Source organism: Schistocerca americana, chromosome 2 (assembly GCF_021461395.2).
Source record: "Schistocerca americana isolate TAMUIC-IGC-003095 chromosome 2, iqSchAmer2.1, whole genome shotgun sequence".
NCBI classification, from domain to species: Eukaryota; Metazoa; Arthropoda; class Insecta; order Orthoptera; family Acrididae; genus Schistocerca; species Schistocerca americana.
Window position 1 is genome coordinate 1023957072 of NC_060120.1, and position 144179 is coordinate 1024101250.

The 144179-nt window shown below is 44.3% G+C and overlaps 1 protein-coding gene and 1 pseudogene across 2 annotated transcripts; one reads left to right on the forward strand and one right to left on the reverse strand.

Annotated features, from left to right (window-relative positions):
• Window positions 1-8525: 8525 nt before the first annotated feature.
• Window positions 8526-8643, reverse strand: LOC124597059 (annotated as a pseudogene).
• Window positions 8644-10434: 1791 nt separating this feature from the next.
• Window positions 10435-99290, forward strand: LOC124595770 (farnesol dehydrogenase-like). 2 transcript variants are annotated; one of them, XM_047134652.1, is made up of 6 exons: window positions 10435-10589; window positions 19588-19750; window positions 24071-24200; window positions 51907-52036; window positions 61394-61537; window positions 99172-99290. In XM_047134652.1, exons 1-6 carry the CDS (start codon window positions 10458-10460, stop codon window positions 99259-99261), a joined length of 789 nt encoding a protein of 262 aa, XP_046990608.1. In that variant the 5' UTR covers window positions 10435-10457; the 3' UTR covers window positions 99262-99290. The 2 variants fall into 2 exon arrangements, with proteins under 2 accessions (XP_046990608.1, XP_046990609.1); XM_047134653.1 differs by lacking the exon at window positions 99172-99290 and adding an exon at window positions 80443-80618.
• Window positions 99291-144179: the final 44889 nt, after the last annotated feature.

The following is a 144179-nucleotide window of genomic DNA, read 5'->3' on the forward strand; positions in this document are numbered from 1 at the left end:
CAACCTTGATTCTCCTCGTAACCTCCGCATATGGAAAAGTTCTCTTCTGAAAATTGGACCCACCACGCAGCAGCAGCAGCAGCCGTCAAGGGAAACCGCAACAATGCTCGCCATGCTGCCCCCCCCCCCTCACCCTGTGGAGGCCCAGCCGTCGCCGCACTGTGCACGTTGATGGCTGTACTGCTGCAAAAAGGCATCTCTTTGAGAAAATTGGACGAGCACGTCACATATTTTATCTCTACTATCAAAATTGAAACGCAGTTTCTATATCCGTACAAGGAAAAATTACGCTGTGCGTTTCTCAGACTGTAGAAGACGATTCAGAAGCGGCTGGTCCCGGCGGTCCTCCCTCGGGCATATGTGTCTGTCTGTGTGTGTGTGTGTGTGTGTGTGTGTGTGTGTGTGTGTGTGTCCTTAGGATAATTTAGGTTAAGTAGTGTGTAAGTTTAGGGACTGATGACCTTAGCCGTTAAGTCCCATAAGATTTCACACACATTTGAACATTTGAACGATTCAGAAAAGACTAGCGAGCGAGGTGGCGTAGTGGTAGCACACTGGACTCGCATTCGGGAGGACGACGGTTCAATCCCGCGTCCGTCCATCCTGATTTAGGTTTTCCGTGATTTCCCTAAATCGCTCCAGGCAAATGCTGGGATGGTTCCTTTGAAAGGGCACGGCCGAATTCCTCCTCGTCTCCGACGAGACCGATGACCTCGATGCTTGGTCTCTTCCCCCAAACAACCCCAAGCCAACCCAGAGAAGACTTCGTAACACTTAAATTTGTTCATCTTGAAGGCAGACGGCTTCTCAAACAAGATCGCATTTGTAAAATCTTTGTTTTCCGAGACTGGAGACCATAAATAGGGTTAATCATTATCTGATCTGTGAATAGTGTACATAAAGTGTAAAGCAAATTACATTATGAAAATAGCGTGCAATGTCATAAATGTAATACACAGAGTAATTTATTAACCGTCATCGAATTATGTGTAATAAAACCTCAAGTGCCCAATCGGAACCATAGATGTAGCCCGTATCTTACGTAGTGCTTCTTACATCAATTATCCGGCTGTCACGTCAAAGTTAAAAATGGCTCTGAGCACTTTGCAACTTACCTAAGTTCTAGGCTACTGATGTCCTTAGAACTAATTGAACCTAACTAAATGTCGGAGGTCATCACATACATCCATGCACGAGGCAGGATTCGAACCTGCGACCGTAGCGGTCGCTCGGCTCCAGACTGTAGCGTCTAGAACCGCACGGCCACTCCAGCCGGCGTCAAAGTTAAATACCAGTGTCTAGAATACAGGGCTGTTCAAAAAGAAGTATCCTGTTTCAAATGTCTATTGCTTCCAAACTACAAAAGGTAGGGCTCACACTGAATGCATTAACGTTGAAATTTAATGTGTGCACCATATGCTACACGACAAATATCAATTTGTTATGCATTCACTCTTTCTAGGAACGTTGGAATCGTGTTTCTATCTTTCGTAGTTTTATTGGTTCCAGATTTCAATGTTTAAAACGAACAAAATCCTGTATGTTTCGCCATGTGCGTCCACCCCATATTGCAAGCCACAGAGTACATCACTCATATAGGATCGCCCCTGAACTGACGCGCGGCAACAGTAACTAGTGTACATACTGACAGTTAGTTGTGTATTCATGTCAAAATTGTGTATTTATGAATACACAAATTTAGTAAAATAGTGGTAACTAGCCTTTACCTGCTACTACAATTTTGTAGCTGTATGCCAAATGATTTTTAGACACACAAAGAGCATAAGTAATCATATCGAAGCAAATCACTGAGTCGCAAGAAACGCCCTTTAGTCGAGTTTACTGCCCAGTTCGGGCGTGCGGCCTTCGTTTCTCGCAGCAGCAGCGGCAGCCGGCTTGACATCGCGTTCGTTGATGACACGTTGTCTGTATTCTGCCTGCGGAGTATTCTGGCTCTGTACCTCATTGCTGTTCTCTATTTGGCAAAACGTGTTCCGTACTTACCAAGGAATGCAGCGTGAATGTCCTACGTAACTCCGTTGTATTTAAAAAAATTAGACCTGGTACTGGAGCAGATGTAACAACGTAAAGTGCTAAAGTACACTCGTGTAACTGAATGTGTAATAATTACCGAATTATTTGTAGCCATGAACTAAGCTACGTCATACTGCCGAATGTTGATCCAGGGTTCATTACAGAAAGCATTTTAATTGCTTCTAAGCAGCTCTCCATGCTACTCTATCCTGTGCAAACTTCTTCATCTCCCAGTACGTACTGCAACCTAAATCCGTCTGAAACTGCTTAGTGTATTCATCTCTTGGTCTCCCTCTACGATTTTTACCCTCCACCCTGCCCTCCAATACTAAATTGGTGATCCCTTGATGCCTCAGAATATGTCCTACCAACCGACCGGTTCTTCTACTCAAGTTATTCCACAAACTCCTCTTCTCCCCAATCCTATTCAATACCTCCTCATTAGTTATGTGATCTACCCATCTAATCTTCAGCATTCTTCTGTAGCATCACATTTCGAAAGCTTCTATTCCCTTCTTGTCCAAACTGTTTATCGACCATGTTTCACTTCCATACATGGCTACACTCCATACAAATACTTTCAGAAACGACTTCCAGACACTTAAATCTATACTTGAAGTTAACAAATTTCTCTTCTTCAGAAACGCTCTCCTTGCCATTGCCAGTCTACATTTTATATCCTCTCTACTTCGACCATCATCGGTTATTTTGCTCCCCAAATAGATTAGCAAAACTCCCTTACTACTTTAAGCGTCTCATTTCCTAATTCCCTCAGCATTACCCGACTTAATTCGACTACATTCCAATATCCTCGTTTTGCTTTTGTTGATGTTCATCTTATATCCTCCTTTCAAGACACTATCCACTCCGTTCAGCTGCACTTCCAAGTCCATTGACAGAATTACAATGTCATCGGTGAACCTCAGAGACAGCAAAGTTTTTATTTCTTCTCCATGGATTTTAATACCTACTCCGAATTTTTCTTTTGTTTCCTTTACTGCTTGCTCAATATACAGATTGAACAACATCGGGGAGAGGCTACAACCCTGTCTTACTCCCTTCCCAACCACTGCTTCCCTTTCATGTCCCTCGACTCTTATAACTGCCATCTGGTTTCTTTACAAATTGTAAATAGCCTTTCGCTCCCTGTATTTTACCCCTGCCACCTTTAGAAGTTGAAAGAGAGTATTCCAGTCAACATTGTCAAAAGCTTTCTCTAAGTCTACAAATGCTAGAAACGTAGGTTTGCCTTTCCTTAAAATTTTCTTCTATGATAAGTCGTAAGGTCAGTATTGCCTCATGTGTTCCAGTGTTTCTACGGAATCCAAACTGATCTTCCCCGAGGTCGGCTTCTACCAGTTTTTCCATTCGTCTGTAAATAATTCGCGTTAGTTTAATAAGTCACAGATGCAAAATACTGACAGTTCGGTAATTTTCACATCTGTCAACGCCTGCTTTCTTTGGGATTGGAATTATTATATTCTTCTTGAAGTCTGAGGGTATTTCGCCTGTCTCATACATCTTGCTAACCAGATGGTATAGTTTTGTCAGGACTGGCTCTCCCAAGGCTGTCAGTAGTTCTAATGGAATGTTGTCTGCTCCCGAAGCCTTGTTTCGACTTAGGTCTTTCAGTGCTCTGTCAAACGCTTCACTCAGTATGATATCTCCCATTTCATCTTCATCTACATCCTCTTCCATTTCTATAACATTGCACTCTAGTACATCGCCCTTGTATAGACCCTCTATATACTTCTTCCACCTTTCTGCTTTCCTTTCATTGCTTAGAAGTGGGTTTCCATCTGAGCTCTTGACATTCATACAAGTGGTCCTCTTATCTCCCAAGGTCTCTTTAATTTTCCTGTAGGCAGTATCTATCTTACCCCTCGTCAGATAAGCCTCTACATCCTTACATTTGTCCTCTAGCCATCCCTGCTTAGCCATTTTGCACTTCCTGTCGATCTCATTTTAGAGACGTTTGTATTCCTTTTTGACTGCTTCATTTACTGCATTTTATATTTTCTCCTTTCATCAATTAAATTCAATATTTCTTCTGTTATCCAAGGATTTCTACTAGCCCTCGTCTTTTTACCTACTTGATCCTCTGCTGCCGTCACTACTTCATCCCTCACAGCTACCCATTCTTCTTCTACTGTATTTCTTTCCCCCATTCCTGTCAATTGTTCCCTTATGCTCTCCCTGAAACTCTCTACAACCTCTGGTTCTTTCAGTTTATCCAGGTCCTATCTCCTTAAATTCCCACCTTTTTGCAGTTTCTTCAGTTTTAATCTACAGGTCATAACCAATAGATTGTGGTCAGAGTCCACATCTGCTCCTGGAAATGTCTTAGATTATATAATGGTAAGACACAATTTAAAACCTGGTTTCTAAATCTCTATCTGAAACCTGTCAGTATCTCCAGGCTTCTTCCATGTATACAACCTTCTTTTATGATTTTTGAACCAAGTGTTAGCTATGATTAAGTTGTGCTCTGTGCAAAATTCCACCAGGCGGCGTCCTCTTTCATTTCTTAATCCCAATCAATATTCACCTACTACATTTCCTTCTCTTCCTCATCCTACTACCGAATTCCAGTCACCCTTGACTATTAAATTTTCGTCTCCCTTCAGTATCTGAATAATTTCTTTTATCTCATCATACATTTCCTCAATTTCTTCGTCATCTGCAGAGCTAGTAGGCACATAGGCTTGTACTACTGTCGTTGGCGTGGGCTTCGTGTCTATCTTGGCCACAACAATGCGTTCGCTGTGCTGTTTGTAGTAGCTTACCCGCATTCCTATTGCTTTATTCATTATTAAACCTACTCCTGCATTACCCGTATTTGATTTTGTATTTATAACCTTGTATTCACCTGACCAAAAGTCTTGTTCCTCCTGCCACCGAACTTCACTAATTCCCACTATATCCAACTTTAACCTATCCATTTCCCTTTTTAAATTTTCTAATCTACCTGCCCGATTAAGGGATCTCATATTCCACGCTCCGATCCGTAGAACGCCAGTTTTCTTTCTCCTAATCACGACGTCCTCCTGAGTAGTCCCTGCCCGGAGATCTGAATGGGGGACTATTTTACCTCCGGAATATTTTACCCAAGAGGACGCCATCATCATTTATCCATACAGTAAATCTGCATGCCCGCGGGAAAAAATTACGGCTGTAGTTTCCCTTGCTTTCAGCCGTTCGCAGTACCAGCACAGCAAGGCAGTTTTGGTTAGTGTTACAAGGCCAGATCAGCCAATCATCCAGACTGTTGCCCCTGCAACTACTGAAAAGGCTGCTGCCCCTCTTCAGAAACCATACGTTTGTCTGGCCACTCAACGGATACCCCTCCGTTGTGGTCGCACCTACGGTACGGCTATCTGTATCGCTGAGGCACGCAAGCCTCCCCACCAACGGCAAGGTCTATGGTTGATGGGGGGAGGACGAGACGTATACTGACATATATGGCAAAAAATGGTAAACGTAAGTTGCGTCGATGAATTGATAGTTGCTCAGTTTGGTAACATTTCTATCAAGAAAAATTAACTCGATTATACATGGTTTCTCCATTAACTGCCGAGGGAGCCCTAACATCGGAAGAAACAACATGTTAAGACTGCAGCCCACTAGTATCTGTGGTTGTATATTGATTGTATATAGATTGAAATACAAGTCGAAATAATCATATTTTTATTGTATATCAGTTACCACATTTTATTGAAATTACATATTTACAAGGGGCGCTCACTAAGCAATGCAACACATTTTTCTCGGCCAATTTCAGTTTAAAAAACGCAGAATTTGTTGTGGGACATCGTAGAATATTCTCGCTTCAGCTCCCATGCTTTCATGGAATTCTGATAGGTGACGGCCCTATACGTAGCCTTCAAAATGGCGTCTATTGCAGAGGTGCCTTCCAAGAGAGAGCTGCCATTGAGTTCCTACGGGAGGAAAACCAGAGCATCACAATAGCCGTAGCCGCTTGCAGAATATCTACAGAGACCTGGCAGTGAACAAAAGCACTGTGAGTCGTCATCGTAACAAGACCGCGCAAAGCTGTCCAGCTTCCCGGGCACAGCTTACGTGCTGTAACATTGGAACGTGTTTTAAAGGCACATTTATGGGAAGGGCTTGGATATGTAGCAAAAACGTAGGTATAGGTTCAGAATATTAATATGTTATGTTATTCTTTATTTATTAGTATACGCGGTTGTATCGACCGTGACGTGCAACCGTTAAAACATTAGAATAATTACGCAGTGCAGTTGGCATGCAGAGAAGACGGCAACTTTTATTTATTTATTTATTTTTTTCTTCTTCTTCTTCTTCTTCTTCTTCTGGAAGACGTCCTGATCGGACGCATATCTGCCATCGCTGCATATAATTATTCGACACACCACCATTATTATATGTATTGAGACGCAATCTCACTAGGCGTACTCCTAGTTGCACACAGCAACAGAAATACTAAATTAAATAACACAGACACTGACATTATAAGATTTTGTGAGTACAGTGATATAATTTGTAACACGGAACCTTTAGCGTTGCCGAGACGCCGTTTAAATTGAACAATATCTTGCAATATAAATGAATCACAAGATTGAATAATTCCCAAGCTTTGGTTCGTACTGGACCTTTGATTCTTTATCGGACTTCGTACATTAAATAATTTCTGACACGGTAAAACTTACGATGAACGAACCTTACGCAAAAAGCCATTGTCAAGCGCAAAAAGTGTGTATAAACTAATCACATAATATGAAGATAGTAACTGCTTCGAACGAACAGATACCATTGATGACATGCACCTTCTCTAGAAAGAAATGATAACTAATCGAAACTCTCAGCTGCCAACAGGTGGTGTTGATTTGGGGACAGCTGAAAATGTGTGCGACGAACGGAACATTACGAATGTAGGTTGTGGACAGTTGGGAATGTGGGTCTCACGGGAAGTGTGCAAGAGATAAGTCCCTGCAGTCGCGCTATCCTGTGTGCCCTCGGTGGCTCAGATGGATAGAGCGTCTGCCATGTAAGCAGTAGATCCAGAGTTCGAGTCACGATCGGGGCACACATTTTCAGCTGTCCCCATTGAGGTATATCCGGCAACACCTGTTGGCAGCTGAGGGTTTCCATTAATTATGATTTGGTCACATAGTATTATTAAGATTTATTATTACTTATCTGTTGTCCGATTCCTCTCGCCGTGGTTTTCCCTGTCTGGTTTGTGAATATCAAAGTGTGGAGACTTTCATTCGAGGAGATCGACGGATCATATTCAAAGTGTTGCCGTTCAAATGGACGCCCCTAGTGGTAGTACTGACACACTCGTCCACCAGCTGAGTTTCTCGCAGCCTAACAAATGGCCACAAAGAGCAACGACGAACCATCTGTGCTGAATTGCTTGCGCCTTACCAGGCTGATCGTGTAAATTGCTTGTGGAACATCCTCACAGGCGATGAAACATAGTTTCATTACTTCGAACTGCAAGGAAAACGGCAACCTATAGAATGGCGTGACACCGTCTTCTCTCTGAAGAAAAAGTTCAAAGCCGCACGCTCAGTAGGTAAAGCCTTGGCGTCGGTCGCTTGGGACTGCATCAAACGGAATAACCCCTTCAAGCATGCAGTGCCTTGTGCTATCCTCTGGAAATTGAAGAATCGACTTCAGTATTTTTGTCGGCACGAATATGAAAACGAACGTTTTTTCCATGATCTTCCTCATCACCCTACGCCTTCAGATTTCCATGTTTTTGCCCAATGAAGGATGTACTCTGCGGGAAGCAGTACGTGCATGATCGGGATGGCGAGCATTAGTGTGGTTCCATGAGGAAATACAGGCCATACCAGTAAGGTGGTGTAAGGCGGTCGCATTGTACAGAAATTATGTTTCTTTTCTTCTAGAAAATATTGTAGCTTCCTCCTGCTACAAAAATTTTATGGATTATTATTACATGTATTATTATCAATAAAATAATTGTAATAGAGTTTCTATATTATAGTTGTAACGTGCTTTACATTTACGCACACTATTGACAAAGTTATGTTATGAAAAATAGTGTACAGTTGAAATTATGGTAACTCAGTTCACCGAAACGGATTATTGAAAATAAAGGTTTTATAAGTGCGCTTTCTTCTGAGAAGCTGTCTGCACTACAGAGCGGAATTTGTCAGACAGGATATAAAACGCAGATACTAATGAACCTCTTTTTGAGAAAAGGTTTTGTTGCCAGTCTACCTCGGCCACCGTCAGTTATTTCGCTGCCCAAACAACAAAACTCACCTCCTACTCTTCAAGGTCTCATTTCCTAATCTGACTTCACCTACTCAATATGGCCCACCGTGTCATCCTCAGATGAGGAAGCGGGTAGGAGCGACGTGTGGTCAGCACACTGCTCTTGCGGTGGTTATGATGGTTTTCTTTCACCGGAGCCGTTAACATACGGTCGAGTAGCTCCTCAATTGGCATCACGAGGCTGAGTGCACCCCGAAAAATGGCAACAGCGCATGGCAGCCCGGATGGTCACCCATCCAAGTATCGGCCACGCCCGACAGCGCTTAACTGCGGTGATCTAACGGGAACTGGTGTATCCACTGCGGCTAGGCCGTTGCCACCATATTTAAGTACGTCATAATTATTTTATGATACTTTTCGTGCGTTGTAATCAATCTACATTGTTACATTTACATTTAGGTCGTGGAATGTATCTCATTTACGAAGAGACTTCAAAAATTAAGTGGCACATTACTGTGGCAACAAAGTAAGTTTATTTTTCATCCATCTACGTCATTTTGAAGGTTTCGCAGTATAGTATAGTGTCAACATAGTCGCAGAGCATCCCTAAATGTCGGTCGGAACGTCCCGCCATTCGTTCAAGTAATTAACAGCAGAAATCCGCTTCTTGGGCGAGGAGCCATTCGACAACTGCTTGGTGAACGTCCTCATTGTCGGAAAATCTACGACTGCCGAGACACAGAACCAATCTGCAGGCAGTCGCGGAACTGACAGAGGAGGAAGACCATCGACATCGACCAGTGACAACACTCACGCCTTTGTGACATTTCGTTGCTGCTGGTGGCGACATCGTATATTGCCAGAATTTCAGACTACGTGCACAGTGATTCCTTGAGCACTTAATCCTACCTACGTCTCCACTCTTTAAAACTAGACAGGCATCACATGCAACTATCATCACAACAGTTGAGGACACGTACTGTTTTTGGACAATATTATATACGGTGATTGTGTAGCTCTCATTTATATTTTGTGTTTTCCAATGCACACATTTTTTTCAGGAGTTCACGATTGCCTAGGTACTTCAAAGTCGGTTTTATAATATCTAAATGAGCATGTGGCACTGTACACAGCATCATCGGTTTCTTCACTAATTTTCTTCTTCGATGAACTCTGTGACTTTGTCGAAAATTGTTACAAATGCTGCTCTTAAGAGTGAAGAACACTTGTCGAATTTCACGTGTAGAAGGTACAGGAAATTTAAACATTTCCTCACTTTTTTAAAATAATTTTGCAACCCATTTCGGATAAAACAGGTTGTTATATGCAAAAATAAAAACTGTAATACGTTTGTAATATATATTCTTAAAAAAACACGTTGTAAACGAAGGAGCAAGCAAAGTTAATCTTTCTTACGGCATTCTATGCTCATCTGCAGTTCGTTACGAACAAACGTTTTTAAAACATATTTCTAACCAGAATTATTTATGAACAACATCACAAAGTTTCAATATATAATCAATGTAATAAATTACGCAATTAAACAAAATGGGACTTATCGCAATTTTGCCCTACATCTGCCCTTACGACATTTTTCTCACATGAATACTACTGTCCCTCGTATTTTAACACTGGAGTGCGTTTGTTGTTGTTGCACCATTTCACTCGCACACTGTGATGAACCTGTTATTCGTTCCGGAGGAGAGCAGTATCAGCAGTAAACCCGGAATAGGTAGTCTCTTCTGACACTGCGAGAATTTTGTTGCGCAATGGTGTTTAGAGTGTGGCAACATGAGTAACTTACTTTTTGAAACAGCCTCGTATTTTCCAAGTTGCCACCGAGGTTGCCGGCTATAGTCAGATGGACTGAAACTGGTATGAAATAAAGGTCTGTTTAGCAGCAGCCCAAGGTGTTCTACGGAAATGACATTCTTTAAAAATCTGTCGGAAACATCGTTCCGATATTCATAAATGTTTGCAAGTATAGGGTGTCGAAATGTCAGATCCCAGTAGAATAGGAAACAACTCGGCTGCAACCGGACGAAGTTCGTCATGCTGAGCATGCAGAATTTAATCTAAATACCGAGAGAGAACAAGGGCAGCTATCGTTATCGTGTTTACGCATGCGACTGGGTCACGGCGGGAAGGCCCTCAGCGGCCGCAGCGGACGGCAGAGGTCTGCAGGCATCAGCATGGAGCGGTACGTCGGCCGCGTTGCCATGGTGACGGGCGCCAGCTCCGGCATAGGGGCCGCCGTGGCGCGCGCGCTGCTGCAGCGCGGGGTCACCGTCGTGGGGGTCGACCTGCGACCCGACAGGATGAAGGTGCGTGCGCCCGTAGCGGACTCAGTACTGCTGACCGATCACTGTATTTCAAGTAGGTTCAAAGCAACTCGAACGTGCTCTTCACAGACAACAACAACGAGTTATCTGAAGGAATAAGAAGTCGTTGTGGTAGCGTATTTCCTCAGGAGCGCCAGAGGTGTCAGTCTCGGGCCCGGCATTATTCTCTTTCTATGTGAATGGCATAACATTAACGAAAGGACTCAACTGACGAAATTCAGTTTTAGCGAGGTTTTCAGTGTTAGAAGGTAACCGATATCGAAATTCAGAACTAATTCGTTAATATGCCGTACAACAACTGCTTGTGACTTCTTTGCGTTTAGTTTGAGGTTTTGAGTCCACCCTATCAGCTGGTTTTTTAAAAAAACAGGTCAAGTTTTTTGTAGGTCTTAGTAAGACGAAGGCACAGCATTAGATTCTAGAAGGAAACAGTTAGAAACACGTGCTCTGCAGCTTCGCACACGAGCTATACCTTGACGTCTACCGCAGACGTCCAGCTGTGTACAAAAACAAGAATCGAACTGGCGGAAACAGAGTCTGTGCGAACCTCTTAAGCCGGCCGGTGTGTCCGTGCGGTTCTAGGCGCTTCAGTCTGGAACCGCGTGACCACTACGGTCGCAGGTTCGAATCCTGCCTCGGGCATGGATGTGTGTGATGTCCATAGGTTAGTTAGGTTTAAGTAGTTCTAAGTCCTAGGGGACTGATTACCTCAGATGTTAAGTCCCATACTGCTCAGAGCCATTTGAACCATTTTTTTTTTTTTTTTACCCGAACTCAACTGGCTTACAACTGGGGAGATACTACAGGAGGGGATATATCGACAAGCATTGCTAGCGCCGGTCACGGTCAGGCTAAGCAGCAACTCAGTGACAGTAGTAAATTAAATTAACGTAGTGAGGTGGAAGTACGTTAAAAACAGAACTTGAATGCACCTCGTATTTTACACCCTAAGGCCTCCGATTTTCTTTCTAATTAACTACTCACCCGAAAGCGATGAAACTGGCGTTACTTCTCGACGTAATCGCCCTGCAGACGTACACATTTTTTTCCATGGCAGCGGCGAAGTCTTCTTTAGGAGTCTGTTTTGACCACTGGAAAATCGCTGAGGCAATAGCAGCACGGCTGGTGAATGTGCGGCCACGGAGAGTGTCTTTCATTGTTGGAAAAAGCCAAAAGTCACTAGGAGCCAGGTCAGGTGAGTAGGGAGCATGAGGAAGCACTTCAAAGTTGTTATCTCGAAGAAACTGTTGCGTAACGTTAGCTCGATGTGCGGGTGCGTTGTCTTGGTGAAACAGCACACACGCAGCCCTTCCCAGACGTTTTTGTTGCAGTGCAGGAAGGAATTTGTTCTTCAAGACATTTTCGTAGAATGCCCCTGTTACCGTAGTGCCCTTTGGAACGCAATGGGTAAGGATTACGCCCTCGTTGTCCCAGAACATGGACCCCATCATTTTTTCAGCACTGGCGGTTACCCGAAATTTTTTTGGTGGTGGTGAATCTGTGTGCTTCCATTGAGCTGACTGGCGCTTCGTTTCTGGATTGAAAAATGGCATCCACGTCTCATCCATTGTCACAACCGACGAAAAGAAAGTCCCATTCATGCTGTCATTGCGCATCAACATTGCTTGGCAAAATGCCACACGGGCAGCCATGTGGTCGTCTGTCAGCATTTGTGGCACCCACCTGGATGACACTTTTCGCATTTTCAGGTCGTCGTGCAGGATTGTGTGCACAGAACCCACAGAAATGCCAACTCTGGAGGCGATCTGTTCAACAGTCATTCGGCGATCCCCAAAACAATTCTCTCCACTTTCTCGATCATGTCGTCAAACCGGCTTGTGCGAGCCCGAGAATGTTTCAGTTTGTTGTCACACAATGTTCTGCCTTCATTAAACTGTCACACCCACGAACACACTTTCAACACATCCATAACTCCATCACCACATGTCTCCTTCAACCGTCGATGAATTTCAATTGGTTTCACACCACACAAATGCAGAAAACGAATGATTGCACGCTGTTCAAGTAAGGAAAACGTCGCCATTTTAAGTATTTAAAACAGTTCTCATTCTCGCCACTGGCGGTAAAATTCCATCTGCCGTACGGTGCTGCCATCTCTCGGACGTATTGACAATCAACGTGGCCTCTTTTTAAAGCAATGCGTATGTTTCTATCTCTTTCCAGTCTGGAGAAAAAAAAATCGGAGGCCTTAGAACTTGAATGCACCTTGTACATGATGGCGGGAACACGGGCCATGCACAGCTCAGTCTGCATATATACATTGCATATTTTTGTAGTTTTTATACTAAACCAAGATGTAATTACAGTAAGCGAGGTGGTTGGTATTGTTTCTTTATCACATTCTTTTTTATATTGGGTTTGATTTCAGCCACTGCACATCATAAATCGTGCTCAAAGGGCAATCGGTCCCTTGCTTTTGTTTACATTTCCATCTTAGTCGAGAATCCGCTGTCCTGCTTGTATGATGTGGCGATTGGAAATAGTATTCTTAAGCCTTTTTGTGGTAGCAATAGAGACTCGTCACCATGCTATCCCCAAAATGTTGCTACTTCTGTTTTAGAGAAATCTATTTTCAGTTTGTTGATTTGACGTGCCCCAAGAAGTTCTTCTTTGGCATGGACTTCATTTTCGTTGAATGGAGGAACATTTACAGGCAATGGTCATAAAACCCACGCACTTACTTATCATCAGTAACAACTCTTTCATTAACTATTTATCTGAACCGGAGAACCGATAAGTGCTGACCTGTTCCATGTGTGACTGAGCATTTTTCACTGTTGGTGTCGAACATTACTATCAGTTCTGGAAACTCTGAAATGTGTTTAACTTTGGCAACTTCATCAACACAGGGCTAGTTTTCTTCGCAGATTGGAACTTCATCTAGTGGTGTCAAAGTATTCACCATATTTCCTTGCAAGCCGAGGTTAATCTTATTGATTTCTACCACGAGACCCGCAAGATAAGTCACGTTTAAAATAAATGTATTATCCGTTATTCTGAAATGGAACTATTCTCCTTTTCCCTGTAATTGCCCTTTCCAGGCACAAAGCAATTTATTGTCAACCTCCGAGTGCGGTTGCAACTTCTTCCACACAGATGCACTATGGCTATCACGTGTCAAGAAGGCGCATTAAGGGATATTCAAACTTCTTTGCTACACTATCTCCGATATCGTTCACAAACTCAAAAATTCTGAACGAGTGTTACATCTTAACTGTCTGAGCGAGTTCATTCAAGAAATCAGTGGATGTATTTTCACCGCCAGAGTATGACTGCTTAAAATGCGATGTTCAGTCACTGCATTATTCACAATTTCTTTTACCAGTGTGTGGAATTCAGAGGTAACGCCCAACATGGAAGACGCTGCGTATGTGCCTACACCTACCAACGTCAACCAACGCATCTCATTTTTCTCAACAAAATTCCCCACTGATTGGACATAACTGCACGCGGAAAAAACGTTTTACAGTGATTCGGAGAACAAGTATTCTTATTTGAACACAGAGAAGCAGCTGAGATAAATCGACCGACTTTGCATCTTGTTCTAATTGCAGTGCGAGTAGCTGACTATGGATATTTTGGAAACGGTACTGAACTAAATAACAAAATTATGTATTCGATACGACTTCTCATTGTGTTGGGTAAAACGTAAATAAAGTATTTCTTTCTAACATGATGATCTCCTCGACCTAGCTTCAGTGCGCCTAGTAAGCAAGGCTTGATGAGATCATCTCCTGTTGTATGAGATTTCTTGGTTTTAGCCATTCAAAGAACGATTCATTTCCAGTTAAGTGCTTCTGGGACAGTGTTTCGCAACTTTAGCGGAACTGGGATAGTCAGAGTCAATATTGCAGAACATTGTCAATGCAAACATGAATCATCGATAACAGGCAAGTGAACATCGCACTGCACAGCCATGCAGTATACAATGTGGCAAGCCACAACATCCCACAGATTGCATTACCCGCATCCGTGTTTAGGGAGAGAGCGGGAGGGACAGCAAAGAAATGCAACAACTTGTAGCTCTTTAGAGAGAAAACGGAGAATAGTGAGACCCTAACGATATTAATTATGGTTCTAGAGTTGACTGATAATTGGTCGCATATGGTGTCGGCTGCAAAATCGATGAACAGAAGAACATGCAAACTTCGATGACAATCACTGCATTTTGCACTCCAGTGCATACATCAAAGCTATTGCCAGAATCTCTTTGTTAGGTATTGCAGTTGTATCTGAACCACGAATAACGGACAGGAACTGTACAACGTCTGTCGTGTTGTGGCCTGGCAAGACAGCCAAGCCACTATGAGTTAGCCGTTAGGCACGCGTTTAAGCTCACGCAGGCTGCCGTGAGGTCTGGAACAGGTAAAGTAATTGAGACTAGCAAATAAAGTACGTAGCTGCTGGAATACTTAACTTTAATCCATAATTGGTGACCATCGCTCTTGACAGTACATGTTTTACAGCATCAATAGTAACTGGTAATGGCGCCTTGCTAGGTCGTAGCAAATGACGTAGCTGAAGGCTATGCTAACTATCGTCTCGGCAAATGAGAGCGTCTGTAGTCAGTGAACCATCGCTAGCAAAGTCGGCTGTACAACTGGGGCGAGTGCTAGGAAGTCTCTCTAGACCTGCCGTGTGGCGGCGCTCGGTCTGCAATCACTGATAGTGGCGACACGCGGGTCCGACGTATACTACCGGACCGCGGCCGATTTAAAGGCTACCACCTAGCAAGTGTGGTGTCTGGTGGTGACACCACATGTCGTAAGTCCTAAAATGTTCGAACGGTCCATTACTGCCATCAAGTGGTACACTCGAAATATTTTTTTCTGCCTTACGTTGCACTACTTTCTAATACTGGTGTCACCCGCTGACGATAGCTTTTCTCTCTTTTGTAAACGACGGTACAATCCCATAAATGCAATGTCGACTTGCTCCCGCTGTGACCTTGCATGCCCTCCTACTTGAATCACTATGTTCGCTGCAGTTCAGCGCACGGCGCACTCCCATCCGAAGTTGGCACACGCAAATGCTCTGCTTCCTCTGATGTACCGACAACAGGTGGGACATGTTCGGCACGGGGCAATCAGTGTGTATGCACCTTGACGTGTTCAGATTTTATTTGTTTGGACAGTTTGAAATTATGCGTACGACTGCTAAACGATAAACGAATCTCTGATACCGCTTTCTCCCCAGCAGTCTTGTACGCTCATATATTCACACACAGCAATGTATAGCCTGAAGTGCGCCAGCCGAAAAGTACCAGCATTTCTCGTAAACGTTGGTGCATTTGTGAGCTTCGCAAAGAAGGAAACAGACATGGACACAACTTTCTTGACCTCTTAATAATGGATGATGGAATAGGATTCAGTAATTCCTTACAGATGACTATCGATGTTTTCGAAAGACCACTGAACATTTTTGGGGGATGCGATTGGAAAGAGAGATTTTCTACTCCCAGTTTCTCCTTCCCTCAGATTAGAAATTACAGTTTCCACTCACAACACTGGCTTCTGTCAAAAAAAACGCTTTAGACCAAAAGTAGACGGTCCTTACACGTTTGGATGCTCTCACCGTGAATATTATGTTAAAACAGTCGTCTAGCTCGTGATGCTACTACAAAGTTCCAGCGTACTTGTAACCCTAAGGAAACCGTAAACATTAGGTAACTTAAATTAACGTTTGTGTTCTAGTTTATTAGCACTGTTTCATTGTCTTTCTCCTGTGGATGGTATCTGGAGCACCTCCCTGTAGAACCCAGCAGAAATCAGCATAATTGACTACAGCCATGTTGGCTGCATGCTATGGTTCCATGAGAAAAATGAGCTCATCGAGCGTTCCGACTAGGACATCACTCAATGCACCGCATTCCTCAGGGCACACATCGAGGTAGGAATAAAGGAAGGGCATCTTCAGGGTCACGTTGCCGCCAGTGACCTCATAAGCAAAAATGAGTTCACCCAAAAGGTCTCTGCTGTACTTCGGAAACAGGTGAACCGAAACTTACAATGATCAATGGCATGAGGATGCAGAAGGCAACTGAAACCATTGTAACGTCCCCTTAGAAAAATTAATGAATTACTGTGCTGGTAAAGCCCTTGCCCAGCTGTTTGAAAATCAGACATTTCTCTCTTAACTTATTCTGATCATCACTAAACTGACACAAAATATTTTTAGCGCAACGCAATCTTTCAGTAATCCCTACAAAAGAATGGCCCTGACTAACAATAACCTATACCTTTCATGAATCACTTACCTCACACAATTCTTCGTTACTCGAACTACTGCAATACAGCGAGCGCCAATACTGCCAGCTAAATACAAGATTCTAACCACTGAAGGCACTAACTGTGGTGTCACCGCCAGACACCACACTTGCTAGGTGGTAGCCTTTAAATCGGCCGCGGTCCATTAGTATACGCCGGACCCGCGTGTCGCCACTGTCAGTGATTGCAGACCGAGCGCCACCACATGGCAGGTCTAGAGAGTCGTCCTAGCACTCGCCCCAGTTGTGCAGCCGACGTCCATAGCAATGGTTCACTGACAAATTACGCTCTCATTTGCCGAGACGATAGTTAGCATAGCCTTCAGCTACGTCATTTGCTACGACCTAGCAAGGCGCCATTACCAGTTATATTGAGCTTATTATAAAACCTGTACCGTCAAGAGCGATGTACACCAATTATGGATTAAAGTTAAGTATTACATCATCTACGTACTTTATTTGCAATTCTCAAGACATTGTCCTGTTCCAGACCTCACGCCAGTCTGCGTGTAATTAAACGCGTGCATTTCGGCCTCCTCTAGCAACACGGTGTTGGCTCTTCTGCCAACACTACACTAACTACCGGTAGGCATAGTCAACAAATGAAAGATTTTGATAGAGAACAAACAATGTATTTACCTTAATAATGTGGAAAAGTCATCATATACATATCAATTCATGACGTACAGTCTTACAAACTCACTGTCTCTGATGGACACACGTCCAGATCATCCGCTCTCAAAACTTCGCCACCTCTCTCCCCACATCCACCACTGCTGGCGGCTCACCTCCAACTGCGCAACACTACGCGCTGTTCACATCCAACTGCCCAACACTACAATAGCGAATATTACAACAATGCCAACCAGCCACTGACTGCATACAACACAGCCAGTGATTTTCACACAGAGCGCTACGTGGCGTTACCAATATAAAAACCTAAACAGCCTACTTACACCACTGTATTAAAGACGCACAACGTGCACCCACAGGACATGAGGCCTGTAATTGAATAAGTGTCATGATGATTTCTCCATTGACAGAAGATTCTGGGATAGTCCCCCATTCGGATCTCCGGGAGGGGACTGATAAGGGGAAGGTGACCATGAGAAAAAGATTGAATAATCAACGAAAAGATAACATTCTAGGAGTCATGACGTGGAATGTGGAAGCTTGAACGGGGTAGAGAAGCTAGAAAATCGTAAAAGGGAAACGTAATGGCTCAATTTAGATATAGTAGTGGTTAGTGAAGTGAAATCGAAAGAAGACAAGGATTTCTGGTCAGATGAGTATAGGGCAATATTGACAGCAGCAGGAAATTGTATAACGTGAGTAGGATTCGTTATGAAAGGGCAGAAAGTGTGTTACCGTGAACAGCTCAGTTACAGGGTTGTTCGGTTCAGAGTCGCCTGCATACCAACACAGACAACAATGTTACAGGTGTAACTCCAACGTCGCAAGCTCACGATGAAGACAGGGAGAAAGTATATGGCGATATTCACAGTGTAATGAAAGGAGATGAAAAGCTAATAGTCATGGGGACTTGAATGCAGTTCTGGGGGAAGGAGTAGCGGAAATGATTACATGAAAACATGGGCTGGTTACAAGGAATGAGAAAGTAGAAAGACTAATTGAGTTCTGTAATAAATTTTAGCAAGTAATAGCGAATCCTCAGTTCAAGAATCACAAGAGGAAGAGGTACACTTGGAAAAGGCCGGGTGATATGGGAAGATTTCAGTTAGACCTGGAGAAGAATCCAGTAAGCAGATTCAGAAGGATGTAGGTTGCAGTAGTTACTCAGAGGTGAAGAGGCTTGCACAGGATACAATGGCATGGAGAGCTGCATCAAATCAGTCTTTGCACTGAAGACCACAACAACATCAACAACTCGTTACCGACTGGTGTTCTGAGTAAGACGGTGTAATATATTGACGTATTAAGAACTATTTACTTACGTTTATCGTGTAGTTTTCTTTTAAAATTGCAACCTTAATAGAATTATCAGCTGAACAGTTACGTTACCTAATGATTGTTGTGAATAGTGCTGTGTTTGTCTGAATTTAAATTACACAACGTATTTTCTGTTCGATCAATAATTGTTTTAACTGAAATTTAATAGTACTTAGCAACCGTTGGTTTGGGTAATTGCCATTTTTCGGCGTAGTACATGTTCTAATGGGATTTTCAACGATGAAAGCAATTGTTCTATGGAAAACGCAATTGTAATTTGCTGAGATGTGAACGTTTCTTGAAAATAAAACTGTTTTCTTTAATGCGTATGTCACTCAATCAATAGTTTCCATCCTTTTCTAATTTTCGGGTCCCGATGCTTCTGCACAATATGTACATTTCAGTCAGGTCGAGTTACTAAATTTGTTCTCTTGAACATTAAATATAGACATTCCGCATTTCATTCAATATTCGGCCCTATTTTATCGCGACCTTTGTACGTTGTGTGCGTGGCGCAATATAGACTGCGCTCAAACTGCTATGTCGCCAACTGCGTTTTTGCTCTCTTATCTTCTCTACCACGCTCACTGTGCTAGCTACAGTCGAAAAGTAAATTGTACAGTACATTTTCGTGGTCTACAGTCGTACTGTTACAGGCTCTCAAGCACTCATTGTCTCAATTTTTAGACGTTTCTTAAGAATAAATCTTCTCATAGTAACAGCAATATGTTTCTCTTTCCCTAGGAATGGCAACTGAAAAATTCCACCAGCCAACTGCATCCAATGTATGGAGATGTCACTGACGAGGAAAGCCTACTTACTGTATTCAAATGGATTTCTGATAACCTGGGAGGCGTCGACATTCTCATCAACAGCGCGGGATTATTCCGCAATCCTCTCTTGACTTGTAAGTGACTAATACTGTCTATTAGTATACGAAGTAGATATATGCGATGGTCAGAAACAGCTTGAAAAGTTTGTAAGGGTGTTGCAGGTTAGGTTGTGCTGAGAAAGAGTTGTTAAACAAATTTGATATGTTGCGCCGTTTCCGATTTAATTGGCACTGACATTAGCTAATCAGGTCGTTGGACACGCAAATTCAGACAATTTCACCCGCTAAAATGCGGTAATGCACACATACCTGTGGATCCATGAGTTACCACTTGTTGCAATGGTCATTACCATTTAAAATGTGCATTTTTCGGTACGGATAAATTTAAGCTGGGTGAGTAAAAGCTTCGTTTGTTTGGTTTGAGGAAACCAAACGAAGAACACGTTTCGCAATACTGTCCCTGGCAGGCTACTTAAATTTCCGCGCGCAGCGACCTTGCTTGCTGACTTCAATACTATTTTATTGGGACTTTTTATTTTAACAATTTTATTCGCAGCACAGCCCGCCCTGCGACAACATTGCAAGCTTTTCAGACTCTTCCTGACCACCCCGTTTAAGTTAGGCTGAATTTTTTTGTAACTTACCAATTCACTACTCAGTTGTCCATCCCGGTAGCTGCGTCGTCATCGTGGCGGATTGCCGAGCGAAGGCGCCTGGGTTCAATTACCAGCCATGTTGGAAATTTTCACTGCTCTGGGACTGTGTGTTGTGTTGTCGTTACGTTCGTGTCGTCATAATTGACATTCCACTTTTGAGATGAGTGTATGGGCTGGTCCCGAAAGCCGATAATAATAAAAAGAAAACTCAGATGTTACGGAAATCGGAGGACGCCGAAACCTTCCCGTCTTCTCTATATCTCTTTTGTTACTCAACCTTCCCTTCTACAATAACCTATGAAACTTTCCCTTAGGATTTCTATCTCTTGCTTAATAATAACAAATGAAATCTTCCCTTTGAAATTTATTCTCTTTCTTAATCTTCGCATACAAATTTAATTGCTGCTTATTGAAAGTGATTTTCTGATTATTTCGACGAAACATAGAATGTGTCGTCGTCATGGCCCTCAGTCGTTACCTGCAATAACCCAAAACTGTTCCTTACCTTTTTTACTGTTACTGGATCGCCATCTGACTGCTACATCGAACTGCGACATGAATATACTTACTGTTTTACTATACTCTATTAGCTGCTGGTGGGCTTTCATAATAAGTGGCTGTATTTATTACCAAAGCTGACATTATTCTTTAATAGCAAACCTGACGTTATTCTTTAATTAATTTAACTATGAATTACGTAACTTCAGTCAAACGTTTTCTTGACAACAATAAAATTTTGCAAAGTTTTACGTTGATGGTTTTTTGGATGGATTATAACCAGAAATGCAATATTTCTGGCAAAAATTAATTATATTCTTAATGAAATGATTTTACAAACGTTCAAATGGGACTTATTTCTTACAATAATCTTACAACTAGCATTGCGCAAACGTACCTTCAGCAGTATTGAGTTTCTCAAAAAAAAAAAAAAAAAAAAAAAAAAAAAAAAAAAAAAAAAAAAGTTACATAATATTAGTTCCTCTTATGACAATAGTTAGCTTATGTCTCTGTACATCCGTTTATAATCTCTTGTAAATCATAGCTTGTGGCTGGCAGGGACACCGCTACTCTTAACCTCTCGCTTCAGACCTGCTACCGACTCGCTTCACATCTCGCTTACTACTGACTTCCTACGAACGCTAAAGTGCGATCTCTCCCACCAACAACGCTTTCTGTTGCAGACAGTCCCTGCTACCATTACAAAATGTATCAGTGCGCGGTCTTTCCGGCCCTTTTCTTAAAATGTATCCATACGCTGTCTCTCCCGCCCTTTTTAAAATTATATCTACGTGCGGTCTCTTGCCAACAAAACTTTGGTGCAGACATTTCCTGCTACCACAATTATTTCCAACATGACATATATTAATTATTCCTACTTAAACCTATTAATAAAATATAAACATCTTTCATAAATTGTGGTTTGACAATAGACAATAGAAATATACACGTCTTACAATGTGTAGGTTATCGCATGCTCAAAGTTGTCTGACAGAGATGAAAACCAAATAGGAGGAACATTTAAATCTCTTTTCAGCTCAATCATTTGGTTTTGCTAGTGAGCTCAAAATGAGGTGCCACTTCTTAACAATCTGTTAAGAGTGTGACGGAGATACTCTTAGCTTCTCTGTAAGAGACAATAGAAGTGATGTAAGCTTCGGTCGTAGACCCAGTGCGCTGATTTATCTTTCACTACCAGTGTGACAGTGGCCTCGTTCGTGAGCGGCTGCGCTGCTTGTACCTCTTCCAAGCAGCTGCCAATAATGAGTCGACAACCTCTGACCACAGCCTAAGACAATTAGTCTGATGCACAGTGGCACCGACATCGGTGGATTCCACCAATGACCGACATCGGCCGCAACACGCCAATCTTTTCTAGTCAGTAAACCAATACGTGAGGTCACAATACAACCGACTTCATCGCGCAAAGGTGTGGACTTAGGACGTCGGCCGAATTTCACAGATTGTTGTCTTAATACACGAAATATGGACTGTGAGAAACTCGTAAGTTTCGTCCGGGAAAGAAAGTGTTTGTGCCATCCTGACAATAAAAAATGTGAACGGGATGTAGCTCGACTGGAAATCACAAGTAGAGAAAACCTATATCGGAAGTTGTGACCGTAAATTATCGGGGGCAAAATGCTCCTATCGGAGCACAAAAGACGAATATGCCCTTGTTTAAAAGACTATGGCTCAAAAGTGATTATCAGATGAGATAATTCCACCTTCCTCAGCACCTTTAAAAATTCCCACAAATTATGGCACACGGTTTTTAAAAAGGAACTAATCTGATACCCTTGCAAGAAACCCGAACTGTAATTGATGTACAGCGATGGGCTAGTGAGTGTGAGACAGTCATATCCATCCACTCCCGGTTGCCCATTCTCACTCACTCTTTCAGACCAACTAATTGTGTCAGAGAGACACAACGAGATAATGACAGTACTGGCAGGGCAGAAGGAAGACAGTGACAGTAACAGAGAGCAGTAAGGAGACTTCCTCAATCATCCTTCTCACTGCCGCTACCTCTTTTCACCGTCACTTCTCTGAGCACTATGGGACTTAACTTCTGAGGTCATCAGTCCCCTAGAAAGTAGAACTACTTAAACCTAACTAACCTAAGGATATCACACATATCCATGCCCGAGGCAGGATTCGAACCTGCGACCGTAGCGGTCGCACGGTTCCAGACTGTAGCACCTAGAACCGCTCGGCCACCACGGACGGCTCTCTTTCACTAGGTCACTGTTAAAGACTCTTTCATCATCACTGGCTGTCACCGACTTCCACTTTCTCTGTCTCTCCATTCCTCGTCCACTGCACTGTCTCTTTCACTCTTTTGGCAGCGTTTTTCTATCACGGTCAACTGTGCTCCACTGCCACTGTCTCTCTCTATATCTCACATTCCCATCATCTCCTTCGTTCTTTCAATACAACAATCACTACCGCCAAATTTTCTTTCCCACCGCCAATGTCTTCTCTCAGCATAAACAAGCGCGAGTATGTTCGAATGCCAAAATTTTTGGGAAATGTTTTGAAAGTGCTGAGGAAAGTAACGTACCAACAGCCCCGTTCTGTCTATTTAACGGAGCATATTCCTTTTTTGTGCCACAATAGCAGCATTTTTCTTTTCCCTCCCACAGCAGGGCGTGTCACTCATACGAAAAGAACTTCATAGGATAGTAAAAGTTTGATTGTTTACTTACGTGAAATTGAAAAAAAAAAAAAAAAAAAACGCAAAACAAATTTAGCACCTAAAACCAAATTTTATGCACACAAAAAGTTTGCATCTGCTTCAGAACTCCTCTTAACATGGCAGAAACACTTTACAGCATATTTCTCTGTGCCGCATCACTCTACAAACTATCTTTCGCCGCACACCGAAATTTACGTGCGTATTTTACTTGTTCAGGTAGGATACCTCGGAAACGGATAATGATATCAAGAAAAATTTTCGAGGTTGTTCGAGAACTGAATCTGAGGAATATATCGTTCAAATTTCAGCAATTTGTTGCGCATGGTCGTCTTGGAATCCGTGGCTTTTTGTGGGGTGAAAATGGTAAGAAAATTTGTTGGATTTTCTAAGCATCTGAAGGTCTCATTACGGTGGTTATTGCAATCTTGCTGGTACTTAAGCTTTTCGAAAAAGTTTCTGCGACCCTAAACTGTAAATATGTTCGCATGCGTGTTTTTAAGGATTCTTTTGATGCAGTTTCGATTTCACTATTTACACTGCCAACAGCTGCTCCAACGTCGGAAATAAAAAAGACGCTGGACGTGAACGTGCTGGGTCTGAGCATCTGCACCAGGGAGGCCGTGCAGGACATGCTGAGCAGGGGTGTCGACGACGGCTTCATTGTGCACATAGGCAGGTACGAGAACGCTGATTTTTACACAACTGTGAACAAACAACATTACTTCACGACACCAACATTGGACTTCGTTTGTAGTATTTCTCAGCCTCCGCTCACACAAATAGTATCACGACCGGTTTCTACGTCTCAACAAATCATAGTGAGACGTTTTGCCGTGAGTTGGTGACGTTTTGCCCCGCTCATCAGGTGGCGCCAAAGCTGCAAGTGTTTTTCGCACAGAAGCCAGCGGGTGCGCGAATTTAAAAGGCCATTCGCACTGGCCGTTGCGGCACCGTCACGTCGTGGTGTATTCACGCTGTCCGTCACGTCAAGTCAATTCAGTTCAGGTCACGTGATCTCAACCTGCACGGGTATCCTCAGCTGTTTCCTCGCGGGAACTGCCGTCTTCGCAAAATGATTCTCAGCTGTCTTTACGCAAGAAGTGCATATAAGTGAATCGCCTCAATGTAACACCCGGGAATGTTATGTATCTTATTCTGGAGTGTGCTTGGCTGTTCAAGTCACTGAACACGCTCCTTTTTTTTTTCTCCTCCTTCCGTTTTGAGAACTGCGCAATGTCGAGCTAGAGTTCCGCTATTTTATGTGTTTTTGTAATATATGTCTGCAGCGTGATTAAATTATTCTTTTAATCCCACTGTAAGAACCTATTGTTCACACACACACACACACACACACACACACACACACAACACCTCTGCGCTACTTTACTCGGATCCTTTTTAACTAAATTCTCAGGTTACGTTTTTGCGGTTACTGTACTCATTTCTAATACAAATATTAAGGAAAGCAGAAAAGATTTTTTAACTGTGATCCAGTAAAAATGGTGTTTCGGCACAGTGGTGGGAGCCTACTGAAATAGCTACACAAATGTATTATCTACATCTACGTCTATACTCCGCTAGCCATCAAGCGGTGTGTGGCGCGAATTGTGCCCTCCGCCAAAGTCATATTTCCCCCCTCTGTTACACTCGTGGATCGCGGGAGGGGAAAACGACTGTCTGTACGCCTCAGTACGAGCTGTTATTTCCCTTATCTTTGAATGGTGATCATTGCGCGATTTGAAAGTTGGTGGTAATAATATATGCTCTACATCGTAGGTGAAGATCGGATTTCGGAATTTAGTGAGCAGCTTCTTCCGTTTAGTGCGCCCGTCTTTCTGCAGGTGTGTCCCACTTCAAACTTTCTATGAGATTTCTAACGCTCTCGCAATGGCTAAATGTACCAGTCACGAATCTTGCCGCTCTTCTTTGGACCTTCTCAATCTCGTGAATCAGACCCAACTGGTAAGGGTCCCATACAGACGAACAATATTCCAAGACTGAACGAACTAAAGTATTGAAAGCTGTTTCCTTTGTTGAAGGACTACAACACTTCAGGATTATGCCAATAAACCGCAATCTAGAGTTCGCCTTGCCTGTTACTTGTATAATCTGATCATTACATTTGTGATCATTTCGAATAATCACACACAGATACCTGACGGACGTTACCGCTTCCAAAGACTGGACATTGATTTTGTACTCGTACATTAATGGGGGTTTTCGCCTTGTTATACGCAGTAGGTTACACTTACTTATATTGAGAGATAACTGCCAGTCATTACACCACGCATTTATTTTCTGCATATCCTCGTTGATGTGTTCACAACTTTCGTGTGATACTACTTTCCTGCAGACTACAGCATAATCGGCAAACAGTCTAATGCCGCAGTCAATACCATCAACCATATCGTTTATGTAAGTCGTAAAAACAGCTGACCTATTACGCTGCCATGTGCCACACCTTAAGTTACGCTTGTTTCTGTTGAAGTCACCACGTTCAGGACGGCATATTGCTCCCTGTCTGTTAGAAAACTTTCTATCCAACCGCATATGTCATCGTATAGACAGTAAGCACGGACGTTTTGTAGCAAGCGACAGTGCGGAACTGAGTCGAACGCCTTTCGAAAGTCGATAAATATGGCTCTAGAGACCGGCTCACAGGTTGATGCCTGTTGTATATCATGCACAAAGAGGGCCAGCTGTGTCTTCCATGACCGCTGTTTCCTAAAACCGTGCTGGTTTCTGCAGATGAGCTACTCAGAGTCTAGAAAGGTCATTATGTCTGAACACAAAATATGTTCCAAGATTCTACCACAAATCGATGTCAGTGAAATTGGTCACTAATTATGTGAATGCGAATTTCTACCCTTTTTATAGATTGCTATGACCTGGGCCTTCTTCCACTCCCGTCGAACTTTCTGCTGTTCCAATGATCTCTGATAGATGATGGATAAGAATGGTGCTATATTTGTAGCATGTTGTTCTTGTTGTTGTTGTTGTGGTCTTCAGTCCCGAGACTGGTTTGATGCAGCTCTCCATGTTACTCTATCCTGAGCAAAGTTTCTTCATCCACCAGTACGTACTGCAGCCTACATCCCTCTGAATCTGCTTAGTGTATTCATATCTTGGTCTCCCTCTACGAATTTTACCCTCCACGCTGCCCTCCAATACTAAATTGGTGATCCCTCGATGTCTCAGAATATGTCCTACCAACCATCTTCTAGTCAAGTTGTGCCACAAGCTCCTCTTCTCCCCAATTCTATTCAATACCTCCCCATTAGTTATGTGGTCTACCCATCTAATCTTCAGCATTCTTCTGTAGCACCACATTTCGAAAGCTTCTATTCTCTTCTTGTCTAAACTATTTATCGTCCACATTTCACTTCCTTACATGGCTACACTCCATACAAATACTTTCAGAAACGACTTCCTGACACTTAAATCTACACTCGATGTTAACAAATTTTTCTTCTTCAGAAATGCTTTCCTTGCCTTTGCCAGTCTACATTTTATATCCTCTCTACTTCGACCATCATCAGTTATTTTGCTCCCCAAATAGCAAAACTCCTTTACTACTTTAAGCCTCTCATTTCCTAATCTAATCCCCTCAGCATCACCCGACTTAATTCGACTGCATTCCATTATCCTCGTTTTGCTTTTGTTGATGTTCATCTTATATCCTCCTTTCAAGACACTGTCCATTCCGTTCAACTGCTCTTCCAAGTCCTTTGCTGTCTCTGACAGAATTGCAATGTCATCGGCGAACCTCAAAAGAAAATTTCGCAGTACGTATTAAAATCCATGGAGAAGAAATAAAAACTTTGTTTCCTTCACTGCTTGCTCAATATACAGATTGAATAATATCGGGGAGAGGCTACAACCCTGTCTCACTCCTTTCCCAACCACTGCTTCCCTTTCATGTCCCTCGACTCTTCTAACTGCCATCTGCTTTCTGTATAAATGGTAAATAGCCTTTCGCTCCCTGTATTTTACCCCTGCCACCTTCAGAATTTGAAAGAGAGTATTCCAGTCAACATTGTCAAAAGCTTTCTTTAAGTCTACAAATGCTAGAAACGTAGGTTTGCCTTTCCTTAATCTTTCTTCTAAGATAAGTCGAAGGGTCAGTATTGCCTCACGTGTTCCAACATTTCTACGGAATCCAAACTGATCTCCCCGAGGTCGGCTTCTACCAGTTTTTCCATTCGTCTGTAAATAATTCGCGTTAGTATTTTCAGCTGTGACGTAAAAATTACCGAACTATCAGTTTAATTCATCTGTCAACGCCTGCTTTCTTTGGGACTGGAATTATTATATTCTTCTTGAAGTCTGAGGGTATTACGCCTGTCTCATACATCTTGCTCACCAGATGGTAGAGTTTTGTCAGGACTGGCTCTCCCAAGGCTGTCAGTAGTTCTAATGGAATGTTGTCTACTCCCGGTGCCTTGTTTCGACTTAGGTCTTTCAGTGCTCTGTCAAACTCTTCATGCAGTATCATATCTCCCATTTCATCTTCATCTACATCCTCTTCCATTTCCATAATATTGTGCTCAAGAACATTGTTCTTGTGTAGACCCTCTATATGCTCCTTCCACCTTTCTGCTTTCCCTTCTTTGCTTAGAACCACTTGCATGAATATGAAGAGCTCAGATGGAAACATAGTTCTCTGTTCTCAAAGGTCTCTTTAATTTTCCTGTAGGCAGTATCTATCTTACCCCTAGTGAGATAAGCCTCTGCATCCTTACGTTTGTCCTCTAGACATCCCTGCTTAGCCATTTTGCACTTCCTGTCGATCTCATTTTTGAGACGTTTTTATTCCTTTTTTTCTGCTTCATTTACTGCATTTTTATATTTTCTCCTTTCATCAATTAAATTCAATATTTATTGTCTTACGCAAGGAGTACTACTAGCCCTCGTCTTTTTACCTACTTGATCCTCTGCTGCCTTCACTACTTCATCCCTCAGATCTACCCATTCTTCTTCTACTGTATTTCTTTCCCCCATTCTTGTCAATTGTTCCCTTATGCTCGCCCTGAAACTCTGTACAACCTCTGGTTTAGTCAGTTTATCCATTTCCCATCTCCTTAAAATTCCACCTTTTTGCTGTTTCTTCAGTTATAATCTACAGTTCGTAACCAATAGATTGTGGTCAGAGTCCACATCTGCCCCTGGAAATGTCTTACAATTTAAACCTGGTTCCTAAATCTCTGTCTTACCATTATATAATCTATCTGAAATCTGCCAGTATCTCCAGGGTTCTTCCATGTATACAACCTTCTTTCATGATTCTTGATCCATGTGTTAGCTATGATTGATTTATGCTCTGCGCATAATCCAGGGCGGCTTACTCTTTCATTTCTTAGCCCCAATCCATAATCACCTACTATGTTTCCTTTCCTCTCTTTTCCTACTCTCTAATTCCAGTCACACATGACTAATACATTTTCGTCTCCCTTCACTATCTGAATAATTTCTTTAATTTCATCATACATTTCTTCAATTTCTTCTTCATCTGCAGAGCTAGTTGGCATATAAACTTGTACTACTGTAGTAGGCGTGGACTTCGTGTCTATCTTGGCCACAATAATGCGTTCACTATGCTGTTTGTAGTAGCTTACTCGCACTCCTATTTTTTTATTCACTATTAAACCTACTCCTGCATTACCCCTATTTGATTTGGTCAGGCGAATACAGGATTATAAATACAAAATGTCTTGTTCCTCCCGCCACCGAACTTCACTAATTCTCACTACAGCTAACTTTAACCTATCCATTTCCCTTTTCAAATTTTCTAATCTACCTACCCGATTAAGGGATCTGACATTCCGCGCTCCGACCCGTAGAACGCGTTTTCTTTCTCCTGATACCGTCACCCTGAGTAATCTCCGCCCTGAGATCCGAATGAGGGACTATTTTACCTCTGGAATATTTTACCCAAGAGGACGCCATCATCGTTTAACCATACAGTAAAGAAACATGCCCTCGGCAAAAATTATGGCTGTAGTTTCCCCTTGCTTTCAGCAGTTCGCAGTACCAGCACAGCAAGGCCGTTTTGGTTAGTGTTACAAGGCCAGGTCAATCATCCAGACTGTTGCCCCTGCAACTACTGAAAAGGCTGCTGCCCCTCTTTAGGAACCACGCGTCTGTCTGGCCTCTCAACAGATACCCCTCCGTTGTGGTTGCACCTACGGTACGGTTATATCTGCATCGCTGAGGCATGCGAGCCTCCCCACAAACGGCAAGGTCCATGGTTCACGGGGGGATTTGTAGCCTAGTCAACATAAAATCTTACCGGGATACCATCTGGGCCAGATGCCTTCGTGGCGTGTAAGGATCTTAACTGTTTTACAAAACCAGATACTCTAAACTCTATGTCAGACATCCTTTCGTTTGTTCGATAATTGAAAGGAGGAATGGTACAGCAGTCCTCTACCGTACACGAGTTTTTGAAAGCTAGGTTTAGAATTTCGGTCTTCTGTTTATCATCATCAGTTACATTACCCATACTGTCAGCAAGAGAAGGTATTGAATTATTTGCAGCGTTCATAGATTTTACTCACGACCAAAATATTTAGGGTTTTATTTAGAATCTGCAGATAAAATATTGCTTTAAAATTCGTTAAAAGAATCTCTCATTGTCCTTCTGACAGCTGTTTCCATTTCGCATAATTTCTGTTTGTCAGCGGGGCGGTGACTACGTTTAAAAACGACTGTGCATAATTTTATGCTTTCTCAGCAACTTCCTGATATGTTTGTTGTACCAAGGTGGATCCTTTCCCTCCCCTATACTTCTGCTAGGCACATACTTCTCTAGCGCATGGTGGACAATACCTTTAAATTCCGACCAAAAATGCTCAATATCTTTGTGTCCCGCGGTGAATGCTTGGAGCTGACTATGAAGATATTCATTAATGACGCTTTTATTTGCTTTCCCAAACAAGAAAACTCTACGCTGTTTCTTAGGTGTTTTTGCTACTTTCACTGACATTAGCGACCATAATGTCGTTGTGGCTTCTATACCTTCTTCTAGATTAACTTCCTCAAAGAGACCAGATCTGTTTGTCGCCAAGATATCTAATATGTTCCCATCTCGAGTTGGTTTTCTAACCAATTGCTCAAGGTTGAATGTTGAGAGCGCCCCTAGAATAACCTCACACGAGTCTTTGCTTCCGCCCCCTGTGATAAACGTGTAAGTCAGTGGATGCCAGATTAAAGTCTCCACCTATAACTAATGGATAATTTGGATATTTACTATGTACTCAAGACTTTCCCTGAAACGTTCTGCGACGTTTGTTGCGGACGCTGTTGGTCTATAAAAACAACATAATACAAAGGTCGATCTTAGTCTGATTGACAGCTTTATCCAGACTATTTTACTGTCCGACCCAGTATCGATCTCAACTGCGTTTAAACAGCTTTTAACTGCAATGAACACACCACCTCCCATAGCATCAGTTCTATCCTTTCTAAACATTGTCCAATTTCACTGCTTTTTATGTCTGGCTTCAACCAGCTTTCGGTACCTAATACAATATTGGCATTGCTACTGTTTATTTCGGAGATTAACTCGGGGATCTTGCTAACATGAGATTAAGCATATTTAAATCCTTTGGAATGACCTGTTTAGGCGAACTAACAATTTTTACAGTTGCCACACCCACATCAGTGACATGAACTGGTAGTTTTTCAGGCCAGCTGTTTGTTTCCCGTTGGGAGGAACCTAATCTTTAAAAAAAAACCATGTGCACGCCACAAGTACTGTGCTACCCATGTAGCTGCTTCTTGTGTGTAGAGTAGCCCTGATCTATCGAGGGGCGTCCTACAACATTCCACCCCACAGCGTAGGTGGATCCGTCACAGAGTCGACGCAGCCTCTGGTTTGGAGTCGAGTGGAGAATCTAAACCAGAGGACCCCAGTCCATCCTGGGTACGATGCTGCAGATCGTCGGCTTGGCTTCCACTCCTCGAGAGATGGAGGCCGCCTTCACCAATTTAGCCAGCCGTCGAAAGGGCCCAAGGATTTCCTCGGAACCCCGATGACAGGCATCGTTGGTGCCGATATGTGCAACAATCTGCAGCTGGGTGCATCCCGCACGCTCGATAGCCGCCGCAAGAGCCTCTTCGACATCACAGACAAGGCCCCCCAGCAAGCACACCGAGTGAATGTTGGACTTCTTCCCCGCCCTAGCCGCTATGTTCCTGAGAGGCTCCATGACCTGCCTAACATTGGAGCTCCCAATAACTAACAAACCCCTTCCCCCCGTGCCTGTCTGGACCTTCTTGAAGGAGCGGCCACTATCCTGGCAGAAGGTGCACCCTGATCCGGCTCAACCTCCCCCCCCCTCCCCCGCAGCATCAGATAGCACACTGAATCTATTAGCAAAGTGCTTGGGATTTGGCAGGAGCCTGCATCCCCCACGCAGCCTTCGCCTTGAGGCTCGAGATCTCGACACAGTCTGCCCCCCACACTGAGGTGAGAGTGGGCCGGCTGGCTCAGTTGCACCCGAGGTCGGCTCAGTGACAGAGCTGTGACATCCCCCCTGCACCTCTAGTACAGTAGAGGCTGCCCCAGGCACTCCATCCCCACCGCACCTCAAGGTGGCACTCTGGAGCTTGTTGACTGTGCCCAACAAAGCTTCCAGCTGCGTTTGGACTGTGACCAACTCCTCCTGCATCCGTACACAACAGACACAGTCCCTATCCTTCTAGTTAATAACTGATTTACTATAAAAGACTACTCTCTAGTTGGCAGAATGGAACTCAATAATGAAAATAAAAATTTATGGTAGAAGATAGATCTGGTGCTTATTTTCCTACTAGGGGCTATTTAGAGAATACGAAAGAATAAGACAGTGACCTACAGTAAAATGGTAGGGGCTATCTAGTGAATATTATAAACGAATTAAACAGTGACCTACGGTAAGCTGCACCTAGTGATTATCCCACGTATTTGTAATTTAAACAAGAGTTTAGGTACACGCGAAAGTGACCTAATAAAACTATAAAACTGCTACCTTCAATGTATCGAGTCTAAATGACACTAATAATCGCAAATATTGTGTATTGTGCACTGAATTAGTTGATAATCCTGCGTATTTAACGTCGGTTAAGAATATAAACAAACGTTTGCGTACAACCGGAACTGTTCTAAACAGAAACTTCGCTTATCTTATTCAGACGCAAATAAAAACTGAAGCCTTTAATTTGTCACGTGTATCTGACACTAATGCACGTAAATACTATAGAATAGACAGCAAAAACGATCAATTACTAGCTAAATTACTTATTTTGTAACACAGCGAGCGAAAAGATCTCGTAGCCGGCGTCAGGGCTGCTAGTCACTCCTAACCCGTGGTATCAGTGCATTCAGTGGGTTGGACAATAGTGCGTACAATGTTCAGTTAATAGATTCGCGTCATCTGATGATGTCTTACAAAGAGTACGAAACCGGTCATGATGCTGTTTGGCTGAATCGGGGATAAGAAACACAACAAAATTATTTCGTTACAGGACACCTGCTGTATTTTAATGCCTAGTCTGTGATGCCAATGCCGCGCGGGATTAGCCGAGCGGTCTTGGGCGCTGCAGTCATGGACTTTGCGGCTGATTCCGGCGGAGGTTCGAGTCCCCCCTCGTGTCTGCTTTTGTCCTTAGGATAGTTTAGGTTAAGTAGTGTGTAAGCTTAGGGACTGGTAACTGCTAAGGTCAAGTCCCGTAAGATTTCACAAACATTTCCACATTTTTTTCTGTGATGCCAATACCATTACTTTTGCCTTTGCCTTCACCATTACCAGTACTATTACCAATGAAACGGAACTCGCGAACTGGCACACTGTTGGCCTTATCCTAATCCCAGTTTCGTTCTTCAGTAATTTACATGTTAGTCTGACTTAATGTAAACTTTTCAAATAATAGAGGGAGAAGAAGGATTACGGTAGGAGTGCCTGCGAATGTACATGATTTTTGTCATTACTATCGCGTGCACAAGTTATAGAAGGGCAGTGCATTGGCGGAGCTATCATTTGTACTCAGGCGATTCATGAAGAGAGATTTCCGACGTGATTATGTCCACACGACGAGTATTAACACTCTCTGAACGTGGAATAGTAGTTGGAACTATCACAGGGGTCGTTCTATTTCGGAAATCGTTAGGGAATTCAGTATTCCGTGCTCCACAGTGTCAAGAGTGTGCCGAGAATACCAGATTTCAGGCGTTACTTCGCACTACGGGCAGCGCAGTGGCCGACGCCCTTCACTTAAAGACAGAGCGCTGAGGCCTTTACAGAGTTGTTAGTGCTAAGAGACATGCAAGACTGCCTGATATAACAGCGGAAATCGATGTGAGATTTACCACTAACGCGTTCGTGGGTGCAATGCGACAAAAACTGGCGTCATTGGCTATGGCACCACACAACGGACGTTGAGTGCCTTTGCTAACAGCACGTCATCGCCTGCAGCATATCTCCTGGGCTCATGACCGTATGTGTTGGATCCTAAACGACTGGAAAATCGTGGCTTGAAGATATGAGTCCCAATTTCAGTCGGTAAGAGCTGATGGCAGGGTTCGAGTGTGGTGCAGGCCCCACGAAGCCATGGACCTAAGTTCTGAACAAGGAACAATATAAGCCGGTGGTGGCTTCATTCCATTTACACAGAGCCCACGCCTTCATGGTCTACGTCCTCCGGTCGAACTGAACCGATTATTGACTGGAAATGGCTGTGTTCGGCTACTTGGAGACCATCTGCAGCCATTCATGGACTTCATGTTCCCAAAAAACGATGTAAATTTTATCGATGACAATGCGCCATGTCATCGGACCACAATTGTTCGTGACTGGTTTGAAGGACAATTTGGACAATTCGAGAGAATGGTTCGGCCACCCATATCGGCCGACATTAATCCCATCGGATATTTATGGGACGTAATTGAGAGGTCAGTTCGTGCACAAAATCCTGCAGCGGAAAGACTTCCGTAATTGTGGGCGGTTACAGGGGCAGCATGACTCAATATTTCTGCACTTCCAACGATTTGTTGAATGCATGTCACGTCGATTTGCTGCACTACGCCGGGCAAAATGTGGCCCGTCACGACATTGGGAGGTATCCACGACTTCTGTCGGCTCAGTGTATCTTTACGAGGGTTGGAACTTAAATAGTGGCAACTATTTATTCACAACCGGTACAAAAGAGTTACAGGTTTGCACCTGTTACTGTCCTTCAAAGTAGTCACCGGCGTTGTGTAGAACCCGTTGCCAGCGAAGTGGAAGGCATAGTATACAGTTAGCAGAGCCTGTTCTGTTGATGGTGCGAATGTAGCGGTCTGAAGTTATGGTGATTCTCGTGTACGACTGTGATGGTTTTATCCTAACGCATTAAGTTCCTCCACGGCAGACCGTCAATGCACAGTATTACTGTTCGTTTTTGGAGCATCAAGAGCTTTTCGAAAGAAGCGGAGACACTTTCTGCGCAACCCACCCAACATTTAGCACGACAATGTGCGGGTACATACTGTGCAAGTTGTGGCTGTTATGTTCGATCTGTGGGACTGGGAAGTACTGTACCATCCACCATACTCCCCGGACTTAAGTCTTTGTGACTTTGATTTGATTCCGAAGATGAAGTAACCACTTCGTGGCATTCGGTTCAGAACTGTTCCAGCGATTCGACAGGCAGTAGACCGCTCCATTCGCACCATCAACAGAACAGGCTATCCTAACGGTATACTGCGCCTTCCACATCGCTGACAACGGGTTCTACACGCTGGTGGCTACTTTGAATCACAGTAACAGGTGCAGACATGTAACTCTTTTTTATCGGTTGTGAATAAATAGTTGCCACTATTTAAGTTCCGCCCCTCGTATTTTCACAAGAAATTGAATGAATAAATATGACTAAAGATTTTGTTACGCCTCATTTTACGTACTTCAGAGAGACAAAATGATAGTTTAGTTTAGTTTTGTTTTAGGTCAGAAAAACTAAGGTCTTACGCACCCACGTGAGAAACTTACAGCACTAACAAGACAAAGGAGTTAAAAGCGACTAGACGTTAAGCCCAATTGACGGAAGGAAAGACAGCTAGAAAACAGCGACTCTCTCTTGGACGAAAAGATCATGAAATACGCCGTTGAGACAACAGAGATCCCGAAGTAAAGATATTTCGCCGTATTACTACAATGGATAAAAAGTAAAACGCGGTCGACAACCCGAGCGTCGTTCGCTAAACGGCATTAACCCGGGCAGCAAACGTACAGTAGAACGTAAGTGGGAAAGCAATGGGCTTTCGGTCAGCAAATGATGGACCGTCAAAGAATGAGCGCAGTGAGTACGAAATGGTAAGGGAACACTACTTAATAAATAGCGATGCCTAAAAAGACAGTGCCCAATGCGCAACGTAGTAAAAATGATCTCAAAGCGAATGAGTCAAGAGGTCATCCAACCCGATGGGAGAGGCTTGTTACCCTGAAGGAAGGACCAGTGGTGATGCCAAAGGGCCACCAATTGCTGACAGCCTGGTAATTCTTCCATTCGCTTCGATGGTCTTTGTGTTGCCTTCTGCGGTAGGAAGGCTGCAGCTTTGATAGCAGCATCAGTCGCCTCCTTTCGCGTCAAATTATTTGACCAGGAACCCACATATATACATCACGGTGGCTCCATCAAGAGTGAGCACGTGGAAGCTTTCCTGGACCCGTTGCACTGAGGGATGGACGGTACAGCAGAGAGGTTCTGAAGAGCACTAAGAGCAGATGACTCAATTGAAATGCGGGTGTTGCCGGATGTACTGCGTGGCGTGATACAGGGCGAAGAGCTCTGCTGTAAATACTGAGCAGTGTTCCAGATACCAATACGGAAAAAAGTCGGCACCAGTGACGAAGGCACAGCTGACACCACGATCAGTCCGAGAGCCATCAGTGTACACGAAAGTACTATCGCTAAGTTCCGTGCGAAGGTAGAGAAACTTACAGCGACAGATCGAATCTGGAGCAGTGTCCTTACGAAGCGAAGAAGGCCAATGTGAACACGGGCTGTGGCACGAAGTCTAGGTGGTGAAGGATTCACAGCCATCGATAAGGTGGCACGTAGAGTGAAGTTAAGCTACCGGAGCAATAGCCAAAAGCGAACAAGTGTCCGCATGTGAACCATTCAACGAAACATCATCGATATGAGCTTCCGGAGCCGAAGGACAACTCGTGTACCCTTGATGACTACACGACACAAAGCTTTACGCCTCGCCTGGGCCCATCAACACCGACATTGGAAACATGTTGCCTGGTCAGACGAGTCTCGTTTCAGTCATCAACAGTCCAAATTGTATCGAGCGCATGGACGTGTACGGGTACAGAGACAACCTAATGAATCTACGAACCCTGCTTGCCAGCAGGGCACTTTTCAAGATGGTGCAGTCTCTGTAAAGGTGTAGGGCGTGTGCCATTGGAGTGAACCCCCCTGCGGGTTCGGGGGTAAGAATAGGCCCGCGGTATTCCTGCCTGTCGTAAGAGGCGACTAAAAGGAGTCTCAAACGTTTCGGTCTTCTGTGATGGTCCCCTCTTGGGTTTGACCTCCTTTTTTTCCAAATTTTCGTTGTTAGTGCGTGCCATTTGGGGAAGGACACCTTACGTGGTGTTTTTCTATTGGTCCATCATGCTCCACCATCTTGCATGTTACCTATTGTCGTGTGGGGGGGAGTACGCCCAACATCTTCTGGGTTGTCTCCACCTCGTCTTGTGCGCACTCTTCTTCTTCGCGCCCACGACAACTGTGGACCCTTTCAACACCTAAAATCCAGCATTGTAGCCAGTCCGTTGTGGTGGGGTCGTCATGTACCCTCTTGGTGGTAGCCCCCTGACCACGCAGGGATCGCACTACAGATGCCAGAGCTGTTTCCTCCCCATGCATGCCAAGGAGTATGTGCGCATCTTGTCTGGGGCACGGGGACTCCGGGCAACGGGATATCGGCCAGGTACCCATTGCTTTGGCTGGGTGGCGCCCTTGGGGAGAGCCCTCGATCGGAGTAGGTGGCATCTGGGCGGATGTGGCGCAATGAAGCGCAATAAATCACACCAAGCTGGTGGTCGCACGGCCACCAGCGTCTCTAAGCGAGGTAGAGTAGACTTTGATGCTGCGCAATATGACCCTCAGTCGTTCCCCTCGTTGGCTGCGCCATGGGAGGGACGCCGATCTAGTGCCAAGCGGGAGCCTTACGTACCGCAATACCTTGTCTGCAGCAGGACTGATGGTGACTCCTTTCTTACGACGAAGCCTCTGTTTTTTGTGGAACACCTGGAGGATAAGTTTGGGGAAGTGGCGGGGTTGTCTAAAATGAGGAATGGGTCCATCCTCCTCAAGACGTCCTCCCCAGCCCAGTCACGAGTGTTGCTCTTGTGTGATAAGCTGGGTGACGTCCCTGTTACCGTCACTCCCCACAGTAGCTTAAATATGGTCCAGGGGATTATTTACCATCGTGACCTCTTGTTACAATCCGATGACGAGCTGAGAGCCGACTTGGAACGACGTGGTGTACATTTTGTCCGTCGTGTACATAGAGGACCCAAGACTAACAGGGTGGCCACCGGTGCCTTTATCTTGGCCTTCGAGGGTGATGTCTTGCCCGAGAAGGTCAAGGTGATGGTTTACCATTGCGACGTTAACCCATACGTCCCTTCCCCGATGCAGTGCTTCCAGTGCTGGAAGTTTGGGCATATGTCCTCCCGTTGCCCATCCAGCGCTACATGTCGAGATTGCGGACGCCCCTCTCATCCCAATTCTCCATGTGCGCCTCCGCCTGTATGTGTCAACTGTGGGGAACTCCACTCTCCATGCTCGCCGGATTGCCCCGTTCTTCATAAGGAGCGGAAGATCATGGAATTTAAGACTCTGGACCGGCTTACTTATCGAGAGGCAAAATTGAAATATGAAAGGTTGTATCCTGCTTCCATTCGAACATCTTATGCTGCAGCCACGTTATCGTCGCCCACGCTAGCGACGGTTGTCACCTCATCTGTGCCACCTTCAATGGGCCCTCGGGGCCGTGTATCTCTGTCTGCCCCCCTCGTGCCTGGGGGCAAGCCTTCCTCTGTTGCGCCCTTAACAGTTGGGGGCAAACCCTCTTCTGTCGCCCCCCCCACGCTTACTTCGGGAGTGACATCTGCTCCACAACCGGGAGGCTCGATCCCTCCCCCTCCTTCTCCACCGGCGTTGCCTCCGCCGGTTCCTCTCTCGTGGAAGGGGTCCCTCGGGGCTCTCCCTTCCTCCGTTTCTTCTCCTACCCAGCCGGATGTCAGCCAGTGGCTGAAGGTTCCGCCACCAGCTGGTCGTAGGGCTTCTGCGTCGTCGTCAGCTTCCGACGCTCCTTCAGAGAAGCTCTCCCAGCCCTCTCACCCTAAGGGCCGACGTGAGAAGAAGGAACGGCATGTGTCCAAGAAGAAGGACGTTCCGGCGGTTTCAGCACCGCTTGCTGTACATAGTCCTGGCTCCGGGGATGAGGTGGAGATCCTCGCCTCTGCCGCGGATCTCGCCCTCACGGAACCCTTGGGGGCCTCTCCTATGGACTCAGATGACTCTCCCCCGGTGGCGGCAGTTGGCTCTGAGGCGCTGTCTGCCTCTTAGTCGCATTCACGCCCTCCCAGTCCCTTCCTGCTTCCATTCTCCAGTGGAACTGTGGCGGTTATTTCCGCCACCTGCCTGAGCTCCGGATGCTTCCGAGTGTTTCCCCTGTTCTCTGCATTGCTCTGCAGGAAACTTGGTTTCCGGTAATGCGGACCCCCGCCCTTTGCGGTTATCAGGGATACTATAAGAACCGCGCTGCCTGTCAACGAGCGTCAGGTGGGGTTTGCCTATTTGTTCACCACTCTGTCTGTAGCTTGCCAGTACCCCTTCTGACGTCTTTAGAGGCAGTCGCTGCCAGGGTTGAGCTCTCGCCGGCTATTATTGTTTGCTCTGTTCACATTCGTCCAGATGGGGAGCTCCCCCAACATGTCTTGGCTGCACTGCTGGCTCAACTCCCGCCACCTTTGCTGCTTCTGGGCGATTTCAATGCCCACAACCCTCTCTGGGGTGGGACTGTCTCCGATGACCGCGGTCGGACCGTGGAGCATGTGTTGGCTCAGGACGACCTTAGCCTCTTGAACACCGGTGCTCCCACGCATTTGAGTGCGGCCCATGGCTTGTTCTCGGCCATCGATCTCTCTATTTGCAGCCCTGGACTTGTCCCATCCCTCCACTGGAGAGTGCATCCTGACCTGTGTGGTAGTGACCATTTTCCCATCTATTTGTCACTGCCCCAGTGTCGTTCTTCTGGGCGCCTGCCCCGCTGGGCTCTCCACAGGGCTGACTGGCCGGCTTTTACTTCCGCTGCAACCATTGAGTCTCCCCCACAGGGTGACATTGACGAGGTGGTCCGTGTTATAACCACGTCCTTCATTTCAGCGGCCGAGGCTGCCATCCCCCGTTCTTCTGGCCTCCCTCGGAGGAAGGGTGTACCCTGGTGGTCACCGGAGATTGCTGAGGCTATTCGCGAGCGTCGGTGGCCTCTCCAGCGTCATAGGCGGCACCCGTCTTTCGAGACCCTCATCGCCTTTAAGAGGCTCCGTGCCTTGGCCCGTCGTCTTATTGCACGGCGTAAGCAGGAGTGCTGAGAGAGGTATGTCTCATCCTTGGGCTCCCATGTCTCCCCCTCGCTCGTGTGGTCCCGGATCCGGCGGATTTATGGATACCAGACCCCTATGGGTGTCCCTGGGCTCTCCTTGGACGGCGCTGTCTGCACGGACGCTGCCGCCATTGCTGAACGGCTTGCCGCGCACTTTGCTAAGAGCTCTGCGACTGCATCTTATCCCCCCGCCTTTCGCTCTCTAAAGGAGCGAGCCGAGCGGACGCCGTTCTCATTCCACACGCGTCGTTCTGAAAAATACAATGCTCCTTTCAGCGAGAGGGAATTCCTCGCTGCCCTCGCCGATTGTCCTGATACAGCACCAGGACCAGACTGCATCCACGCGTAGATGCTGAAGCATCTTTCCAGGGACTGCCAGAGACGTATTCTCGCGATATTTAAGCGCATTTGGAGTGAAGGCGTGTTCCCGTCGCAATGGCGAGAGGGTGTTATTGTCCCCATCTTGAAGCCCGGTGCGGACCCACTGGCGGTGGACAGCTATCGTCCCATTACCCTCACCAACGTTTTGTGCAAATTGCTCGAACGTATGGTGGGGCGGCGTTTGTGTTGGGTCCTTGAGTCGCGTGGTCTCCTCGCTCCATCCCAGGGTGGCTTCCGTCGGGGCCGGTCTGCAGCGGACAATTTGGTGCGGCTGTAATCTGCTGTCCGCACGGCCTTTGCCCGACGTCAGCATCTCGTTGCTGTATTTTTTGATCTGCGGAAGGCGTATGACACCACATGAAGGCATCACATCCTTGCTACGTTACATGACTGGGGTCTTCATGGTCAGCTCCCGGCTTTTCTTCAAACCTTTTTATTGCGTCACTCTTTCTGGGTGCAAGTGGGTGCCGCCTCTAGTTCATCTTATATGCAGGAAAATGGGGTCCCGCAGGGCTCGGTGTTGAGTGTCTCCTTATTTCTCGTGGCCATTAATGGTCTGGCTGCAGCCGTGGGGTCTTCGGTGTCTCCTTCTTTGTATGCCGACGACTTCTGCATCTCATTTAGCTCCACGACTACAGGAGTCGCCGAACGCAGGCTGCAAGTAGCCGTTCGCAAGGCAGCATCATGGGCTCTGACTAACGGTTTTCAGTTCTCTGCAGCCAAGACTCGAGTTATGCACTTCTGCAGGCGTCGGACGGTCCACCCTCATCCTGACCTTTACCTCGACGGCCACCTGCTTGAAGTGGTGGACACTTGCCGCTTCTTAGGACTCGTGTTTGATGCCCGGCTCACATGGGTTCCTCATCTTACTCAGCTGAAGCAAAAATGCTGGCGGCACTTCAACGCCCTCCGCTGCCTTAGCCACACGACTTGGGGTGCAGATCGCTGCACACTGCTGTGATTGTACAGAGCCCTTGTGCAGTCCCGGCTTGATTATGGGAGCCTGGCCTATGGGTCTGCATCACCCTCAGTGTTGAAGTTGTTAGACCCCATACACCACTGTGGGGTTCGGCTTGCAACTGGCGCTTTCCGTACGAGCCCCGTGGATAGTATACTGGTGGAGGCCGGGGTTCCCCCGCTGCGGATTCGCCGCCATCGACTGCTCGCCGACTATCCTGTCCACGTGCATTGCTCGCTTGGCCATCCCAATCATCGCCTGCTTTTCCCTGCCGTGGTCCTCCATCTGCCCGAACGGCGACCTAGGTCTGGGCTTTCCATAGCTGTCCGCGTCCAGTCCCTGCTGTCGGAACTGGACTCATTCCCTCTTCTGCCTCCCTTCCGTGTCCGTGCACCTACGCCTCCCTGGTGTTTGCCCCAGCCGTCCGTCCGTCTGGACTTGGCACAGGGACCCAAGGACTCGGTTCCGCCTGTGGCCCTCCGTCGCCGTTTTCTTGCGCTCCTCGCCTTATTTCCAGGCTGTGAGCCTGTCTACACAGATGGTTCCCTGGTTGATGGTCGCACTGCCTACACTTTTGCTCACGCTGCCCATGTTGAACAGTGCTCCTTGCCGGCTGGCTGCAGTATTTTTACTGCAGAGCTGGTGGCCATATTGCGCGCTCTTGAGCATATGCTTTCCTGCTCAGGTACGTCCATCGTCATCTGCAGTGACTCCCTGAGCAGCCTCCAGGCCATCGACCGCTGCTATCCCTCTTCTCCTCTGGTGTCCTCTATTCGGGAGTCTGTTTCCACCATTACCCGCTCTGGTCGATCGGTGGTGTTTCTTTGGACGCCAGGTCATGTTGGCATCCCGGGGAACGAACGTGTTGACAGGCTGGCCAAAGGGGCGATCGACGCCCCAGCTTTGGAGATCGGCCTTACAGCTCGCGATCAGCAGCTGGTGTTGCGCCGTAAGGTGCTTGGAATGTGGTCTGTTGAGTGGCGTGGCATGACAGCCCCGAATAAACTGCGGGCTGTCAAGGAGACGACCGATGTGTGGCGCTCCTCCCTGCGGCCTTCTCACAGGGACTCTGTAATCTTGTGTCGGCTGCGCATCGGCCATACCTACCTGACGCACGGACTTCTTTTGCATCAGGAGGATCCCCCTCTGCGTCGGTGTGGGTCCCGGCTGACGGTCGCCTACATTTTATTGGAGTGTCCCCAACTGCGCACCCTCCGGCAGTCTTTTAATCTCCCGGGCACTTTGCCTTTGATTTTATGCGACGATGCCTCCATGGCTGACAATGTTTTACATTTTATCTGTGGTAGTCCTTTTTATGGTTCCATTTAGGGGGGTCCTGCACCTTTCCCTTTCTGTGTCTTTTGTCCTCGCATGTCTCAATATTTGTTGCTGTTTTGGTGTGTCGTCGGATGGTTGACTCTTTCCCTTTTTTTTGTTCTTGTGGTCAGTCAACCGGCCTCCGGCCATCTTCTTTTCTTTCTATTTCTTTCTGTCTGGTGTTCGTCTGTACTCTTCTTTTGTGTAGTGTTCGTTGCCTAATTTGTGTTCTTTAGCGCCTGGGGGGGGGGGGGGAGGGAGTCTCCTTCCCCTTGGGGATTTATCTGCCCCGCGACTTTGTCTCGCCTGTTTTTGGAATGGGGGACTGATGACCTTAGCTGTTTAGTCCCCCTTAAACATCCCAACAATCACCACCACCATTGGAGTGATATGAGATCCCTGATAAGTCTAGATACAACTCTGGAATCAGGTGGTCAGACAGGATCGCCTGTCATTCATGTCCACTGTGCATTCCGACTGACTTGGGCAATTCCAGCAGGACAATGTAGCAATTCTGGACGTGTGGGGTGTCACAGAGTGGCTCCAGGAACACTTCTGAGTTTAAGAACTTCCGCTGGTAAGCAAACACTCCACACAAGAACATTTTTCAGCATATTTGGGATGCCCCTTGCAAAGTAGTACTCCACCCCCTCGAACTCGTACGGATTTATGGACAGCCCTGCAAGGTTCATGGTGTCAGTTCAGCACCACTTTAGACAATCCGTGCACTTCTGCGTGCTCGTGGGGGCCCTACACGGTATTAGGCGTGTGTACCAGTTTTGTATTTTTTTCCACGTCCTAACAGGCCCTGAAATGCTGCTCTCAGGGCTCAGTATTCGTTCGCTTTTAAGTAGGCTGTTTAGGTTTTCTTATTGGTAACGCCACGTGGCGCTCTGTATGAAAATCACCAGCTGTGCTGTGTGCAGTCTGTGGCTAGTTTGCATTGTTGTCTGCCATTGTAGTGTTGGGCAGCTGGATGTTAACAGTGCATAGCGTTCGGCAGTCGGAGGTGAGCCGCCAGCAGTGGTGGATGTGGGGAGAGAGATGGCGGAGTTTTGAAATTTATAAGACTGGATGTCATGAACTGTTATATATATTATGACTATTAAGGTAAACACATTGTTTGTTCTCTATTAAAATCTTTCATTTGCTAACGATGCCTATCAGTAGTTAGAGCCTTCCGTAGTTTGAATCTTTTATTTAGCTGGCAGTAGTGGTGCTCGCTGTATTGCAGTAGTTCGAGTAAGGAAGATTTTTGTGAGGTAAGTGATTTGAGAAAGGTATAGGTTATTGTTAGTAAGGGCCATTCTTTTGTAGGGATTATTGAAAGTCAGATTGCGTTGCGCTAAAAAATATTCTGTGTCAGTTTAAGCACAGTCATGTATAATTGTTCAAAGGGGACGTTTCACCCTGAGTACAGGTTTGGCGACCCCTGAGCTGCGGACTGGTAAACGTTGTCAGTCCTTTGTCTCCGTGTGCTCTGGGTATGTTTCATCAAGCATCACGCGGCGCCACAATAGAACTTTGTGTGTCACAGGGAACTGGGATTGTCGCTTGACTGCCCAGATCATGAAGATGGGACAAACCTCTACAATAATAAAAAAAACCTCAGTCTCAAGCTGCGCTGTGCACCGATGAGATGCATGGCCTGTTAAGGTGGAGCAGTCATTGATGGGCAACCTCTGGGGAACCTCCCACACCTCAGTTGTATAATGCTTACCTAGGGACATGGGGCTCTGTTTAGGTGACTTATTTCCCTAGCTGCTCGTGGGACTAACCAAATAACAACGCTCATGTAGCCCATCCCCACACACTGTGGTTACATAGTATTTGTCACTGAATAATAACAGAATGCATGCTGCTGGTGAGAATGTGTTTTTGAATGTGAAGCGACAAGAGGGCAGCTTAGAGAAGGTATCGCTTTTTTATATTCAGAAAGGTTTAGAGGGCATTGCAGTCACTATGAAATCGGTGAACTGGTTGCGTTAGGGATACGCTGTTAATTGTAACAGCTAGTTTCCAATAAGTCAGCATCCTCCGGTAAGATAAGTACCTCGGGGAATATGCCACAGAAACGGAGTTACAAAACACCTTGAACTAAAACGAAGGTGTTGAGACCTGTAGTGATCTACGTTCCCAAGGAGTTATTGGGAGATGAGTGGGCTCAGGAAGCAATCGTTGATAGGCTAAATATACTGAATAGAATGGATGGAAGTCTCATAAAATCTGATTCCTTCATCTCACTTTCAACAGCAAGCATATTGAGACAGATTTCGTTTGCCTGAGTGTCAGAATGTAAGATGGTGTGCCCAAAGCACTAAGTGTGGAACCACTTGGGCCACTTGTGTCCATCCATGATGGAGTTGGTTACTGCTCCCCTCTGAAGTGTGTAAATTGCTCTGGGGCCACTTTGTGTGGAGTAGCAACATCAGTGTCTTCCTTGAAGAAAGAAAAAAACAGGAGTAAAACATTGAAACGCATCCCATATGCTGACCGCAAGAAAATCTACAAGGGCATTTAGCCTCCCTCATACACTACGTCTTTTACTTCAGCCATTAAAAATTCTCTTTCAACAGCAAAAGCTTGTTCACAGACAGAGGTTGCCAGTGTCAGCATTAATACCTGCGTTTGTCAGTGTATGAAACAACTGCAGCTTGATATAAAGCCCTTAGTTCTCCTGTGAATCTCAGATAAAGCAATCCGAGACAGGTGGGCAATTCTCTGATGGTATGAATGCTGTTCGATAGCAGATAACCTCCCAGCCTTTAGATTTACGTGAGCGAAGGCTCAACGCGTAATGGAGGAGAGGAAGGAAAGGTCACGGCAATCGTTCCTAGACTCGATCAACCGTTCCACTTGTTCTACAGAAGTATGCTTACTGGGAATCCTCCAGATGGCTTCACAGAGTTGTTCACCAATAGCAGCAGTGTTGAAACATGTGTGTCTCCAAACAACGCCCAGACACTTTCCTAAGAGGATGCAGAGCCTTTTGCAGAACTACAGCCACTGCCAGCCAGGATCCGGTTTTTCACTGCTATCGTGCTACCGTACAAGTTGTACTGTTCAGAACTGTTGGATCTGAAATCAAACTACACTTTATCCATGTCAGAGGGGGAATCTGCAGGCGATATCACGAGGTTCGGAAAGTGCCGTCACGGCCAAACCCAGAACAACATGGTTCGACACTTGTCATTCGAGTGATACCTTTCCTCATACCAGGAAAGGATCACACATGTCCCAATAGTTACCGGAGCGTCATCTCAACAAGCCCTGGAGTGCATGGTTAACCGTCACGTAGTCTAGTTGTTTGAGAATGGCTGAGGAGTTTTCTGGTCTCTGTGTTAACTCTGGAGATTTCGGTCCACTGTCATGGTTACCACACCTGTGGGACTGAAAGCCAGAATCCAGAAAGCACTAAATATTGTGAAGTGCCTTAGTCACAGGTCTTCTGGAGCAGACAGGGCACGTCTGCTCCAGTTTTACATGGCTTTTGTGCGTTCATGGCTAGACTTTGGATGCACAGTGTATGGGATCAGCGAGATCTCCTTATATGAAGATTACTGATGCTGTTCACCATGAGTGGATTAGGCTGGCCGCAGGTGCTAACAGGACTAGCTCCATACCCAGTTTCTGTGCTGAGGATGGGGTACCACCACTCACCATCTGGCAACAGTTCCTCTTGGAGCTGCGAGTAACATAGGCCTGATGCACCGACTTCTCCTGCGTATTATACTGCTACTTGTCCACCTCTGGATCGCCTTTTCTCCAATCGTCGACAAGCAATCATGCTAATTGGGATCTGCGTGCAGCACGTGCTGGAGTCGATTTGTATGGGGTATATACAACCCCAAACCTAGGGTCTTAATCGCCTGTCGCCATGGTTACTGCAGTGGCTCAGAGTAATTTTAGATTTGGTGAAGTACAGGAGAAACTGCACTTCTGCTTCTGTCTTCAATGCGATATCTTGTGAAATTTTAAATGAGGGTCCCAACTATGTCTTTACAGATGGGTCTCAACAGGGGGATTGCGTTGGTCACTTATTTTCCCGGACTGTCTCCTCGAGGTCTGACTGCCTCGAGAATTATATGCGATCTTGCGGGCACTGGAGTAGATGAGACGTTCTTGAAGTGCTAATTTCCGTAGCTGTTCCGATTCTCTGAGTGTTTGTTACTTCATTCTCTACAATTGTACCCAGCCGATAAAGTAGCCCAGAATATCAGGACAGCCTCCTCCAACTACAACGGATGGGGAAGGTGGTGTCTTTCTGCTGGGTGCTATAATGCATGAGTATTGCAGGGAACGAAAGGGCGAATCTGGCAACCAAGGAGGCGTGTTGTGATCCTAAGTTAGTTCAAAGTGCCATTCCACTACATGCTAAAACCTAGCTGCTGTGGTACAGAGTCTTGCGTCACTGAAAGTATGAATAGCTGGAAGCTCCGTCTAGCAAAGCCCACAACGCGCCTGTGGCGCACCTTTTTTAAGCCACAAAGACGGGATGAGGCCCTCCTCGCACGTATTTGCATTGGTCACAGCGCTATGACGTATGACGTCTTGCTCCGGCCGGAAGAGACTCCAATGTATGGTGCTTGTGGTGGACTGATTACTGTACAGGGTGTCCCAAAAAGAATGACCAGATTTTAACTTGTAATAATATTGAGACAAATGTCACTAGGTAACTCAAACAGCGCTAGATGTAATCGGCATGGTCTAGAGTTTCAGAAAAAAATCCGCTAGATGTCGCTACGAGCGCTGACCTGGAGCGTGCAGCCTGTCTCGCGCAATATGGCGTCCGCGCAACAGAAGGCGTATTATCTTATTGAATTTAGTCGTACTCAATCAGTGATCGCAGTTCAGCAGGCGTTTCATATTCGATTTCGTGCTAAAGCACCATCACCAAAGAACATTCGACGTTTGTCGAACAGTTTGAAGAAACAGGGTGCCTCTGTAAAGGTAAAAGTCCTGGCCGGCCACGAGTTCCTGAACAAACAGTGGATGAAATCCGCCGAGCATTTGAGCGGAGTCCCCGCAAGTCTACGCGTCGTGCTAGCCGAGAACTTGCGTTACCTCGCATAACAGTGTGGCGTGTGTTACGGCGTCGTTTGACCCACAAAACATGCTGATTGCAACTGGTACAAGCTCTTCGAGATACTGACAAAATGAAGCGAGTGGACTTTAGCAATGCTATTCTAGAGGACATGGAAGATGACACTTTTATGTCACGATTGGTATTATGTAATGAGGCAACTTTCCATATTAGCGGTAAGGTTCTCTATCATAATGTGCGTATATGGGGGCTAGAAAATCCTCATGAATCAATTGGACACAAAGGGGTTCACCAAAAGTGAATGTTTTTCGTGCTGTTTCGCAAAGCAAGGTTTATGGGCCCTACTTTTCTATTTTGCAATGCTACATAACTGGTTGTTCCCACAACATGACGCTGACAATTTCATCTGTCAGCAAGACGGAGTACCAACGCACTGGCACAAAAACGTGTGCAGTTTCCTCAATGCCAACGTACCCCAATGTTGGATAGGGCGTACAGGTCTACGAGACCAGGCTTTACACTCTTGGTCTCCTAGGTCCCCTGACTTAACACTATGCTTAACATACCCCCACAGGAAGAAATCACAATGTGTTTACGTTCCTCCCTTACCTCGTGACATTGTAAGATTGTAAGGTGTCTTCTGTCACTGATGAACTAAAAACCAGCTGCTGTAGCTTCACTCATTCCGGGATGAATTCGTCTATCGGCTAGATGTCGTCTGTGCAGCCAGTGGAGGTCATACTGAACATTTATGATGGGTTTTTATAAGCTTCTCTTTTCTGAGTACTTTAGTATGCAATTTGTTGGTGTTAAGCCCTTCTTCCTAATAAATAATTCTATTTAAAATCGGTTCATTCTTTTTGGGACACCCTGTACATCCTATTTTATTATGACTGTTTTAGTTTCCGACCAGAGGGCAGCGGCAGGTTTGCCAATAGATCGCCCTCTATTTTAAGTAATATTCAAATGAATGTGGTGAGAGTCTCAAGATTCTCTAATGTCCAACTTGCTTCCTAAAATTTTAGGGAGATGATTGTAAAGTGTTTACATGTTGACTAAAGCACAGGGAAAAATAAATTGGATGAGTCAATGTTTTTTATTTTTTATTTTTAGCTCTTCCATGATATTAACACTGGTTTAGTCTCAAATGTAGTACCTTTCAGACTTTGTCCATTTTCTTAAAGCGTGTGAGATGGGTGATTGTATGAGTGAATTAATTCGAGTGAGGTGTGAGTGAGTGCTTGTAATTTTATACGCTTCCTCTTTGCTGTGTGATACACACCTAACAAACTTTCGTGACATATCTGGGGGCAACGGAAACCCAGTACTGCTCGAAAGTAGTGTACGTTAGAATGCTGCACAGCAGCAAATCAGCTAAAGAAAACGTTGGCCCAGTGTAATGCAATGAATAGCAACTACGATCAGCACACCATAGTTTAAGTAATTGTGTTCCGCCAAGTGCAATGCGGAGACACACGGTTACAAAATAAAACTTCAATAATTTACTGATTGATATATCAGAGACTAGCATTTAAAAACTGTATTACGAACCTACCTTTTATCTATGACAACGATCCCTAAAAAAATTCATTTCTTATATTAAAAAACTAGGAGTCCATGGCAGAGTGCCGCGCGGTTTGAGACGCCATGTCACGGACTGCGCGGTCCGTCCCGCCGGAGGTTCGAGTTCTCCCTCGGGCATGGGTGTGTGTGTGTTGTTCTTAGCATAAGTTAGTTTAAGTAGTGTGTATGTCTAGGGACCGATGACCTCAGAGTTTGCCATGTTCAAAAGTGTGAATTCCTAAGGGACCAGAGTTAAGATTTATAGACTGGCCGCCCCATTATCATTTCATTAACGTATTACAAGCCATGTGGAAAGATAATATTGCTTATCTCGTCTGGACAATCAAACAAAGCGACTCAGATCAATAAAGTAGAACTGTACTGAAAATGTGCGTTTTATAAATTCATCATAAATTACGCACGAGCCAGGTATGCAGTGGTAACATTACCTGAGCCGGCCGCTGTTCGCAGGTTCGAATCCTGTCTTGGGCATGGACGTGTGTGATGTGCTTAAACCTAACTAACCTAAGTAGTAATAAGTCTAGGAGTCTGATGACCTGAGATGTTAAGTTCCATAGTGCTTAGAGCCATTTGAACCATTTGAATAGTAGCTGATTATCTTCACACTTCTGAAAGCAATCTTTACAAAACTGTATTTCCAGAAAATCAACGTCCTCTGCATTTGCATCTCTGTGTTCTGCTAATTATTCCTAGACTGCTCAGCAGCGTGATCGGTACGAGATTCGAATGCTCTATAGGCAGCGACAACAATACTGACAACCAAACACCATTTTACTTGTACTGGAACCTCTGTGGCGTAACATGTCTACCATTAAAAGCTTCTGTCTGAAAAAGTATCCGGCGTACAAGTACGACACCATCGAATAAAAAGAGGGACATCACTTTCATCACACACCAAAAACAAGCTAGAAACCTTACGGAATCAACCAGCATATTTGTTCCTCCTACGTTCATCTGGTGAAAACACCACGAAGGTAAAATTAGAGAATAGTTCTTCCATACGATTGAAACAGAAAAATGGGAAAGTAGCAGTACCGTCCGCCAAACACCATGAGATGGGATGAGATGTTCCGCCTTATGCAAGACGCCTTGTGTGGTGTCCTGCATAAGGAGGAACTTCTCATCCCATTTTCTTAGCAAGCACGGAGACGACAAGAAGAACTGCACCACAAGATGATTACCATGAGATGGCTCGTGAAGTGTAGGTGCAGATATAGAGCGCAGGCCATTCTTTTTCTGTTGGCAATTTTTTCCGTTTGTGGGTGACCTTGTGTTTCAAAGGATCCGGAGGTGAGGGGGCGAAGTAGGAACAGAACACTTTGGCAGCCATCTCGCACACTGACAGCCGCTTTTAAGGTTTGCACTCGTTAACAACCGCAACATTAGCCAAAATTGTTCGGCAATCAATGGACTGTTACACGAGTATAGATTGTCAATCAAATCCTGATTTTCACACAGCACTTCGCTGTAGATAATGGCATCGCTTGCAAAAAGTCTGAGCTCACTACGTGTATTAATGATATCTGCCATGTTATCAGCAGACAGAATTAACAGCCTCAATACGTTGCCCTGGATCACGCGTGAAATTACTTGTACAACCTGCCGATGGTTCCTTCCCAATCAAAATAACAATCTATGATCTCCCTACCAAGCAATCCTCAATCCACTCACACATTTTGCTTGATACCCCATATGGTTATGTTTTTGTTAATAAGCGTTTTTGTGGTATTGAGTGAAATGCTTCTGGCTTTCAGTGGGCCACGTGAGGAAAGTGAAATAGACTTCAGAGTTCAGACTTAAAACACTAAGAGTATACAACAGATGCATGTCAAGAATTTCGGACGGTAATTTTGTGGAATACTTATCTCACCCTTCCTGTAGACAGGTCGTACGTGTGATTTCTTAAAACTATTGGACACAGTTCCTCATTTGAGTGATCCACAATATACAATAATTGAAAGACATGATGGTTCATCTGCAAATTCTTTGTAGAATTTGGAAGGGATTACAACAGGCCCTGAGATAATATTAAGTTTTACCGATTTCAGTTGCTTGCCAGCACAAGTGACGGTAATATCTATTTCATTCATACTTGCAATGGTGCGAATTAGACTGGGGCATTACTTCTGGGATTTCCTTAATAAAGCAAAATTTGAAAACTTTCTGCTTTTCCTTTCTTACCTTCAGTTTCGGCTCCTACGTCCACCATCAGTGTCTGGAGAGTAACTTTGGTACCACTGACATCTAAAGCTCAGTGCACTCTGATCACATTTACAAGCTAAGGTTCTGCTGAGTTACTCATTGAACGCTTCACACATTATCCTTTTGAGAGCGAAATGCTTGCCATTCGGGACTGTCAATCCATGCCCCTATGCTTTGTTTTATATCTACTGTGTTATTTGCGTCTGGTGAATGTTTCTATATGACTATTAAAAGGTATATATGTCTCTGTTTATTAGCCTCGCGTCCCATGTGCCAGTAAATGACTCTGGGAACTCGATATACTTTGCTAGCAAGGTGGCTGTGAAGGCACTGCTCGAAGGATTGAGAAAGGACTTGGTTGCAAGGAAAAGCAACATACGAGTTGGAGTGAGTATAGTTCAGTACTGCACACTATAAATACTAGAGTTTACAAGAAGTGTATGACTTACCTTTTTTGCCTTCTTATTTTTAATGAATAGATCTATATTTTTGAGGTCAGCTGATGTAGACTTTTCTAAAGGTATCAATACCTTCCTTTAGCGCCTTTTAATGATATGCAATACGTTAAACATTATAACAGAACGCTCCCTTTTTGGCTTGCCACGTGCTCATAGGATCACGTTAGGAAAGCCATTAAACACAAACTTCACTTTCACGTTTATATTAACGATATAATTCAAACAGTTTCAATGTTTCGAAGTTCGAGGTTTACCTAGGGGAAAGTTCCAGCAATGGGGTAATTGACAAGAACACCTTAGTACCCCGTTACATTCCAGAACATTGAATTTTTATACACTTAGTAGTGCCACCTTAATAGATGTACAGAGTATAATAATGCCAGTGTATAAAATTAAGAAAACCACGCCAATGTATATTAGGTATCATTAAATGACATGCCTTTTTATTGTTTACAAAACTGTTTCCATCACACATTTTATGTGCAGCCACCTGCGTTTAAACTGAAACAGCTTCAGTTTATTTATTGCAGTTTGTGATCAACACTGTGAGTCAAAAATCAAATAAAACAGTGCACTTACGATCTTCAAAAGGCGGCCGTTGTGGCCGAGCGGTTCTAGGCGCTTCAGTCTGGAACCGCGCGACCGCTACGGTCGCAGGTTTGAATCCTGCCTCGCGCATAGATGTGTGTGATGTCCTTAGGTTAGTTAGGTTTAAGTAGTTCTAAGTTCTAGGGGACTGATGACCTCAGATCTTAAGTCCCATAGTCCTCAGAGCCATTCGAACCATTTTGAATCTTCAAAATGAAATCGCATTCGGGAGTACAATGGTTCAAACCTGCGTCCGGACATCCTGATTTAAGTTAGCCGTAATTTCCCTAAATCGCTTCAGACAAATGTCGGGATGGTTCCTTCGAAAGGGCACGGCCGACTTCCTTCCCTAATCCGATGGGACCGATGGCCTCAGTGTTAGGTTGGTTGATTTGGGAGAGGGAACCAATTAAAATGGATTATATGATCAGTGGTGTACTGTTGTTTTGTTCAAATGACAGTTTAACACTTCCTGCTGATTGTTATTATCCTTTTCTCATGAATATTCTTCCAACACTCACAACTGTGAAAAATTTAGGAAACATTCATTTTGTTATCATCGTTTTCATCATCAGGATTGTTGTCAGTCTTGCTGTCTGTGGTTTTTTTCTTTGATCATCTGTCTATTGCTGATAGTAGATATATTTGAAAATTATAGTCAGTAAACACAGGATATTTACACATCTGTTGCAAATATTGCAAATTATGTTATTTTGAAAATTATTTTCTTTTTTGTGCCATATATCTTTCTCACATATTTTGAACATCTGTTATCAACATTGCAAAAGCAAGACGGTAAAGACACCTTGATTACATTTTACAAAACCATTGCACTATTTATCACATTTAAATAGATGTGCAATGTGAAACACCAAAATTCATCAACATGTTTTGGGCCAAATAACAGAAAATGTTAATGTGGCCTATAGCATTGCTATAATTAAATATTTCCTCAGAGGTACTTCTTTGAGAAGCCATTATTTTTTTTAAGTTAAAAATTGGTAGATCAATTTTTTGCTTACACACTTTGTGGATAGAATACACCACACCACAAACTACCTTTGCAGATGATCAGCTTTAAAAAGTGTACTCTCTGTCACTAGCTAATTTAACAAATTTTAAATTTGGTAAATGTTTATCTACTGAGTACTACTAATAAATTACCCTTTTTCCTTAGCCACAAGTTCGCAACTTCCTTCTCTTGTCTATTTCTAAATATCAACACCTAGAAGTACAAAGATAATTATAAAAAACGTTTTTTTTCTATTTCCAGAGAGAAAAGATTGAGCTTTGCAATTTCTGTTAGAAACAAGTTTTCAGTTTTTCTCTGTCAGGGATAATTTAACAAAAATGGGCAAATACTAGTATATAAATGTAAACTTATTTTTCGGACTTCATTTAATTTAAATGCTTCATGCTGTTATTTCTTGATCGAAATCAATCTTATGAGGAAAGCCTAGGAAGGTAATGCCCCAGGCTGTATTCAGAAAAAGCATTCACTTTCTAGCATATATTTTAGAGGGAAGTATACAGACAATCAATACAAATGTGCGAACACAATATTACACATCTATTTTTTTTCTCTTGTGTGGAATGTCTTTCCTGTCTCTAGTGATACTCCTGTAATATTCAGCCAGAATTGTAGGCATCTACTTTTGTTAGGGCATCCTTATGGAATGTTTCTACATTTTGGCCCGATTTATCGCTGCAACTCTCTGTGAAGAAGTCTGCGAGAGTCCAAGAAATGTACTTGTAATGACATGTTGCAGCCGTTATCTTAATAAGCGTTCATCATTTGATGGACTACGTTCTAGTAATTGCACCTACTCTTCCAAGAATGTTACATGACACTTTCCTAAAACTTTGAAGCAGAAACATGAGCATGGCAATCAGGCATGTTTCATAATTTCCATCTAGCTGAAGTTTCTGATCCGAGTATTTACAAATACACCTGTTATTCTCACTCTTGAAAGATGAAGAAATTGTTCAACAAGATATGCAAATCCTCTGCCAGTTTGACCCATCACTTTGGCAAACTGTTTAATTAATCCGAGTTTGACGTGAAGAATTGTGAGGAGGATAGCTTTGGGAGCTACCAGACTTTCGAAAGAGGGTGGAAAAAACGTTAGTCGTTAGCTTCATTAAGGCCACTTTTTTCTTTATGTAGTCACGTTTTCTGTCACCACTATCCTACTCACACAGAAAACCAGCGTATTGTGTCTACATTTATTTCATTCCAAACAACAATTACTTAAGAATCGTTGCAAATCTTTTATTTATGCTCACTGTATTTATTTAACTTGTCAATATTTGCTAAAGTTTCGTAACTTTCTTCAGCCAGACTGCTGGCGTGTGCAATTCGAACTATGGGCATTTTATTCCCATTGTGGAGCAATACACCCTTCGAGACATTTTCGACGTGTCTATAAACAGTCTCAACAACTCCTGTGGGCTGTATTTGAAGTCGAGTGCTTTCATTAAGCCTGCAACATCGTTGAAATACATCAGCACTCTCCCCCCCCCCCCCCCCCCCCATGTCCTGGTGTAGTAGGAAATAAGCGAATTTATTCGGAGAACACATTTTTATGTTGCTACTTTGAACGTTGAACCAAACAGTACTGCCTTTTGTTTACTTACCCCTATGCCATGCACTAAATCATACGCATCTACCTGTGTCAGTGTGGCGTTGAAGTACTACATCTGCCCTGGTACAGAGGACCCTATCTTTCAGGAAATGTTATATCCTCATTTCCATCCAGTTCGCTGTCACCAGTGATTTGTTCATCTGAAAACCTTTAAGAGGTTGGTACAGGACTTCGTGCAGAAGGTAGGTCCGATAATCAACGTACTTTTTTCATTTCACGGTTGTTACTGCCAGAATATTCATTACACAGAAATAACAATCTGAGATATAGTCTTTTGATGTTATGTTCTCCGTACCATAGGTGCAGCAACTAACATACCTTTCCCTTTTTCCTTTCTGCCAGTTAATAATTTACGACGAAAGGTCGTGTAATATACGCAAGGTGTCGTAGGAGGAATGGGCAGTTTTCACGAATATGACAGCTCCGATTATTCGAACAAGAAATTATGGTAAACATGGCTTCTAAAGTGAACACCTTAAGAGTTACGAACTCTTTTTCACAATTGCTACTCTGAAGCAGTGTGCAGTTTAGTGCCTATTTCTTGCAAATGTGAGGTCTTCACAAATGTAATAGGAATTGTCATGAACATGTGGACCACAGCGCCGACGAGACATTTCGTGGGTAATCAATATACTAACGTATTTATCATTTAACTCACGCAATATAAAACATTCCTATTTACTCTATTACTCCTCAGTAAATTACTTGTCATTTCTTGTATTCCAAAAAAAATAAAAAATAAAAAAACGGCACTTATCACTTCAAACACAGTATCACTTGAGACTTCTTGACAGTGTCTAGGAGGTTAGGTCTGATGAAATTCGTATTTATGAGGGTACACAATAGCAATTGGAGTACGGACATGCGAATATCAAAACCATTGTTATAAATGCCGAAATTAATATTGCCAACTATTATTTACAAAATGTTTCTCTATTTACCACAAATAATGGCTTTCTTATTATATATTACTGGAAAACTATCCCTGATTGTATTTCTGGGATAAAAGTGTTTTCAGATCTAAATTGCTGATCTAAATTTCTTGTAGAATCAGACTTTCACAAATTTTCTAGAACAGTTCTCACTTATGTTATATATTTTGATTTCTATAAAATGTAACTATTCCTTATTTCGTGGAAACGTTTTCTTTCCGTAATTTGATTAAACTCTCTTAGTTACAGGCAGTCGCATTTTATTTACGAACTATTTAATCCAAATTAGCCCTATGTTATTTGTCACAGTACTTGGCTAAATCGTGATCATCATTAGAGATGAATACCTTTTTGCTTTCTAATGGTAGTAATCAGTTTGGTAAAAATAGAAAATCAGGCAGCACTGAACTGACTTTTATTTTAAATATGTGTAGTACTTAGTTTCTATTCTGATGAAACACATTTTTTCTTCATTATATAGTTATGAATCTGCTGAAAAGAACTTACAGAAGTAATCATATGAGTGAGTAATCAGAATGATTAAAAACCAGAAAACGTAAAGCAGCTCAAATTACAATTTTGTACTGTCGCTTCATAGACGTCATGTCTTTCTTTAGAGGATGCATATAATCTTTTTCCAAGAAGCTAGACATACATCTTCAGGTAAAACCTTTTTTACATGTGTCATGTCCCATTCTATACTCGAAACGAACCGGAAGACAATAGTTACTTATTTACATTAAGTAAAATTGAATAACAAAGATTGCTAAGAAATGGTGCGAAGGAAGAACGCTGTAATTTACAGTAGGATTCACATAGACGAAATTAACACAATGCTTACATCACAAACTGTGAGGTACACAACTGTTTAAGAGCATCACAGCACATGTATCACAAGTTGATGATAGGCAAGAACAACTTGCTTATCTTACAGTATGCTTCTGTGGGGTGGAAACTTCTTACAAGAAACATGAATTGAACACATCAACATATTTTTCTATTTTCAATTTTTGGTTCTAGTTTTACAGATAAACAAATCGACAAAGTTGCTTAAGCACATAAAAAAGTTTCTTTTCAAATTTAAAATCTCACCAGTGAGTTTGAAGTTTCATATTCACTATAAATGTCACTAAATAGACATTAGTGGACTTCTGGTTCACTCAGTATGTAACTAACAAAATTTCAGATGGTGATGAAGGATATTTTCTGAATATTGTCACTGGTGGTTGTAGCTAAAACAAATCGAATATTCAAGAGAGATGTAGGGAATTCAGTTTATTTTTTGACTTGTAGTTACACTTTGATACCTGGAGACATTCTCATCTACTTGTATCTTCATTTCTACATGACCTAAATATTTTTCCATTCTTATTGTTAATAAGGAAGGTACAATACTTGAGTGGACTTGTGGACTCCCAGTGGCCGTATTTCGTTACGTATACATTTATATCTGTAAAAACGTATTCGTTACGTCCGTTTTGTTGAAAGCAGCAACATTTGTTGTGTGTGATTGATTAACAATGCACAAGACAAAACTGAAGAAACAGTGCATGAGCGTATTGCAGGTTCACAGTGTGCCCACTGAACTCTATAAACCCACAGTAGTCCCATGGGCTGTTCGATCAAACATTTTGTGTTTACTGTCCTGTACAGCTCTGCTGTATTTTATAGGAATGCCTACTCTGTGTGTGACACTGCTACAATCTCATCTCAGGGTCGTCCACTAGAAGAAAAACACACACACACACACACACACACACACACACACACACACACACACACACACAATTTGATCAGGTACACAGAGATTCGTTTTGTTCTTTTTTCCCAGCAGCTTTACACGTTTCTCCTAGAGGTTCCGTTAATTATTATTTTTATGTATAGTAGACGTGGTATTTGATATCCATTCATGGGATATTATGTTCTTATTTCGGTAGTCACATTTTGGTAAACAGACCTCTGTTTAAATCTGAATGGAAAAATGTATAGGTCTACAAGGTATTTTCCGCATTTTCTTTCACTCTTAGTCTATCTGTTTTACTGAAAGTAAATTTACGGAAGCAACAACATATTGTAATGTATTTCAAAATTATTCGTACATAGCAATTCCATACTATGCATTGCAATAATTCTTTTACTAATTTTTACAAGAAACAGGTGGACCTCTCACTTCTCGAAAACATCCAGAAGGTTTTACAGGTGCACACTGCAGTGTGTTTTTTTGTTTTTTTGTTTTGTTTTTCATAAACTTTCTTCAGTCGGTCCCCGCCAAGAAAAGTTACTGTCACTACAGGTTCAGTTAGTTTATCGTCATAACTTCAAATGTCAGCTTTCAGCTTTTAAATTGCACATCAGTTGTTTTGAAACTGTCACGTATACTTTTTCACCTCGCTCTCTTGAAATTGCTATCAACCATGATTCTGACAAAAATCAGTATATTTTAAGACTTACACAACCAGCACAAATACAGATCTGATTATAGTGTGGATATTAGACGTAATTTGATTTGTTCCAAATAGTTTAGACAGTTGCCTTACAATTAGTTTATGGAACATCGAACTAACACGGTAAGGTCCTCCGTCGAAATAATCGTGGCACAGTGAGGTAAAAGTTACCATAAACTGGCGCCTTGATGTAAATTAGTAAGCATCACTTTCTTATTTTGAAGAACTCGACAGTGTCAAGAATGTGAAAAGCGTTTTCAGCTTACAGTGCAACCTTTGTCTAGATCGCGAATTTATAAAATGGTATGACTATGATTGTTAGCACAATCGAAGCTATTCTGACCTAAAATGTACAGAAAAAATATTGTTCATATGAAGTTCAGTTCAAGTCAGGAAGAGGACCATCGCGAGGTGTTTTACAGCGTTAGGAGAAAACTGAACAATTACGCTCCTCCTTTATTACTAACTCAAGTCTCCCTCATATCCCACACCTTCTCCACTCTCAACAACATCCAACGGAACAACAACAGGAATTATTATACTTTTAATCATTGAATTAAGGTTATCAGACGTCCTCATTTTCCGAGGTCGGTCCTCAAATTTAATTCTCCGTACTCAGTCTTTGTCCTCATCAGTTCTAAAGTAACTAAGAAAGTGAGGATATTTATTATCTTCAATTTTTGAAATTTCTAGAATAAGTTAAATAGAAAGAAAATGCTACATATTTTAAACTACAGCTCAACTGAATATACCACTGCAACGAAATTCAACATAAATATAGTTATTAGTCCATTTTCTTCCAAAAAATAAAATAAAGGTGTGGAACTACGTATTTTCTGTTGTGAATGAATTTCTCCTTCAATTTAGAAACTATGCTATAATCGCAGGAGATATGCTAAAGCATCAACTGTCTTGAGGACAATTGTGGTTTTATTTCGTTTCTGTTTTACTTGATATTTATTCCTCATTATACAAATATTTCATTTTTTCAGCTCCCACTTTCTTGCGATTACGTAAATAAATGACGTCTTGTTTCCCTATTCTGTTGACAGTAGTTTAACTTTTATTAGCTGCCCTGGTGGTGTAGTCCTCTGAGCTGGCTTCTGATCATTCGCACCCTGAGATGGGTGCTGGTTTGAAAACCTGTGAGGCATGGGTGTGTTTGTCAAAATGCATTGGCTCTTTTCCTTCATGGAGTCAGTGGCCCTAAAATAGGAATGGGTGGTAGCTTATAGCCCTTGAGTTGCTCACGGTGGTCCTCATTCGACTTTTTTTACATAAAACGTTCACATGTTCAAGCAAAGTTACTGGACTTGGGAAAAAAATCTGAAGCCAAAAATCTACTGTACAGAGGAAGGAATATTCCTTCTACAGAATCCCATTGAAATGTCAGAAACAAAGCTACATCTTTATTTCATACTATGTGCTGGCCTCTATGCGTAAATTTAAGATTTATCTGAAGTAATACTCTGAATGATAATACTTTATTGTTACGTTCTACGTATTTCACATGACAAGTAACATCTATCTTCATCCTACATTTACTGGACAATCATAATACCGTCGATAACTTTTTCGCTAATCTTCGGCTTTACCATATTTAACTGAATTAATTTTTTCCGCCCTTCGGCGCCACTAAAATTTTGGGGCCTTAGGCGGCCACCCTAGTCTTGCCTAATGACAGAAACGGCCTAGGCCAGGAAATCACGAAATAATTTGTCAAATAAAATGCAGAATACAGAAGAGCAGAAAGATTACGTTGTGCCGCCGACTAAATTCATTGCAGCCACTAGTGACCGCTGCATTGAAGCGCTCTGTCTTGTTGTTGATGCCAGCTGTCGACGTTCTTTTTTCCATCTAATACTGTTCCTCTTGTATAATGGCTCAAATGGCTGTGAGCAATATGGGACTTAACTTCTGAGGTCATCAGTCCCCTAGAACGAAGAACTACTTAAACCTAACTAACCTAAGGACATCACACACATCTATGCCCGAGGCAGGATTCGAACCTGTGACCGTAGCAGTCACGCTGTTGCAGACTGTAGCGCCTGGAACCGCTCGGCAACCGCGGCCGGCCCTTTCGTATACCTCACACTTTATTAAGTTGCGAAATTATTTGTTAAACTAAGAGCACCTTTAATCATTAATTAACAGCCTGCTCATTAAGAATTATTATTTTATCGTGTTATATACTCTCCCCAAATTACGTGATTTTCGGCTGGGGAACTCTTTTACTACAATAAGCTAACTGGCAAATTTTCTTTCATGTCGGCTACGATATGTTGTTTGACCCTTTTTTCCTGTTTATATCTACTTCCAATACGTGCAATATAACTTGTTATGACCTACACCTTTTTTATCTATTCCAGATCTGAAAGTGATTGCTTGCACAATCGAAAGCTGTCATAATTTATAAACCCGCGTTCTCGACAAATAAATGTTGCCCATTTCACGGCGAAACGTTTGTGCCGCTTTTCTGTAAATATATTACTGTTTACCAAGACTCTTATTTGGAAATAAAACACAGGCCCTACTGCAGCAAAGCCTTGAAATCAGCTTACATTCAACGAAACGAAGCGTTGACGTTATTTATCCGTCAAAACTTGGATCTTATCACCTTTGTTGTTCGAATTACTTACCCTAGTTGAAGTTACTCACGCATTCATTTATCCAACAGCAAGTGTCTCCCGGACCCGTGAGGACGGAGCTCTTTAACCCGCTGATTGGTCTACCAGACGACTTTTGGGAGAGCCAGTTTCTTGAACCAGAGGACATCGCAGACGCCATCATCTTCATGCTCTCACAGCACCCACGCACACAGGTGAGTCCCTGTCCTGTACAACCAGTTTGAGGCAGGAACAGAAATGTGTCACAGGAGAAAATACTATTAGGCAACAGATATGGCAAAAATATGTTGCAACACAAATTAGCAGCAATTTACAATGCTTCATTTTTAGAAGTTATACTATACTTACATGGATTCACATTAATGTGAACACCGCCAACGTTCGTGTCAACGTGCAATAACTACTCACAGAGGCAGCACTAGCAATGGAGGGTATATATAGGACGTATTGGAGGAATGCGCTGAACATAGCAGTGGCTGTAATGCGGAAATGGAGCGATTTATCTGACGTTCGAAAGGGCATGATTGTTGGCTTCAGGGGCGTGTGTGGAATTATTTCCGAAACGGCTACGTTTATAAACTGTTCGCATGCCGCTTTGGTCAAACTGTGCACGGACAAATGGCGCTATCCGAAACTGGCGCCGAGGCACTTGTATTCACCCCTGTCATCTATGGCCCGCGGTGCACAACGACTGCGGAGATGTGAACAGGTAAGAAGAGGAGCACCGTTGAGTAACTGACTGCCCAGATGAACCAAGAGGCTACCAACAGTATCACCTCAACGACCACTCAGCGAACGTTTCTGCATAGGATCCTCCACAGCAGGCAGCTAAGTTCATGCACTGGTGCTGACTGTTGTTCATCACCGATGAAGGCTGGAATTTGCACTTCATTACCACAGCTGGACGTCCACTGAGTAGCGACAGGTGGCCTTTTCAGATGTATCACGTTTTATACCGCATTGGACAGAGAGTCTTTGGCGTGTATGGCGTAAAAAGTTCGAAAGCAAAGCGGCCAGGTCGGCTTGGGAAGCATTATGATCTGATGAATGTTTTCGTGGCATTCCCTGGGTGTTATTGTCATTCAGGAATGCATGTACCCTTTGGGACCATGTCCACCCCTAAAAGCAGTTTGTTTTTCTAAGCACAGTGGCATCTACCAGCAGGACAATGCAACGTATCACAGAACTCGCAATGTATGTGCATGGTTAGAATACCACCAGGATGAATTTATCGTACTCCCTGACCACAAAACTCCTCAGTCCCAAATATTCTCGATCGGGTTTGGATCTATCTCGATCGGGCGGTTCGTGCCATGGATCCTCAACCGAGAACCCTAACGTAGCTGGCCTCCGCACTGGGATCAGGATGGCTTCACATCCCTGTCAGTATCTTCTAGAACATGAATATCTCTCTTCAAACATGTCTTGCAATGGTCTGCAGTGTAATAGGTGGTTATTCAAGCGTCTGACGGTGGTCACATTAATGTGAATCGACAGTGTAGTAGTCAGTACCGGTGGCTGCAGTGGCCATGCCATTCGCCTATCTGGTTGCTAGACTCCAGGGCATCGTCTATCGGAGCCAGCCACAAGCGAGAAACCCCTACTCTTGCTGAACATAGCAGCGTGCTTATTTACACTGCCAGACCACAAACAGCAAGCTGCCAATCTGTGTGCACACCAAACAACAGCAACAAAGAGATGTGTTGACGCTAGAACCTAGCGGGCTTTGCCGGCCGAAGTGGCCGTGCGGTTAAAGGCGCTGCAGTCTGGAACCGCAAGACCGCTACGGGCGCAGGTTTGAATCCTGCCTCGGGGATGGATGTTTGTGATGTCCTTAGAACTAGTTAAACCTAACTAACCTAAGTTCTAGGGGACTAATAACCTCAGCAGTTGAGTCCCATAGTGCTCAGAGCCATTTGAACCATTTGACCCTAGCGGGCTTCAGGAGGGGCACCAACATAACTCGCCAGCAGCATTCGCACCTGACCGTGTCCCTACAAGCACGATACTAAGTTGTGCCCACATCTCATGTTTCACATCAGGGAAATCTTTCTACAGGATTAATTACGATGATGCGCGACTACTAGCTGGTGGCAGGTATTCCTAAGAAATGTTATCTATCCCTTCAGCATTTTATCGCAGGCTTTTCAAAGCACTGTTAGAATCTCTAATACTGGATCCCTTACGTCTTCCATATCCACTTTCATTTCTTTTTCTGACATGTCATTACACAAGTCCTCCCCCCCGCCGCCCCCTCCCCCCCCCCCCCCCGTAGAGACATTCAACGTTTTCTTTCCACCTATCCCACCTGCCTCCCGCCTCCCGCGATTAACAGTAGAATTCCTCTTGCACTCTTAAAGTTTACACTTCTGCTTTTAGTTTCACCAGAAGTTGTTTAGACTGTCCTTCATCGAGGTGCACTCCTTCTGCAAACCATTTCTTTTGACATGAAAACGTCTATTCGCTCGTGAAACGAGCTCACCTGAGTGACAAAATATCGTCGCCTTTGTATATGCATTATTCGTCTCGTAGGTGGTAGAGATTCACACATCAAAAAAAGTTTTTAATCGACTCGGTTCCGAGAGTTCCGGAACCGGTACAGAAAATTCGAATAGAGATCATCATAAACATAATTCCCCCCCTTTTTATTGCTCATGAAAACTAGTTCAGAGGGCTCTGAGCCCTATGGGACTTTAAATCTAACAAGGGAACTGATGACCTCAGATGTTAATAGTTCTAAGGACATCACAAACATCCATTCCCGAGGCAGAATTCGAACCTGCGACCAGACTGAAGCGCCTAGAACCGCTCGGCCTTAAAAGCCGGCTGCTCATAGAAACCACCCATTGCATGTTGCACCACCATACAGCGAGATCTTCAGAAGTGGTGGTCCACATTGCTGTACACATCGGTATCTCTAATACCCAGTAGCACGTCGTCTTGCATTGATGCATGCCTGTATTCGTCGTAGCATACTATCCACAATTTCATCAAGCAACTAACTATTGGTCCAGATTGTCCCACTCTTCAACGGCGATTCGGCGTAGGTTCCTCAGTGTGATTGGCGGGTCACGCCGTCCATAAACAGCCCTTTTCAATCTATCCCAGGCATGTTCGATAGCGTTCATATCTGGAGAACACGCTCTCCACTCTAGCCGAGCGATGTCGTTATCCTGAAGTAATTCATTCACAAGATGTGCACGATGGGGGCGCGAATTGTCGTCCATGAAGACGAATGCCTTGCCAATACGCTGGTTGCACTATCAGTTGGAGGATGGCGTTCGCGTATCGTACAGCCGTTACGGCACTTTCCATGACCACCAGCGGCGAATGTCGGTCCCCACATAATGCCACCCCGAAACAGCAGGAAATCTCCACCTTGCTGCACTCGCTGGACAGTGCGTCTAAGGGGTTGGGCCTGACCAGGTTGCCTCCAAACACGCCTCCGACGATTGTCTGGCTGATGGTATATGCCACACTAATCGGTGAAGAGAACATGGTGGCAATCCTGAGCGGTCCATTCCGCATGTTGCTGGGCCCATCTGCAACTACGACACCATGCAGCGCGGTACAAAGATGGATCTCGCCTTGGACGTCGGAAGTGAAAAAAAATGGTGGCTCTGAGCACTATGATGACCATAGCTGTTAAGTCCCAGTCCCCTAGAACTTAGAACTACTTAAACCTAACTAACCTAAGGACAATACACACCACCCAGTCATCACGAGGCAGAGAAAATCCCTGACCCCGCCCGGATTCGAACCCGGGACCCCGTGCTCGGGAAGCGAGAACGCTACCGCGAGACCACGAGCTGCGGACTCGGAAGTGAAGTTGCGCATCATGCAGCCTACTGCGCACAGTTTGAGTCATAACACGATGTCCTGTGGCTGCACAAAAAGCATTATTCAACATAGTGGCGTTGCTGTCAGGGTTCCTACGGGTCATAATCCGTAGGTAGCCGTCATCCACTGCAGTAGTAGCCTTTGGGCGGCCTGAGCGAGGCATGTCATCGACAGTTCCTGTCTCTCTCCTCCATGTCCGAACAACATCGCTTTGGTACACTCCGAGACGCCTGGAGATTTCCCTTGTTGAGAGCCTTTCCTGGCACAAAGTAACAATGCGGACGCGATCGAACTGCAGTATTGACCGCCGAGGCGTGGTTTAACTACAGACAACAGGAGAAGTGTACCTCCTTCCTGGTGGAATGACTAAGTGATCGACTGTCGGATCCTCTCCGTCTAATATTCGCTTCTCGTACACGGTTGTTTACATCTGTACGCGGCTTTCGTGATAACCACAGTCAACGTCTCTTTGACTGTTCAGAGATATTGTATGACAGTCCATCTTCAGGAGTTCTGGGAACCGGGGTGATGCAAAACTTTTTTTGATGTGTGTATAATCACAACGCATAGATTATGTACAGGGTGTTTCAAAAATGACCGGTATATTTGAAACGGTAATAAAAACTAAACGAGCAGCGATAGAAATACACCGTTTGTTGCAATATGCTTGGGACAACAGTACATTTTCAGGCAGACAAACTCTCGAAATTACAGTAGTTACAATTGTCACCAACAGTTGGCGCTGCGGTCTGGGAAACTCTATAGTACGATATTTTCCACATATCCACCATGCGTAGCAATAATATGGCGTAGTCTCTGAATGAAATTACCCGAAACCTTTGACAACGTGTCTGGCGGAATGGCTTCACATGCAGATGAGATGTACTGCTTCAGCTGTTCAATTGTTTCTGGATTCTGGCGGTACACCTTGTCTTTCAAGTGTCCCCACAGAAGGAAGTCACAGAGGTTGATGTCTGGCGAATAGGGAGGCCAATCCACGCCACCTCCTGTATGTTTCGGATAGCCCAAAGCAATCACACGATCATCGAAATATTCATTCAGGAAATTAAAGACGTCGGCCGTGCGATGTGGCCGGGCACCATCTTGCGTAAACCACGAGGTGTTCGCAGTGTCGTCTAAGGCAGTTTGTACCGCCACAAATCCACGAAGAATGTCCAGATAGCGTGATGCAGTAATCGTTTCGGATCTGCAAAATGGGCCAATGATTCCTTTGGAAGAAATCGCGGCCCAGACCAGTACTTTTTGAGGATGCAGGGACGATGAGACTGTAACATGGGGCTTTTCAGTTCCCCATATGCGCCAGTTCTGTTTATTGACGAAGCCGTCCAAGTAAAAATAAGCTTCGTCAGTAAACCAAATGCTGCCCACATGCATATCGCCGTCATCAATCCTGTGCACTATATCGTTAGCGAATGTCTCTCGTGCGGCGCTGAGGGGTTGCCGCATTTGAATTTTGTATGGATAGAGGTGTAAACTCTGGCGCATGAGACGATACGTGGACGTTGGCTTCATTTGGACCGCAGCTGCAACACGGCGAACGGAAACCCGAGGCCGCTGTTGGATCACCTGCTGCACTAGCTGCGCGTTGCCCTCTGTGGTTGCCATACGCGGTCGCCCTACCTTTCCAGCACGTTCATCCGTCACGTTCCCAGTCCGTTGAAATTTTTCAAACAGATCCTTTATTGTATCGCTTCTCGGTCCTTCGGTTACATTAAACCTCCGTTGGAAACTTCGTCTTGTTGCAACAACACTGTTTTCTAGGCGGTGGAATTCCAACACCAGAAAAATCCTCTGTTCTAAGGAATAAACTATGTTGTCGACAGCACACTTGCACGTTGTGAACAGCACACGCTTACAGCAGAAAGACTACGTACAGAATGGCGCACCCACAGACTGCGTTGTCTTCTATATCTTTCACATCACTTGCAGCGCCATCTGTTGTTGAAAATTGTAACTACTGTAATTTCGAAAGTTTGTCCGCCTGAAAATGTACTGTTGTCCCAAGCATATTGCAACAAACGGAGTATTTCTATTGCTGCTCGTTTAGTTTTTATCGCCGTTTCAAATATACCGGTCATTTTTGAAACACCCTGTATGTATGTCTATCTATCGCGCAATATTTCTTTTGCCTGTGATGTCATCGTACCATTGTAAGCGCATGTGTGTTATTAGGAATTACCGTTCTTTAAACTGCTAAAACAATGTGAAACTGAAACCCATATCCACGCTACGCCAATCTGAGCGTCATCATGAAGAGCCTGTAGAGTCAAAATCCAAAGTGAGACTATAAAAATATGCTCTGGAATGCTCGGTATGGAATTGAGTTACAACATAATAAAAGATACCGTCTTATATGACTCGCACTTTCTATAATTTCAAGTATGTTTGCAAGTCAGACGAATGCTCGCGTTGAAAGGAATCCCAAAAGCCTTAAAATTCCACTGACGTGAGACTGCGAGAGGTACGGCAGCTTAGAAAAGGAAATGAAAAAATGGCGCCAAGTGGTATGTAACTGACCACAGGGCATACGGCGGCCAGTGACACTCCAAACTTATGATTTATCTTATCTGTAACCACTACACTTCTCTGTGTGAACTTTTGTATTAAAGAGGTTGATAGTTAAATTATGTTTTAATGTGAAACCCTTGCGAGCTTATCCCGACGTTTTCGTGAAATATCTACGGCGCAGACCCGAACTGAACACACACAATTTTTTTTGGCTTTCTCCACATTTTTCCTGCAGGCATTTCGCCTCGGATCTCCTTCACATATTTCATTATAAGTGGCTTTTATTGCTGAATTCCTGTATTTTGCTAAATATTTGTGTAATCCCTTATCTCGTAGGTAAACTGAAGTATTTGTTCTGTGAAGTGGCTGTTCTTCGAGAGGGGAGTATATTTATTTATTCGGTGTTAGTAAAAATACGCGTGAATTTGTGTGGTCCAACATGCAAAAATTGTTATATGATTGATGTTGTGGTTGGCAGGAGAGCCAACACCGGGTTACTAGAGGAAGCCGAAAGGCACGCGTTTTAGCTCACGCAGGCTGGCGTGAGGTCTGGAACAGGACAAGGAAATTAGAATTTAAAAAAACGGACGTAGCTGGTGGAATACTTAACTTTAATCCGTTAATGAAGAACGTCGGTCTTGACGGTACATTATTACAGTATCAATAGTAACTGGTAATGGCGCCTTGCTAGGTCGTAGCAAATGACATAGCTGAAGGCTATGCTAACTATTGTCTCGGCAAATGAGAGCGTACTTTGTCAGTGAACCATTGCTAGCAAAGTCGGTTGTACAACTGGGGCGAGTGCCAGGAAGTCTCTCTAGACCTGCCATGTGGCGGCGCTTGGTCTGCAATCACTGATAGTGGCGACACGCGGGTCCGACGTATACTAACGGACCGCCCCCGATTTAAAGGCTACCACCTAGCAAGTGTGGTGTCTGGCGGTGGCACCACAATTTACTTCCAAGAATATTGCACGAGACTGAAAATATAACAGTATTATAATTAGCATCGCCGTATTTGTACATTACGAGTATGGACTCAAATATTGAAGCTATTGTGGACCCACTCAAGAATACTCGTCTTACACCGAGAGCCAGGATTCGACTACCACAGCCTGAATATGATGGTAAACTGAAAAGTAAAATCTTAAAACTAAAGTTGGTGTCCCCTGCGGCTCATCGCTGTGAAACAATGTTTGTTAAATGTTAAAGCGGGCGATCTCTGCGCTTCCGCTATGATTTCGCTACTTAAATCGATGTGTAAGGGCGTCCGTTGAAGCAGCGGCTGCTAAAATTGTGGAGCTGTAAACGTCTTAAAAAATTAATTCAGTGCAAGGAACATGACAGAAAACTCACTGCACATCGAAATAAGTCACGTATAAACTTAAACGTATTATATTAAAAAGGTTAAGAGCATAAATGCTTACATTACTTTCGTACTACGAGATGTCTGCTTGTTAACACCAGAAACAAGAATAGAAAGACGAAGAGAAGAACAATGTAGGAGCGCTCTTCTCCCGTAATAATATCATGGAGGTTACTACATAAATAATTTTACTCCTTGATACTACGATTAACTTTAATACTTACTATAAAACAAGGATATTTTACGCCGCCTATGCGGCCGGTGAAACACATAAGATTCGTGTACATTTATTCCGTCGTGAGATAGTCTTCTTGTTCCAAGTTTTTTCGACTTAAATGTCTTTACGGTACAAATGTCGCTGGGACGGCACATCTGTTACCTATGGTTTCTTCGCTGTTACCCCCGTTGTACCTATTTACTCTGTTAATATTCAGTGATTGCCCTCTTTGACTGCCTATTGTAGTATTCGTTACCAAAATATCTTCACCCAATATAGCCTCAAACGCATCTCTTCACTTCTTAGTACTTCTGTATCCTACCTTCCCCCACATTAATTTTTCCAAACTAGTCTACTCTTCATCACTGTTAAATTGTGATCCGTGTTTCTATGTACTCCTAGGAACGCCTTACAATCCAAAATCTGATGCTCCGATCTCTGTGTGGCCATGATTATAAATTGCAAGAGGAAGAGGTATACTTGGGAAAGACACTCAGGCACGGGAATATTCCAGCCAAATGTAAACAGTGTATTCATTGTAACTAGCTAAAATTAGTTTAAAAAAAAATTAGCCTCTCTCTCTTGTCTCAGTTACAGGATCATATGGGCTCGACAGTAACAATATGTCTACTGTTCCTTCTGCTCCTACAATGTTGCAGCCACCCATGAATGTTAAATATTTTAGTAGTAGTAGTAGTAGTAGTAGTAGTAGTAGTAGCTTTATTTATCTGTATATTTCTTTTTACAAGGATATAGGACATATCAAAGTATTTACACGTGTAGACCAATTTAAAATAAACTAATTGGTATACACATATATTTACAGACTTCTAGTTAGAGACAATCATTAGACTTACTCCTGGTATACAATACATTATTTTACAAATAACTTATTAAATAATGTAATGCCACACTGTTCACTCAAATCTCACTATTGGCTCCATAATGAGTGAGATGTTGAGCTCAGAAAGAGGAATTGTGCTATGCATAGCCGGGGGGTAAGTGTTTTTTTCCTTCTTTTTTCCTTTCTAGAAATAAAATGAAGGTGTTATGTCGAATGTTGAATGTTTTATAATCATTATTATTATTATTATTTACTTATTTGTATAGCATTTTTTTTATCAAACCCCTACTCTGTTTTATCTAAGTAATCCTTCAATGTATAAAATGTATTGCATAACAGATACTTTTTAGCTGCCTTTTTAAATAAGTGTCTTTTTGCAATGTCTTTAATCTCTTTTGGTAGTTTATTGTACAGTTTTATTCCTTGGTAGAAAATTCTGTTTTAAGTTTTATGTTTATCTTTTGTTGGTAAATATAAGGGTGAGTCTGTCCATGACCATGCAACAAGAGATAGAGCTGTTTGTGCAGTAATTGCCAATGTTATTTTTGATGTGTACAACCGACTGGGAATTGTAACTGCTTCATGTGAATACATTTACCAGTGTTTAGAACAGGTCTTTACAATGAGCTCGACTAGTATTTTTGGTTATTATTCTTATGGCTCTTTTCGGGAGTTTGAAAATTGCGCATTTGTTCCCCCAAAAAAGTTAGTTATGGCAGTGTACATATCATTAACATGTAACTAAAAGACACTGCATGTTACACACTGATGATAGAATGTCATCAGCATGTTATACTCTTAGAATCCTATTTGCAAGTACCATTGTGTGTTCACACCACTTCAACTGAGAATCAATATTTATTCCTAGAAATTTTGCATTCGTTACACACTCTATAGAGTCTGGATTTAATTTAACGTTGAAAATAAAGAAAACTAATGCCACGAATTTCAGTTTGAAGAGGAAAAATGACAGTGTCCGTGTTTGCTAATTGACCAATCAAACTTCCTTGAGAACTTCATTTGCTTTCTCGGCAAAGAGTTCTCTTGTTTTGTCTGTGACTATAATATTGCTGTCATCAGCGAAGAGAATTTTTCACCATGAGTAACACTACTGGGAAAATCATTGATGCATATCAAGAACAGTATTGGTCCTAATATGCTACCTGGCGGAACCCCTATATTAATGTATTTTTGTTCTGATAAGTGTTTTACTAAATATTAGATCAATTTGAAGTATATGCTATCTTTGCTTTCTATCCCCTAGGTATGATTCAAACCAGTCATTAGCTACCTCTCTTATTCGTAATGCTTTCAATTTATTTAACAGAATCTTGTGGTCGACTGTATCAAACGCCTCCGAAAGATCAAAAAATATGCCTGTGACACACTCATCTTTATCAAGAGCATCAAGTACACCCTTTATGAATTCTATTATGCCTGATTCCGTATTTTTGCCACTTTGGAAACCAAACTGTGATTGGTTTAAAAGATTGTCTTTATTCAGATAATTAATTTTCTCTCATAATTGCATCCATTATTTTTGAGAATGCTGACTGCAGGGAAATGGGCTGGTAATTGTCAGTGTCTTCTGCATTACCTTTTTTGGGGTGAGGGCACGAAATTTGAAACACAGTATGTAAAGGCAGATGAAATCTAGTTCATCTTCTGCTTTTGAGGTTGGCATATACACATGAAGAGAGGGATATTGTTGTCGGTGATGGTAAGTTGTCGATTCTAAAGAAAACAACCGTATCACTGAACTTTTGAGAGTACCTCATTCTCTGCCCTTCTTTCATATTGTCGGATAATTCTACTCTTGTTACAGCATTTTCTGCTGTGGTTGATAATAACCTATACACTTCTAACCAGAAATCCTTATCCTCTTTCCGTTTCACTTCACTCATCCCCGCTATATTTATGCCTTTTAGGGGCAGTTTCCCACCCCAAGGGTAAGACTGTGCTCCGAAACACTATACGATCCTTCACCCTTTTCAACAGGTGCTTTTCAGTACAAGGAATCAGCCTAATTCTGCCAGTCTTCGGCCGCCGCTGTTGATTCTGGCAACTGCTAAAATTCTGAATAAAAATCAAGTCCGTGATCCAGGACTTCTTGGCAATTAGTAAAAGACGCTTCCCATAGACCATCGCGAGAGATAGTTGCACGTCGACTTTTCTAGTCATGCACAAATACGTGAACGGATTGTTTAATATTAATCAACATCTGTCAGTTTCTGAAAACCTTAGAATGACAATGTTACTAAAGTTCATAGAAACTGACAGTGTCACACGTTTAATCGTTTTCCACATAATTACAATGAACGTGTTACTGATTTCCATGTCAAAATTATCAGAAGGGCTAATTTACTATGACCTTTTGAGTTAACAGCAATTTCTTTTTGTCTTAATTCTTCTGACTGGCACAGGAGAGGATATATGTGGTGGGCGGCATCAAACCAATATTTTCAGATCAGAGTAGCACTTCCTCTACAATCTCTGAGGACGTAGACTGGAAGACAGTTACTTGCTGGATGTATGCCAGTTTTTACCCTCTCGAGCTCCCTCTAGTACCATGGAGGCTAGTCCCTGATGTCTTAACAGATGTCCTATCATCCTGCCTCGTCAGTGTTTCCCATATAATCCTTTACTCGGCGCTTTTTTGGAGAATCATCTTAGTCCTTACCTTATGAGTAGACATAATTTTCTACATTCTTCTGCAGCACCGCATCTCAAATGCTTCGATTCTCTTCTGTTCCGGTTTTCTCACAGTCTGTGTTTCACTACCATACAATGCTGTGCTCCAAAGGTAAATTCTAAGAAATTTCTTCCTCAAATTAATGCCCATGCGTGGTACTAGTACTCTTGGACATAAAAAGCAGCGTAGAACCATCGAAAAGAGCATTCCTGGCCTAGTTGCTCCGTCAGTCATGGGTTTTTTGCTGCCTGGGTAGCAGAATTCCTTAACGTCGTCTATTTTCTGATCCCCAAATGCGCTGTTAAGTTTCTCACAGTTCTCATTTCTGTACTTCTCATTACTTTGGTGTTTCTTCGATTTACTCTTGGTCCATGGTCTTAAGTCGTTACTCAACAGATTCTCTAATTCTTCTTCATTTTCATACAAGATAAAATTATTATCAGCGAATCTTGTCATTGGTATCGTTTCACCTGAATTTTAATCCTGCACTTGGGAACAAAAGAAATAGCTATCATTGCTTCTTCGATCTATAGGCTGAACAATAGGGGCAAAATATTACATCCGTGCGTTACACTCGTTTTTAATCCGAGTATTTCATTCTTGATCTCCTACTCTGGTGTTCCCCCTTTGAACCACTAGAAGAACAGATAATACGTAATATGTACAAGAACAGATAGGTTGTTAGATTCGGTATTAATACTATATACGAACACAAGCATCCCGGAAATAACTTGGAAAAGTAGGCTGTCCATGTGGAGTCCTACATACATAGATAAACTAATTCACCTTGAGTCTGGCAGGGGGCAACGAAAGTTATTAATGATAACTATTTCACCTCTATGGACATTTACCTTAACGGAATGCACCTTACTTTCGGGATGAGCAGCTTTTATAGGTTGTTTTTACTATCTTCACTGTCTGATCAGTTAATCCAACATCCTGTTCCTCCAAAACAGGCTACATTCTGTTGTGACCAGGCAAAAGTACTTTCGTCTGGCCACCATTGGTTGGTTGGTTGATTGGTTGGTCCCTTCACCTGAACCAAAGAGCGAGGTCAACGGTCCCGTCGGATTAGGGAAGGAAGTCGACTATGCCCTTTCAAACCAGCCCTCCCAGCATTTGCCTGAAGTGATTTCCCTAAATCACGGAAAACCTAAATCAGTATGACTGTATGGGGGTTTGAACCGTCGTCCTCCCGAATACGAGTCCAGTGTGCTACCACTGTGCCACCTCGCTTGGTCCACAACTGTGGGTTCTTTGATTTGTCTGGGAGCAGGCTCATTGTACTACAACACATGACATCCAATTATGCAATAAAGTGAACTGATATAACACGTTTGACACACTTCGTTATTACAGAAGTACTGCATGAGTCTAAACTGTCATAGACTGCCAAAGCATCACACAATGCTAATTCATCTGAAACTCCATAGTCTCGGATAAACGAGTAGTTGATGTTGACTGCTGTAGCTGAAATCTCGAATTGGCGCAGAGATCTTATTTGCTCTACACTATACTGACCTCGGCGTAAGGGCGCAGCTTTTGCTAAGAGGGAGTCGTGGTTTTCTGGAGCACCTCACACATGTTGTTGAACCCTCCCTAACGTCTGTGGCAGTGCTTTAACACACCCAGTCACAGAGTTGACAAGGTGAATCAATGTGCGGTATCGTTCCACAGCAATCACTGGAACACTCCCCGAATCTATGGTAATACAGGACTGGCTGTACAGAACACCAGCCAGATCATTACCCTCGGGTCATTACAGGTTTTGCGTGCCCAAGGTTTCAGATACACTCACCAGTTTACCAAACAATCGTTGATTCGGGATGGGTAGTTATATCACTGACACTCATAATCAAGAACCCACTCATATTTAAATATGTCCTGACACCAACAGTGCGTCAGCATCCTCCCTTGCTTTGAGAGTGGAACAGAATTTTATGGCTAATACGGATTGAGCTTACTGTCTGGCTCAAAACCTGCCAGCTTTCAACTTTTAATGACGGCTCATCTCCTTCATTATCAGGACTGTAATTTAATGGTTCGAGTTAGTGTGTTTCAACGTTGTTTGTGCGTAACGTCTATCAGTGCAACAACACATTTAAATTAACAGTCCATAACAGTTTATGGGCTTCAGTGTCTTCCACCACCAGTGTCTTATATGACAATCGTCTTACAGACGATTTGCACACAGGCTGGTGTACTGCACAGAGATTACTCCATAGATACAGATTACTTGTAAAACTTCCACGTAAGCTTTATAGGTACAGCACTTGGAAAAACTGGTGATCACAGCAAATGTGTGAAGCTCTCTTTCAAAGTATTGTTGCAGACATAGAACTGAAGGTGCAGTGCTCATGTCACTGAACTCGAAGTTTGCATGAGATTGGAGTCACGCTAAATGCAACAATTTTGTTGTTTGTGATTTCTATAAGTGGAATAAGGCGAACGCTGGACTAGTTCCATAGAAAAGGATGTTTGTAAATGCCTTCTTCATCCTTTGCCAGTGTGAGTGTACTCTGCATTTTTAACCCTGCTTTTGCACGGACAGGATTACATGCTATATTCCTTTTACTCTTCGGAAAGAAAATTTGACCACTCTAGATTTTACGTTTTACAAAGATCTGCACTGTAGTCACCCCTTCCAAATCTGGGTTCGCTTGCCAGTTAAAGCAGTGTCCAAAAGGTAGTGAGCTCTATGGGCAATTAGCGAGCCTTACAGGTTGTACTCCATCGAAGATTATGTGGATAACATCACCTGCTTCATCCATCACGTCAGCAATACAACCGTGGCAAAGTCTTTAGAGATGGTTCAGGAGACAGGCTGCAGAACATAAGATCTTATTCGAAAAGGCAACATTCTGATGGGCACTACTCAGAGTTTGACTTCGACAATTATCATCTGTATTCTGCATGTGTACAATAGTCTTGTGCACAAAACATCATGCTCTATCTAATTCATTGTTTTCTTCCAATGATCCTACTACACAACACATTTGCAGACAGTTATGTTCCTAAACACACCAAAATAAATTTCCCTTACCTTGTAGTATTTTGCCACGTGATTTGAGCGTTAGTGACTTTGCATTCAGTTTAGTCAGTTTGCACTTCATGAAAGATTAATCTAGTGACAGGGGTTCATCGACTACAGTTTTCCCAGATGGAACCATGTTCCCTCAAGTTCTACCACGCATTGCTCAAGGTCAACTTCAGGATGATGCTTATACAGGAAATATAACCATAGATTGGACATTTTCCCCATATAGATACATACTTTCCCAGCATCACTTTGCCCCAACTTCATGACGAAATATTAACATCGCCGAACGTAGCAATTGTACATCTCCCACTCGACATAACCTATAATGGGAAAGATGTAACTTTTCCAGTCTCACCATTGGCGTCTGAGCGCCCACCTCCAACAAAAATGTCTATTCCCTACCCATTTGTACCCTAATCAACCGACATTCCGGCTCCTATAACGCTGACGAACTCAGAATTTGCACCAGCCCTTTCCTGACTTTTCCTTCCGTCTTCATTGTACGTAACCTAAACTTTGGCTTATTCTTTCAAGGGCAACTTGGTCATCTGGAAAAGCGCTCCATCTGTCCAAAATCCCAGCTTCGCAGCTATCAACAGGTTATCTATAAATGCCAGTATATTCTCCCCTGCCTTATCCGAAAAAGTCTTAAATAATCCACTGCTAATTTAACCTAAGGTGGGAGCCATCAAACTGCACTAGACCTTTTCCTCTCTTATAGCATCTATTCGCTTATGCAGTTCAGTGTTATATGGTCTAAACCGAACTACTTACTTGAATAAGGATTGTACAGCTAGCTTGTTGGTAACAACCTTTGTTCTTGCCTCAGTCATTGTGAAGCCTCTATCCCGTACTAGAAAAACAACAGCAGAAAGAAAAAAACAAAATGGAAGTAATAAGCGTATAACTAACCATATTACTACAATAATACTCCTAGTCCATGCATCAAATCATCAGCCATCTGGACTCATGACACTGACTAGCATGATTACTTAACAGCAGTGTGTTGAACATGTCACTGGGGCTGATCCAGTTCAGAGTGCACTAAGACACAACAGATTACATTTCACACACGTCACTCCACACATACCTGCATAGATCTCTGACTCAGCTCGACATCCTCATCTATATTAACAAATCTAATCATAAAACATAACTGCCCGACGTTGTGGTATCTAACATCCACACAAAACCAACACGAAAGAACAAAGAGGATGTACAGCATAAAGAACACAGTTGAGTGAGTGTCGTGGCTGTTCTGATGGCTGTCGACATCGTCCCAAACCACTTGGCCACTTCTTCTTCCAGTCCCCACAGTCAGGCACTTCTGACGCCAGTTGCAGCACTATGGGTCAGTGTAGCAGCTGCAATTTATTAACGTACTATAGTTGTGAAGACGCAGCACGTTCATTAGCACGGCATCAAATTCATGGAGCTACGTGGATGTCCGCTGCAATCACAGTGTGGTTCTCAGTAATATGTTTACAGTGTGTAAGGCACAGTGTGGTGACTGCACAAAACAGCATTAAAATTAGTCAGCAGCTGGGGGCGGACATAAGCCCTGGAGTATGGACAGGATGCTTGACCTCAGGTGGGAGAGGTCTTCAAAGGCCCCAGCAGGCCAGTAGCAGTGGCAATGCTGCGGAGTCATGTCGCTAGCTCTCTGACGAATAAAGAACCACAGTGTCAGGCCCTGAGGGTAGGTGACTGGCATGCAGCTCCAAAAAGAAGTGAGTTATGTTGGCTGATGCAGATGCACAGCTCTGCACAGGAGGCACTCGAGCGTCCAAATGTGAGCCATGGATCTGCACCAAATACGATGGTAGTGTCCTGCAGTGCAAGCCTGTAGTAGGAGTATGGTTTTGCACAGGGCAAGTGGCAGCTTGGCAGCTAGTCTTTATCAGCCATGAACTGTAGACTCCCAGATAGGCAGCTGAGGTCAGTAGAAGTCAGGCAGCAGAAGAATCTGCAGCTAAAAGGCACCATTTTACTCCCAATGACATCAGAGCTAGGTGCAGTCAGTGTAACGAACTTGGCGTCTAGTAGCAGTTTCTAGATGACTCCCCACAAGTTGATAGCTGTCGCCACCTGCTGACAACTTCGAGATATGTTCTATGACAGAAACTACATAACGAAAATGGGAAGATTGTAAGAGTGGTTTGATCCACTGCTATTCTGTCAAGGCATCGATCCACGTCGCTTAGACGAAGGAAGTTGCCCAGTGCCAGGCATGGTTATATGATAATAGAGGTTGCTATTGCTGCAGTCTGATTTCGTACTGCTGCTGTTCAGTCGCATGCACCCCTGGCAGTGATCATCAAACCGATATACGCAGATAATTTCTTGCCATCTAAGGCCTCGGCAGCTACTCTTCCTCTATCAGCAGGCCCACTTGTAGATTCTTGCAAAAGTATACCTTTCTGGCTTCATCTACCTATGGCTTCTTGTGCCAGGCCATAGCTTTATTGGCAGCTGAAAACTTGTTACAGTTTTGGGTTGCTGAATCACAGTATCTTTATTTTTTGCTAACTCAGCTACAACTTGCCTCTCGAATAGTAATAACTTGCTCTGAAAGTGCAATAAATTACGACTATTTTCCTCCTCAACAACCCCAAATATTGTGGGGTGGGGCAATGATAGTTTCGGTTCAACTTGCCTCAAACTATATAATTTTCCGTGGAACAGTGACAAGTTGTTACATTCGATCCCCTCCCCTCTCTCTCTGTCTGTCTCTCTCTCTCTGTGTTTCTCTGTCTGTCTGTCTGTCTCTCTGTCTGTCTGGCTCTCTGTCTGTCTGGCTCTCTGTCTCATTTATTGTACTGCTTTATCACGAAATTTCATCTCAATGTTTGTGGCAATGATGGGGCAAGTGTTTGCACCAACTGTCCACAGTAACACAATCTTTACCCTACCTTCGATTCACAACGAATCCTACTCCAGTTATACCATTTTCTGCTGCTGTTGATGTTCTTCTCACAGTCACCTGCCCCTTGCCAGGTAACTCCTGAAGATCCGAATGGAGGACTATCCTCGATTCTTTTGCCAATGGAGAGATCATCATCACACTTTTCAGTTACAGGCAAGATGTCTTGTGGATAGACGTTATGTATATTTCATTCAGTGGTTTTCATTGCCTCCTGCATCCTCATGCCACCTTTAGGGGCAGTTCCCTACCACAAGGACAAGAATGTGCCCTGAACGTCGGTCCGCTCCTCCGCCCTCTTTGACAAAGCCATTGGCTAAATGAGGGTGACTTCTTATGCTGGAAGTCTTCAGTCAATAATACTGATGATTTTTATTTAAAATTGAAGTAGTAGCGGGACCGATGATGTTTTGATTACTAGTCAAAGACGCTACCCCTATATCACGGTACTCAACGTTACAGTCCGCTATTCTGCAGAGATGTCGCTCCAGTTGTGGTTTCCTTATGAAGCACTGTCCAATACCATTTCACAGAACGGAGACCACAGGGCAGGCCGGGCGGCTGACAACACACACTGTCCCTCCCCTCACATCAACAGTCACACTGCCGATATCAACAAGCCGCAGACAAAATAATGGCTCTGAGCACTATGGGACTTAACTTCTGAGGTCATCAGTCCCCTAGAACGTATGTTTAAGTAGTTCTAAATAACCTAAAGACATCACACACATCCATACCCGAGCCAGGATTTGAGACTGCGACCGTAGCGGTCGCGCGGTTCCAGACTGTAGCGCCTAGAACCACTCGGCCACTCCGGCCGGCAAGCCGCAGACAGCCAAGGTCCCTACACCGCACTCGCTCTTCCTAGTCCAGGCGACTCTCCACTTCAAGGCCTTCACTACCGCTTAAATACCCGTTCAACAGGCACCGTCGCCTAGGAACCGTAATTTTTCGTTCCAGCAGAAGTGGTCAGGTGGCACCAGTAACAAGTCACAAGGATTGTTGGCGGACAGCACAATTTCTGTATTCCTGGAGATGATAAAATACCAGGACGACCGAGCGAGATGGTGCACTGGCTAGCACACTGGACTCGCATTCGGAAGGACGATCGTTGAATCCCACGTCAGGCCATCCTGATTTAGGTTTTCCGTGATTTCCCTAAAACGCTCCAGACAAATGCTGGGATGGTTCTTCTGACAGGGCCCGGCGGACTTCCTTCCCCATCCTTTCCTAATCTGATGAGACAGATGACATCGCTGTTTGGACTCTTCCCCCCAAATCAACCCAATCGCAACGCAACCTGGACGAGCACCTGACAGATGGAAAAACTTCACTGAGGAATACAACATTCTCTGTTGGATATGAAAAACCTGAATGCTCATAGTTAAAAGAATTTGGAGCCATGGTTTCTCCAACAGAAAAACCTAATGTACTCTATTTCATTCGCTAAGTTACTCTGAACTTGAGATACCAGAGTGCCTGATTCAGAAATGTCCTGAATTAACGAAAATAAAATACGCGAGCGATAAATTCTCTAGTATAATTATGCAGGTTATCTTGCTGGCAGATATTTGGCAAGTATTGACGTTATCATAATTCCAAGATTTAGAAGAATGAGGATGTAACTGCCTAATTGTGTAATGTTACAGGTGTACGACATCGTCATCCGACCGACTGGAAGTGACTTCAGACCTTAGAGTTCAGCGAGGCATCAACAGCGGCTCACTTTCAGTAGCGCGACCATTTACGATGTCGGCAAGAGGTGTTTCTGTGAAATTTGTATTGTAGTTATTTTAAATAAAGTTGTTTCAGCGTTTTATCTGAAGTTAGTCTTGGTTTGCTGTGAACACGTAGGGTCTGTCCCGATTAACAAAGGGCTAAAACGATCGCCCGGCTACTGGGTCACCATTTCACAGTAGCAGGTAAGAAACGTCTTACAGCATTAGAAACGCAGTTCCTTGACGGACCACTGAAGTCAAGCAACGTTGTGCCCGGTTAGCACTTGGATGAATGATCATCTCAGTACACTGGATGCCTCTAGCACAAGGACACGCAGTTTATCGCAGAAAGTCAGGCATTAATCCCTATCACTGCTCGATATGTACACTACTGGCCATTAAAATTCCTACACCAAGAAGAAATGCAGATGATAAACGGGTATTCATTGGACAAATATATTATACTAGAACTAACATGTGACTACATTTTCACGCAATTTGGGTGCATAGATCCTGAGAACTCAGTACCCAGTACAACCACCTCTGGCCGCAATAACGGCCTTGATACGCCTGGTCATTGAGTCAAACAGAGCTTGGATGGCGTGTACAGGTACAGCTGCCCATGCAGCTTCAACACGATACCACAGTTCATCAAGAGTAGTGACTGGCGTATTGTGACGAGCCAGTTGCTCGGCCACCATTGACCAGACGTTTTCAATTGGTGAGATATCTGGAGAATGTGCTGGCCAGGGCAGCAGTCGAACGTTTTCTGTATCCAGAAAGGCCTGTACAGGACCTGCAACAAGCGGTCGTGCATCATCCTGCTGAAATGTAGGGTTTCACAGGGATCTAATGAAGGATAGAGCCACGGGTCGTAACACATCTGAAATGTAACGTCCACTATTCAAAGTGCCGTCAATGCGAACAAGAGGTGGCCGAGACGTGTAAACAGTGGCACCTCATACCATCACGCCGGGTGATACACCAGTATGGCGATGACGAATACACGTTTCCAATGTGCCTTCATCGCGATGTCGCCAAACACGGATGCGACCATCATGATGCTGTAAACAGAAGCTGCATTCATCCGAAAAAATGACGTTTTGCAATTTGTGCACCCAGGTTCGTCGTTGAGTTCACCAACGCAGGCGCTCTGTGATGCAGCTCTGTGATGCAGCGTCAAGGGTAACCGCAGCCATGGTCTTCCAGCTGATAGTTCGACGACGATTGCAGCAGCATGGACTGTTCAGGCAGATGGTTGGGGACGTTTGCAAGACAACATCATCTGTTGACTCAGGGATCTAGACGTGGCTGCACGATCCGTTACAGCCGTGCAGATAAGATGCCTGTCATCTCGACTGCTAGTGATACGAGGCCGTTGGGATCCAGCACGGCGTTCCGTATTTCCCTCCTGAACTCACCGATTCCATATTTTGCTAACGTTCATTGGATCTCGACCAACGCGAGCAGCAGTGTCGCGATACGATAAACCGCAATCGCGATAGGCTACAATCCGACCTTTATCAAAGTCGGAAACGTGACGGCACGCATTTCTGGTCCTTATACGAGGCATCACAACAACGTTTCACCAGGCAACGCCGGTCCACTGCTGTTTGTGTGTGAGAAATCGATTGGAAACTTTTCTCATGTCAGCACGTTGTAGGTGTCACCGCCGGCGCCAACTTCGTGTGAATGCTCTAAAAAGCTAATCATTTGCATATCACAGCATCTTCTTCCTGTCGGTTAAATTTCGCGTCTGTAGCACGTCATCTTCGTGGTGTAGCAGTTTTAATGGGCAGTAGTGTATGTTCTCACCAATGCGGCAGCTCTATCGAGAGGGAGTAACTGTGTCCACCAGGACTGGTCTCCCACACTCATGTCGTTCTGTTCTGCAAACTACTACTGCACGATCGCTGACATATCTCTTCTCGTTTGGCCTTCCTCTGCACCACCCTAAACCCTATCAAAAACGTATGGGCAGAGACGAAACGGACCATCGAGAAAACCCACCTGACCTCGAGCGAAGAACCTGTCATGACCTTTGGAATGTCACTGTAGCTTCATGGGTTGAGGCGGCAGCATATGAGTGTTTTATTACCCACACACCGCACAGGCTCCCTCACTCGCAGAATGCAGACTGGCATCGAAGTGGAAGGCCACTGAACAGGATATTAAGTGGTAAGGAACCTACAAGCTGCTTTGTTTTGTGAGCCGAAAATGTCGTAATAAGGACCGTGAGGGTGAACCTTTTTTTTTTAAAGAAAAAAAAAAAGGAAAAAGCAGGAAAGCGCGGACACAGTCAGCTTGAGCTGGAGCTGGGTGGACACAAGGTGGGCAAGGGTCGAATTCCGAGGCTTTGTCACGATGCGTCTTCCCCCTTCCCCTTAACCCCCTTTCATCCCTCTATTAATGTAGTGACCCTACGCATCGTGCTGACCACTTTTTATAAGCGTTATTTTTTATTGAAAAATTGCAGCTAGTTGCTCAAAAAGGAAAGAAATAACATCAGATTTTTAATGCTACATGATTTCTGCCACAAAAAAAATCATTTCCTTCTTGCCCTGCAATAATTTTTATTTAATTTTTATAAATTAAACAAAAAACAAGACAATTTAGGTGACAAAAATAAAATAAACTCTCTAACAATAAACCTGAAAAGGGACCATGACGACAATACCAAGAAAACCAGTTAGCTCAACAACTGTTTTTATCTTTTTGTTTGTTTGCTTGTTTGTCAAGCGTGCCAAAAACAAGGTGACAAGAGCGAAACATTCGAACAGAAAAGTGATTCTGCAGTTCATCCAACTCCCTAGTGATCAGATACCAGGTACAGCACATTCGCAAAAGGCTCATGATAGCGTGCATCCTTTGCCATGTCGAATGGGCCATAATCATATACTGGTGAAAGATACAAGGGTCCGGGTCATACCCGCTCCCCGCCACGTAATGAACATAATACCGGACAAGCCACATAACAGTATTGTTCTGCGTTCGGGGAAAGAAAATTGAATCGGGACACAGAGGAATCTCACTGACGATTGCCGCTTCCGTCGTCCTGGCAAGAAAGGCCAATTGTTGGTGGAGCCAACTCCAATGTCTGCGTCTGCAGGCGACCAAGGATGACATAACGTATCCGTTTCATGAGAATGATTGCATCGGCCCATCTCACTGAGCTCAATGCGAGAAAGTCGAACGTTGGTGGGGATAAGGTTATGATCGACTTGGTATGACGAGGATGCCACTTGCATCGGAAAAACAGGCAGGCTGACATTGGGTCAAACAGGCTTCCAATCTGTCTCTGGCGATAGGGTCTCCACAGAGGAAGTATGGAAACGTCCAGAGACATAACAGATGTCTGACATAGAGATCCTACTGGGAAAGAATATCAACTCCCACATAACAACATCAAGAAAACATTCACTAATAGGCCTTAATTTATTATTTATCTTACCAAAACCTATTCGAGAGGTAAAGCTCACTGGTCGGAGACAGGCAAAAAGGCGAGCTATAACTGATTGGCGGACGTGAGGACACGTTAAAACAGTGCCTCGAAGGAATAAAGCAGAAGCCTTGACCATAATATCAGGGAACCAAAAACCTCCATCAGCCAGCGTCTCGCCATAACCCCATAGCGCACCCGAAAATTTGATTTTCGCATCGCAGAAAGGGAAAAAATTTGGGAAACTTACGTTTTGAGCATTTTCTTGCCAAGGTCCGAACCCTATGAAGTAACGAGGGGTAGTGACGCTGGCGTTTAAAGATCGCTCCTTGAATCCTGCCAGGGACGCACTTCCAGTTTAATGCAACCATTTTCATCGGACAACGATGAACTGTAGCACCCAACGACCGATGGCGGGAGATCACCACAGCTCATGGAATCTCAACCGCTTCAAATACACAGAAGACCGAGTAACTGGTACTTCTGGTTGTTAACCTGCGCTCCTGTAAACGACAAAATGCATCCAACACGTCTCTGAGCATCGGTATGTCGTCAAGAGTACGAAGAAACACCACGACGACATCGTCATAAACGCGACCGATGAACCATTCTCGTAACAACGACCAGCCACCCAGTCGAGCAGCTATGGACTGCAGTAAAGATTCCGGAAATAGCGCGAATGAGAACTGGCCTGCAGGACACCTCGACACACATCTATGGGAGGGGAGTAAGACGAACATTCAAGTCAATAAACACCTGAATACCGATTTAGGGAGATCATTAAAACCACCAGCTGTCAACATTCGCATGTTTAAAATCAATAAAAAGTAAAGCTTCCGACTCAGGAACACTAGAAGCAATCGAGATACGATCACGACATTGAACAACGGGAGTCAACAGAGTGCGACCCGGGAGACAACTACAAACATAAAAAACAGTTTTGCATCATCCCTGTCCCCAGAACTCCTGTAGACAGACGTTGACTGTGGATATTGTATCACAGACACAGTCCCTTTTACTGTTCAGAGATGTCACTAAACCCGCCCAAAGATGTAAACAACCACGCATGAGTAGCGCCTATTAGACGACGGGGTCTCAAAAAATGGTTCAAATGGCTCTGAGCACTATGGGACTTAACATCTATGGTCATCAGTCCCCTAAAACTTAGAACTACTTAAACCTAACTAACCTAATGACATCACACAACACCCAGTCATCACGAGGCAGAGAAAATCCATGACCCCGCCGGGAATCGAACCCGGGAACCCGGGCGCAGGAAGCGAGAACGCTACCGCACGACCACGAGCTGCGGACAGACGACGGGGTCTGACAGCCTATCAATTCCAATCATTCGACCAGGAAGGAGTTACACGGCTCGTGTTGTCTGTAGTTCAACCATGCCTAGACGGTCGATACCGTGGTTCGGTCGCGTCCGCATTGTTACTTTGTACCAGAAAGGGCTCTCAACAAGGGAAGTGTCCAGGCGTCTCGGAGTGAACCAAAGCGATGTTGTGCGGACATGGAGGAGATACAGAGAGACAGGAACTGTCGATGACATGTCTCGTTCAGGCCCACCAAGAGCTACTACTGCTGTGAATGACCGCTACCTACGGATTATGGCTCAGGGGAACCCTGACAGCAACGCCACCATGTTGAATGATGCTTTTCGTGCAGCCACAGGGCGTCGTGTTACGACTCAAAATGTGTGCAATAGGCTGCATGATGCGCAACTTCACTCCCGATGGCCATGGCGAGGTCCATCTTTGCAACCACGACACCATGCAGCGCGGTACAGATGGGCCAAACAACATGCCGAATGGACCGCTCAGGATTGGCATCACGTTCCCTTCTCCGATGAGTGTCGCATATGCCTTCAAACAGACAATCGTCAGAAACGTGTTTGGAGGCAATCCCTTCTGGCTAAACGCCTTAGACACGACATTGCAGCAAGATGGAGGTCCCCTGATGTTTTGGGGGGTCGACGTACGCCGCTGGTGGTCATGGAAGGCGCTGTAACGGCTCTACGACACGTGAATGCCATCCTCCGACCGATGGTGCAACATATCGTCAGCATATGGGTAGGCATTCGTCTTCATGGACGGCAATTCGCACCCCCATCGTGCACATCTTGCGAATTACTTCCTTTGGGATAACTACATCGCTCGACTAGAGTGGCCAGCATGTTCTCCAAACATCAACCCTATCGAACATGCCTGGGATAGATTGTAAAGGGCTGTTTATGGACGACGCGACCCACCAACCACTCTGAGGTATCTACGCAGAATCGCTGTTGAGGAATGGGACAATCTGGACCAACAGTGCCTTGATGAACTTGTGGATAGTATGCCACGACGAATACAGGCCTGCATCAATGCAAGAGGACGTGCTACTGGGTATTACAGCTACCGGTATGTACAGTAATCTGGAGCACCACCTCTGAAGGTCTCGCTGTATGGTGGTGCAACATGCAATGTGTGGTTTTCATGAGCAATAAAAAGGGCTGAAATGATGTTTATGTTGAACTCTATTCCAATTTTCTGTACATGTTCGAGAACTCTCGGCACCGAGGTGATGCAAAACTTTTTTGATGGTGTATGATAATGTGAGACAATGCCAGCAGGCGAAACCGACAAGCAGCTATTTATCTCACGCGCTATGATTTTATAATCAAAATTGGGTAGCGTTATCGGTCGGACCCTCATCCACGGAGAGACGTCCCATCCTTTTGGGAATTAAAACAATTTTTCCGAGCTTAGATGTTATCGTATGTCCTAACAGATGCCAAAACCGAACATAAAATTCTTTGGAAAGCCCATCCTAATCCGGTGATATGCGGAAAGCAGAGCGAACTACAGTGTCAGATAACTCATCGCGGTGAAAAGCTGCGAAAACTTCCTCATGGAATGCTGCCATAACAACACTATCAAAGAGGGAAGTAAAATCAGGTGGGATGATCACACACGTTGGTCTACACAGAACGAATGGTACTGAGACACGTCCTTTGAGATCGCGTTCAAAGCCGAATTACATGATACAGAGACGCCAGCTCATCTCGGAGAATCGATCCCAAACGATGACCGCCTAATTGTAGTCTTTTAATTTCTTTGTGGTGGCCAGATAAGTTGAGAAGCTAGTTCTCTTCTTTTACATTCCTAACTCTGTCCAGGACGTATCCGCTTTTTTGTTCTATGATGGGGCATTTTTCATTTTAGTTCCTATATTTTACTTTATCATTATTATGACATTAGATCACTATAGCTTGGCAACCGATGTAGATTTTTGTTGACTTGGGCAACGACTGATCTGGCTTAAGTTTTTTGTATTGTCAATCGAACTATTGTGTTTATACCGTGGAAATGGATAAAACTCTCACAAACAAACAGGACGACCATTAATTACATGTATTTGCCTATCTTCCTACAAAATTTTAAAAGATTTGCAAAAGTCTGAATCATATAAGTGGCGCGTGTACAAAAACTCACAAAGCGGTGATTTTTGCAGGTAAAATCCGAATGAAGCTAGATTTTTGAGCAAATTTGCCATTTTATTGTAAGAATTTATTTTATAGTGTTTCCAGTCCGGAACCACGCGACTGCTATGGTCGCAGGTTCGAATTCTGCCTCGGGCATGGGTCTGTGTGACGTCCTTGGGTTAGTTAGGTTTAAGTAGTTCTAGGGGACTGATGACCTCAAATGTTCACTCCCATATTGCTCAGAGAAATTTGAACCACTTTTTTTATAATGTTTTCGCGTAATCAGTCCACATAAGAATAATTTTTGTATGTTATGTTTAGCTTGACTTTAAAGCATTGTATCTCGACGACGGATAAAGATTATTGAATATGAAGATTATTGGAATAAAACATTTTCGTTTTCAGCTTATCTATTTATTTACCAAACCACAAAATTTATCCAGATTCGTACTAGTTTAAAGCGTAGAAGTACCACACTCCAAAAATCTCCCAGAAAAAACGTTTTTTCATTTAAAATCCAAATGAGCCAAGTTTTTCTTTCTTTTTTTTTCTTTTTTTTTCATAACGGTGAAAACGTATCTTCGTCCGAGGTTCGATACACCTGTAGATCATATGTAAACCATCAGTCTCGTCTAGTCCGGAATTATATAAGGGTGACTGTTTATGCACGTAGAATCCGAACGGTGCGCTTACAAATGGTGTCATTTGAAGAGCATTGATTTCAGCCCCGTTAACATCTTCTTCAAAAGAGCACAATTTGCCTAGGCACTAGCTCTGCTTCGTCGTTCAAACCTTGCTTAATATACTTGAAACATCCCCTTAGAAAAATTAATGAATTGCTGTGCTGATAAACCTCTTACGTTATTTGATTTTCAAACAGCTGAGCAGAACTGAACGTCCTCAGACATTTCTCTCTTTAGTGTTGATCAGAATAAGTAAACTGACACACAATATTTTTAGTGCAACGCACTCTGACTTTCAATAATCCCTACAAAAGAATGGCCCTGACTAACAGTAACCTATACCTTTCATGAATCACTTACCTCACAAAAATCTTCATTACTCGAACTACTGCAATACAGCGAGCGCCAATACTGCCAGCTAAATTAAAGATTCTAACTACTGAAGGCACTAACTACTGATAGGCACAGTTAGCAAATAAAACATTTTGATAGAGAACAAACAATGTATTTACCTTAATAGTGTTTAAAAGTCATTATATATATATATCATCAGTTCATGATATACAGTATTACAAATTTACTCTTTCTGATGGACACACGTCCAGATCGTCCGCTCTCAAAATTCTGCCATCTCTCTCCCCACATCCACCACTGCTGGCGGCTCACCTCCAACTGCGCAACGCTACGCGCTGTTCACATCCAACTGCCAAACACTACAATAGCAAAAATTCCAACAATGCAAACCAGCCACAGACTGTATGAAAATCACTGACTGTGCTGTGTGCAGAGCGCTACGTGGCGTTACCAACATAAAAACCTAAACAGCCTACTTACATACTGTAACATAGCTACAGTAAGACAGCGGCACCCAGAGAAGTGGCGCAGTGGTTAGCACACTGGACTCGCATTCGGTAGGACGACTGTTCAAACTCGTGTCCGGCCATCGTGATAGGTTTCCCGTAATTTCGCTCAATCGCTTCAAGCAAATGCCGGAATGGTTCCTTTGAAAGGGATCGCCGGTTTCCTTCCTCGTACTCCAATGGAACAGACGACGTCCGTGTTTGGTTCCCTCCCCAAAATCAATCAACCAAAGAAGACAGCTGTTCGAATGGCCACAACCGGGACCTTGTCCAGACCAAACCAAAATCATATTGCCCCACCTTCCTAGCTCAAATAGGAACCGAGCACCAAGACCCTCCCCTCCCAAAAGTACTACTTCCTGCGCGGTCATTTGAAACAAAGTTGTTACAGGGTTACCAGGTAAATGTAATTCCATTGGATTGGAAGTCTGACCTACCAAAAAATCCTCAGAATATACCACAATAGGCAAAATTTGTTTCTACTTGTACTTCTACTCCTTGCGTCTTAAAACTTTTTACTGTAAAACAGGTACAAGTGTGTCCCATGTATTAGGGTCACTACAGTCTCTAACTGCACTAGAACTATAGACAGATTAACTGACTGTAATGAAAAAATATCTTGTGTTACGATGCTAACACCATTTAACTTTGGCGTTTGCTTCGGCAAGCACTTGTACCACGTGCACTCTCAGCCCCTCAATTATCTCTTACACCGTGTATATTGTCTCTTAATTTATTAGCACTCTATGCTGGTGCCATCATAACATAGCTATGATACCTGGTATATGATTCAGCTGTGCAGCAGAGTGGTAAGTGTAACTTTCTGTTCGAAAAATTCCGGAAAATTCGTAATTGTGTGCCAACTTTGTGATGGAGTGAAGGGCGGTTGGAATCTGTGCAAACGCCTGTGTTCTATGTGTAACTGCCGGAAGTTACATCCTTGTATATCTGTTAGTTATTGTTCAGTGCTGTATTGAGTAGAACATTGTGTCGCATAACTTGCGAACTTCGAGATGGCAGAACTACAGGAGCAATGCGTCTGCATTAAATTTTGCGTAAAACTCGAGAAAACCTTTACAGAGACACACAAAATGAATCAGGAAGCCTACGGTGATGAGTGCTTAATTGTTACGAATGGTTCACACGAATTAAAAATGGCCGGACGGAAGTTAAAGATGACACTCGTTCAGGAAGCCCTTCGACATCTACCAACGATGGTCACGTCAGGAACGTCAACGAAATTGTGCTTGCCAAACGAAGACTGACTGTCCGAGAGATTGCAGAAGAACGTAACATTTCAGATGCGTGTTGTTATAAAATTCTGAAACAACATCTTGTAATGCATCGTGTTGCTACCAATTTCGTCCCACAGCTCATGCGTCAACATCAGAAATACCTCTTCCTCGCAATCTGTGGAGAGTTTTAGGATCGCGAAAATGAGAGCCCGATGGCCCTTAAGGGAATCATAGCTGGTGATGAGACATGGCTCTATGACCATTGGTCTCAACATCATAATCAGTCTTCACAGTGGCTCGGGAAAGGTTCTCCAAGGCCAAAAAAAGGTCATCAGGTCAAATGTCAAAGCCATGCTGATAATTTTCTTTGACTTTCAAGGATCAGTTCATCTTAAATTCGTGCCACAGGGACTAACTGTTAAGCGACGTTACGGTAGAGACGTCTTGCGACGCATGCAAGAAAATTGAGAAGGAAACGGCCTGAAATGTGGCGAGAGACGATTTGTGGCTCTTGCATCACGATAAAGCACCCGCAATTTCATCCCTGATGGTGCGTGACAGTTGCACAGAAAATGAAATCACTGTTCTGCCTCATCCTACGTACTCTCCAGACGTGGGCCCTGCGGACTATTTTTTATTTCCAAAGCTGAAATCCCCATTGAAGGGATAAAGATTTGCAACGACAGACGAGATTACAGAAAATTCCCAGATGGTGCTTCGCACGATCCAGCAAGACCAAAATGGTACTAAAATAGAGGATGACAAACTAAAGGCCGAAATACTAAATGTGTTTTTCCAAAGCTCTTTCACAGAGAAAGACTGCACTGTACTTCCCTCTCTAGATTGTCGCACAAATGACAAAATGCTAAATATAGAAATAAACGGCAGAGGTATAGAGAAACAATTAAAATCGCTCAAAAGAGGAAAGGCCGCTGGACCTGATGGGATACCAGTTCGATTTTACACAGAGTACGCGAAGGAACTTGCCCCCCTTCTTGCAGCGGTGTACCGTAGGTCTCTAGAAGAGCGTAGCGTTCCAAAGGATTGGAGAAGGGCACAGGTCATCCCCCTTTTCAAGAAGGGACGTCGAACGGATGTGCAGAACTATAGACCTATATCTCTATACTCGAACGTTCCAAAATTCTACAACTGATCGACGTCAATGACTTTTCTGGAGGCTAGAAATGTACTCTGTAGGAATCAGCATGGGTTTCGAAAAAGACGATCGCGTGAAACCCAGCTCGCGCTATCCGTCCACGAGACTCGGAGGGCCATAGACACGGGTTCCCAGGTAAATGCCGTTCCGATACAGTTCCCAACAGCCGTTTAATGAACAAAGTAAGAGCATATGGATTATAAGACCAATTGTGTGATTGGATTGAAGGGTTCCTAGATAACAGAACGCAGCATGTCATTCTCAATGGAGAGAAGTCTTCCGAAGTAAGAGTGATTTCAGGTGTGCCTCAGGGGAATGTCGTAGGACTGCTGCTATTCACAATATGCATCGGAAGTTCACTGAGGCTTTTTGTGGATGATGCTGTGGTATATCGAGAGGTTGTAACAATGGAAAATTGTACTGAAATGCAGGAGGATCTGCAACGAATTGAGGCGTGGTGGAGGGAATGGCAATTGAATCTCAAGGTAGACAAGTGTAATGTGCTGCGAATACACAGAAAGAAAGATCCTTTATCATTTAGCTACAATATAGCAGGTCAGCAACTGGAAGCAGTTAATTCCATAAATTATCTGGGAATATGCATTAGGAGTGATTTAAACTGGAATGATCAAATAAGGTTGATCGTCGGTAAAGCAGATGCCAGACTGAGATTCACTGGAAGAATCCTAAGTAAATGCAATCCGAAAACAAAGGAAGTAGGTTACAGTACGCTTGTTCGCCCACTGCTTGAATACTGCTCAGCAGTGTGGGATCCGCACCAGATAGGGTTGATAGAAGAGATAGAGAAGATCCAACGGAGAGCAGCGCGCTTCGTTACAGGATCATTTAGTAATCGCGAAAGCGTTACGGAGATGATAGATAAAATCCAGTGGAAGACTTTGCAGGAGAGACGCTCAGTAGCTCGGTACGGGCTTTTGTTGAAGTTTCGAGAACATACCTTCACCGAGGAGTCAAGCAGTATATTGCTCCCTCTTACGTACATCTCGCGAAGAGACCATGAGGATAAAATCAGAGAGATTAGAGCCCACACAGATGCATAACGACAATCTTTCTTTCCACGAACAATACGAGACTGGAATAGAAGGGAGAACCGATAGGGATACTCAAAGTACTCTCCGCCACACACCGTCAGGTGGCTTGCGGAGTATGGGTGTAGATGTAGATGTAGAAGAGGCGTACCAAGGCTGCTGCCGGAAGTGGAAAAGACATTAGGAGAGTTGTTATCAGTCGTGGAGAAGGCTATTTTGGAGACCACGCACAATAACTAATAGGTAAGGGCAGAAAATTTTGTAGGCAAAATTCCGAATTTTTTTGAACAGATCTCGTATGTGAGTCAGCCGCAAAGCCGGAAGGAACTTATTGATAGTAATCATAGGTTATACAATTGTTTCGTCACTTCCCTGCCGCACCGTGAACTTTCACAGTGAGGCGGCAGTAACGCCTGAAATTTCTAATAGCTATATAAACAGTAGATAGCGTGTACAAAGCTCAGCTCGGTGCCCTGTAACGTCTAACCGGCCACAGGAACGCAGTGGAAGGCAGTACGAAGTGACAACCGCGGTAGCTCAAGCCCCATCCGTCACATATGCGGTAAGGGTGCTCATTTTTTTGTTGTTGTTACCGCTCTCTGAATTTATGCTCCGTAAATCTCGGACGTGGCAGAGAGTACGTTTCATCACACAGTATACTAAGACTTGATGGATGGAACTTGAAGAGATTCATTTCATATAGTATTTCATCAGAAAAGAAATGCAACTAGTCTCTAGACGATGAGACTACTTTCGCAACATTAGCTTCAAGATGTTTTTCGACTTCGATTTGCGTCCTTACGCTGTGATAGTTTTTGAGAAAACGTGTGACAACGGACGGATACTTTACTACATGCAAATGGCAGAACTGTTTCTTTTCACTTCTCAAAATATTTCCTCAGTTTATAGAAAGCCTGAGCACTATACCTCCAGAAACGTCTCAGTTGAGCTGGTGAGTCCGTAGATGGTGTAAGGGGCCAACAATATAACTGGCCACGCTTTTCCACCCGAGTTTTGCGATAATTAAGCCAATCCGTCCTTGAACTGACTTAGATGGGAAGAATTCCTGCGCGGTGGCTCACTGTTATCTGGAGACTCTCTCATAGTTTTACGTCCCCTTGCAGAGCCGTAACAGCGCCGTCGAATTCTGAAACTGCAAAAAAATGGCTCTGAGCACTATGGGACTTAACTTCTAAGGTCATCAGTCCCCTAGAACTTAGAACTACTTAAACCTAACTAACCTAAGGACGCCCTGTTTGGGAAATGCTGGGGTGGTTCCCAATCTCTGCCACAGAAAACACGATAACGAAACAGCTACAGTACGACAAGGAAAAAAAAAACTTTTTGCACGATTTGCAGACGGTTGGCGTACGTTACTTTCGTCCTGGAAATTTCACTGAACTATGCAGCTACTCCGTATCCTAGGTATAAAAGAGTGTGTCTAATTGAAACTTACATCCACACTGGTAAAATGTCGAAGATGAAAGTGGTCCCACTGCGAAAGGAATACGTTGTAAAACTACTGTTTAGAAAGTCACTGTACGCACTCCGTACCCTACTGTTTGTCTAAGTGTCTATTGTTATAAACATTGATCGCCAGTACACAGCTACACCTGCATGTACACGATTACTCTGCACATTGCACTTAAGTGTTGGCAGAAGATGCATAGTACCACTTTCACAATATTTATCACGTTGTGAAGGTGAATACCTAAACCTTTCCGTGCGAGATCTGGTTTCTCTTATTTTATCATGGTTGTCACCTTTATCTGTATAGGTGGTAGTGAACAAAATATTTTGCCCTTCAGGATGGAAATTTAGCAACCAAAAATTTTTGACTGGATCTCATTGCAACGGAAAGGTGATTTCGAACCAGACTCGCATATCCTATCTTTGACACTCTCATCCCCATTAGGTGATAATACAAAACGAGCCGCCCTTCTGTTAACTTTGCCGGTATCCCTCGTCAGCGCTACATGGTAAGGATCCCATACGGCGCAGCAGTACACTAGAAAAGGACGGACAAACATGGTTCGAGTGTTAACCGTGGAATTGCCCCAACCTGCGGGGTGCACGTTCCTAACACTCTTGGTTGTTCTCCGGTATCGAGAATAGGAATTGGTTGTTGAGGAGTTACTGTAGTTTTCTACAAAGAACCGTACACCAGTGTTTTCAGTACTTTCTGCCTCTGCCTCTTCCTTGGTGCAACCTCCCGTAATGCAAAAAGCCATACCGCGCTAATAGTCGTATCTGCAATTACCCTTTCAAATTATTTGCACCAGTGTTCATGACTGGAACTGTCCATGAGGAGTTTGATTACAGAGTACTGATACTTACAAAGATGATGTATTTCCTGAGCCTCATGAATTCCTTTCGGAGATGTATATAACAATGATTCGTCTTTGTCAAGTAATAAATCTATTGTTGATTTTTGAATCTTTCGGTATTCTAAGGCACCGCTAAGCCACATGTAATCATCACCCCTCCACCTCACACTGTATTCTATCACCCTGATACACGCAACACCCAGAAAATTTGAGAGAGGTCAAAATAATTAAAAACGAGTTAGTATATTCCCACTCACATTTCGTTTACGTGCCATCTTTCTGATTCCAGACATGCCGGTTGAGAAGTCAACCTTCATCATCCGAGGTACCGGCTGCTCATAATAAATGTTGAAATTACGTCGATGTATGGGCTGTTTTTGGAATATGAAGCGATATTAATGGCTGACAGGCATGCACATCGTTGCTGTTGACGGATACAGTTATGTAAGTCTGGATATCATCTCCTAATAACCGCATCCGAAGTGGGGTTATTATTATCGAAGTATTAGTAACTTCGATTGCACCAGTCTTTCAGCAGTTGATGTGATGGTGATTTTGTTTTGGTCACCCACCAGCTGTTAACCGATAGTAATCAACTAATTGTGAAGATGGAAATCTGAATGAAGTGGTTTAATGTAGGTAGCATAAGATGTTGGGTACCTTCGTTCATTCATAAGTTAATTTGGTTTGTGTCGTTTTATTCATTGGGAGATGATTAGTATTCAGTGCATTGTTGTCTAATTTTTTGTCCATAGCATTAAGCCTGTACGAAATCAAGTAAGTTTTTGCAGCAATCAAATTTTTTATTTCAAAACAGCATGAATGGTGTCGTGGACAAGTGTCAGCAAAGCAAGCTAATTCTCGCTATCTTTTTTATATTTCTGAGCATTATTTGAGTAGCTTCTTGATTTCATTTTGGCTGGAAAAACTTTTTCTCAGTGTACAGCTACAATAGCAGGGATGTCAGAAGTGTTGCTAACGAGTAAATTTTGTGCTCAGCATGCATTGCTTGCAAATATTACTAGCTGTTTGCCTGTGTGTGGCCATACGTAGTTCTATTCTTTGATTGTATCAAATCTGGACTGCGCAGAAGGTGGGTGTTGATCCGATTATCCTAGGTATTCAGACACATGTAAATAATAGGTGACTAGCAGGAAACAAAGATTCTCTCCGTTACAGTCATGTCAACGGCTGGCGGGAGTGTTTGAAAACAGCGCCAACAATCTGAGGTGCGTCATTGTAACAAACCTGAGTGATGCCTATGAAGAAAGCAAATGAGTTGTGACCGTTGTATTTCTGTTACAATGGAAAGTGCAACGAAAAAAGTGCGCCCCAAGATATTGGTGAAATCTCGGACATAATGGACTTCTGCAAGTGAGCAACGGGTGTAACTCTGAGCAATTATAAAATACAGCTCTTGTGGCTTACTGAATGTGTAAATCCCATGCGCCAGCTGTTGTGGCCGAGCGGTTCTAGGCGCTTCAGTCTAGAACCGCGCGGCCGCTACGGTCGCAGGTTCGAATTCTGCCTCGGGCATGGATGTGTGTGATGTCCTTAGGTTGGTTAGGTTTAAGTAGTTCTAAGTTCTAGGGGACTGATGACCTCGGATGTTAAGTCCCATAATGCTCAGAGGCATTTGGTAAAGGGACACAGCGTGGGATTTCAAATTCAAAGGAGCTGAAAAGAGAGTGTTGGGCGTGAAATTAAGGAAAAACATAGACGACATAGTTGATGTAATTCCAAAGGAATACAAGGAAAAGTAAGCGGTGCTTAGCAAATATGCTGCTGCAAAAAATTAGTACATTTAGAAAAACGATGTTGAGTTTGATTCGATGACTGCATATGCTACCTTGGGAGTAGTAAGTGTATTGATAATGGTTTCAACGTACCACACCAACACGTAGCGTAGTGGCATAGCTAGCAGAGCGCCATGTGTGTCTACCCTTTAATAGCCAACGCTCACAGCCAGATGGCTTAGAGCAGGGCCGCACAAACACGGAAAACCGCACGCGTGCAAAGCGAGGTGCAGCGAGTGCCTGCACAGTGCATCGGTTCAACTCGGCATACTTCGCCTCAACTCGGCTTGCTAGGTGAGGCCGACGCTGTGCGCTGCCAGACGGCTTAGTTGACATTGGAATACGTAAGCGCAAGACAATTACCGGAATAATGGAACCATCTGCTCCAAAATAAGGGAAAATTGCCGAAAGTCAATTTAAACCGGAATGGGAACTCTCCTACTTTTTTTTTGTGCGCTGTGGCGATAAAGCCAAATGTCTAATCTGCGGTACACTAATTACGTGTGTCAGAAAATCGTCTATTGAAAGGCACTACAGCAAATTGCATTCAGAAAAGTATAGCGATATAACAGGGGATGCCAGAGAGGAAGAATTACGGAAGTTGCGAACTCTTGCAGAAGAGAACACTCTATCTACAAACGAGGTTTGTTGCAAGTACTATAGCATTTATATTTTGGTTAAAGGTCATGCGAAACGAAATAACATTTGTTTAGATTCCTTAGTTTTCGTTTTCGCATAAATTATTTCTAACATATCTTTTTTTTCTCTCTACTTTAGGGTGAAGAAGATGAGGGATGTTGCGAAAGGACTCTCAGAGCTAGTTACAAAGTTGCTCTACGTTTAGCAAGAGCTGGGAGGCCATTTATGGACGGGCCATTAATAAAAAAACATTATGGTGGACGTAGTAGGGACAATGAATCCCACATTAGCTCCCGCGTACAGCAGAATACCACTTTTCAGAATGACAATACATCGGAGAATCAACGACATTGCTGAGAATTTGCATGGACAACTGACAGCCAAAATTGAAAACTTTCTAGCGTACTCCATCGCACTTGATGAGTCCACGGATATTAACGACACGGCTCTGTAGCTATATTTTTGCGTGGCGTGGACGACGACCTACATGTAACGGAAGAGCTCGTGGATATGATTCCGTTGAAGGACACTGTTACAGGGGCGGATATTTTAGCAGCTGTTGAAATGGCACCTGAAGGAATAGGATTCCCTAGGAAAAGCCGTTTTCCGTAACCACAGACGGGGCACCAGCAATGTGCGGTAAAGCAAAAGGGTTTATTGGCCTACTGCGGAAAAAATGTAACAAGCCGAATTTACCTTCCGTTCATTCTTTTACACACCAAAAGGCTCTTTGTGCGAAAGTTATCGGTCTTCAAGATGTGATGAAGGTAGTGGTGCGTATCGTGAACTACATTCGTTCTCATGGACTCACTCATCGTCAATTCAAAGAATTTTTGATTTCCTTTGAAGAGCAGTATCCAGAATTTCCCTACCACGCTGAGGTGCGCTGGCTGAGCAAAGGGAAAGTGATTGCCTCCAAAAACTGAGCCACAGTGTGGCGTAGTCGAAAAATTCGGGAAAAGGACTTCCGGAGCCACTTTTTCATGACCCTGAATGGGTAGCTTATTTAGGATTTTTAGCAGACATTATGGCTCTCCTAAATGATTTAAGTCTGAAACTCCAAAAAGAAAACAATCTCATCAACGATATGATCAGCAAAATAAACGCTTTCCAGTATAAACTGAAGCTCCTCAAAAAAAATACGCAACACTTTCCTGAACTAGGTAAGCGAGAGATATAAATTGCACCTTTATTAAAACAGCCTGATTTTTATAACCGCTCTAATCAAAACGGTACTATGATTTTGTTTGAGAGCATCTGTGCAGGAAGGAGCGCGCTTTGAAAAATACGTCGAGGTGTTACAATCCCTTGAAAATGCGTTTAACGACCGATTCCAGGTAATGTGCCGGTATATGTGTGGTTTCACCGCCAGACACCACACTTGCTAGGTGGTAGCCTTTAAATCGGCCGCGGTCAGTTAGTATACGTCGGACCCGCGTGTCGCCACTGTCAGTGATTGCAGACCGAGCGCCACCACACGGCAGGTCTAGAGAGACTTACTAGCACTCGCCCCAGTTGTACAGCCGACGTTCATAGCAATGGTTCACTGACAAATACGCTCTCATTTGCCGAGACGATAGTTAGCATAGTCTTCAGCTACGTCATTTGCTACGACCTAGCAAGGCGCCATTACCAGTTTATATATACTTTTGTATCATCAAGAGCGATGTTCTCCAATTATGTATTAAAGCTAAGTATTACAAGATTTTTCGTACTTTATTACAATTCTCAAGACATTGTCCTGTTCCAGACCTCGCGCCAGCCTGCGTGAGCTTAAGCGCGTGCCTTTCGGCTTCCTCTCATAGTGACTTGGCTGTCTTGCCAAATCACAACAATATGACATACAGCTAAATAAAGGAGATTGCGTTACATATGCAAGTGTAACATTACATTAAAACCAATAGCACACATTACATGTTTATTAAAATCTATAGCATTTTAGTACTTCGAAACAACGGCTTAAATTACTTTCATTTATTAACATTGGCTTTGTTATTGTTTGAGGAAATTACCTACCAGCAGCCAGTTCTCGATGTTTTTGTGAAACCTTTTTCGATGAATATTGAAAGTGCGCCTTCAGATTTACATTTCTAACTGATTGATTTGCAAAGCGATGTTCACCGAAAGTGTGGTGTCACCGCCAGACACCACACTTGCTAGGTGGTAGTTTTAAATCGGCCGCGGTCCATTTAGTACATGTCGGACCCGCGTGTCGCCACTGTGTGATCGCAGACCGAGCGCCACCACAAGGCAGGTCTCGAGATACGGACTAGCTCTCGCCCCAGTTGTACGGACGACATAGCTAGCGACTACACTGACGAAGCCTCGCTCATTTGCAGAGCAGACAGTTAGAATAGCCTTCAGCTAAGTCCATGGCTACGACCTAGCAAGGCGCCATTAGTAACATTGCATGTATCTATGGAGTCTCACTTATATCGTCAATAGCGATGTACCAAGGATGGATTAAAGTTAAGTATTCCAGAAGCTACGTACTTTTCTTTATAGCATTCATTACGTATCCTGTTACAGACCTATCTCTTGCCTGCGTGAACTAAACGCGTGCCTTTCGGCTACTTCCGTGGCGTGGCTGTCTTGCTACGCCACAACAGAAAGGATGTGTTTTAAAATACAAAAGGTTTGCTCCAATTCTACCAGAATTTGCCGAAGGAAGAATTTCCCAAGTTACACAGAGAAGCAGCGAAGATTATTTCTATGTTTGGTTCCACTTGTGTATGTGAAAGGTTTTTTTTCTGTTTTGTCTTGTACAAAAACAAGATTGCGTGCGAGTATTTCTAATTGTAATTTAAAAAATTCTCTCAGAATTGTTGTCAGCCAATCTCTTGTTCCAGATCTTAGTAGCATAATTGCAAATAAAATAAAGAGCACATAGGAAGATACATTTGTGTTGAAACTAAATTTAAAATTGTTACCATTACAGTTATTGTATAAATTCTTTTGTACCGGTACACCAAACTAAGCTCTCCACCTAGTGTACATTAGTATTTGGCAATGACGAAGACAACCGGGTAAGAGCTTTGAAACAGCTTGAGTCGCTCGCGCCGCCTGTCTCGACCTAAGGAGGTGAGAGGCAGCGCTGTTGCGCGAAGCCGAGGAGTGGGGGGTCTGCACCGTCCTCAACATAGCGCAGCCGTCTTCTGCACTCGGCATTGTGCGATGGACCGGTGCATGCACCTTGTGCGGCCCTGGCTTAGAGTGATGCAGACGCGGCGAGGCCGAGCGGTTCTAGGCGCTTCAGTATGGAAACGCGAGACCGCTACGGTCGCAGGTTCGAATCCTGCCTCGGGCATGGATGTGTGTGATGTCCTTAGGTTAGTTAGGTTTAAATAGTTCTAAGGGACTGATGACCTCAGATGTTAAGTCCCATAGTGCTCAGAGCCATTTGAACCATTTTCGATGCAGACGTGTGAAGCAAACAGGGAACCAAGTCCCAGAATACACTCGTGCTTCCTGCGGCTAACTGAACAACTTTTAGAGGGGTCAAATTGTAGCCTACCGAGTGGCGGGATGGTCTTTCCGGAGAATTGCCACACAAGCTTGACGTGCTGTGCCAATTTTGCAATGACGCTGTTATCAGTGGTCACGTGAACATTCTCACATCTACAGACAATGCCAAGGATAGTCACACAGCACAGACGCCCACCATGCTCATCGTATTGAAAGGACAGCAGTGGCAGATCGTACAGTCACCACAGTAAGAACTCTTGTGGACCAGTTATTAGCACTGGGATTAAGGGCATGCACATCTACGGCCCGTCTTCCACTCGTGCCACAGCATTGTACGACTCAACTTGCTTCCAGAGGATCACATGGAAGATGGAATGGCGCGCCGTGGGCTTCGGTGCTGGAAGCAGATTCTGCCTGCATGCGAGTGATGGTCGTTTGAGCATACAACACAGACCTCGTGAACGCTGTCTCACTGACTGGATTCGGCCAAGACACACTGGCCGCACCCCAGGGCTTATGGTCTAGTCTGTGATAAGCTATAACTTTCGTTCTGAAGCTTTTGGCACATAAACTACAGAAAATACCAAATAAACCGTCTGTGACATTTCCATGAAAATGCTCTGGTGTTATAAAGAATGGAAAATGACATTTCAGGCGAACAGCATTGAAAACTGCAGTATTTATCAATGTTTTTCTTTTTTTTAATTGTGAAAATTCACAGTTAGTTGATTTTGTCTACGCAAAAGTTGATTCATTGTTGTGCTTCTTGTGGTGTTCCGTATAGAGTCTGGTTCAACGCGGCTTTCCTACCTAATCTATGCTGTGTGAGCTTCTTCATCTGTGAGTAATTGGTGTTTCTAGAGGGGACACTCACTACCACTCAGCACGTGCAGAATGTTGCTAGATCCGTTCTTTTGCCGTTCTTGCCAAAAGAGCGTGATGTGTTCAAACAGGATAATGCTCACCCATATACTGCCCATGAACGCTCCGCAAGACGTGCTTGAACTCCCCTGGCCACCATGAACTCTGGACTTGTCTCCAACCAAGCATGTATGGGGCAAGATGGGACGAGCAGTGAGTCGTGCACTCATCAACCAACAACTATTGTAGAACTACGTGAACAGGTCGAGCAGGCAAAACGCATCGCTCGGAAGTATTCGGCATCAATAAGATTGAATGGATGCCAGAGACAGCGCCTGCATTCTCGCCCATGGAAGGTACACTACTTACCAATTTCAGCATGTGTCAATACCTGGTACCTCATAACCACTAGTGGTATTGATCTGTAAATGTAATAATTTCATGTAATAGCTATGCACTGTTGCAACAATAAATCTTGAGTGAATTGGAAACCTCTATAAGGGTGTAACAATTTTTTCCGGCAGTGTAACACTGGAAATTTAATATGTTTCAGAGAACTGAACGCACCAACACAGTAGCCCTTTCCAATATGTGGCATGTTGCACAAGCCCTACCCACTGATAGAAAACATGTAGCACAAATAAAAAATACATAGGATGGTTCATTTGAACAAGCATTTTGTTTCATTGATGAGACGACGAAATCACCTGCAGAAGGTGGTCTAAGTTTAATAGATTGTGAGACAAAATGTGCAACCTTTGCCGTGAAGAATGTAATAAATACGCTGAAAGTTTCTGTAAGTGGGTTGGATTCACTGAAGACTGCAGGGGGTATCACAGCAGAAAATACACAAGCTACACACGCTAGCAACTATTCTCAGACCCTACAAACCGCAACATATGTATTATTCCCAGTGAAAGATATTTTATGAAAAAGCCAGTTATTTTAAACATTCAGGAAAACTCCTTGCCAGATTAAATATAAAGGTTGAAACGGGAAGACCTTATGGATAGAACTCATCGACAAATACATTGGCTCACACACACCCTTAGTGGCGTAAATGTTTATAAATGATCTAACCTGAGATCATTACGTCGCCACAAAATGAAACTGGCAAGTCACCCTAGCGCCAGCACTGCAGTACGGTTAACACACCCATACACAAAGCAGTTAATTGCCATAAAGTTACGTACCTGTGTGAGTGAGTAAAGACTAAATCAGTGAGATTACTGTCAGTGAGTGTTAATGAAATTAACACAAAACAAGCAATGTGTAAGGACATCAAAGCATTTCCAGAACTCAAGACAAGAACGTGGTTTATACTGTAATATTAAGTCTCAAAAGAAGAAATTAACGTTTTTAGGCTGGTAATATTAAACTCGTTGTTAGCGAACTAGTGTGTGTAGTGTCTCTGTTTGTATGTCTGTGAAGGACAACATTAATTTCCAAAACGGCGTCAGCTACTCCCAGAGCGTACGTAATTTCGTACACGTACAAAAGTAAATTTCGTCGTGTAGAAGCAGCTGCCGACTCCAACGCTCGCCGTTAAAATTCTTGAAGTGGAAGAGAAAGAAAACTTCTGTAGGATCTTCTCGAATTGGGGGACTGCCATTCGCATTTGGTCATTCGATGATTGCTAAAACGAACTCATTTCACTCCCAGACAGAGGAAACTTTCTCTAAGGTTTCGACCGTGTTATTGAAGCAGGTTCTCCAGCAAACATCGACCACCAAATGTTCGAAGTCCTATACAAGCTTGTCGTACATTATTTTTGATCAAAAGATTCTTTGATGAACTATAAATACTTGAAATTATCTTTGAAATGCATCAGACTGTGTTATGGCTGTTACTAAACTCCACATTAACTTTACTTATCGCTCGCGAATCTCAAAAACACAAATTATACAATATGACGGCTACAAAGTCCGGTCACATACCGATTTTCTTACTTTTTTTTCTCTCGCCATGGAGCAACGCTAAGTCAGGGAATAAATGTTTCGCTCGCGCAGGTGAATTGCGCCGCCTCGTGGTATATATTAACTTTGAACCAACAATTACTGGATGTTGGGCAACCGCTCTAAGGGCGCTAGGGATTCCAAGTTGAGTTGCTCAACTGCCACGCGGAAATAATTGGAAACCACTGATTCCATACGTGGTGAATGAGTGTAAAATATACTAAGGAATATTACACTGATGGAAGAGTGTTCATTTCTGATGCAATGATTATAATAAACATTGAATTCAGGAAATGTTCTTGGCAATTAGATCTGTAATAAAAGTTATTATAGCAGTTAATACACTTCATTCTCTTCTGTTGGTGGGATCTCTAACAGGATCAGTCTGTTGGCCTTGCGGCAGCTGGAGGTGAGCCTAGTGTTACGGCAGTTAGCCGCCTCAGTTGTACCAAAGAGAGGAAGTATTCTCCATCTCACTCCACTCGATCTATCAGCAAGGTGCATGATTTCCCTGAGTTAAGGAATGCCAACTGTGGATTACCCGATCTCTCCCCCCCCCCCCCCCAATCACCCTCCCTCTATCTGCGTATCTGTCCACACTAAACAGTGATTCCCCAACCATAAGCAGTTACGATATACGTGAGGTGTCTGGTGGTGCGGGAGTGGCGACGATATTCTATCCCCGGTTTGCTGTCCTTCATTGTAAGCCATCCTGAGCTTACGCCGTGCGGGCGGGCATTATCTTGCTGAAATGTGAGTTTCTACTGCTTGTCATCGTGCTTTCCAAACTTTACTTGGCCATCAAGGTCGCCGCATAGCTCGCCAGTTGAGAGCAATATGGGCAGAGCCCTCCAACCAGCTCATAATTTTGATGGTTATATTTCCATATTCTGTCCAACTGGCACGTTAAACCATCAGGAGAATAGCTAAAAACTTTGTCAATCAATGCTAAATCAGAGTATCTGGTCGCATAAGGGCCAGTTGTGGATCAACCCGTTATTGACTTCTCTTGAATAAATCTTTCAATTTTTCTGAAATTGTAATCATTTGTTTGTATGTACATTACATCTACTGATTTCTTCCCATTCGGATAATTCTTTCGTTGTGCGTTTCTTTTTTATCTGTAGAATGTAGAAGCTTTTAAATTGTGATACAGAAGAATGCTGAAGGTGGGATGGGTGAATCCACTGACTAATGAAGAAGTACTGATCGAAATGCGCAGAAAACAAATTTACGGAACATATTCACTGAAAGAAGGTATCAGTTCGGAGATATTCCGAGGCATCAAAGAATTGTCAGTTTGGTACTGGTGCGGTTTGTGAATAGTACAAAAAAGGAGACAAAGGCTTGAGTACCATATGTCAGTTGAAATGATTGCAGGCTGCAGTAGTCACACAGAGATGAGCAGGCTCCCACAGGTTAGGCTAACGTGCAGAAAACAGTCTTTGTGCTAAGTACAATAACAACAGGAAATGTAGCACAAAAATATGCTGATCCCAGAGCGTGTTCAATATATGTGTATGTGTCAGTAATTTGTGCATTTTATCTGCATTTGCAGGAGACGTTCCATCTCAGATAGTAACCACGTTTTGGCACGTTATGCCAAATATTAGCTGTGAATTGTTACCCTGCCGACACTGACGTGAACCCAGCTAATCATCGGAAACTAGAACCAGCTGTTTAAAAATCTGAATTGCCGTCTTACAAATTATCCAATAATTAACGTTTTTAGGGTTGTTGGTGAACAAGCTGTCAGCCATATCATAAGCCTTACCTCAGAAAGGAAGAAAGTCCAGTAGATTGTATTCGACGGATGAAATAAATTCATCGATTACCTGCGAAATTTTTCCTTGGAAGAAGACTAAATTTTGTACGTTACCTCTTACTACATTTCTGGATCATCGTTTATGGTATGGATTTTGAATGCTGTATTATTTTGAATGCTTAACTGAAAGTTTGGTTGTGTACAAAAAAAATGACGCACACTATTTAACAAAAGGTTGTTTATTCTTTAAAGCATTTCCGCTAATACAACAGTAAAATAGCATTACTATTCTTACCCTAGCACATCTACACAAACGTTAGCAGATGGCAGCAGGACCTTGCTTTGTCTTAGAACGGAGTGCCAGTTGGTAATACAATTATATCGTGCACCTGCAACAGGAATTGAGAATGGTGTTAAGAGCTTGCAAATGATTAATAATTACACCTTTCTATTCGTTTACAGAATACATTGCCCTTCTGACATGAGGCGTCGCCTCACTGCCAGTTTCACAAAATGCGAACATAACACAGAGGCTATAAGGAAACATTGCATGACAGAGAGAAAAACTAAAAAAAAAAAAACTATGACTGTCAGTAAAATCCACTCAAGAAGCCATTTTTCTCTCCACGTGTTTTCTCGTAATCGGGTGTATTCACAACCCCATGCTCTTAGTAGCCCTTCGTCCACAGAAAATCACTTACCTTACAGACGAATCATTGTACGAACCATGCATAGCCACAAGCAGAAATGTTGTTGCATACAGTATGGACGACAGAGAGTTTTCGAAGACTATTACAATCAAACAGGAAAGACAAAAATTTGTCTGGTACCGCCGAGTATTACAGTGGCGAAGTAGTCGGCTACCAGGTCATCATGCTGAATAGATGGTTTCCAACATACACCACGATATTTGGTAATAGTTTTCCGTCCGATGCACCTCCACATTCACAAAGATATTACTCTAACTGCGACTAACGCCTAACAACGCTCTAAGGAAGAGCGGTTCGGCTGTCTTAAGGCACGAGACAATTTCAGACATTCAAGGTCTCACAAATGACAGACACAGAAATGAGATTTTTCACAATGGTAGTCTACGATTTGCAGATGCAGACACTTGTGTTACAGCATAACGGAATTCGTACATCAAGTTCTTCCTCTTTCTCTAGTTTTCCGTGTGGCGGTGATACTATCTTCTGGGAGCGATGGAACAGATAGATTTACATGGAGAGCATTTTGAAAGCTGAAGAAGCCTCGCATACCACATTCTTTCGGTTCAGGGGGTTTTAGAGAGTGGGCTGTCTTCATTCCCTAAGACTAAGTTCTTATCCGCTGTGCTTAAATATTTCGAGGTAGTCACCCCCAGGCAGGGGGACCAACATTTGATCATGGTTTTAAGGGAGATGACTAACATCTGGACACGATTTTATGGGAGGTTCAAGCGAGATTTAGTGGCAATAAATTTCAACTGCACAGCTGCACCACATTTTCTTGGAACCGGTGACAATCGAGATCTAAATATTTAAAAACTGAAACACTTCGCTTGTATTTACTGTGTTGTGTCATACAGTATCATATTTTGGAGTAATTCCACAAACAAAGAGAAAGTCTTTAGAGAACAAAACTGTGAATAGATGCTGTTCTTGAACTTACACCAAGAGTATTATTACAAAGAACTGGATATAGTCACTACTGCTTCTGAGTATATTTATTCCTTAACGGCGTTTGCTGTAAGTAATATGTTCATTTTTCCAACCAACAGCTCAGCACACAGTTACAGTACTAGGAATAAAAACAATCGACATAAAGACTTGACACAACTTATTTTGATCCCAAAAGGGGTCCAGTATTCAGGAACACATACTTTTAGATGGTGCCAGCCCCTATTAACAGCTTAGTTTGAGACAAACCAATTTTTGATCACAGTTTGGAAAGATTTTTTTGGTGGCCATCTCCTTCCACCCCACAGAAGCATTACCTAACAGAAACTGTTAGACCAATTTAGGTAAACATTCACATTAGATTTAGTTAATTTTTAGATTATTTGGTTCCTATAGTCGACTAGTTTGGTAGTTTTGTGAATGACCAATATATTAAAAGTGCATATTTATCTTTCCTTCTGACGTATTAATTCTGTAAATATTATAAGTTTCAATTTTAACCTACGGTGCGTATCTTGACAGCTTCCTGACTAAACATCAGTGAAATGAGTATTACACTCAAGTATTTTAAATATGTTTGAGAGGATTCTGCTTGGCGTACAATATGTCAGAAAATATAACATTTTCGGAACTAGGGAATGAAAAATCAGTCTAACGTAAACGAAAGCCTTACTTTTTGATAGCGTATAAATACTATAAATACACAAATACAATCACAATAAAAAATTTTAATGCACATGTATATTATGTACACACCACAAGTACTTATTTCCAGAACATGTCTTATTTACACCGCAGCTGCTGATCGTTGAAAGAGGATCGCATTCCTTGGCTGGCAGTACTGACTCAGAAACAAGACGATGAAAGTATTTGCGCTGGGATCCAGTTACTCTAGTTAGAACCCTTCCTACACCTTAACTATTATACAATTTCTACCTGCCAGCGTTATCAAATTTTCATTCTGCTTCACGTGTTCAATCAGTGTCTTCATTTACTAAAGCTTTCCCCCGTATCGTTAGCTTGTATTGGGATCATGCATACTTGAACAGTGCGACTGTGCATCAACTTCCCTTCAATCTGGAGACGAGTAATAATGTCGTCACTCGGTTTCTTGAAGTATCTTGCTTCGTTACCTAACTTCCTGTTCATTTATTGATGCTGTTGTTGCTATCACATAAACACCTGACCTGAATTCTCTGTCTTCCATTCATTTTTTAAATTTCTACTGAATCCCATTTTCTCAATCACACTTCAGTTTTTGCCGTTTTCCAGCAATATTCAGACCTCTAAAATACCAGTATTAGGTTCGCAGAACATTACCCACACCCGTTCTTCTCTTGGTAATGCCGTCCAAAACAGTTCCCACTAAGAAATTGAGCGGGAGAATAATTTACCCACTTTTTTTTGACAAAATATTTGTGTTAGTTTTGATTGGCATGGCTCCCATAGTAATTGCTTTTACCAATCTCCTCTGTCTGCCAATGAGAGGGAAGCCTATCAGGTCAAATGAAAGGCACGAATACGGTGTGGTGCAAGCAGACGAGGTAGTGTGGCGAAGGTGCGTCGGAAAAAGAGGCCAATGGCCTACTGAAGGAAAGAGGGTTACGAGTGCTCAAATAATTTACTAACTGCACTGCAGGAGAAAGACACATCACTGCTACATGGGAGGCAGCAAGTTCGCAAACGGTACAGGTTGGTCGCAAACACTCACACTGCGTTTCGTTGCCAAAGCACTGGTCGATGAGAGGGGACGGAACAAGAAATGTCTAATGAACTGTATGTCAGGAAGTGCATGGTTTCCATGCTATAGACCATTTAGTCAATCGTACATTGTTACAGAGACTCCGGTCTAATACGCGCTGTACCATGCAGTCACAGGTGAAGTAATCCGTAGGTCGTGGTCTTGCGGTAGCGCTCTCGCTTCCCGTGCACGGGTCCCGAGTTCGATTCCCAGCGGGATTTTTTCTGTCTCGAGATTGACTGGCTGCTGTGTGTCTTTCATCATCATTGACTCGCAAATCGCCGAAGTGGTATCAACTAAAAAGGATTTGCAATACGGCGGCCGAACTCCCCCGGGCATGGGGCCTCCCGGCCAACAATGCCATAGGATCATTTCATTTATACAGTTGCGGTATATGTTGAAAGTACTTTCCATATTCCACAATGCATGCGCGTACGCGCCGCAGCTTGTTCTCTCTCACACGTTCACATCGGCCATGCTGCGTCCGAACAGTGTTAAAGGCACCATGAATACGCTGATCCATTTGGAATGGGCTCTGCACACACGATACTTTTCAAGATGGCCCCATAACCAGTTATCACACGGGCTGAGATCCGGTGAACGAGCAGGCCATGCAACTGTACCCCCCTCGTCCTATCCATCAACCAGGGAAGACACGATTTAGATACATCCGGACGTTAACGGCGAAGCGGGAGGGAGCACCATCATGTAGCAGCCACATAACCCTTCGAATCGTTTATGACACTTCGTCCAGCAGGGGAGGCAAAGTCATTCGCACGAAACGCCGATAGTTCCGGCCAATTACACGACGTGCAAAGGAGACGTCCCAAAATACGGTCGCCAATTATCCCGACCTACACATTCTGGCTGCACCGATGCCGATAATTTGCTGTCACCATACCCTGGGGGCTTCTGAATATTATCCCACATATGGCTGTTATGAAATTCGATGATACCACTCTGCGTAAAGCTGGCCTCATCTGTGAATAGGATGAATGACACAAATCCCGGAATCGTGGTCGCTTGATGAAGAAACCATTGACAAAACTGGTCCCCGATCTGGAAAGTCTGTCGCTAGTAAGCCATGCACACGCTGTAAGTGATGAGGGTAGCATCAGTTGCCTGGCAGACCAGTTGCCTGGTAGTGACACGCGGTCGCCTTCCACAGTGTTAATCACATTTTCCTCCATTTCTGGTGTCTGAGCATTTCGGGTACGTCCTTGATGATTTCCTGCTTCCTGAAACAACGCTCTCTCAGAAAAACGGCGAAAAACTGTTGCAGATATTGAATGCTGTGGTTGTTGTCGGAGGGGATAGGTCTCCTGATATAACCTTTCTGTCCGCCGCCCGTTGCCATTTGCCTTTCGGTAAGTAAACACCATGTCGGCAAGCTCTCTATTCGAATACGGAACCATTGCGTACAACGCTGTATCACATCCTCTACAAGGTGAGTCAGCAAGAGAAGTGAATCTGACACAACATAACCGATTATTACGGGAGGAGAAGGCGCTAGGGCACGACGTATGAGGAACAGTACCGCCCTCTAGGAGGAAACCATATGTACTGTAACTGTGGCTGTTACAGAAACTGCAATCTAAAACACACTGTACCATGCAAACTATGACTGAGTAAATGGTCCCTAGCATGGTCTACATGCACTTCCACACGTAAGTTCATTAGACCTTTTTCGTTCCGTAAACTCTCATCGATCAATCCCTAGAGTTTCTACATGGAGAAAATAATCACCATGTTCACGTAAATGACCTAACCGACACCTTGACCAGCAATATGTGGCTGTTTTCTGACGACGCTATGGTGTACGGGAAGCTGTGGTCATTGGGTGAATGAAGACGAACACAAGATCACTTAGCCATAATTTCTAGGTCGTGTGATGAATGACAGCTTGCTCTAAATTTAGAAAAATGGAAATGAATGCAGATGAGTAGGGACAACAACTTCGTGATGTTCGAAAACAACATCGGTAGCGTGCTGCTTTTCACCGTCACGTCGATTATACACTCCTGGAAATTGAAATAAGAAGACCGTGAATTCATTGTCCCAGGAAGGGGAAACTTTATTGACACATTCCTGGGGTCAGATACATCACATGATCACACTGACAGAACCACAGGCACATAGACACAGGCAACAGAGCATGCACAATGTCGGCACTAGTACAGTGTATATCCACCTTTCGCAGCAATGCAGGCTGCTATTCTCCCATGGAGACGATCGTAGAGATGCTGGATGTAGTCCTGTGGAACGGCTTGCCATGCCATTTCCACCTGGCGCCTCAGTTGGACCAGCGTTCGTGCTGGACGTGCAGACCGCGTGAGACGACGCTTCATCCAGTCCCAAACATGCTCAATGGGGGACAGATCCGGAGATCTTGCTGGCCAGGGTAGTTGACTTACACCTTCTAGAGCACGTTGGGTGGCACGGGATACATGCGGACGTGCATTGTCCTGTTGGAACAGCAAGTTCCCTTGCCGGTCTAGGAATGGTAGAACGATGGGTTCGATGACGGTTTGGATGTACCGTGCACTATTCAGTGTCCCCTCGACGATCACCAGTGGTGTACGGCCAGTGTAGGAGATCGCTCCCCACACCATGATGCCGGGTGTTGGCCCTGTGTGCCTCGGTCGTATGCAGTCCTGATTGTGGCGCTCACCTGCACGGCGCCAAACACGCATACGACCATCATTGGCACCAAGGCAGAAGCGACTCTCATCGCTGAAGACGACACGTCTCCATTCGTCCCTCCATTCACGCCTGTCGCGACACCACTGGAGGCGGGTTGCACGATGTTGGGGCGTGAGCGGAAGACGGCCTAACGGTGTGTGGGACCGTAGCCCAGCTTCATGGAGACGGTTGCGAATGGTCCTCGCCGATACCCCAGGAGCAACAGTGTCCCTAATTTGCTGGGAAGTGGCGGTGCGGTCCCCTACGGCACTGCGTAGGATCCTACGGTCTTGGCGTGCATCCGTGCGTCGCTGTGGTCCGGTCCCAGGTCGACGGGCACGTGCACCTTCCGCCGACCACTGGCGACAACATCGATGTACTGTGGAGACCTCACGCCCCACGTGTTGAGCAATTCGGCGGTACGTCCACCCGGCCTCCCGCATGCCCACTATACGCCCTCGCTCAAAGTCCGTCAACTGCACATACGGTTCACGTCCACGCTGTCGCGGCATGCTACCAGTGTTAAAGACTGCGATGGAGCTCCGTATGCCACGGCAAACTGGCTGACACTGACGGCGGCGGTGCACAAATGCTGCGCAGCTAGCGCCATTCGACGGCCAACACCGCGGTTCCTGGTGTGTCCGCTGTGCCGTGCGTGTGATCATTGCTTGTACAGCCCTCTCGCAGTGTCCGGAGCAAGTATGGTGGGTCTGACACACCGGTGTCAATGTGTTCTTTTTTTCCATTTCCAGGAGTGTATAAATAGGTGTAACGTTTGAAAGTTATTTGAAAATGGAACGAGCACATACGATTGATAGTAGGGAAAGCGAATGGTCTGCTCTGGTTTGTTGGGGAGGAGGGGGGGGGGGGCGGTTTAGAAAAGTGTGATTCATCTGTCAAGGACACCGCGTGTAGAACACTAATGCAACCAATTCTTTTGTACTACTGGAGTGCTTAGGCTTATCACTCGGTCGGATTAAAGGGAGACATCGAAGCACTTCAGAGACGAGCCGCTAGATTCGATCCGAAGAATTCTCGCGAACACAAATAGGAATCCTTGGAAAGAAGGCGAAGTTCTTTTCGCGAAACACTATCGATAAAATTGAGAGAACCGGCATTTGAAGCTGTATGCAGAACGATTCTACTGCTGCCAACGTACATTTCGCGAAAGGACCACAAAGATAAGAGAAATTTATTTATTTCTTTGTTGCTTGTTAGCCTGACCACATAAGGGCTTTAAGGCCCTCTCATACATCTGTCCAGGAACGACACATACCAAAGGCTTCACAAAGACGTTCACAGTAATAATAGATATAATAATATTAACAACGATAATAGTAATAATAGCAGTAGTTGACACTAATAATAATAACAACAAAAATAATAATGATAACTTATATAATTCCTTATTTCATTCACTATTATCGATATTTTAGTACATTTGAGTCTATGATTAGACTCATCACGAGAGAAAAGAATGTAGATGGAGGAGAAGATTTGAATGACAGTGACAGTAGACGATAGGAAACAATAAAATACAAATAGAGAACTCTGCTGACAAGAGGGGGAGGGGAGGGAGTTGTTGGGTAGAGGAAATTTGCGAGAGTGCAGTGACAGAGAAGACGATGGAACAAGCATAGGGTATGATAGTCTCTATACTCATTGGTATGTAGCCATGATAACTGTTTATATGACCGAAAAGGTGAATGTCACAAATGAATTGTGGACAAGCATTCATCGCTAGCTCTAACCTGCGTAAGCTTGCGTATGAAAGTCCTTGGATAATAACATCACTATAGTTGAGTATAGGGAGTATAAATGACTTCACAAGCTTATTTTTAAGCTCGAAAAGAATCCCTTTTATGCATTTTGTAATAAGTGAAGTAACGCTGGCACCTTGCAGACTGCAGTTGTGTGTTCAGTCCAGTCTTCATAATGGTCCAGAATTATTCCCAAGTTCTTTGCAAAAGAAGAAAAGGTTATTTCTGTGCCGTTTAATAATAACGGTGAAAGAGATTCTCTGTACTGAGGGGAAATGAGTCTTTTATGAGCGACTAAGATTCCTGTATTTTAGATGGGTTAGTTTCAAACCTAATTTCTGCGCCCAATCTTACAAGGGAAGTAAATCAGCATTTACATGCTGCATGGCTGTGTAAAAGTTTGTTAGATGATCTCCAGCTATAGCTAGCGCAAATCTGTGTAAAAGTAATATCTACATTGGAAGAGAACAGTTGAGGCGTCATTAGGGTATAATGAGAACAGCAGTGGGCCTAAAACTGATTCTTGAGGTACTCTTGATACTATATTCCTCCATTGTGGCAATTTTGTTCCAATCATTACTTCAATTCCACTCGTACCTGATATCACTCTGGCAGTGAGTAATGTTTGGCATTTTACTTGCTTAACTCAAAAACCTAGACTTTGCTGAAATTTATTAAGCACGTAATAGGCGCCTGCTCTTACAGAGGCATATAGATAGTCCTTTTTCCCTCCGCCATGCAGAGTGCGTTTGTAGATGTTTGCTCTGCTCTGCGTTCTAAAGATCCACGCGCATGAAAACTTAGTGAACGATGATTTGCACAAACTGAACGTTCCCTAGCTCTTGCACAACGTAAAGTTGTTCTGGCCAATTCCGGGCCTAGTTCTGAGTTTTTCAGGCTCACTTTCTTCGTGAAAGACCAACAACGGAAGCAGATTCTTATAAACAGTTTTAACAATGGCTGCTTGTTTCAGTGAACGTTTATAAATGAAAGTTGGACTAAATAAACCCACAGTCACAATTTTTAGTCTTTTTTACCAGGTTTCAACACTTCTAAGAGTGTCAGCAGAATTTAAATATTTAAAGAGGGCTATAACATAATTGCAAATTTATGGGAAAAGAAAATTTTTATATAAAAGTGTAAGTACTGACTAACAGTACAAGAAAGAGTCAGTACTTACATGTTAAGTAGAAAGTAAATAACAAGCCAGAAGGGCTTTAGCCACAATTTAAAAAAAAAAAATAATACATGAAAGGCGATCCACTGTGGGCTGCTCATACCCATAAAGTGACAGGTAGCAACAGATTGCAGAGCCCGCGTTGGCAAGTGCGGGCAGGTGAATATTACACCAAGGGTGTCATCTAGTAGCCGTAAATATAAGTAGGCTACTTAAATATAGACAGCTGAATGTAAAAATGAACAGTATTTAGTACATGAACTCACAGGCAAAGTTTTATATGATACCAGCAGACCTGGTAACTTGCAACTTAAGTAAAAGCATAGAAATACAGTTTGAAACTGCTTAACAGTGAAAAAAGAAACAGTACTTCCCCGTCACGCACAAAATAAATATTAAGCGAAAAAGCTTTAGTCACAGTTTTGAAGTAAAATGCGTGGAAAGCGAGCCACTACGGGCTGGTCGCATATGTCGAGCTACAGGTAGCATCATCCCCCAAAACTTCGGTCTCAATTTCTAATTCACAAACCTAAGCAGCAGTTACGTCCGATATCTAATAGTATGAATAGCGCGTACCATGATTTGGCCAAATTTCTGCATGAAACTCTAAAAAAAAATCATTCTTTTCCGAGAACAATTATTCCATCCCCAATAGTCACACCTTAGTCCATAAAATAAAAGATTTGTAATGCAATTCAGACACCAAGTTATTTTCATTAGACACCAAAAACCTTAATCTAACGTCCCCGTGCAAGAAACGCTTACAATTGTAGAAAAAAATTATCATCATTTCCAAAAAGATCTTTCAGATGAACAAATGACTTCATGAATCTCATTACAGTCCTAGTCAAATACAACTACTTTTAATTTGATGAACAATTGTACCAGCAACGCGACGATCTCGCTACGGGAAATCACTTAGTTGGAAAACTTTTCTTCTAGAGAGTTGATGAAAATATGGGCAAGAATACCAGCTGTTTTTCAGCTACAGTACAAGACGTTCTCTCCTATTTCACAAACGTTGATGATATTTTAGTCATCTACAAGGCACCTGCTGATGGCTTTGATCGTATTTTCAATCTCTTCAATGAACTTCATGGGAAAATATCTTTCACCATCGAACCCGAAAATGAGGCCTGCCAAATAAACTTTCTTGATTTGACGCTTCCAGAAGAAGAAAAGAAAATCCCATTCAATATATTTCGTAAAGAAACATGCACTTATCAGATGGTACTTGTGTCCCCTATGCATCCACAATCTCATAAAACCGCTTTCTTTTACTCTGCTATTCACCGACCTACTTCTATTTCACTTTCGAAAGAAAAATTCAATGATGAAATCAATTTACTCAAAACGATAGCATTTAATAACGAATACGAACCCGGTATAGTAGATGACATCCTTAAAACGAAAACTGTTAAAAGAGTTACTACGCTCGGCACCTCTATCATTGAATTGAATCCAAAAAAGTATTTTTCTATTCCTTTCTTGACGCCCATCTCCATCCAACGCCTTCTTCGTAATAAATACAACTGCAACGTTGCCTTTTCTACCAACAGTAATTTGACAAAAAATTTCATTCATGATTTAAAATCGATTCGTTCCGCTGTAGAAAGTTCTGGCGTCTGTAAGATTTTCTGCGGCACCTGCTCTTCTTACTACATAGGACAAACAGCACGCGCCTTTACAGTCAGATACGAAAAACATCTTTTAAGAAAAAGTGGCACTAGCACCGAAAACTCGTCTTTTGTCGATCACCTTCTGATTACAGGTCACCCGTCTAAAGCTATTAACGATGTCAACATTTTGCACACGGAGAAGAAAGGGCATAGATTAGACATTCTAGAAGAATTAGAAATTTTTAAACATCTTTCTCGAAATGATAGCCTCATTCTCAATGAACAGTTGAAGTTATCTAATAAAAATTTCTTCAACGGTGTAAAGTCGTTACTTGACATTTACTTCCGGGGTTTCCTCGTGCAGTTAACGAAATGTTTTTTCCATCTAAGTCAACTCCCAATTTTTCATTTATTAAATGGTTTGTTGGATGTATTTTATATACACTACTGGCCAAGAAGAAATGCAGATGATAAACGGGTATTCATTGGACAAATATATTATACTAGAACTGACATGTGATTACATTTTCACGCAATTTGGGTGCATAGATCCTGAGAAATCAGTACCCAGAACAACCACCTCTGGCCGTAATAACGGCCTTGATACGCCTGGGCATTGAGTCAAACAGAGCTTGGATGGCTTGTACAGGTACAGCTGCCCATGCAGCTTCGACACGATATCACAATACGCCAGTCACTACTGTTGATGAACTGAGAGATCTGGAAAATGAGCTGGCCAGAGCAGCAGTCGAACATTTTCTGTATCTAGAAAGGCCCGTACAAGACATGCAACATGCGGTCGTGCATTATCCTGCTGAAATGTAGGGTTTCGCAGGGATCGAATGAAGGGTAGAGCCACGGGTCGTAACACATCTGAAATGTAACGTCCACTGTTCAAAGTGCCGTCAGTGCGAACAAGAGGTGACCGAGACGTCTAACCAATGGCACCCCATACCATCACGCCGCATGATACGCCAGTATGGCGATGACGAATACACGCTTCCAATGTGCGTTCACCGGGATGTCGCCAAACACGAATGCGACCATCATGATGCTGTAAACAGAACCTGGATTCATCCGAAAAACGATGTTTTGCCATTGAAGCACCCAGGTTCGTCGTTGAGTACACCATCGTAGGCGCTCCTGTCTGTGATGCAGCGTCAAGGGTAACCGCAGCCACGGTCTCCGAGCTGATAGTACATGCTGCTGCAAACGTCGTCGAACTGTTCGTGCAGATGGTTGTCATCCAAACGTCCCCATCTGTTGACTTAGGGATCGAGACGCGGCTGCACTATCCGTTACAGCCGTGCGGATAAGATGCCTGTCATGTCGACTGCTAGCTATACGAGGCCGTTGGGATCCAGCACGGAGTTCCGTATTACCCTCCTAAACCTACCGATTCCATATTCTGCTGACAGTGATTGGATCTCGACCAACGCGAGTAGCAATGTCGCGATACGATAAACCGCAATCGCGATAGGCTACAATCCGACCTTTATCAAAGATGGAAACGTGATGGTACGCATTTCTCCTCCTTACACGAGGCATCACAACAATGTTTCACCAGACAACGCCGGTCAACTGCTGTTTTTGTTGAGAAACGGTTGGAAACTTTCCTCATGTCAGCACGTTGTATGCGTCGCCACCGGCGCCAACCTTGTGTGAATGCTCTGAAAAGCTGATCAGGCGCATATCACAGCATCTTCTTCCTGTCGGTTAAATTTCGCGTCTGTAGCACATCATCTTCGTGGTGTAGCAATTTTAATGGCCAGTAGTGTCGTTACGGCTAATAATGGAAGCAAGGCTAAAGAAAAATCAAGACACTTTCATAGGATTTGTAGACCTGGAAAAAGCGTTCGACGATATAAAATGGTGCAAGCTGTTCGAGATTCTGAAAAAAGTAGGGGTAAGCTATAGGGAGAGACGGGTCACATACAATACGTACAATTACCAAGAGGGAATAATAAGACTGGACGATCAAGAACGAAGTGCTCGTATTAAGAAGGGTGTAAGACAAGGCTGTAGCCTTTCGCCCCTACTCTTCAATCTTTACATCGAGAAAGCAATGATGGAAATAAAAGAAAGGTTCAGGAGTGGAATTAAAATACAAGGTGAAAGGATATCAATGATACGATTCGCTGATGACATTGCTATCCTAAGTGAAAGTGTTCATTCCGTTCAGCAGACCATTTAATTCTTCTTCAGTCTAATGAGTACACAGTATGGTTTGAGAGTAAATCGGAGAAAGACGAAGGTAATGAGAAGCAGTAGAAATAAGAACAGCGAGAAACTTATCAGAATTGATGGTCAGGAAGTCAATGAAGTACGTCTGGAGTACAGCATTGTATGGTAGTGAAACATGGACTGTGGGAAAACCGGAACAGAAGAGAATCGAAGCATTTGAGATGTGGTGCTATAGACGAATGTTGAAAATTAGGTGGACTGATAAAGTAAGGAATGAGGAGGTTCTACGCAGAATCGGAGAGGAAAGGAATATGTGGAAAAAACTAATAAGGAGAAGGGCACACTGGAGTACAGCATTGTACTTGGTTTATACTCGAGTGTGTTGTACGAGGGAGGAAACGGGAATCCTCATACCGACAGAATAAACCCACAATTCCCGCAGTTAAAATATTTCATGTTCGACCTACTGCTTTGGTGAGTTCTGTCTCCTAAGTCGTACCAAATGATACAACATCCAGGCAGAGTGTGGTGGCTATTGTAGAGTTGGCGAGTGTTGATGTGTTTTGTTTTCTGTAACTTGCTATTAGTCCAATTAATTACATAGCGGAGGCCAAAGCATAGTGATAAAATTACGCGAGCTAGAGCCGCTACACACAACTCCCACATAAAGATATATCAACATGTCCGAAAGAACAGATACGATTTTCATATAAGTCAACGGGGACAGTTAAAAATGTGTGCCTCGACCTGGACGTGAACCCGGGATCTCCTGCTTACATCCCAGACGCTCTGTCCGTCTGAGCCACTTACTTACCTCTGGCATGCCTGCTGAGAGACCCACATTCCCAACTTATTGTCCCGCACTATATTCATAGTGCCCATGCCCATTATACTCATTACTCGCGGCTTTTTGCCGATTCCCGTAAAGAGTTCGGGCACTGTTTGTGCATCCACACAGTAAAAGATGATCAAATGGCCGGTGAGCCTTTATATATATGAAGATGGTATCTGTTCATTCGGACATCTCCAAAAGAACAGATACCATCGGTGACCAATGCAGCTCGTTAGAATGAAATTATAATGAAATGAATACCCCTAGCTCCATACAGGCGTTGATATGAGTCAACTGTCCCAGTTGAGTTATATCAACGCCTGTATGGAGCTAGGGGCATTCATTTCATTGTAATCCCACATAAAGCTTTGTAGCTAGTCACATGATAATTATTAAGCGTCGGCCGTTGTGGCCATGCAGTTCTAGGCGCTTCAGTCTGGAACCGCGCGACTGCTACGGTCGCAGGTTGGAATCCTGCCTCGGGCATGGATGTGTGTGATGTCCTTAGGTTAGTTAGGTTTAATTAGGCGACTGATGACCTCAGAAGTCGCATAGCGCTCAGAGGCATTTTGAATTATTAAGCGAAAAAAAAGGAAATGCTCGATCTTAGCTATTAGATCACTTCACACTAGGCTGTCACCGTTAAAACATTATTACAGAGATTGCTATGAAAACATGGATGAAGTCTCGAATTATTTTAGAGTAAAATTATCAGTCTACATGGAATGAATCCAAAATTCCTCTCTGTCGATTCTATAGCGGCTGTTACACACCTGAACGCGAGGATGCTGGGACAACATATAAAGAACAGCTCCTGCTACGTATTCTGATTCCAAGGGAGGTATATTGTTCAATTTGGAGAAGAAATCGTTTCCCTTTGGAGCAGCAGCCGCTACGTTTGTTATTCCCTCAGTTAGCACTAAACCTGGAGAAACTTCCTGTAAGAAAATAAGTATTGCAATACAAAGTAAGTACAGGCACAGAAGCGAAATTTTGAAAAACAGGCACGCACACACACACACACACACACACACACACACACACACACAGAGGGATAGATACACACACTCGCAAACACAGACATGCCTGTGCGCATACATGTTTGTATGTTTGTACACAGAAAGATTACTCTGATTTGCCAAAGTACTGATGAACTTGTCTGTAGCGTTAATCACAATCAACATCCTCTCTGTATCCCATCAGCTATCAGTGAGTATAGTTACAAGTGTGCGTGTAAAAAGGTAGTGTGTGTGGGGAAGGAAATGAAGCTTCCTCATAGCTGCCATCTGCTTACACACAACTGACCACTCTGTCAGCCGTCCATTCTGAGATTCTAGCAGTGACATCACAGCCCATTGTACAGTCATTTTGGAGACCCTAAAGAAAGCTTGTGCAGTAAATGTAACGGGGTCATTGCAAGAAGCGCACTAAGAAAGCAGGTTTCGCCAAGCTTCTTCGAAATTGACCATGTACTAAACGATATATTAGCAACGGCGTTGCCGCAGTAAATACACCGGTTCCCGTCTGATCACCGAAGGTAAGCACTATTGGGCGTGGCTCGCTGTTGGATGGGTGACCATCTGGGCCGCCATGCGCTGTTGCCACTTTTCGAAGTGCACTCAGCCTCGTGATGCCAATTGAGGGATAGTAGCGGCTCCCATCAAAGAAAACCATCGTAACGACCGGAAGAGTGGTGTGCTGACCACACGCCTCTCCTATCCACATCCTCACCTGAGTATGACAGGGCGGTCGGATGGTCCCGATAGGCCACTTGTGGCCTGATGACGGAGTGCTTTAACGAGATATTGGGGTTTTTATCGATATATTCATGGCCGCTAGGAAATGGTGTTAGAAAGCAGTGATTCTTCAGCAGTGAGTATGTCATATACAGCAAGCATTCCCCAACTTAAAAATATCACACTTCTTTAATTAATGACTTCACTGAGTATAGTATAACCTGTACAGATTATACTGAGGATTTAAAATGGAGGGCAGTTATACAGGCTAATGCAACATGATTCCAATAAAATTTGAGGTGTTGTAGAGGGTGTTGTGAGGAACAAATTGAGGATAGGAACCTGTCCCTGGAAACGTCATCCAACGAACGTACAGAGTGTTGAGGTTATAGGCGTTGGCGCTTGCCACTAGGCAACCCCTTTAGCAGCAAACGTGACCTTTCACGCTTACGGACGATAGGCGGGACGTCTCATAGTTCCATCTTCTCCACTCCAATCGTGGCATTAACTGCTGCATACACAGGTGCTGTCTCCTACGAATACGGTGCTCCGTTGCCTTACTGGTTGTGGTGGCATCCAGTTTTGTGGGTGGGAGGGGGCATAGAGTTTGTGCTGTTAAAAAGAATTTTAGGGGTACTTCTGATTTACTGTCCACCCAACTGGTTGCGCTAGTGCAGGTATGGAGCCTTAATCATGGACACATGCATTGGCAAAATTGGGATAGGCAGCGACACTCTGGATCCTGTCAGGAGTGGCAGCAGATGATGTGTGTTATCAGGCTATGCAGGACATGCCATTGGGTCCTGTTTACATCATGGAGTTATTGGCTGTGAGAGATAGCCACCGAAAAGTGGAGCCTGGACAGACTGCTAGAGGTTCGATGCACAGGCAGGTGATAGCAGGTGGATATAGAGCTAGCCGTAAGGAGTGGAAGCTGCCACAGCAACTTGAGAGAGTACGGGGTAGGGGGGGGGGGGGGTTATGGCCAGACGATAAGCCTTGGGTTCCATGCCAGGCCTAACAAGGCGGATCTGCTATGATCGTCTTTGTCATTAGCATAGCTGGCCAAAGGGTTGGCCACAGTCGTGGGATGAGGGTACTGCAGTGGTGGAGTGGCAGTGAATCACCTTTGGCCCCTCACACGTCTCTCACCCCTTATGTCCTACTGTCCTCATCAGCCCCAACCCCCTCGTCATCCGCCAGAGGAGATAAGTGTGGAAAGAGGTAGAGGGGGATTTGATGAGGACAGAGTCTCTGTGGGGAATAAGTTGGGTAATGGGGACACTGGGGATCTATTTGTGGATTTCGAGAGTGAGGGTGTGGGCATCTAAGAATTTCGGATCAACATTGGCAAGAATGAAAGTCTACAGGATGGGGGCTGGGGAGGTGGGAGGAGGGAGGAGGGGTAGTGTCCATGGTGGGAGGGGGGGGGGAAGGGATCAGGAGGAAGATGGCCAAGCAGTGGTTCCCTGGAGAAGGGGGTGGGCGTGAGGTCCCCACAAGGGCACTTGGGAGTTATATATTTCTTTTTGGGTTTTTTTTTGCATGTGTGGCCTGGGAGGAGGGGTGAGGGACTGGATGTATTGGGAGTTGGTTGGAGGCAAATCTGTTGTGTGTGGCGGCGGCACTGGAAATGGAGGTGGGGCGCCTTGTAGTGGCGACTGTGGTGCAGTGGTCAGTGACTGGTGGGGGAAGCAGAAGTAGTTGTTGTAGAGCATGTAGGGAGGGAGGGGAAGTCTTCCCAGCAGGTGATAGTGGTGGGATGCGGGGCATGGCAGGGCAGGAGCAGGAGCGTCATACAGGTGGGGAAGCAGGGATGGGGAGGAGACTGTGAGGAGAGAAGGTGGCACAGCCAGTTTAAGCCCAGAGGATTCACACCAAGAGGTGACGGTCGGTGCAGGGGAAGGTGAGGTGTAAATGATGGTGGTAGTGTGGGTGCCTATGATGGAATGCGTTGTCCACTGGCGACAGGAGTCGCTGAAGTGGGAAAAGAACGGGGTAGTGACCATCTCCATGTCATTATCACCATCTCCTCCCCTTCCAGCCTCCCACCCTGCTGTCCATCCACAGCTACCACTGTGCCGACTGGGATGCCCACCAGGAATCCATTGCCTCACAGGTCACCTTTCACTGTCCCATTGCCATCACCCATGTCATCTCACAGAGGGTAATTTTTTCACAACTCACTAAATTACATTTTCAGCTTTAGTAACTTCACCTAAAATTCCTAGAGATCAATGTGAATATATATATTTACTCTTAATGCAAAATATGTGACACTCTCACGTAGCACACTGTTTCCCCCTTTGGTATCTGCATTGGCATACTGTGTTACCAGAATGTTGCTTCCTGTTCAGTAAATAATTAAAGATATATTTTCAATGTAGCAATTATTACTGTTCTCCATAAGACCAAACCAGTTAAGGAGCGGTGTTTCATCATGCTCATCCTAACGTTGTACTGCGGAAGTCAGTGGTAGGCTTTAATGCCAATCCTCCTGAGTTCCAAGAATGCCAGTACTTTTAAACATACTGACAGCTGTTCTTGTAGCTAGTTCGATGTTTTACGCCTATCTCTTGGACTTAAGTGTTGCAGATTACGTATTTCGAAATTCATCAGCAGAATTTGAGATTCCATAGAGCTCTGTGGCGTATTGGAAAATATCTGGACTATTAGACCGCAAATACACAGTGCGACAGTTATTGAACTACATGATAAAAACGTAATTTAGTGACAGACTACGGCGTGCACACACTACATTCAACACGTAAACGTCGCTAAAGATATTCCCGTCTAGGTTATGTTGTGCTCAATATGCTTGCCATCATTAGTGACGGCGTGGCGCAAACCAATAGCGAAATTCTGCAAGACCGATGTGTCGGAACATCGATGCTGGCGATGACCTCCTGAACGTTTGTTTTCAGCTCAGCAATGATTTTGGGGTTATTGCTGTACACACTGTCTTTTATCGAACCCCCACAAGACGGGGTCACATGTGTCAAGATCTGAAGAATATGATGGTTAATCGAGACACATGCCAGTGGCCTGTGGGTACTCCAGAGCCAGAATCTAGTCCCCAAAGTGCTCCTGCACAACATCAAACACACTTCCGCTTCGATGGGGTCGAGCTCCACCTTGCATAAACCAGAGCTCTTCGAAATCAGGGTCACTTTGGATAGTGGGGATGAAATCATCTTCCAAGATCTTCACATACCGTTTGGTAGTCACCGTGCAATCAAGGACTGCGTGACTGGACATTGCACACCACACCCTTCTATGGTGAAGAGACTTCTCGATATCGAAATGCGGATTCTCAGTCTCCCAAACGTACCAATTTCGAAATTAAACAATTTTTTTCAGCCTTCAGTTGAAAGGTAATTTTTACTCGTTTACCTAGGTTTCGATTCCAGTAATGGAATCTTCTTCAGAACAAAAAATTAAATTATTTTGAGAGCCAAACACTGGCTCCCAAAATAATTTAATCTGTGACATGGCCAAACACTGGCCATGTCACAGATTAAAAATAATTTAATTTTTTGTTCTGAAGATTTCATTACTGGAATCGAAACCTAGGTAAACGAGTAAAAATTACCTTGCAACTGAAGGCTGAAAAAAATTGTTTAATTTCTATACATATACGGTTGCTGACGCGCTGCATGATGTTAAAGATTTGTACCAATTTCGCTTATTGACGAACCCATCTACATGAAAGTGGGCTTCGTCGCTAAACCAAACCACACAGGAGATACTAATTCCCATCATCCCCCGCAGCCAACCGTGCGGTTTGAACGTCCTCATGCAAACCGTTCAGGAATTATGACGGTTTTATTTCACATAGTGCTGGACAAGCTACAGGGTGACAATTATTGAACTAATACGATGAATCCGACAGAAAGCACACACTCTCTTCATTGCAAAGGGCTGCTCGTAGCGCCCGTAAATGTGTCAATGTAACTAAGAAGCGCACTAGCTATCCTTCTTTTTAAGCACAACTCAGTTTTCAAAAGATCCGAACTGTGAACCAACTTCGAAATGCAAACAAAGGAGGTGAAGCTTTGTTTTGGGACCCTGTGAGGGTTTAGGGCGCTCTGGATGATGATGATGATGATCTTTCTGTATAAAGCTCTCCGCCATAAATCATCAGCGACCTTGCGTTAATCGTATACCGAAGAATATTGCGAAAATCTGCGGAAAAGGAACAATAAATTGGAAAACTAAGTTCCATCCTATCGCAAGATTCGTGAGCTTCAGAGAAGCCCGTAATAAAATCCCAACAAGACACAGCAGAATAACTAAATGAAATCATGGATAAAATACCTGTAAAGACGCCGTTACAAAAAGGGACAAATAACCGTGGCTGGATGACTATTTAGAAATAATATGTGATCCAGCCACTATGTGACACATAAAGATCTCTAACCCAGTACTTTGGGAAGAATTCCGGACACCACTTAAAATCTTAAAACACGAACAACCCTCGCCTCGTTATCAGTTAGGGAAAGCCTATAGGAGACCCAGGCCAACCGTCAGATCGCCATTTGTCAGTACGATATATTTTAACTGTGTCCCCCATCTCTGACATACTGCCGGCTCTTCCCATTGTAAAAGGAAACCATGTGTCAATGGGGAATGCCCCACCACGCCGTCTTGAGCGGAAGGAGGTTATTTATGGTCGCACTGAAGGCTTTATGGAACGTAGTTTATTATTCCTCACATCCAGCCGCTGAAGCGTCCCACAAACGCATGCCATCCCTGGTCAAAATGAAGTGGCAGCCTGCAGACAGACTGTATAGCGAGCAGGGTGAGGAAGGGAGCCAGCCTCCTTGGAGCCGCATCAGCGAGTTCGTTTCCCTGAATCCCTATGTGTCCTAGAACCCAGAACAAAATAATTGCCTTGGCTTGATTTTGCAACAGGAGGGGAGCCCATGTTGCACCACCCGATCTTCTGAGTAAATCAGTTGAACAGCGAGAAGGGCATACTGAGAATCAGAGCAGATGATAAACTTTTTGTCACGACGCCATCTCATCTGTTCTATTGCCCTCAGGATAGTGAACAGTTGCGCATAATAAAGTGGAAACTGCTTTGGGAGCCCTATCCTCAGGACAATATCGGGGAATGCGATAGAACAACCTCCCTGCTTAGACCCATCCGTGTACACAGTAATGAAATGTGGGTGGCTGCATAAAATCTCATTAAATTTAATTTTAAAAAGGCAGTTTGGGTTACAGTGCTTCGTGTAAGCAGTCAGTTCTAAAAGCAATCTGAGCCTTTACAGTAGCCAGGCGGATTCCCTACTCCACCCCTGGATTTGAACCTTAATGCTCTCCCCCCTGCAATAACTCAAGGCTCTCCCTTACACAGATCCCAGATAGCCGTGTTGCTTGTGGGCGATAATTGAATAGCCGTTCCAGTGGCGGCTGAACAACATAGCTGGATGCTGGCGATGTAGAAACTGACAATACCCTATGTGCGTGGCATACCACGAAAAGAAGACATCGAATAGACAGTGGAAGCTCATCAGCTTCTGCACACGGGCTGTCAACAGGGGCCTATCGTACGATCCCTGTAGTTAGCTTAACACCCATGCAGTGTACTGCATCCAGCATTTCAAGGTATAAAGACCTTGCTGACACACAAATCTGGCATCTGTATTGAAGCCAGGGTCACACAAACCCCTTGTAAAGTTGGAGAAGATGTGCCCTATCAGCTCCTCAAGACCTATGACCCAAGGAAAGATGTGTAAAGTGTTGAGACATCGCAGTTTCAGTTATTTAAGGTGTGGAAACCATCAACAGTACGAGCCACACACTTCTGGGCTCGCGTAAGCTGTCGCCAGCACACCAGTTGGAGGAGGAGGAAATTAGTGTTTAATGACCTCGTTGTCGACGGGACGTTAGAGGCGGAGCGCAAGCTCGGGTGAGGGAAGGATGGGGAAGGAAATCGGCCGTGCCCTTTCAAAAGAATCATCCCGGCATTTGCCTGAAGCGATTTAGGGAAATCACGGAAAACCTAAATCAGGATGGTCGGAGACGGGATTGAACCGTCGTCCTCCCGAATGACACCAGTTGGCAATGCTGAACCGCCAAGATCGATAGTAGGCGCTGGATCAAGCGCGCCTAGCGCAAGAGAGTCCACAGTCACACCGACAACCAACAAGCCGCCAACGCCCTCTGAACGGCACGTATTTAGGCCGCAACCGCTGACTGGAGGGCCCCACTAACTCGTACTCCAGTTTGCGAGTAACTGACACACACCAGAGTGGGTCACAGGCTACGACAGTACATAGCGGTGGTGGTGGTGGTGGTGGTGGTGGTGGTGGTGGTTGTTGGGATGTTTAAGGGGACTAAACAGCGAAGGTCATCAGTCCCCCATTCCAAAAACAGGCGAGCCGAAAATCGGCGGAGCAGGTAAAAACCAAAGCGGGGAGGAGACGCCCCCCAGCCGCTAAAAGAACACAAATGCAGCAACAAACACTACGGACAAGAAGAGTAAAGATGAACACCACACAGAAAGAAACAAGAAAAGAAGATGGCCGGAGACTGGTTGACTGACCACGAGAACAAAAAAAGGGAAAGAGTCAACCATCCGATGACACACTAAAACAGCAACAAATATTGAGAGAAGCGAGGACAAAAGACACAGAAAGGGAAAGGTGCAGGACCTCCCTATATGGAACCATAAAAAGGACTACCATGGATAAAATGTAAAACATCGTCAGCCATTGAGGCATCGTCGCATAAAACCAAAGGCAAAGTGCCCGGGAGATTAAAAGATTGCCGGAGGGTGCGCAGTCGGGGACACTCCAACAAAATGTGGGCGACCGTCAGCCGGGACCCACACCGACACCGGTGGGGGGGGGGGGGTGTCCTCGTAACGCAAAAGATGGCCGTGCGTCAGGTAGATATGGCCGATGCGGAGCCGACACAGGATTACAGAGTCCCTGAGAGAACCCCGCAGGGAGGACCCCAACACATCGGTCGTCTCCTTAACAGCCCGCAGTTTATTCGGGGATGTCAGGCCACGCCACTCAGCAGCCCACATCCCAAGCACCTGACGGCGCAACACCAACCGCTGATCACGAGCTGTGAGGCCGATCTCCAAAGCTGGGGCGTCGATCGCCCCTTTGGCCAGCCTGTCGACACGTTCGTTCCCTGGGATGCCTACGTGACCTGGCGTCCAAATAAAGACCACCGAACGACCAGAGCGGGTAATGGCGGAAACAGACTCCTGAATAGAGGACACCAGAGGAGAAGAGGTATAGCAGCGGTCGATGGCCTGGAGGCTGCTCAGGGAGTCACTGCAGATGATGATGGACGTACCTGAGCAGGAACGTATATGCTCAAGAGCGCGCAATATGGCCACCAGCTCTGCAGTAAAAATACTGCAGCCAGCCGGCAAGGAGCGCTGCTCAACATGGGCAGCATGAGCAAAAGCGTAGGCAGTGTGACCATCAACCAGGGAACCATCAGTGTAGACAGTCTCAAAGCCCGGAAATGAGACGATGAGCGCAAGAAAACGGCGACAGAGGGCCATGGCGGAACCAAGTCCTTGAGTCCTTGTGCCAAGTCCAGACTTACGGACGGCTGGGGCGAACACCAGGGAGGCGTAGGTGCACGGACCCAAAAGGGAGGCAGAAGAGGGAATGACCCTAGATCCGACAGCAGGGACTGGACGCGGACAGCTATGGGAAGCCCAGACCTTGGTCGCCTTTCGGGCAGATGGAGGACCATGACAGGAAAAAGCAGGCGACGATTGGGATGGCCTGGCGAGCAATGCACGTGGACAGCATAGTTGGCGAGCAGTCGATGGCGGTGAATCCACAGCGGGGGAACCCCGGCCTCCACCAGTAGACTATCCACGGGGCTCATACGAAAAGCGCCAGTTGCAAGCCGAACCCCACAGTGGTGTATGGGGTCTAACAACGTCAACACTGAGGTTGATGCAGACCCATAGGCCAGGCTCCCATAATCAAGCCTGGACTGCACAAGGGCCCTGTATAATCGCAACAGTGTGCAGCGATCCGCACCCGAAGATGTGTGGCTCAGGCAGCGGAGGGCGTTGAGGTGCCGCCAGCACTTTTGCTTCAGCTGAGTAATATGAGGAACCCATGTGAGCCGGGCATCAAAGACGAGTCCTAAGAAGCGGCAAGTGTCCACCACTTCAAGCAGGTGGCCGTCGAAGTAAAGTTCAGGAGGAGGGTGGACCGTCCGATGCCTGCAGAAGTGCATAACTCGAGTCTTGGCTGCAGAGAACTGAAAACCATGAGTCAGAGCCCATGATGCTGCCTTGCGAACGGCTACTTGCAGCCTGCGTTCGGCGACTCCCGTAGTCGTGGAGCTCAATGAGATGCAGAAGTCGTTGGCATACAAAGAAGGAGACACCGACGACCCCACGGCTGCAGCCAGACCATTAATGGCCATTAGAAATAAGGAGACGCTCAACACCGAGCCCTGCGGGACCCCATTTTCCTGTGTATAAGAGGAACTAGAGGTGGCACCGACTTGCACCCGGAAAGAGTGGCACAATAGAAAGGCTTGAAGAAAAGCCGGGAGCTGACCACGAAGACCCCACTCATCCAACGTAGCAAGGATGTGATGCCTCCATGTGGTGTCATACGCCTTCCGCAGATCAAAAAATACAGCAACGAGATGCTGACGTCGGGCAAAGGCCGTACGGATAGCAGATTCCAGCCGCACCAAATTGTCCGCTGCAGACAGGTCCCGATGGAAGCCACCATGGGATGGAGCGACGAGACCGCACGACTCAAGGACCCAACACTAACGCCGCCCCACCATACGTTCGAGCAATTTGCACAAAACGTTGGTGAGGGTAATGGGACGATAGCTGTCCACTGCCAGTGGGTCCGCACTGGGCTTAAAGATGGGGACAATAAGATCCTCTCGCCATTGCATCGGGAACATGCCCTCACTCCAAATGCGGTTAAAGATGGTGAGGATGTGTCTCTGGCAGTCCCTGGAGAGATGCTTCAGCATCTGTGCATGAATGCAGTCTGGTCCTGGTGCTGTATCAGGGCAATCGGCGAGGGCAGCGAGGAATCCCCTCTCGCTGAGAGGAGCATTGTATTTTTCAGAACGACACGTGTGGAATGATAACGGCGTCTGCTCGGCTCGCTCCTTGAGAGAGCGAAAGGCGGGGGGATAACTTACAGTCGCAGAGCTCTTAGCAAAGTGTGCAACAAGGTGCTCAGCAATGGCGGCAGCGTCCGTGCAGACAGCGCCGTCCAAGGAGATCCGAGGGACACCCATAGGGATCTGGTATCCATAAATCCGCCGGATCCGGGACCACACGAGCGAGGGGGAGACACGGGAGCCCAAGGAGGAGACATACCGCTCCCAGCACTCCTGCTTACGCCGTGTAATAAGACGACTGGCCAAAGCACGGAGCCTCTTAAAGGCGATGAGGGTCTCGAGAGACGGGTGCCGCCTATGACGCTGGAGAGCCCGCCTACGGTCGCGAATAGCCTCAGCAATCTCCGGCGACCACCAGGGTACAGCCTTCCTCCGAGGGAGTCCAGTAGAGCGGGGGATGGCAGCCTCGGCCGCCGAAATGAGTGACGTGGTTAAGATACGGACCACCTCGTTAATGTCACCCTGTGGGGGAGACTCAATGGTTGCAGCGGAAGTAAAAGCCGGCCAGTCAGCCCTGTGGAGAGCCCAGCGGGGCAGGCGCCCAGAAAAATGACACTGGGGCAGTGACAAATTGATGGGAAAATGGTCACTACCACACAGGTCAGGATGTACTCTCCAGTGGAGGGATGGGACAAGGCTGGGGCTGCAAAGAGAGAGTGCGATGGCCGGGAACGAGCCATGGGCCACACTGAAATGTGTGGGAGCACCGGTGTTCAAAATGCTAAGGTCGAGCTGAGCCAACAAATGCTCCACGGCATGACCGCGGTCATTGGAGACAGTCCCACCCCATAGAGGGTTGTGAGCATTGAAATCGCCAAGCAACAAGAAAGGTGGCGGCAATTGGGCTATCAGAGCAGCCAGGACATGCTGCACGACGGCACCATCCAGTGGAAGGTAAAGACTGCAGACGGTAACAGCCTGTGGCGTCCACACCCGAACAGCGACAGCCTCTAAAGCTGTTTGTAGAGGAACAAACTCGCTGTGAAGAGAGTTAAGGACATATATGCAGACGCCACCAGACACCCTTTCATAAGCTGCCCGGTTCTTATAATAACCCCGATAGCCACGGAGGGCGGGGGTTCGCGTTCGCATTCGCATTGCGGGAAACCAAGTTTCCTGAAGAGCAATGCAGAAGAAAGGGTGAAGGCTGATAAGTTGTCGGAGCTCAGCTAGATGGTGGAAGAAACCGCTGCAGTTCCACTGGAGGATGGTATTGTCCATGGATGGGAAAGGCGTGAAGGGACTGGGGAGGCAGATTACGCCTCCTGGGCCCCTGCTGCTACTGAGTCACCACCTATACAACAGCCATCCATTGCGTCCGAGGGACTGGCGAGATCCAGGTCCTCAGCGGACGCCAGAATCTCCACCTCATCTTCAGATGCAGAGTGAGAAGGTTGCGGTGGGACAGGTGCCACCGCAAGGTCAGTATGCTTGGGAACCTTTTTCTTGGTCTGCTTTGCGCACTGTGCCTTAGGTGGTTCTGGCTGGGAGAGCCGCACCGGGTCAGTCTCAGGGACTGAAGACGACCGTGACGCCCTATGACCAGCGACCGGTGGTTGTTTCAGATACTTGCGGGTGTCTGCTGTGCCGCTGGTTGGAACTTGCGAAGGGAGGTCCCCTAGGGACCCCTTCCTTGCGAGAGTAGCCGAAGGAGTCTTACGCTTCTCCAGCTGGGAAGGGGGAACTGATGTCCCCGATTGTTGGGGGTGGGTGTTGCTCCTGAAGTAGATGGAGCAGGAGCAACAGGTTGTGAAGTTCCCCCCCCACAAGCAAGGGGGCTGGTGGATGCTGACCGATCTTAGAGCAGAGTCGTGATAGTGGCAGAACCGTCGTTGCAGCAGCGGCGTACGTTGACGTCATTGCCACAGGATGGAGCCGCTCGTATTTCCGTCTAGCCTCGGGGTAGGTCAGGCGGTCCAGGGTCTTATATTCCATTATCTTCCATTCTTTCTGGAACATCCTACAGCCCGGCGAGCAGGGGGAATGGTGTTCTCCGCAGTTAACACAGATAGGAGGCGGGGCACATGGAGTATCAGGATGCGAAGGACGTCCGCAAACCCGACACGTGATGCTGGAAGTACAGCGAGATGACATGTGCCCGAACTTCCAGCATTTAAAACACCACATCGGAGGAGGGATATATGGTTTCACATCACAACGGTAAACCATCACCTTAACCTTTTCGGGTAAGACATCACCCTCAAAGGCCAAGATGAAGGCACCGGTGGCGACCTGATTATCCCTCGGACCCCGATGGACGCGCCGGACGAAGTGAACACCTCGTCGTTCGAGGTTGGCGCGTAATTCATCGTCGGACTGCAGAAGAAGATCCCGGTGGAATATAATACCCTGGACCATGTTCAGACTCTTATGCGGCGTGATGCTAACGGAAACATCCCCCAACTTGTCACAATTGAGCAACCTCCGTGACTGGGCAGAGGATGCCGTTTTTATCAACACCGATCCAGACCGCATCTTGGACAAGCCCTCCACCTCACCAAACTTGTCCTCTAAATGCTCTACAAAGAACTGAGGCTTCACGGATAGAAAAGATTCCTCATCAGCTCTGGTACAGACAAGATATCTGGGCGAATACGTCTCACTGTCACGCAATGCCTGTCGTTCCTCCCATGGTGTGGCGAGGGAGGGGAACGATTTGGGGTCATAAACATTACCTTTAAAATGGGCTCTCGAACGCTTAGAGACTGCTGACGGCTGGCCGCCAGCGACAGATGATGTACCACGCTTCATTGCGGGTCATCCGCCCTGATGCCACCTACTCCGACCAAGGGCCCTCCCCACGGGCGCCACCCAGCCGCAGCAAGAGCCACCTGGCAGGATGGCCATTGCCGGGAGTCCTGATGCCCCAGGGAGATGGGCATCTACTCCTTGGCATACGTGGGGAGTTAACGGCGCAGGCATCAGTAGAGCGATCCCTGTGTTGTCAGGGGGCTACAACCAACAGGGTACATGGCGGCCCCACCACAACGGACTGGCTACCGTGCTGGATCTTAGGTGGAAGAAAGTCCAAGGTCGTCGTCGCAGTTAACAGCAACACTGCAGAGTGCAGCGTGATAATCGTACCCAAGAGGTGGAAAACGAGCGGGACACCACTGCAACGACGAAAAAGCCGGCTAAAGGTCTCAATGCATGACGGATAAAGTGCACCATGTAAGGCGCCCTTCCCTAATTGGCTCGCTCTTTGGAATAATTTAGAAAGATGGAGGTCAAACTCGAGAGGGGACCATCACATGAAGCCGAAACATTTGAGACTCCTTTTAGTCTCCTCTTACGACAGGCAGGAATACCGCGGGCCTATTCTTACCCCCGAACCCGCAGGGGGTAGTACATAGCGACCCGATTTGTGCACACTAGTCGTAGGAGCAAGATTACCAATACTGTTTGCAAGAGGACTATTACTGATGAACTTTTATCAGAACACAGTCTTCAAGTTAAGTATCCAGCACATGTAAATAATTGGATACATGGGTTAATACGGTTCTTTGTGTTGTAGAAAGAGGATACCATCCACCCACAACAAAATCCTCCCCCTTGCTTCCTTGTGGTATGAGACTCTAGAGTGGCGCCAAGGATACTACAACTTGACCTGTAATATTATTGGGATTTCCGTCGTATGAAAGCTGTGAGTACCTTTGGAAAGGCATTCACCTATCAGTATATTAAATGATCAATTTACGAGATGAGACCTATTCTTTGAAATACATTTGTTTTACACAATTTACGTGACTGTGAAGATGCGCATCTAGCGCGGACGCTAATACATTGATTGCGCAGTGAAAGAAACATTTTAACAGAATCTGAACTGAGCGTTCCGCTTCAATCTAAATAAAAGATGATCGTAAAAAACCTTTGTAGATCTTCAGATTTCACCGTACTTCTGCTCCTAATGTGAAAGCGTAAAGAATGTAGTCTTTAAGGAAAAAAAAAAAAAGAGAGAGAACATTTGCGGTCTTGCCAGCGTGCAGACAACAGTTATTAATTAATAAAATTCAAGTAATTCATGTTCGATACTGTAAACCGGCAGGTTATTGTTATGAAAGTGTTGAACGGTGCAAGAGTTGTCTCGAAGGAAGGAGAAAAGTAATGACAGTAATTTGTGACAAAAACGTGAACCAAGAAGCTAGCACAGGACAGGCTGAAATCTGATCACACCATACAGTTAGAAAATTACTTATGTAAGGTATACTGTTTATAAATAAACCCTAATTTGCTTGTGAGAATTATGTGAATATATTTAGTGTTTACCAGATTTCTTAGTCTATTTTTTTCCTTTATGTATTTTTTACCTCCATGTCATTATTTTTGTAAATATCAAACAGCCATTACTACAGCAGAGAATACGGCGGCATCGTGGTCGTAGACAGAAGGCCACTCCTTGTCTTCTATACAACTCATAGCTGCCCCATTTATTAATTAATAAATTTGCATTTGCAATTTTTTTTATTGTTCATTGTTAAAGGTTCTTTAGGTAATTACACAATTCATGCTGATTACGTAACGAAATCCGGGTTGTTCTTTTCCGAATAATAGAAACCTTTGCGTAATCATAATCTAACCTCCTCGTGACAACGATCAGGAGCCGACGAGAAGACGGACGTCTTCGACCGCTTTCGTGTTTCCTGCGGCAAAGCTGTGGGAAACTGGGAAAGCGACATAGTATGAAACACATATATATATAATTATCAGATTGAAACTGAAAAACAAATTGAAATATATGTAACTTATTTTTTCTTATATCATACTAGAGACCTTTTCCTTAAAAGTGGGAACGGTGTCACGCCGTTTTAAAATGGGTAAATTGAACAGTGGGAACGATTAAAATCAACAAAAACCGTTTTCTGTAAAAAGAAATTAAAAAGCTGAGGCGCAAACCATTCCTCCAACCGTCTGATCGTCAGCTGCAATTGACCATCTTCTGTGCATCCTCCAGCCTCACAATGGCTACTCGTCAAGTCGTCCACAAACAAGGAACGTAGTACTGGATGTTGCACCGTGGACGTGACACTGTTGATTCCAATGGCGAAAGCCGTGACACTTAAAATATTCCCTTGAGGGACACCATTCTCCTGCTTAAAACAGTCAGACAAGGCATTACCAAACTTGTATCTACCGCTGGTCCTTTCTCTCGCACAGATATTTTAGACATTCGCCGAAACCCCCACTCATGGAACTGCGACAATATATTATGCCTCCAAGTAGGCGCTCTTCACTCAACCATCACAGCAAGTGAACACCCTTATCGGTTATTAGGTGATACCACTCCACAGGCACTCTGATTTGGCGGCATGGGCTGTGTTAGTGTTCTCGCATTGACGTCAGCCCCATGAATTAGCAAGTAATTAACCTGCCGTTATTGGACTCGGTGCACATGTGTCTCTTGTTAGAGAGCTTAGGGACGCTGGTGGCTGTTGACAATCACATACATGCAGGTAATTATGAATGGGTATACCAGTGCTCCAGTCTCTCTTACATGTAATGTCTGGAGAGCCTGATTGATTGTTCGTCTACAGAACCGAATAAACAAGTCCTATTAATGAGATTTATTACAATAACAAAATTACAACACTTAACTCTGGCAGTTGCGCAGATGTGTCGCAACCAAAGGGCGACACGCACAATAATCAATCTTCTTCAGGATAAACAATCTCTAGTCTGTGGTACATGGAGAGTACAAGCGAAGTGACTAGCGTTGACGCTGCTATCGAAGTCGGTAGTCTTGAAGCTTCTACTGAACTGCGCCATCACCAGTCGGTCGTGGCCCATATGTTCTCTTCACAAAGAGGCCGCTGCTGTCGCGTTGTCGTCCTGCAGAAGGGTCGGTCAGCGTGCGATTGGCTGGGCTGACGTCTCCTCACGGTCATTTCTTCTCTATCGTTCCCGGTTGGCATGCAGGCGCTTGACTTTACGCGGTAAGACTGTTGCTGCCTGCAGCGGTGCCTGTAAAACAGAGAATTTGTTTCGCACCATGTGGCCTAATATAGTTAATCAACCCAGCAGTAGATTTACATAATTCAACACTTCTTGTCCATAGAAACATAGGGCCGCATCATTTTTGCTTCTTCTACACAGTTAGTGCACTAACAATCTTAAATATTTTACTTTAATCATTGCTAAATCTGTACCAGTCTTTAATTGGGTTACTTGTCCAGGGATTCGTGAATAACTGAAGAAATACACTACTGGCCATTATACGTAATTGCTACACCACGAAGGTGACGTGCTACAGACGCGAAATTTAACCGACAGGAAGAAGATGCTGTGATATGCAAATGATTAGCTTTTCAAAGCATTCATACAAGGTTGGCGACGGTGGCGACACCTACAACGTGCTGATATGAGAAAAGTTTCCAACCTATTTCTCATACACAAACAGCAGTTGACCGGCGTTGTCTGGTAAAACGTTGTGATGCCTCGTGTAAAGATGAGAAATGCGGACCATCACGTTCCCGACTTTGATAAAGATCGGATTTTAGCCTATCGCGATTGCGGTTTATCGTATCGCAACATTGATCCTCGCGTTGGTCGAGATCCAATGACTGTTAGCAGAATATGGAATTGGTGGGTTCAGGAGGGTAATACGGTGTGCCCGATCCCAAAGGCCTCGTATCACTAGCAGTCGAGATGACTGGGATCGAGACGTGGCTGTACGATCCGTTACAGCCATGCGGATGCCTGAGTCAACAGATGGGGACGTTTGCAAGACAACAACCATCTGCACGAAGAGTTCGACGACGTTTGCAGTAGCATGGACTATCGGCTCGGAGACCATGGCTGTGGTTACCCTTGACGCTGCATCACAGACAGGAGCGATTGCGATGGTGTACTCCACGACGAACCTGGGTGCACGAATGGCAAAACGTCACTTTTTCGGCTAAATCCAGGTTCTGTTTACAGTATCATGATGGTCGCATCCGTGTTTGGCGACATCGCGGTGAACGCACATTGGAAGCGTGTATTCGTCATCGCCATACTGGCGTATCACCCGGCGTGATGGTATGGGGTTCCATTGGTTACACATCTCGGTTACGTCTTGTTCGCATTGACAGCACTTTGAACAGTGAACGTTATATTTCAGATGTGTTACGACCCGTGGCTCTACCCTTCATTCGATCCCTGCGAAACCCTACATTTCAGCAGGATAATGCACGACCGCATGTTGCAGGTCCTGTACAGGCCTTTCTGGACACAGAAAATGTTCGACTGCTGCCCTGGCCAGCAGGTTCTACAGATCTCTCACCAACTGAAAACGTCTGGTCAATGGTAGTCGAGTAACTGGCTCGTCACAATACGCCAGTCACTACAATTGATGAACTGTGGTATCGTGTTGAAGCTGCACAGGCAGCTGTACCTGTACACGCCACGCAGGATCTGTTTTACTCAATGCCCAGGCGCATCAAGGCCGTTATTACAGCCAGAGGTGGTTGTTCTAGGTACTGACTTCTCAGAATCTATGAACCCAAATCGCGTGAGAATGTAATTACATGTCAGTTCTAGTATAATATATTTGTCCAATGAATACCCGTTTATCATCTGCATTTCTTCTTGGTGTAGCAATTTTAATGGCCAGTAGTGTATGAGGAATAAAAAAAATTTGTACCTCTTTTAGAGATATTTACAGGAAGTGAACTATGTTGTTCAACAAAGCGGAACAACAGTGAAAATCTACCATCCAACAGCCGTGGTCGCATTCTTAAAGAACAGAGGCTGGTGTGCGATCAATATTCCTGCCTCTCTCAAGACATTTCTGGTGTAGAGCCAGAAATCACATACGACAGGGTCTACATCTCGAAAAAACGCGCGATGCCATTGATTCAGCAACATCCTTGCTACAATGCCGACGTTTGAAATGTCCGGTGTTTCAGGCATGTTTAGTAGCCACCAGGTACTGCTAAGTGGTGTCGCACATGTCTGATTTGGATTGCCCCAACAGCGAGCCACGGTCGTACATGAAGATGAACAAAGGTCTCTCAAATATTTTGCACTTTGGAGAATACCATACAAGCAGTAAGGTTAGGAAGAGCTCTTAGCGCATTACTCAACTTATCGTGAGAAAAGGGCGTTTCGACGTGTGTTGTATGCAGCGGTCCCCTCTGTTAGTACTCAGCTGTTTTGGGGGATGAAAGCTAAGATGTGGTCAGTGGTCTGTATTATTAAGAGGTCACATTGGATTGATAAATGTATGCAGAAAGGTCTACTACAATTTCGGATTCGTTTCCGTTTTCCGTCTTAGTGATTGGACAAAAGCGGTTTCAGAAATTTTGTCTCCCCAGGTTAAAATTTTAAATTAATTCCAGTAGGGGTGGAGAAACACAGCACCGAGCGGTATTTGCGGCTGCAGGGTCTATTTTGGGGAGGGATGAAAGGAGCTCTTCGGCTTTGTAGGCTTATTTACATTAGCACTTATAACCGCTCTTTTAATTGAGAACAATATTATCAGGCTTATTCTAATATAGCGGAGATGTTATCGATAGATCAGAAACAATTAATAGCAGTGAAAAAGTTTTAATTAAAACTATCGACATATAATCTCTCATCAGAATGACGTCCGCAGCGAGGTAGTGACAAGAAAATCTGAGGGTTCGACGCGGCTACTTTTGTTTCTAAACTCAACCAACAATATCCGCGCACTCTTGTTTTCTGAGCCCTGAGTAAGTCTACATAGCTGGGCGTGCGATATAGTTGGTAGTTCCGATTGATATGCTACGGAAGGGATCAGGGTACTTCATTAAATTGCAAGAAACTTGAGGCCAGGGACTAAGAATTTAATACTGAGCGCTACTTTCCCTCACGCACACAATTCCACAGATATTCTATTACGTGCCTAATAACCGATAGTAGGATTTGTAGACTGTACGAAGTGACATTACTCTTACAAAGCTTAGTGTCCAGTTCCGTTCGTATATTCAATTTAAGGTTTGAATTACTGTGTGGAAGTATAGTAATGGACCATTGTCCTTGCTATAATATCTTTGACTGACTGACCATAAAAATGACGGACATTTTAGTTGCTGTAATTGCTAAGAGTAATTATTGGGTCAACCCTCTTTTTCCCTATATACAAAACACAATCACTAATCATCATTTAATTATTATTAACGTTTTTAATAAAAACTAAAGTGAATTGCACAATAGCATGTGTACTAGTCAACGATAATCATATGCAAGCTGCAAACTGTATCTCTGGATGACGAAAGGTTCGATTATGAAATATTTCGAAGCGTAAATTGTGACTTACGGGCTATTCAACATTTCATTTCCAATCGGACAGCAGTAACGCAAAATCAGAAACAGTGCGGATCCGTTGTAACACCGGAAATAGTTAATAACGTCTTTGGGTGTTAGGAATCTGAAATAATAAGTATCCTGTCTTCGTTAACGCATCAACAAATAAAGAGTGATCGACAGTGAAAAAAAAAAAAACAGTGATTAAAAAAGTCGGGCATATAAAGTAGATAAAAACATCAATATCTAGCCGTCTTCCGTCGACCTACTGTCGTCGACTTCTCTGACGTAACATACTTTTGGCGGTTAAGTTTGCCTGGATACAAGCCCTTACTTCAGGTTTTCTTGTAAGTTCATGGAAAGATTGAAGTAAGGTGTCATTTAAGCTGGGGTTAGGGGACACGCTGAATATTTTAATGAAATATGTGACGAATCATTCGTGTTGTGCCACAGAGTGTTCAATACCGAATTGCTAGCCCATTTCACTAGCGCCCATTAGAAACGTTATCAACTCTCGAAATTCCCCTTGCACGTTCTTCACGCACTGGCCACCACATATCGGCGGACTGACTTTGCCACAAGCACGAACATCGAGGCTGGCAACTCAACCGTCGTTTATGATTCCCGCTGTTGCTTGTTCGCTTATAATAGAAATTACGTGTCTATTTAAGGTATTTGCTGTCTTGAGGCGGCTAGTTTTATCTGAAACAATCATCTCGCTCAACAAAGTAATAAGTTACGCTACATGTGACAATGTTTGTTGATGAATGCAGCTATTGACGTGACGCTGCAAGGCCGTTGTATAACTAATACTAACAGCACAGTAGATAAGAACCAGCAAAAGAACTGTTTATGATCTCGTCTTCACGATGCAGCCATTACACCACCAGATATGTTGGTTGGTTGGTTGGTTGGTTGTTTGGGAAGGAGACCAGACAGCGAGGTCATCGGTCTCATGGGATTAAGGAAAGACGGGGAAGAAAGTCGGCCGTGCCCTTTCACAGAAACCATCCCGGCATTTGCCTGGAGCGATTTAGGGAAATCACGGAAAACCTAAATCAGGATGGCCGGACGCGGGATTGAACCGTCGTCCTCCCGAATGCGAGTCCAGTGTGCTAGCCACTGCGCCACCTCGCTCGGTACCAGATATGTCGAGAAATAATTGACCCCGAGTGCATGGCGACTGAATTGTTCTAACAGAAGCTGAAAGCAACATTGGCCATTTCCCAAGGTTGACACTGTTCTGCATTTCTTGCGGACAAACATGGAAGTCAATAAAAATCCTTGCTTTTCGAAATGTATTAACCATAACATCAAATGGTTCAAAAAACTCTGAGCACTATGGGACACAACAACTGAGGTTATCAGTCCCCTAGAACTTAGAACTACTTAAACATAACTAACCTAAGGACATCACGCACATCCATGCCCGAGGCAGGATTCGAACCTACGACCGTAGCGGTCACGCGGCTCCAAACTGAAGCGCCTAGAAACGCACGGCCACAGCGACCGGACATAATATCAAATTGTGTAACAAATGGGTACTACAAAAATACTTCCAGTAATTACAGGTCGCCCGACATTGCCTCAAGGTCTTGAGACGCTTAGGACGAAATGCAGATGGCTGCTAATAAATGGCCCAATATTCAATTTATAAAAAACGAGTGAATTTCATTCAGCATATGATGAGAAAATTAGTGCACCGAAACACGATAAAAACATTTCCTATATAAAAAATCAAAACCGTATCGTATACACTGAACCGGATAATGTTCGGAGATGCATTTCCTCTTCAGAAGAATCCGTCACAGGAGCTTTGTTGCGCTAAAAAGCAATGACAGAGCTTGTGGGTACACAGGCACAGGCACAGAGACACCAGCACACGCTCACTGCTCGATACCAATATATTCTCGATAAAAAATAATGCAGTAGCATACACATTGGTGCATATAATGCTCGGAGATGGATTATTCTGAAGAGGAAATGCGTGGCAGGAAACTTCCAGCGGTATAAAGCAATGACAGAGTTTGTGGGGACCCCGGCCAGCGCACTGACTGCTCGATAGCTGAGTATTCTGTATATTAGGATCCCTTACTGGGTGACATATTTGCAATGTCCTGTAGTATTGGTACGCCCAGGTAAGTGGTCGGTGGTTTTAACATGGAATAGTTGAATTATATTTGTTGTCTTTTATTCCAGCTTGTCTGTGACTATAGTTGCAGTTGATTCTGGTAGTTCATGTGTACCAGAAGAACTCTTCACGTCTTTGTACATCTGTACATCCTGGTGTCGCAGGAAGGGAGTTGGGAGAAATAGGGGTGGGGGGTGGAAGTTGTGGACAGTTTGTAAGTCTCTTCTATTAAGTAGTTTCCTATTGGAAAAGCTGTACTAAATCGGGAGCTCCATTACACTTAGCGAGTTGGGTGTGTGGCAAACAATTTGATCAGTACTCTTTACTTAAACATTTAGGTTCCATATGAAAGCAGCGTGCTTGTGATGAAAGCTTCCCCATGGGGTACGAAATAAAGTAGAGTTCCCACATTAATCACCTGCCATCATTCGTAGTCCAACAGTGTATTTAAACACTGGAAGTGTCAGGGTAAAACACCAAGGTGAATTATGCAGCGGAATTTGGGATGCTCGATAGCAGAATGCAATAGTATAAGCGATTTCACTTTCACAGTATCTGTAACTCGTGATCCCAAGTGTGTGATGAATGTAAACGTGAATGTAGAAGCTGTAGCTACGCGATATTTGTGTGTTTATATGTTCATTCTTGGCTATGTATGAGGAACGCACAAGGCTTGCCTGTTTTTGAGGAAAGTTTTGTTTCCCTTGGTTGAAAGAGAATGTGTTGACAACGCAGCTGTTCAATCCAACATCTCGATACCTGCCCAGTAGTGCTTTATACAGGAACAATGAACCGATAGGAACACAATGCCGAAATTTTAGCTGCTAAAACACACTGCAACATGTTCAGATGCATGTTGACATTTGCCAGGTGGTTAAGGGACTGTCTAGCCCTGCCGTTGCTGTTAACACACAGCGCGTGCGGAACATGGCAATGTAAAGTGAAGTGTGTTGAAATTGCTACGTCCCGTGCGTCTGTTTCTTACGTCATTGCATAAGTGTTTGATACGACGTGTGAATTCATTTGCAATGATGCGACCAAACCAAGTAATGCTTGAAGAGAATTGTTTACTTTCTAATGTAGATACTATTGCCGTCTTTGTGATCACTGTGCTTTTTTTTGTCTTAGCGCCGCGCGGAGTGCAATATCTGGATGCTCACATCGTACAGTGTTGACAGAACGTCTGCTGGAAGTTGTGTCTTTTTTTAACCTTAAAATATAACTTACGTTTCACATAAATAAAATCACTTTAACAAACCTAACATCCTCTCTCTGAGTATTCGTGGAGCTTGTTTCAGACGGGGATTTCTATTGTTGGCAGTCATTACTGACTAGATTACTAATCCAAGTACGGCCGCAGTGCCCAGGTTATGCAGAGAAATACTTATGACCAGTTGAAATGAAATGAACGTAGGCCATGGCAATGAGGCCCTCAATCGGGGAGTTCAGCCGCCCTATTGCAAGCCCTTTTTAGGTGACGCCACATCGGCGACTTTTGTGTCCATCATAATTTTCATCATCATTTTCATCATCATTGACTCTCAACACCCAGTCCCCCGCCGGGAATCGAACCGGGACCCCTGCCTGGTACGCGGTAACGCTACCGCCATGCTACAGAGGCGGAATATGACTAAAGAGTAATGGTAGTACTTGCGTAATAACTATAGATTTACATTAGTGGTACATTACGTTGGCAACACGCTTGAAAAACAATGTTTGCCCTATAAATAGCAGCATTTTTTCAGTCAACAGCATAATGTCCTGTCATGTGAAGAGCCCGATACTCTTTAGGAATACGATACTGCAGTGCCTGTGTTACTCTGATTACGATGCGAAGTTCCTTTGGACATTTCCATATTTATCTGCCGATACCGGCCAAGCGACTTTCAAGTACAACGTCTGACCTGTACGAGAATATAAATAATGGATGTACGAGGACAGGTCATAGACGCATGGATGACAACATATGGAAATTTTGGGTCTGTCCTTGAGTCGTGCACGGATAACCAAACGGCAAGGCGAACGCTAGGTATAAATGGGAAAACCCGCTTCTATTCCCGGTCCGGGACAAATTATTGTCACCCCATTCTACCGTTGATGGTAGTCCTTATTCGCAACTGCCAATTCATTTGATGTGATTCCTTAGAGAAATCCTCCTTACTGTGGGATGAACAACAATTCTACAACAGGAATTTATCCAGGAGTGTGGTAAATCTCTCTCTTTTGTAATTACGTCGACATAAACCGTTGGCACTACGTATATAAAACCCTAAACTGCTAATAACGTTGAACGACCAACGTTGACGAGTATTATTTCCTGCTATTCCATTAGTAAGGACTTTATAGAATTACTACGGGAAGATACACTACTGGCCATTAAAATTGTTACACTAAGAAGAAATGCAGATGATAAACGGGTATTCGTTGGACAAATATATTATACTAGAACTGACAGGTGATTACATTTTCACGCAATTTGGGTGCATAGATCCTGAGAAATGAGTACCCAGAACCACCGCCTCTGGCCGTAATAACGGCCTTGATACGCCTGGGCATTGAGTCAAACAGAGCTTGGATGGCTTTGACAGGTACAGTTGCTCATGCAGCTTCAACACGATACCACAGTTCATCACGAGTTGTGACTGGCATATTGAGAAGAGCCAGTTGCTCCGCCACCATTGACAATACGTTTTCAATTGGTGAGAGATCTGGAGAAAGAATGCTGCCCTGGCCAGCACAAAGGTTTTCTTTATCCAGAAAGGCCTGTACAGCTCCTGCAACATGCGGTCGTGCATTATCCTCCTGAAATGTAGGGTTTCGCAGGGATCGAATGAATAGTGGACGTTACATTTCAGATGTGTTACGACCCGTGGCTCTATCCTTCAAAGTGCCGTCAATGCGAACAAGAGGTGACCGAGACGTGTAACCAATGGCACCCTATACCATCACGCCGGTTGATACGCCAGTACGGCGAAGACGAATACACACGCTTCCAATGTGCGTTCACCGCGGTGTCGCCAAACACGGATGCGACCATCATGATGCTGTAAACT

Excerpts from the sequence above, each read along its gene's own strand:
- LOC124595770 (XM_047134652.1), top strand. The coding sequence starts at position 10,458 with ATGGAGCGGTACGTCGGCCGCGTTGCCATGGTGACGGGCGCCAGCTCC. Across the intron at positions 19,751-24,070 it reads CCGCAATCCTCTCTTGACTT|CTGCTCCAACGTCGGAAATA; the intron begins GTAAGTGACTAA and ends CACTGCCAACAG. Across the intron at positions 52,037-61,393 it reads AAAGCAACATACGAGTTGGA|CAAGTGTCTCCCGGACCCGT; the intron begins GTGAGTATAGTT and ends TTTATCCAACAG.